This window comes from Eumetopias jubatus, unplaced genomic scaffold (genome assembly GCF_037043125.1).
Source record: "Eumetopias jubatus isolate StellerSeaLion01/CBP00866 unplaced genomic scaffold, mEumJub1_p1.0 scaffold_1, whole genome shotgun sequence".
In the NCBI taxonomy this organism is placed as follows: Eukaryota; Metazoa; Chordata; class Mammalia; order Carnivora; family Otariidae; genus Eumetopias; species Eumetopias jubatus.
Genome location: NW_028274807.1, coordinates 54,151,646 through 54,290,897, shown reverse-complemented (window position 1 = coordinate 54,290,897; position 139,252 = coordinate 54,151,646). Strand labels below are relative to the sequence as shown.

The window sequence follows — 139,252 nt, the reverse complement described above, 5'->3', positions numbered from 1 at the left end:
GAAAAGGGAGAAAGTCTTTTTCATTTCCATATTTCTAGCCAGTACCTAGCACACCGAGCATGAGTTTCTAAGAGGATGGGTGGATGACTGGCATTACCCAGTTCCAGAATGTCTCATAGTTCCTATTGTACAGCATGGCAAATTTAATGACTTCAAGTCTATGAGTTTTGATGTAGTTTCAAGATAGTAATTGTAAATGATGTTATTCCCCCTCTGTGGTGTTGGATTGGAATTGGAAGCATCAGTAGGCACAAGGTTTTTTAATACATACGGATTAACAGAAATAAGTATGTAGAAACCCACGTATACACCCACGCATGTATTTACTATTTCTGTCCTCTAAGAGGGCCTAGAAGCAGTGACAGTGCAGTAACAGTGAGAATGCCTCACATTCAGTTCTTGGTTTTAAAATTTTCTACTTAAAACAAAAACAGGCTTCTTAGAAGAATGACTGATTCCTGGGCTGGGGCAGGAAAAGCACAATGTGAGCGGGAATATCCCTTTCTGCCAGAAAGCAAAGAAGTGCTCAAAGAATGATGGGAAAATGGCTAAAGGACACAGGCAGATTGAGGGGCATCCCACCAGCCAATCTGGGACAACTGAACATTAAAATAAATAATGATAGTAATGAATAAAACAAGAAACCGTGAGTCCATTCAGATAGAAATTGTGAAAATTAATGAAGGAAACCTCACTTAAAATAATGGAGTCCGACAGCCTGAAGGGGAGCTCTCACGTATGTACCACTTGTTGCAGCCTGCATAACTAGCAGAGAGAAGGAAGATAAGAATTATCTTGACAAGGAAAGACACTTTTCACATAGGAATTTCATTTTCTGCTTTTCAGAAAAAAAGGAAGCTCCCTCCCAGCCGCAACAAAGCACTAACCGTCGCTCGCAGCCAATGAGAAACTGCCACAACCTTAAATTCTTGCGCTTCTCCCATGACCTTTTGTTCAAAACAACCCTCCCCAGTTTCCTCCTCAAACCTAATAAAAGCTGGCTTTCCCTTTGTCTCTTCAGATTTGCCTATGGTTCACCATAGCTTGCATGTCCCGTATTGCAATTCCTCTGCTATTTCTGAGTAAACTAATTTTGCTAGTAAAATAACTGCGTATTTTATTTTTAATGTTGACGAAATAAGTGAATCAGTGGAAGAAGAGCAAGGTCTTCCTTACAAGAGAATGATAGCTAATGTAAAAAGAATATTGCATTTAGAAATTGCCATCCGGCAATTACCATAGTAGTAATTGTTTTGGGCAAGAATCATCAAAGGATATGTGAAAGGATTTCAGTCTAAAATGGAACCAGAGGATAGGAAATGGGGACTCTCATCCATGTACCCTCAGAACAGAATTTAGGAACTGAGAGACTGATTTCTCATAAATGCCTAATTTATAGAAGACCCGCATTTATTTCCTGACCAATGAACATAGGTCAAGTATATCTCCCTATCCTCAAGCTAATGAACTTACTGCCTGGACTCTGGCTGGTCTTCCTGTCTGCAATCCTTGTTCAAAACTACAGCCCATCCTGAACTCTCAACAGATTCACCTATAGCTTGAGTGTGTGTCCTGAATTGTTGTTCCTCTGCTATTCCTGAATAAACTCAATTTCCAGTAATTCGAGTTTGCCTCAGTTTACCTCTTTATTTAGGTTGACAAATACTAAAACTACTAGGTGAGAATTTAATGAAAATCTGAATATTTACTAGTCTCAAACTAGGTAAAATATTCCATGAAGAGTAAAAATGGTAACTTTACAGAAGAAAAACCTGGCAGACACCACTTTAAGTGATCGAGAGTTAACATCACTAGTAGTTGGACAAGTCAGTATCATGTGTCTCCCAAAAAGGACAAACATTTATAGGGTTCCTTCTGAAAACGCATAGCTTGAATCCAGTCATGAGGAAACATCAGGCGAATCCAGTGAAGGGACATTGTACAAAAGAAATATTGAAAAACAAGAAACATGAAAAACAAGAAATATTGAGGAACTGCTCCAAATTAGAGACTAAAGAGACAATTAAAACACAACAAGTGATTCCAGTTTGGATCGTGGACCAGGAAAGACGTTTTTTGTTGTTGTTGTTAGAAAAGGACATTATTGAGATAGGTAAATTTTGAATAAACTCTGTAAATTGCATAATAGTATTAATGTTAATTTTAGGGGCACCTGTGTGGCTCAGTCGGTTAAGCATCTGCCTTCAGCTTAAGTCATGATCCCACGGTCCTGGGATCAAGTCCCACATCGGGCTCCCTGCTCAGCGGGGAGCCTGCTTCTCCCCATCCCGCCCCCACCCCATACTTGTGCATGCTCTCTCTCAAATAAATAAAATCTTTTAAAAAAGAAAATAATGTTAATTTTTTATATTTATACTATGGTTATGTACGGGAATATCCTTGTTTTTGCTAAAACACGCAAATATTTGGAGGTAAAGGAGTATCATGTCAGCACCTTGCTCTCAAATGATTCTCAAAAAAAAAATATGCGGGGGTGTGTGTGTGTGTTTGTGTAGTCACGTATATATAAAGAGAAGGAGGATGATGAAAAAATATGGTGAATTGTTAACATTTTGGAAATCTTGTATTTTTAAAGGAGGTGCAGCTTTTTTTTATTGCAGTATAGTTAACATACAGTGTTATATTAGTTGCAGGTGTACAACATAATGATTCAACAATTCTACACATTACTCAGTGCTTATCAAGATAAGTGCTTTTAAACCCATTTATATATTTCACCCATCCCTTCTCCCCACCTCCCCGCTGGCAACCACCAGCTTGTTCTCTGTATTTGAGAGTATGTTTTTTAGTCTGTCCCCTCTTTCTTTGCTTGTTTGTTGTTGTTGTTGTTTCTTAAATTCCACATATGAGTGAAATCCTAGGTATTGGTCTTTCTCTGACTTATTTCATTTTGCATGATGCCCTCTAGGTCCATCCATGTTGTGGCACATGGCAAGATCTCATTCATTTTTATGGCTGAGTGATATTCCATTGCATATATAAATGCAATGGAATATATATATATATCTATATATGGAGTGTGTATATATATTATATATATATATAATATATACCATATCTTTTTTATCCACTCATTGATCTGTGGATACTTGGATTGCTTCCATATCTTGCCTATTGTAAATACTGCTGCAATAAACGTAAGCGTGCATATATCTTTTCAAATTAGTGATTTTGTATTCTTTGAGAAAATATCCAGTAGTGGAATTACTGGGATCATATGGTACTTCTATTTTTGATTTTTTGAGGAACATCTGTACTGTTTTCCACAGTGGCTGTACCAAATTGCATTCCCACCAACAGTGCACACAGTTTCCTTTTTATCCATTTCCTCACTAACATTTGTTATTCTATATATTTTTGATTTTAGCCATTCTGACAGGAGGTGGTATCTCATGTTAATTTTTTTGGTGATTAGTGATGTTGAGCATCTTTTCATATGTCTGTTGGCTATCTGTATGTCTTCTTTGGAAAAATGTCTATTCAGGTCCTCTGCCCATTTTTAATCAGAGTACTTGTGGGTTTTTTGGTGTTGAGCTGTTTGAGTTCTTTATACATTTTGGATATTAACCCCTTTCCATTGTATTTTTTATTAATTTTTCTATAACCCTGAAATTATTTCAAAATATAAAGCTTAAGAAATGATGGTTCTTAGAAATTATATGCTCTATATAGAAGCTAGCCTCCCTCTGAATCAAATAGAAAATCAACTTGTTAAAATAATATGATCTCCCTAATAAAATTATATGGCCCACTGAACACATATTTTTATAATCATTGATTCATTGATCAAATAGGAACAAGTTTTTGACACTTCTAAGGGAATTTTTTTTCTACTGCCCTCTAGCTTAGCTAGGTCAGCATTTCCCATGAGTTTTACCCAAAAACAAACTTCTGTAACCAGTACATTTAAAAATGTTAAACAAGCTTCATTTTCTTTAGGACTTCTCATCTGCATTGTGATTCTGCAAATAGTGAGTATATATAGTTCCTTTTTTTTTTTTTTTACAAATATGTAATCACAGATCCTTTTCATCCAAGAACACACTTTGAGAATGCAGATTTAGGTAAATGAGCATGTGAAAATCAGTGTACAAATTTGAGATTATTTTCAACCTTTTATTAGAACCAGGGATCTGCCAGGGATCTGTGTAGGAAGATGAGACACATGTCACTCTGGTTCATAACTCTCCTGCATGGATGATTAATATGCACGCAATGCTCTTTGAGTGTCAGTAGACTTTGAGGATTTGGGAGACTTTGTGGAGAACCTAGGATGACATGGCCAAATGCTTTTCTTCTTAAAACTCTTCTATGCCTGCCAAAAAGGCTTTTTGTTTTTCCTGTAAAGCAGTCTTTAATAATAACGTAATTACAGTAGTTAGAAGGTACTGCCCTATTTTGTGGTCAAATAGCAACCATTGTCATAGCTTTACCTTTTTCAAAACTTAATGTGCCTAACAACCAAGCCATAAATCCTAAAACTTTATATTTTAAAAGCAGAAATGACATTTTAAAGAGTAAGAACAAGTTTGGATTCACTAGTCTATTTGTTTGGGTTTTTTGACAAGCCTTTTTTAAAATACAAGAGAGGAGGACAAGAACCATGCTCATCTAGATGTGTCCTAAATAACATGTCTCAAGTGTTAGACTTACATAATTGTGTGCATTTGATATAGACATGCAAAGTTCAAACTTGGGACTTGCTGATTCACCATCAACGCCTTATATCAGGACTGTGTCAGACCACTTCCACACTTTGTCCTCATGCTGCCAAGTACTACAAGGACACTTTCCAGCTGACCATCAGACAGTAGCCTGGAACCTATCACCTGCTCCTTCCCATCCCCCACTTGAGATGCTATCACATAGGTTTAAAGCCCCTGTGCATAGCCCCTTCCCTGTGGGTCAGCAGTTAGCAACGAGTTACCACTTTCTTACCCTGCAAGACATTCTCTAGGCTAGCAACGCCTGACGTTCCTAACTCTGCCTGGACATCAAAATCGAATAGGCAACTTCAACGACAACAACAAAACAACAATTTCCTAGCCCTCTAACCCTTCAATTCTTACTTGATAGTTCTTGGGTGGGACTGAGAGGCCAGAAATATAAAAAAGCTGTTCAGATGACTGATACAGCTAATTGAAGAACTACTTCGGGGAGTTACCACTCTGGAAACTGTCCTTGCTTACCAGTAAACAGATAAGGCACCTTGGATCTGAAGAGCTCTTTAAAAAGGATCTAAACTAGTTTTCTTGAAGTTTGGCCTATGGACTATCTTAACATTAGCCCCACCTGGGGTGATTTTTACTAAGTATCCTAGATTATTTAATACACACTAGGGTTTGAGACATACTAATATTAAAAATTGTCACTTAAAAAAAAATCATAAAGCCAGTGCCCAAAAAGGTCAAGCGGCCTACCCATTTTCAAACCAGGATTACAAACCTCAGTTTTGTACTGAGAACCTGGATGGTTCCCAACACAGCTTGGAGCAGCTCTATGGGACTTCAGGTTCACAGCTCCTGTCACTCATCCTTACCACCCGAATCCCAAAGCAACATTATATAGCCACGTTTCCATTCATGCCCAATGACTATTTTTCTCTACTCCCTATTTAAAGGCTTTTGCATGGATTACTGAATGGGAAATCCAGACACCTTGATTCCAACCACAAGCCTGCGAGTAAGTTTTTTCATAACTTTTAGGACATCACTTATCCTCAGTGTCAATATTTTTTTTTTCTAGAAAGTTGGGAGTAGGACTAGAATATACTGAGTGCTTCTTATTCTAAAATGGCATGATTTTAAATCTTTAGCAGGCTCTCCTACACTATTTAAATAATTTGCAATGGTGTACCAGTTCCTAAGAGCTGATTGTCAGATATTTAGAAACTTTGAGAGCAGTTGTTAAACTGTTGGTAGGTTAAAGCCAGTGCATAATGGGAGTATTTACACCATGGAAATAGGAAAACATTCAAAATCAGGGCTTCAAGAAAACAAAAACAAAACAAAAAGCCGGTTTACCAACACACCACTAATAAGAAGTATTATAATGTTCCGTAGACCAGAACCAAATGCAGTAAATATATAAAAGAATGTTCCACCATAGTTTAAGGTAGATTATTATAGTACAAATTGAATTAGATCAGATTTGCAAATTGTTCTAAAAAATCATTAAGTCTCCATAAAGCCACTCAGTGTGTCAAATGTGCATCCCCTGTACCATTTTATTGATGGAACTTTACTGCCTTTCCAACTAAACCCAGTTCCTTTTACTGCCTCTCAAATCAATAGGCTAAAGCAGCCCAAGTATCTTCCCTCATGATAGATTCAAAGATCATGCTTGTACAACTGAAAAATGTAGAATGCACAACTAGTCCAATTACTTGCTATAAAAAAACAACTAATTCAGTTCACTGCATCATTGATCCATTTAATTGTATAGCAGCTTCCTATTGATAACAGGAAATGTCCCTGACTCAACCACGCTGAAACTGAAACTGGCCAGTTTTCCACAACCATAAATTTCAGTAATGATTCTACATAATATACAGGGACTAAAAATCGTAGCCAGAGTTTATTATGTTTTTCTTAGTTTTACTGACATATTTCCCTGGCATCTGACCTGATTTCTCTTATGTTCCGGGGCCTCATTAGTTATGAAATGTTAGTCTATACTAATGTTCATGACTAGATATTTTATTTCAGATAGAGATTGTGACAGATTTTAAACTCCCTATTCATTTGACTCTTGGAAACCATTCAGCAATCCACGACCTTTACAGAAGGTTCTGCTGATCTAGAAGTGCTACCTTCATTCGTATTTCTGACCTCTTGCTTTAGGCAGATACTGTTTAGTACACTTACGTAGTACAAATACAGCAAAAATGTGATGGATAACTACTATATTTTGAGCACAGTAGTAGATAATAGAGGAAACAAATAATCAGACATAATCGCTCCCTTCAAGAGCTCAGAATCTAATGTGAAAGATACGTGCATTAATTAAAACATTTTACTGGTAACTTTCAAAATAGAGAAATAAACCAATTGGTATTGAGTTGGGTGAAGGAGCAATTTTAACTTGGAGGAAATAGAGAAGAATTCCTAGAGTCTGTCCTTGACAGATGAGTAAGATTCCGAAAGCAAAGAAAAACAACAATGGCCATTCCAGGCAGAAGGAAAGACATAAAGTCATGGGAATACAGAAGGGCATTACAGGATCAGCTGGTGGAGAGGAAGGATTTGAGTGAGGTATACTGGGAGGAAAAAAAGAAAGATGAAATGGAAGATTTTGAATGCCAAGATAAGGAGTCAAGCAGGAGAAGTGGTAAATCAAATAGACATAATCCGATAAATAAAATATAATAACAAGCATGGATACAGTAGAGCACAGCTAAGGAGACATGAATCCACTGGGAGGGAAGAATCCAGGTCTTTCAGAATTTTGCAAAATGGAAAGAGGAGAAGCAGCATTCCAGAAAGAGGGACTAATGTGAGCAAAGGCACAAAGACAGTGATAATGATCATTATTATAACTATGTATGTCAAGCACTGTGCTAAACATTTTATCTATAATATCACATTTTATTTTGCACCTCAGTGAGGGAGGTTATTATTTCCAGTTTACAGATATGAAACTGAGGTCCAGAGAAGCCAAGTAATAGGCCCAAAGCCATATAAGAGTGGACTCAGAATGTGAACCCATTATACCATAAACCTTCAATCTGAGAAATGAAAGATGATATGACATCGAAGGGCGAAAGTAAATCAAGTTGGTTATAGTGTACTAGTTTTTTAAATCATAAATACCACTTATTGAGCAGCTACTATGTTGCAAGAAATTTAATATACATACTACATCATCACAACGCCCTGAAGAGAAAATTGAGCCATATCACCAGTTAGTGGCAAACTCAGAAATTCTTGCCACACAAAAAGTGCAGAGGGAGCTGAGGAGAGGAGGGAGAGAGGGTGCCAGCCATGACTTTCCAGAGAGGTATCAGTGGAGAAAAGCAAGGAAGTTTGGCACCTGTGGCTGACAACGACGCTATTCTATGCCTGTCCCCTTTGGCCCTCCTTACATAATACACGTGAGGAAGGAACCAGATTCAGGGTCAGGAGAGAGACCCTACATGGTTGATCTGAACATTGTTGTATTTGAAGCATGTTGAAACCATCATGTGGATACACTCAAAGAGCTGCAAATACTGTCAGTCAAGAGTCGGTATGGGACATCTTGTAATGGGAGATGGTGGAGGAGTCTGCCTAGAGACTAATACAGAATATGAGAAAAGGATGAAGCTTTCATTTCCTTGGAGGAGGCCGGGATGACAAAGACCAAGTCTGCCTGAGGATGTCAAGTTTTAGTCCAGTTTGGAATCAGTAAGCGGGAGTTTGGGAGTTTCGATCCAGGGGCAACAGGCCAGGGATCAGAGTTGGCATAATACCAAATGCTAACAACCTAGGTAATGGCAGGTCATGGAGAGTGAGAGTCAGGTCTGGTCATCCCCAGGCCCGGGGCTGGTGGGGAAACTGGAAGTAGGTAAGGATATTGGGTGGATCCCTCCTGCAGTGACCACATCTTGGAGGGGAATCCCTAAAGTCCAGGACACTGGAAAACTGCATGGCCCTCCAGAAACCATTCGGCAGCCTCCAAGCATTATTTCCAGAAGGTACTGCTCATCCCAAACTGCTCCCTTCAGTCAGATTTCTGACCTCTTGGTTTGGGGAGATGCTATTTAGTTCTAATCTCACTGAGATTCCGGACAAGGCTGGAATGACTCCGGCCCAGGACACACCAGTTGGCCATGAGCAGGTCAACCCCAACACATTTATGTGTACAGATGGCTAGCTGGGAGTGGGCAAGGCTGGCATGGCTTTGGAATGTAGGACAGAATCAGGACCAGAGATGGGATTCCCCTCCCAGGAGGCTGTACCTCAAGCCTGGAGCGGGCAAGCACTTGCAGAAACAGACTGGGGAAAGGACCAAGAATTGGAAATGCTCACCCATAAGGACGGGCCAGAGGAAGGAAACTAAGAAGGATTAATCAGATAAACGCAAGTGAGGAGAATGTAGCTTCTAATGTTGCCTCACATGGCTCTTCTTCCTTCATTTCCTGTGTATGACTTTTATTTTACACACTTATTTGTAACTGGAACAAACTTTCAAAGAGAAAACTCGCTTCACTGTAAGATGATGGTAACAGGGCCTCCCTCTGGGGAGGTTGCGAGTATTAAATAGGATAATGTATGTGATTGTACCTATTAGGTGCTCAGTGTGTGTTCGTACTCACCACCTCTGGCCCGCCTCCTTCCTTCCCTGGGTTTATATTCCTTAGCTTATACATCCTTTGATCTTATCATCAAAATAGAAGCAGGTGTGATTAAATTAGATGTGGTTGATTTCTACATACAGGCTTAACAGTGAGAGAAAAGAATTAAGCCTTTGGCTTCCAAATTGGCTTTTGCAGAGTATTGAAAAAGTGTTTTTTGGCCATATCCTTTTATGGGTGAGAAAACTGAAATAATCAGCTGAGCAGAAGTGCTCTCTCCAAATCCATAGTTGTAGCCTGTGCCTCGGCAGATGCTTTCTCGCCCGTTGCTTAGCCATTTGGGAAAGTCCAGGGAGTCCAAAGGAGCAAGACAAAGAATCATTTGGTATTATTTATCCCTAACCTTCTGATTCTGGAGCAAACCACTTCCTCAGAATCATCTTATAGGAAGCCTGTTGTTGTGCTGCCGTTTTACACGAAGATGTAATCACCAGCCTGTGACCTTTTCCCCTAATTAGAAGTGGCCAGCTTTATGTAGTTTTAGGGGTCACCCTGACTTCCACCTCACAGACCCCCCCCTTTCCTGTAATATGGCTCCTGTCGTTGCTTTTAGAAACTCACATGGCTTTCAGAGCATAGTCCCATGATCCACATGTTAACTCCCTTCTGGCCAGGGGGACCCATGAACTTTGACCAAACAAATGGGGAATCCAAAACAGTGCTAAAGGTGCCTTCCTTCAACTGCCAGTCCCCAGGAAGGTGATAGATGTTTACACTGTGGCCCAGAAGCCTCTCGATCCCCACCTTGGTAGTCAGGCTGAGCTCAGGAAGGAGAGAACGTGACCATGCTGCCACAGGGCTAGTTTCTAACCATGTCCGCTCCTCTGGGCTGACACCACCCTCTGCTCCCCAACCCCAAAGGTCCAAGGACCCCTAGGGAGCCCACACCAGTTTCTCTCACATAATGACCTGTGGATGTACGTCTGAGTACGTCCGTCCACACACACCAACATTCAAAAATGAGAATTTTGCGTAAGGATCCCGATTGCAGAGCTTAACCAAAGATGAGAAAATGCCCCAACTCGAAGCCTACATCGGTACCTATGACAATCACATCGAGGGGAGTGATGCTCTCCTTAGGACCTCAGGCCTCACCAGTCCCGACCGTGGGACAGAGTCTGAAATGAGGCAGCTCTGAATGTGAAATACAACGCTACTGGGTTATCGGAATTCTTACCTTGCCTGCCCCCCTCATCTGCATTGCCCCCTTCGCCCAGAAGTGGGAGCAATACTTTTTTGCTGCCTCTAGACTCCAACCACCACCACATCCACCAGCCGTCACCAGACCCAGTTAGCCATCCACGTTCAGGAAAGAAAAACAAAAAACATCAACAGATACTTTTCCTCTCACTGAGCCCTCAGAGCTCTTGGAACAGAATCTGTACCAGGCGCGTAAGGCCATCCCAAGGCCACGGGACTGTTGCCAGGGCTGGAAAGCATGCTGGCAGGGCTCTGAGTTTGGCAATGGGCCCCTCCGACATTTCCTGGTTCTTTCAGGAGACAGAAAACCAACTCCCCTTATAGGCCAATTCAATGTGTACTAACTAAAAGGAAGATTCTGTTTGTTGTCGTCATTATCGAAGAATTGATATCTCTCTATTTTATAATCTGTATATGCCTGTTTTACAGATCTCCTACATACATATTTGACACATATGTAGGCCTATATGATTTTGCTGTATCACAGTAAAAAATGTAGATATGTTCTTGGTTTATAGTTCAGCTGTGGATGGGAAGCCTTGGCTTAGAGTAGGCAGTCTTTGTTTCCTGACATCTCAGTTTTCTTTCCAACTTGAGGAAGTACCCCGTCTAAACGTTCATACTCATTTTTAGTTGGCCTTATTCTACTGAACAAGCTTGTACTTCTACTCTCACTGAATATCCCCGTTCAGGTACAGAGATGCACAGGGCAGAGCTCATCTCTCTGCTCTAACGAACAGGCAACAGGGGCTCAGGAGAGGTGGACTGCGCCTCGCACCCACATGGGTGCAGCGGAATCTGCCCAAAGCAGCCCTCCCAGCCCACAGCCCCGGGTTCTTCCCGAGACTGACGCCTCCATCGGAACCCAGTGAACATTCGAAACACATCTGCTGATTGAATAAACTACCCACAGTCCCTGGCAGCAAGGACATAAGACGATAAGGCAAAATATTAAAAATACGAATGCACTCTCCCGCCAGGTCCTAGGTATTGTTAGAGGCACAGAACTGTTGTAAGGTACTCTCTAATGAAAAATGGTCATGGTTGGGCTGTGCTCTTTTATCTCCCTGATTCTAGTACCCAATTTTTATCAAGGACCTCAGGCCTGAAGAGCTCAAACTGCATTTTGAAGCTTATCTCATTAATATTCACCACCACATCCTCAAAGGGTGTGGGCATGTATCATTATCTTCACGTCTCAGATGGAAACATGGCAGTGAAGAGAAGCACAGGGTTAAGGATTCAGAGACTGTCTTCTTACTGCACCCTCATCCATGTCCTGTGGCCCTGTAAGAAGCAACGCTCAGATAAAGCGAGTGGGAGGCTGTCATTTCAGCCCGATGTCCCCAGTGTCACAGTCTGACCAAAATAATCAAATCAAAGCCTTGGGGCTTTGAAACGAAAGGCGATGATGAAGCAAGATTGTCAAGGAAGCCATTATGTATTGGCCTGGATTCTCAAACGTCCCTAGAAAAACACTGAAAGCACAGATGTGGATTATCAGACAATAGCAATTAAAGCCTATACCTCACAGCGAAGACAGCCAGTTTAGAGACCCAAGCAATGGCCACACAAGATTTGTGGGAATTTCTGGGATTTTAGATTTGGGCCCCCTCTGATCTTTCAGCATGATCTTGAGCATCCATGTGTCAATTTCACCGCTTCCAACACTGCTCACTGTTTCTCTTTCTGCAAATCTCTGTGCTTTTTTAAAAAGCAGGCTAAAGACACCTGGCATTAGCAACCCCAATGACACTGAAAAGAACACAAGAAATGTCATGCCAGGTAGATCAGTGTTCTATTTGATTGAGAATTTTGTCACCAATATTTGGGGGAGGACATGACTTTTTTTTTTAAGATTTTATTTATTTGAGAGGAGCAGAGCGAGCAAGAGAGAGTACAAGCAGGAGGGGGAGGGGCAGAGGGCGAAGAAGAAGCAGGCTCCCCACTGAGCAGGGAGCCCGACATGGTGTTCAACCCCAGGACCCTGGGATCATGACCTGAGCTGAAGGCAGACGCTTAACGGACTGAGCCATCCAGGTGCCCCGAGGACATGACTTCTTAAAAACTGGTGTTACACATAGAAATGTACATATTATATTAACAAACATTTCTGAAATTCCCTTAACTTCACCAATATTTGCTATTTATACTGTTATTGAAAAATAAACACTGTGATTAAAAAAACAAAAAACAAAACAAAAACTGGTGTTGCACTTCTGGAGAACTTATCCTACAAATGCAAAAAATCACATAAGATCATTCATTGCTATGATGTTTGTAATAACAAAAACTTGGGAACGAATTATGTGGCCATTAATAAGAGACTGGTCGAATAAATTATGGTACATCCATACAATGGAACATAACTTGGGTCTAAAAAACAGAATGAAAGAGGTCCTCGTGTACCAATAAGGAAAAATCTTGAGGACATAGTGTCAAATAAATAAAGCAAGATGCATACAAGTGAGTGAGTATAGGATGCCACTATTTGTTTAGAAATTGTGAAGGTGAATATATTTGATCATTTAATATATGTTTCTTGAACACCTTCAATATCCCAGGAACTTTTCTAGGCATGGAGTATATATATTCAGTGAACAAAACAGACTAAACTCCCTACCTTCAAAGAACTTATTCTTATTTGCTTTTATATGCACTTTACAAAGTTTTTTTATATTTATTTATTTATTTATTATTTTTATTAACATATAATGTATTATTTGTTTCAGGGGTACAGGTCTGTGATTCATTCGTCTTACACAATTCAGAGTGCTCACCATAGTACATACCCTCCCCAATGTCCATCACCCAGCCTCCCCATCCCTCCCACCGCCCTCCATTTTTTTAAAGACATAGAAGAAACCCATAATAGAGATTACATGTTGGGAGACACAGGGGCTGGGCAGACGTAGGACAGGTGCAAGAGAGCAAGTCTTCACTGTATGGTCTTTTACATTTTCTAAATATTTAAATCAAATAAAATAAAAATGAAAAAACAAACAGGAAAATCTTCAATGCTTTTCCCTATTAATCAGAGATGGATTTGTACTCACTAAACTACCTAAACTTGTCTCGAACCTCTTTACCAATTTAGGCTAAGTGTTACACGCTCTTGGAAGCTTCTTCCATATATTTACTTGTGGAATTTAAATATCATTTCCTTCATTTATCCTATAGGCATTTCTTTCTTGGTTTCAAAACATCCCTTTTATCTATGATATTCTGAGATGAAATGAACATATTTATGTTCATTGTCCTCAAACCATTCATTCATCTATAAGCCTTAATGAAGTCTCCCCCATTATCTTTGCCTTCTCTCATTGAAGGCTTCTCATTATTGCTAATAAATTCTTTATTTCGACTCTGTTAATTACATACACCAGCTTCTCTGCTTGTAACTGAGATGACTGGGACTCCACTTCTTCCCCCACTAGAGCCCCCAGCCTCGCCACTCACATGACTACCCTTCACCTTTATTTTTATCCATAAACTCCTTTGAGCAGAAAACATCCAGAAATGATCATTCTGGACCAAAATTCTTTTTTAAAAAAACCCTGACTAACCATAAATTCATCTCTGCCTGTCCCCACTCTTCCTCTAACTCCCGGTTTTCAGCCTGTCTCTCATCCCCTTTAGATCTGGAGATGATGCTGTGCCATGTGTTCTGTGCCAAGTTTCACATTCCAGCCCAGCTCCTGGTCATACCAATGTGCTTTCTGTCCTCTTGTCTCACACATGCCTCTCACTGCCAAACTAGAAGATGTTTCCCCACTCCGATCATCCTCAGACCCACCACAGTGTCTGAAATAGTTTGAAACCATTTATACCTGTTAAAGGTCACAGGCTCTTATCATTAAAAGAATCAGCAGCAGCTAGTTGATCTCTAGCATCCCTGGCCTCTTATAAAGAGGCTTCTGGAGGGCCCTGCAGGCCCCATTTACCCCAGCTTGGGGATATTCATGCATCTACTAGAGCAGAAGCATCAGGCTCTGCCCATGCATCCTGTAATCCCTTTTGAGAATGACCAACTGTTTGGTTTGCCCACAAAGGATTGAGGGGGTTCTAAGGTAGGGGACTTTTGGAGGAGTAGGAGACCTAAATTTCATCTGGTCCCAGGAATTCAGCTAGATAGGGATCAAACCATTCTGAACACCTACGAACTCAATAGGAGATCGAAGAAAAGAATAGCAGCAACTCTCTGAACAGAAAAGCGACCACTTTCTGGAAGGTAGGACGTGGGGAGAAGTGAATCTGAAGCGATATTTGGGAAGATAGACCTGGGGGGGGAGGGAGCCTCCATCAGCCGCTACCCACAAGTGCTACAACAGCAGAGCACAAAATCGGAACTTTTAGAAGTTGGCTCCGCTGAGGGACGTCACTCCAGTGGCTAAGTGGGGAGTGGAACCCTCGCTGGGACAGTGTGGTCTCAGGACCCTCGGGGTCACAGAAAGACCGGGGAGTGCAGCAGAGCTCCCATGTATCGGAGCGGGGAAGCGGCTGCAGAGACGGAGCCAAGGCGCAGGCTCTCAGCTCGGGGTTGCCATAAACTGTGATCCGCGGCCCAGTTGGGCCACTGCTCTTCCCGCAGGGGCCCAACAAGCGGCAGATCCAGGGAGACTCCCCTTCCTCTCCCGGGAGAAGCAGCACGGGAGCTCACTGCAGGAATCTGCTGGGTTTGGAGACTCCACACGGGATCGTGTGCCAGAGATAGAAATGCTCGGTCACAGGCCGAGTGAGCACGGAGTGAAGCCGGAGACCGGGGAGACGGGAGTGACTGACTGCTTTTCTCTGGGGCCTCACTGAGGAGTGGGGCCCCAAGTTCTCAGCTCCTCCAGGGTGGAGATTGGAAGGCCGCCATTTTCACTCTTGTCCTCCAAAGCTGTACGGAAAGCTTGCAGGGAACAAAAGCTCCGGAGAGCAAACCCAAGCAGATTACTTAACCCGGACCTGGCAAGGGCAGGGCAATTCTGCCTCCGGCAAAGACACCTGAGAACCAGAGCGACAGCCCCCCCCCCCCGAAGATCAGCAACAACAGCCAGCCAAGACCAAGTTTACTGATCAATGAGAACGACAGAACTCCAGCGCTAGGGGAATACAGCACAGAGAATTCATGGATTTTTTCCCCCATGATTCTTTAGTCTTTCAAAGTTAATTTTTAAAATTTTCTTTATTTTTTTCAATTTTTCTTTTTCTCTTTTTTAACCAACATCTTATCAATTCCTTTTTAAAAAATCTTTTTTAATTTCATTTTTAGAGTCATATTCTATCTCTTCATTGTAGTTAACCTTATTTTTTGCATATAGATGTTTTTCTCTCTTTAAAATTTTGGGATGCAGTTTCTTCTAACAGACCAAGATATACCCTAAATCTCTAGTGTATGGCTTTGTTCTAGTCTCCTGCCTGATCACATTCTCTCCGTTTTGTTTTAATTGTTCTTCTTTCTTTTTTCAACCAACTTCTTATCTTATCAATTTCTTTTATAAAAATCTTTTATAATTTTCATCTTTACAGTCATATTCCACCTCTTCATTGTATTTACCCTTATTTTTGTACATATATAAGTTTTTCTTTCTTTAAAATTTAGGGAGGCAGTTTCTTCTAACAGACCAAAATACGCCCAAAATCTAGTGTGTGGCTCTGATCTCTTCACCAGCTTGATCATATTCCTTTTTTTTTCTTTCCCTTTCTTTTCCACCCAGTTTTGGGTCTCTTCTGATTTGTTTAGTGTATATTTTTCTGGGGTCGTTTTTACCCTTTTAGCATTTTGTTCTCTCATTCATCTATTTTCCTCTGGACAAAATGACAAGATGGAAAAACTCACCTCAAGAAAAAGAACAAGAGGCAATACCGACTGCCAGGGACCTAATCAATATGGACATTAGTAAGATGTTGGAACTAGAGTTCAGAATGACGATTATAAAGATACTAGCTGGGATTGAAAAGAGCATGGAAGATACTAGAGAATCCCTTTCTGGAGAAATAAAACAACTAAAATCTAACCAAGTCAAAATCAAAAAAGCTATTAATGAGGTGCAATAAAAAATGGAGTCTCTTCACTGCTAGGATAAATGAGGCAGAAGAGAGAATTGGTGATATAGAAGACCAAATAATGGAGAATAAAGAAGCTGAGAGAAAGAGAGATAAACAACTACTGGATGACAAGGGCAGAATTCGAGAGATAAGTGATAGCATAAGACAAAACAATCTTAGAATAATTGGGATCCCAGAAGAAGAAGAGAGAGGGGCAGATGGTATATTGGAGCAAATTATAGCAGAGAACTTCCCTGATTTGGGGAAGGAAACAAGCATCAAAATCCATAAGGCACAGAGAACCCCACTCAAAATCAATAAAAATAGATCAACACCCCGACAACCAATAGCAAAACTTAAAAGTCTCAGAGACAAAGAGAAAATCCTGAAAGCAGTTCGGGACAAGAGGTCTGTAACCTACAATGGTAGAAACATTAGATTGGCAGCAGACCTATCCACAGAGACCTGGCAGTCAAGAAAGGACTGGCATGATATATTCAGGGTGCTATATAAGAAAAATATGCAGCCAAAAATACTATTTCCAGCTAGGCTATCTTTGAAAATAGGAGAGATAAAAAGCTTCCAGGGCAAACAAAAACTAAAAGAAGAAATATTGAAAGGGGTCCTCTAAACAAAGAGAGAGCCTAAAAGTAACATAGACCAGAAAGGAATAGAGACAATACACAGTAACAGTCACCTTACAGGCAATACAATGGCACTAAATTCATATCTTTCAATAGTTACCCTGAATGTAAATGGGCTAAATGCCCCAAGCAAAAGACACAGGCTATCAGATTGGATAAAAAAACAAGACCCATCAATACACTGCCCGCAAGAGACTCATTTTAGACCCAAAGACACCTCCAGATTGAAAGTGAGGGGGTGGAAAACTATTTACCATGCTAATGGACATCAAAAGAAAGCTGGGGTGGCAATCCTTATATCAGACAAATTAGATTTTAAACCAAAGACTATAAGAGATGAGGAAGGACACTATCCTACTTAAAGTGTCTATCCAACAAGAAGATCTAACAATTGTAAATATCTATGCCCCTAACATGGGAACAGCCAATTATATAAGCCAATTAGTGACAAAATAAAAGAAACACATCAACAACAATATAATAATAGTAGGGGACTTTAACACCCCCTCACTGAAATGGACAGATCATCTAAGCAAAAGATCAACAAGGAAATAAAGGCTTTAAATGACACACTGGACCAAATGGACTTCACAGATATATTCAGAACATTCCATCCCAAAGCAACAGAATACACATTCTTCTCTAGTGCCCATGGAACATTCTCCAGAATAGATCACATCATAGGTCACAAATCAGGTCTCAACCAGTACCAAAAGATTGGGATCATTCCCTGAATATTTTCGGACCACAATGCTTTGAAACTAGAACTCAATCACAAGAAGAAAGTTGGAAAGAACTCAAATACATGGAGGCTAAAGAACATCCTACTAAAGAATGAATGGGTCAACCAGGAAATTAAAGAAGAATTTTAAAAATTCATGGAAACCAATGAAAATGAAAACACAACTGTTCAAAATCTTTGGGATGCAGCAAAGGCAGTCCTAAGAGGAAAGTATAAAGCAATACAAGCCTTTCTCAAGGAACAAGAAAGATCTCAACTACACAACCTAACCCTACACCTAAAGGAGCTGGAGAAAGAACAGCAAATAAAGCCTAAACCGAGCAGGAGAAGAGAAATAATAAAGATCAGAATACAAATCAATGAAATAGAAACCAAAAGAACAGTAGAACAACAGATCAACGAAACTAGGAGCTGGTTCTTTGAAAGAATTAATAAGATTGATAAACCCCTGGCCAGACTTATCAAAAAGAAAAGAGAAATGACCCAAATAAATAAAATCATGAATGAAAGAGGAGAGATCACAACCAACACCAAAGAAATACAAACAATTATAAGAACATTTTATGGGCAACTATATGCCAGCAAATTAGACAATCTGAAAGAATTGGATGCATTCCTAGAAAAGTATAAACTACCAAAACTGAGCCAGGAAGAAATAGAAAACCTGAACAGACCTATAAGCAGTAAGGAAATTGAAGCAGTCATCAAAAATCTCCCAACAAACAAGAGCCCAGGGCCAGATGGCTTCCCAGGGGAATTCTACCAAACATTTAAAGAAGAATTAATACCTATTCTTCTGAAACTGTTCCAAAAAATAGAAATGGAAGGAAGACTTCCAAACTCATTTTATGAGGCTAGCATTACCTTGATCCCAAAACCAGACAAACACCCCAACAAAAAGGAGAATTACATATCAATATCCCTGATGAACATGGATGCAAAAATTTTCACTAGCCAATAGGATCTAACTGTACATTAAAAGGATTATCCACCACGGCCAAGTGGGATTTATTCCTGGGCTGCAAGGTTGGTTCAACATCCACAAATCAATCAATGTGATACAATACATTAATAAAAGAAAGAACAAGAACCATATGATCCTCTCAATAGATGCAAAAAAAAAACCTTTGACAAAGTACAGCAACCGTTCTTGATTAAAACTCTTCATAGTGTAGGGATAGAGGGTACATACCTCAATATCATAAAAGCCATCTATGAAGAACCCACAGTGAATATCATTCTCAATGGGGAAAAACTGAGAGCTTTCCCCCTAAGGTCAGGAACACGGCAGGGATTTCCACTATCACCACTGCTATTCAACATAGTATAGAAGTCCTAGCCTCAGCAATCAGACAACAAAAAGAAATAAAAGGCATCCGAATTGGCAAAGAAGTAAAACTCTCACTCTTTGCAGGTGATATGATACTTTATGTGGAAAACCCAAAAGACTCCACCCCAAAACTGCTAAAACTCATACAGAAATTCAGGAAAGTGGCAGGATATAAAATCAATGCACAGAAATCAGTTGCATTTATATACACCAACAACAAGGCAGAAGAAAGAGAAATTAAGGAGTTGATCCCATTTACGACTGCACCCAAAACCATAAGATACCTAGGAATAAATATAACCAAAGAGGCAAAGAATCTGTACTCAGAAAACTACAAAATACTCATGAAAGAAATTGAGGAAAACACAAAAAAATGGAAAAACGTTCCATGCTCATGGATTGGAAGAACAAATATTGTGAAAATGTCAATGCTACCGAGAGCAATCTACACATTTAAAGCAATACCTACCAAAATACCATCAACTTTTTTCAAAGAAATGGAAGAAATAATCCTAAAATTTGTATGGAATCAGAAAAGACCCCAAATAGCCAAAGGAATGTTGAGAAAGAAAAGCAAAACTGGTGGCATCACAGTTCCAGACTTCAAGCTCTATTACAAAGCTGTCATCATCAATACAGCATGGTACTGGCACAAAAACAGACACATAGATCAATGGAACAGAATAGAGAGCCCAGAAATATACCCTCAACTCTATGGTCAACTAATCTTCGACAAAGCAAGAATGTCCAATGGAAAAACGACAGTCTCTTCAACAAATGGTGTTGAGAAAATTGGATAGCCACATACAGAAGAATGAAACTGGACCATTTCTTTACACCACACACTCAAAAATAGACTCAAAATGGATGAAAGACCTAAATGTGAGACATGAAGCCATCAAAATCCTAAAGGAGAACACAGGCTGCAACCTCTTCGACCTCAGCTGCAGCAACTTCTTCCTAGACACATCGCCAAAGGCAAAGGAAGCAAGGGCAAAAATGAACTATTGGAACTTCATCAAGATAAAAACTTTTGCACAGCAAAGGGAACAGTCAACAAAACCAAAAGACAGCCGACAGAATGGAAGAAGATATTTGCAAACGGCATATCAGATAAAGGGCTGGTATCCAAAATCTATAAAGAACTTATCAAACTCAACACCCAAAGACCAAATCATCCAATCAAGAAATGGGCAGAAGACATGAACAGATATTTCTGCAAAGAAGACATCCAAACGGCCAACAGACACATGAAAAAGTGTCCAAAATCACTTGGCATCAGGGAAATACAAATCAAAACCTCGATGAGATACTACCTCACACCAGTCAGAATGGCTAAAATTAACATTAGGAAATGACAGATGTTGGCGAGGATGCGGAGAAAGGGGAACCCTCCTACACTGTTGGTGGGAATGCAAGCCACTCTGGAAAACAGTATGAAGGCTCCTCAAAAAGCTGAAAATAGAGCTACCCTACGACCCAGCAATTGCACTACTGGGTATTTACCCCCAAAGATATAACTGTAGTGATCCGAAGAGGTATGTGCACCCCAATGTTTATAGCAGCAATGTCCACAATAGCCAAACTATGGAAAGAGCCAAGATGTCCATCAATAGATGAATGGATGAAGAAGATGTGGTATATATGTACAATGGAATATTATGCAGCCATCAAAAAAACAAAAAGCAGAAATCTTGCCATTTGCAATGACGTGGATGGAACTAGAGGGTATTATGCTGAGTGAAATAAGTAAACCAGAGAAAGACATGTATCATATGATCACAGTTATATGAGGAATTTGAGAAACAAGACAGAGGATCATAGGGGAAGGGAAGAAAAAATGAAACAAGATGAAAAACCAGAGAGGGAGACAAACCATAAGAGACTCTTGATCTCTGGAAACAAACTGAGGGTTGCTAGAGTGGTGGGGGTGAGAGGGATGGGGTGGCTGGATATGGACACTGGAAGAGGGTATGTGCTATGGTGAGCACTGTGAATTGTGTAAGACTGATGAATCACACACCTGTACCTCTGAAACAAATAATACATTATATGTTAAAAAAAAAAAAAGAAGAAGAAGATAGTAGGAAGGGAAAAATGAAGGAGGGGAAATCGGAGGGGGAGACGAACCATGAGAGACTATGGACTCTGAGAAACAAACTGAGGGTTCTAGAGGGGAGGAGGGTGGGGAAAATGGGTTAGCCTGGTGATGGGTATTAAAGAGGGCACGTATTGAATGGAGCACTGAGTGTTATACACAAACAATGAATCATGGAACACTACATCAAAAACTAATGATGTAATGTATGGTGACTAATATAACATAATAAAATAAAATTAAAAAAAAAGATGTAGAGTCTGTATTTAAAATGTATTTCCATTTTAAATACAGACAGTTCCTGGCAAACTGGGATGAACTGGTCACCCTAATTTTACCATTCCACACACACTGCTTCTGTGTGCACCTTCACTCCCAAAGGCCAGCACCAGGGTATCCTTGTTGGAGAGGTGCCCTCAGGCTGTTGATATCCTCTAACCTGCTCCCCCCACCCCCCAGAGCCAGAAGTGACTGCGTTTACATATCCCTGGGGGAGCTCTTAACCAGTGCCTGAGGGTAAGGGAGTTTGGGTGCTCCAGTATCTGTGACCCTGATGGGGACAATACTGAGTTATGAATAACACTGTCTCCAGAGCTCCTTGCAGGATTGGGTCATACTTATCCTCCATGGGCCTTTGCTTGGTATCGCATCCTTGCTTGGTTGTCTTCCCTTTACTGCCCCACTTGCCCATGACACTGCCATCTGCTTCCTGGAAATACATCCTAACAAATCCTAGGGATTTCTAGGGAACCCAAATATTTGGTTATCTATTGCTGTATGTAGTAAACCGTCCCAAAAATGTCATGGTTAAAACCACCATTGTATTATTTCACAATTTGGTGGGTTGACTGGGCTCAGCTGGGTGGTTTTTCAATTCCATGAATTGAAAAATTGAAAAATTTTCAATTGAAACTGCAGCCAGGGCTGCAGTTATGTGGATGCTCTAATGGGCTGGCATGTCCAAGATGCCCCATGCCATTGACATGCCCGCGTCTGAGGCCCCTTGACAGAACTACTCATCTCACTTGGGGTTTCTCATGTGGTTGTGGTCAGATGGCAGCTGGGGCTAGAGTCCTTGGAAGGATCACCTGGAATGCTGGATAGTGAGATTCATTCTCTCTGAGTGTAGTTTCAAGGCCTCCCCTCTTGTATGAGTGTCCTAAGGCTGCCACCACAAAGTACCACCAGCTGGTAGCTGACAATAGCATGTATTTATTCTCTTACAGTTCTGGAGGCTAGAAGCTCAAAATCAAGGTTTTGGTGGAGCCATGGTCCTACTGGAGGCTGTAGGGAAGAATCCTTCCTCACCTCTTTCTGACTTCTGGCGGTTGCTGTCAGCCCCTGACATTCCTTGGATTGTAGCCACATCACCACAGTCTCTGCCTCTGTCACCACACTGCCTTCTTCCTGCATGTGTCTGTGTTCCTCCCCAGCCCTCGGATGAGGATTCCAGCCATTGGATTTATGTTCCATCTGGTCCAGTACGACCTCATTTTAATGTGATGACATCTGCAAAGAAGTCTCTTTCATAGGTCCCATATGATCTCTCCATATGGGCTCTCCATCAGAGTAGCTGAATTTCTTAGAGGCACTTCAGGTTTCCCAGAAACACAAAAGTAGAAACTACAGGGCCTTACCAAGTACTCACAAAGTGCCTTTCACAGCTTTAAATGCTGAGGTTACAGTGGAGAAAAAGATAGGCAGAGTCCACTGTGGTAGAGGGAATATCATTGACTATTTCCCTTGCCTAGAACTCTGAGCTAACATGTTGCTGTGGTGTGGGACGAATAATGAACCACATCTGACACCTGGACTCTAGCTGCGCTTTGGATTACAGAAAGATAAAAGATAATATAGCCTATCACCTGGCTTAACCACATAATCTCCCTGGGCCTCCATTTCCTCATCTACATAATGGGGGATGTTAACCAGACCATCTGAGGGCCTCCCAACTGAGGTCTCCCAACTGAGGTCTCCCACCATTTACACAACTGCTTTCTTTTGTTCAAACAACTTCCTAATTTTCATTTCCTTCATAAAGTCTTAAAATTAGCCAATGCTTTGGGGGATGAGTAAGGAAGGGATGAGGGCAAGAAAATGAGGTTCCTCGGCAGTTGAAAATTGCCTCTCCCGTTCCCCAAGGTATTCCATATTCTTATACTCTTCAAAATTATGACACTCCCTAAATTATTAATACACAGATGCTCAGACTGTGGTTTCCATCTCAACTGACCCATTTGGCAGGAGTGACAGGCTGCAAATTGTGATCTGGGCCAACATCATATGATTTTTTATCATTGCTATCTCGTGCATACACCTGTTACAGGGACCGCCGGGTGTTAGGTAACAGATCTTCCTTGAATTCACAAAGAAAAACAGGTAACTGTCCCTCTATGCTTCTCAGAATAAAAACACGATGATATCCATTAACACACTTTAATGGAAGGGAACAGAGGGTCAGCCTACATGATGGCATGTATGTATTTTGTTCCAAGCAAGTCAGTACAGCTGAGATGTATATATATTTTTAAAATTAAGTGTTAATATTGCTCTAAGTAAATTATGTCTCTATGCCAGTGCTTTTTTCAAAGTGCTGCATAGGGACCACCTGCATCAAAATTATTTGGGTTGCATATCAAAATGCAGATTTCTGGGCCAGTTTCAGAGATTCAGATTAAGTAGGCCTGGCATTTAATCACTTCCCCAAAACACACTGACAATAATACTAGCACCTCATCCTTCCACACAGCTCCACCACACCCTGTTCTTTCTTCCAAGCAGTTTGGATTCCAGATCAGAACTACATAAATTCCCCTCTTGCCAGGAATTAGTCCAGCCATCAGCATTACCACCCCACTCTCCCTGCCCCAGTCCTGCTGAAGCTGTAGGTATACAAAACCCAAGGGTGAAGCAAAAAAAAAAAAAAAAAAAAAAAAAAGTGTCTGAAGCAAGGGCCAGAGGAAGGCTCTGACTTGAAGGCAAGGTAGCTGGGAGACGAGAAGGTCACAGATGCAGGAAAGTATGGTGAGTGTGGTAGGAAGGGGGAAGGGGGGAGACCCAGGGATCGGTTTCAAGACTGGATCATACTCTTTTGTTATATGCTACTGAGAAAATTAAAAGGATCATACATTGAGATAGATATTCAGAGTGTGCAAGAAGCTTAAAATAAAAGAGGGAAGTTTTGGGTCAAAAAATTTTACCTTAAAATTTAATATATGACCTATCACTCAACAAAGACTTAGTTCTTACTATTTAAATCTGTTACATTTGACACTAATTCCTTTGTGTTTTCAGAACCATCCATCTTATTTGTTCAATGAATATTTATCAATGCCTGCAGGGGATACAATGTTCAGCAAAAACTGACTTGGTCCCTACCCTTATGGAGTTTATATTCCACTATAGAAGAGAGTCATTGAGCAAATAATTACATAAACAAAAGCGTAATTACAAACTGAGTTAAGTGTTATGACAGTGAGGCTCATGGTGTTATAAGGATATATTACATAGGAGAACCTGACCTAGTCTGGGAAGGAGGGCCAGGAAGGTGTCTCTGAAGAGTTGACATGTGACCTAAGAACTGGAGAATGCATAAAAGTTAACAAGACTTGGGGGGAGAGGGGATGGATGGAAAGCATTTTAGACAGAGGGAATAGCATTTACAAAGGCCCTGAAGTGGACTGAAAATATCCAAATGAAAGAAGGCAAGAGTGCCTGATACAAAAGTAAAGAAAAGGGGATCTACAAGAGGCTGGACCTTCAGACAGAGACCAGACTTTGTAGCACCTTGCTGGTCTTGCTAAGTAGCTAGTTCTTCAGCTATGAACAATGAAAACCATGAAAGAGTTCAAGCAAGTGATGATATTGTCAATTTGCATTTTGAAAAGATCACTTAGACTGCACTGTCAGAGCAGATGAAGAGGGCCAAAGGTGGATGTGAGACCAGTTGGGGATCTACAGCACTAGATTAGATAAGAGATAACCATGGCTTGGACAAAGGTGGTGACTGGGGAGATGGAAAGAAGAGGACAGCTTTGAAACACATTTCAGAGCATTAGTTAAGGACTTAATAATGGATGGGACACAACTGAAGGGAAGGGAGGGATGAGTCAAAGATGATGTCCAGGTGCCCGTCTCATACCACCAAATGGGGGATTGTGTCCTGCACTGAACTCCACAGGCCCACTTATATATGGATTTTGTTTGAAAACTATGGTACTGTAAATGTTTTCTCTTTCTTAGGATTTTCTTAACAACATTTTCTTTTCTTTAGCTTTCTTTATTAAAAGAATACAGTTCATAATACATGGAACATGCAAAATATATGTTAATTAACTGTTTATTTATTTATTACCAGTGGGCTTCTGGTCAACAGTAGGCTATTAATAGTTAAATTTAGGGGGAGTTGAAAGTTATAGGCAGATTTTCAACTGCACAGGGGGTCTGCACCCTTAACTCATGTCATTAGAGGGTCAACTACAATTGAGTTAACTTTAGGATGCATTTAATTTGAAGTGTTTTTGAGACATCCAAATGGAGACTTTGAGTAGGCAACTGAAGTTTGGCAGTTCACCTGTGGTTTGGTGGCAACTGAATTTATAAATGTGGATGAGATCATTGAGTGATTCCATATAAACCATTGGCAATATAGAGTAGTGGTTGAGAGCAGGAGTCCTGGAGTAAAACTGTCTTGATTTGCAGCCCAGCTTTGTCGCTTTCTAGATGCGCAACCATGAAGAAATTACTCAATTACTCAACTACTCTACACCAAATTTTCCTATCTATAAAACAGAGACAACAATATTCCCTACCTTATAACACTGTTGGGAGTATTAAATGGCATGATGCATTTAAAACTCTCAATATAGTTCTCAGAATCTAGTAATTATTCTACTAACCTGTCATTATATGTGGACTTTAATTCTTCCAGAGAGCACACAGAGTTAGTAAGTAGGACCCGGAAATCCAGTGCTTAATGGCTGGATGAAGAAGGATGAAGAACAACCAAGTCATGGTCTGAAACTGTGCTGTCCAAATCTACCCACCAGAGAAACTAGTTCAGCAGCCCCAGGTGGAAGCTGCTAGGATGGGTTAACCCTTTCAAAGCAACTAGAAAGGGAGCCAAGAGTCCTTGAAAGGAATCCAAAGTCAAAGGCCTAAATAGATCTAGAGAACAAAGGGAGATAGTAATGCAGAGTCAGAAACAAGCTGGAAATAGGCTAGGAGCGGGTCAGAAACCAGGGAGTTAGGCTCTGGGAAATGGCTGCTAACCATGGGCTGCCCAGAGCATCCTACTAAAGGTAGATGGACAGGATGGGAGAAGCCACAGTCTTACCTGCTTATAACATCCTTAAGCAGATAGATTCTGCTGCTCAGAATCACCTACCATAGAAATATTTTTAATTGTCTTAAATATAAACAACAAAATAACAGAATTTGGTAGCCCTTCTTGTTCAAGTGTTTAAGAAAATCCTATCTTATATGAGCCATGACACAGTATGAAACTTTGATGCTTACACATTATGTTACCACATTACTCTTAAAAATATATATTCTTTAGTATTTTCAATTAATGTTACTGTTTGGGAATATAATATATCAGATAGGGAGTATTTACTTTATCTAAAATCCCCTTGCAGCCACATTCAAAATGTTCTAAAAATGGATGTCCTCCAATTTGATGACAATGATGATGGTAAAAGTGATGTCATTAGTGTCATTAACAACGTTGTCCAACGACAAGAGGATCAGGTCAAATGTGATGCCGGCGCTATGAGGAAAGCTATATATGTATATGGGGGGGGCAGTGAGGAGTGTGGTGAGAGACAGAGTAAGAGAGAGAGGAGCATACACTGGCAAGAAAACTTAATTAAAAGCAAATTTGGACTGAGACCAAATATATAGCAAAAGAATTTGTATTATTAAATAAAGTATTGATATTGGTTCATGCTCCTAGAAGTCTATTCTCATTATTATGATAGCTTTTATTTCTCCCATTAGATTGATGAATTGCTGAAGGAAGCAAAAAGTGAATTTGTCTCAGTAAGTGAAAGTCATTCGATTGAGTATAAATTTCTTTTGGTCCAGCCCTAATACTAAAATAGTCACAGGTTGAATATCAAATGGTGTCTAGCTCAGACTATTCTCAAAGACAAGCAAGCACGCTTATTCAAAGGGAGAGACATTATTACCTAAAATCTAACAAATATCTTGGGAAATATTACCTTAATATTTTTTTTTTTTTTCCCGAGTAGGAATGCTGTTCTGAAAGGTCTTCGGGCTGACATTGTTTACTTATTGATTGCATGTTTCCCACTGTGTCTTCAGCATTATAATCCTGGGGATCATTTTTAAATGCAGCTTTTTAATTTTTCTAATGAGGGCATTATAATGTATTAAAGGCAGGCTGAAAGTGAAAACTAGCTCTCTCCACACATATCCCCAGGCATGCATACATCTCAACAATAATCTCTCTTCCCCACCCTCACCCCCCTCTTATCTTGCTTTTGCTGTTCTGTCTTTGGAAATCTTTGGTTTCATTTTTGTTTCTTTGTTTAAATTCAATTAATTAACATATAGTGTATTATTAGTTTTAGAGGTAGAGTTCAGTGATTTATCAGTCGTATATAAACACCCAGTGCTCATTACATCACATGCCCTCCTTAATGACCATCACTCTGTTACCCCATCCCCCCACTCCTCTCCCCTCCAGCAACCCTCAGTTTGTTTCTTATGGTTAAGAGTCATTATGGTTTGTCTCCCTCTCTGATTTCATCTTGTTTTATTTTTCCCTCCCTTCCTCTATGCTCCTCTGCTTTGTTTCTTAAATTCCACATATGAATGAGATCATATGATAATTGTCATTCTCTGATTGACTTATTTCACTTAGCATAATACCCTCTAGTTCCTTCAGGAATCTTTGGTGTCTATTGAGGTGTGGGGGCAGGGTAAGAATCACTCATCAAATCCTCACCTTCTATTTCCACTCAGTTGAAGACTTGGCAAAAGGAGCAAGCGGAGGATCATAACACAGTTATCAGCTTTACCAGCAGTAAAGCCAAATTGAATAATATTGCACAATCCAAGTGCGGTATCAGCTTTATGTTATGGGTCAAAGATCACAGGGCACTTTGTTAAACTGCACAGAAAGTGCAGCCCCAACCTACTAGTTCTCTGCTCCACATCTATACTCAGACACCCCCTGGACCATAACTTCTTATCCAGCCACAGTGGAGAAACAAGAACAAGAGACTTAGCTGGACCCACCAGTGATAAGCTAACCACGTGGAGACTTGAGATAGGCACGCACAGCTCCTCCTAGCAGCACTTGAGTCAGAGAACTTGAGTCAGAGAGGTCAAGAGAAAAAGAACTATGACCTTCAACACTTAACATTGCCCAGTAAAGTAATGTGGCCAAGAAGATGGTGTGCTGCTGTCCCTAGACTCACCAATCAGGAAAACCATCTTCTTCTCAAGAGAAGAATTAAGTAAGCAGGAAAGGGCAGGCTATAGCACCTTTCCCAAGAGGGCCATTGACCATTCTAGATGCATGTGGAGAAACTATTATATTTCATTACTTCTCCAATGGAAATAATACACATTTTTCTCCCTTTTATATCAAGTGCTGGTTATAGATGACCCAGAAATCCAAGGATGCAAAGGACTTTAATGAGGTAGAGTTTAATTATTCATGATCACCATTTTGGTGATTATTAACCCTCTTTTTCAACTGGCAGTGGAGAATTTCTGGAGATCAGCTAATTCAGTCACTCTGAAGAAGCTGATACAGTTTGTTGTAAATGTGTTCTGCTTCACAGACAATAGTGCTGTGATGGAATGGTTAGTCCATGAATCTGTGAATAAATGAATAAATCACACACCTGTTAAATTGTGTGCTGCACATAATGAAGGGGTTGTGATGTGTTTTTTTTTTTTAAGCAAAATGTTGCTTCTTTCCATTTGCTGCTCCTAAACAATTTCTAAATGTAATGTCTTGTATATCTCTCCTTTTAGTGAAGCTCAAAGTACTTCATGTAATATGAATTCTAATTCTATTTATTCTCTCCATTAATTCTCAGAGTTGCAAATACAAACACTGCGATTTGGCATATGATTAAATTAAAATATATCAACATTCTGATCCTGTACCAAGTCATATTGTAAATGAAGTATGGAGAGGTAGGAGCAATAGAGTCTCACTGGTGTCATCAGTATGCTGTTCACCTGGGCAGGTACCCTGTGGAAGACTGTAAAGTGTGCAGCATCCTGGAGAAACCCACCTAAGCCCTGGAGCCTCACGCACCAATTCAGGAATACCCACCATGGATGAGATCTTCATGCCAGGAATGTGATCATTGTACCCACTTGCCCAGCCAAAGGAAAAAGAAAACCATGAAGCAACTGGGTTTTCAAACTTGTTCATGGATACCTTCTGAGTCCTTACTGGTATCTTGCAGCATTAAAACAATCTCCTCTTCCAGAGTAGGGATGGGTACTCCATTATGAATGAGGACATTACAGCTTTATCTAAGCTAAATGATTACAACGTTGATTTTTTCCTACGTTTTACCTATTATCTCCCAAGACATGGAGGGAACAGACTATAGGCTTTGGAGACAGATAATTCACCTGACTGCCTGTGGGCCTCATATTATTGTGGAGCCCCCAGACATACATAATTAAATCTGATTTTCTTTTGTTAATCTGCCTCATATCAATTTAATTATTAGACCAGCCAAAAGAATCTTGACGGGTACAGGAAAATTTTTCCTCCCCAAGAGCTGGTGTAGCCAGCAGGATAAACTTTAACTGGCTGAATGCTGCTCACCCCAGGACTGCTGCAGCTGACAAATCCTGGGACTTCTAACAAAAAGCTGGCAGAAGGTAAGAATTCTTACCATACCAGTCTCCGGATCTCTGCCTGCAGGGTCTAATGGAAGCAACAGTAGTGAGAGTCCTTTTCTTTATTTAATTTAGATTAGCAGGAGAAAATATTTATGGAACTATTTCCTTGGGTAAAGCAACTTTGGTAAAAACTTATGAGTATTATTGTTTTCTACTAATCCTTTTTCTCCCAGAGATGGTCATTGTTTATTTTTTTCTCTGTCTTTTGTGTCATTTGTCATAAGAAAAGGTGAACATAGTTCTGATTAAGTTTTTCTCTCATCTTGTTCTATGTCTTGAGAGCTTAGCTTTATGATTAGTGAGAATATTCTCTTTGGTGTCTACCAAGTGGAGGATGCTTATACTGGCATGCATCTGGCAGGCAGCCCAATAGGTTGTGGATCCAATAGTCAGCATTCTCTTTGTCCAACTGTGCCAGCTCTCAGGAGAATATGTCATAAAGGCTTCCAGTTCATAAAGGTCCTTTATCATCTCAACCTTCATTGTCACTATTTGGCCAAACAGAAATATAGGTTGCACTTTATTTGCAGCTAGATATGGCTGGACAGAAATAATGGGTGTCACCCCACTTGTGGCTAGATCTTTCTTAGGCTAAATTTGTGAGTAAGTTTCTGGATCTTGTGAGGACTGCTTTTTTCTCTCTCTCTCTCTCTCCTTTAAGGATACCCCTTGCATCTATGGTTAAGCCATGAAAAGGCTTATTGGTTTAAGTCACAAATTGAGTTTAATATGAGATTCTACTCATCAGTGGCCAGACAATGAATCCCTTAAATTGGCTATATTTGAAAGAAGAAATTTTGGAGAGTTCTCATCCTAAACAATTGTCCTATTGGTATAACGGCTAGCCTTAGGGACCCCCTTAATAAGATGAAAGAACAGAACTTAGATATACTGGGGTACCAGGGTGGCTCAGTTGGTTAAGCATCCAACTCTTGGTTTTGGCTTGAGTCATGGGTCATGGGACCGAGCCCTGTGTTGGTTCCATGCTCAGCAGGGAGTCTGCTTGAGATTCTCTCCCTCTGCCCCTTCTCCCACTCAGACACACTCTCTCTAAAATAAATAAATAAATCTTTAAAAGAAAAAAATAAATTAGACATGGTACAAAAAAATCGAAGTCCACTCAGACCCCTTCCTATTTGCCTTCAGACATTTGCAGGTACTATAAAAAAAAATCAAGACATTAGAAGGATAATTGTCCTGCACTTAAGAAGAAAAGAAAAAAAAATGAGTGCAACTGTCCTTATCTTACAAATCTTTGCAAAACTAAGAAAAAAAAATGCAACTCTACAGGAAATCCAAAATCCATTCCTTTCCACCAATTCTAAAACCTCATCTCAAAAGTCTTGTCAATTATTGGCCTTAGGAAACCAAAGTCCTTCTTGGAAGAACTTGTATTCTATTTCAGTCTCTTGAAAAAAATAAATCTTACCATGACTTTGAAATGTAACACCCCAGGAGGTATCTAAAACAATGCCCACCCTCACCTAAGACTAAAGGAAAAGAAAAGAAAAGAAAAAGAGAAACTTAAAATACAAACTACAGGGGGCACCTGGTGGCTCATTTGGTTAAGCAGGTGACTCTTGATTTGGGCTCAGGTCATGATCTCAGGGTCCTGGGATCAAGCCCCACATCAGGCTCCACACTCAGCGGGGATTCTGCTTCAGGGTTCTCTCTCTCCCTCTGCCCCTCTCTTCACCTGTTCTCTCTCTCTTTCTCTCTCTCTGTCAAATAAATAGATAAATCTTAAAAAAAAAATACAAAATACGGAAAGGGCTCTCTTGCCCAAACTCTAGACAATAGCCTCCTTAAGATTACTGCCAGGGACAAATACAAATCTTAAAAGTCTTCTCCACAAATAGTAAAAACTTTTAACCATTCTAGTGAGTAAACTAAAATTTTTCCAACTATGATTTATAAACTAGTGATTTTATATTGTTTTAAAGTAGAAGCTATAAAATCTCTGTGCTTGTATGTCTGCCTATGTCTGTCTGTTAGAAATATGATATTTTTCTACCTCTGGATGGTATAACCAAAATTAATTTGTAAAAGAGTTCTATTTAATTGGCTTGAAGAAAATTAAGCATTCACTGGTGCCTGAGCCGGTTAAGCATCTGCCTTCTGCTCAGGTCATGATCCTGTAGTCCTGGGATCCAGCCCCACATCAGTCTCCCTGCTCAGCAGGGAGTCTGCTTCTTCCTCTCCCTCTGCCCCTCCCCCCATTCCTGTGTGTGCTCTCTCTCTCTCTCAAATAAATAAAATCTTAAAAAGAAAAAGGAAATTAAACACTCATAAATTTAGCAACCATAAAAATTCTCACAAATAAAATAGAAACTTAATCCAAATGAATTTCAGGTTTATATGGTCTGGGAAAATATTCAGTATGAAAGCTAATGTAAGGATGCTTGTTTGATTAAAATAGGCACATCTTAGAGTTATCAACATTGACTATAACGCAGACATACAACTTTTTATTCTACTTGGGTTCATTAATCAAGTTTGTTACCTCTGTTGCAAAATTTGTCAGCAAAAAATAACAGAATAATGGCTTACTTTGTCTAATGTCTCATGAAGTTTTCATGGGTAATCTAAACATATGGTTGGGGGCAAATTATTTAGAGAGATGTAAGTGAGATAAGAGTTTTTAGGTAAACTTCTTAGCAAAAATTATGTTTTATGATATGTGTACTTAAAAATAATTTCCAAAATCTTTTTGGCAACCTGAACCTTAAGAGTTTTGCTTAGTTATGTTAAATGATGGATACTCATTGAATACCTAGATCATCTACAAGTAAGATAAAATAATGAAACATTAACTACTGAAAATAGGTTTATCTACTTCCTTATTACAGAGAAACTAAAGATAAATTTGAGTCTGCTAGTAAACATGGTTTGTGCTTTATTAAAAGATCATACTTTGAAGATGCACGTTTCTAGAAATTATGAAATGTATTCATAAATTTGCCAATCTAAAGAATGCTGATATAACAGACAGTTCACAATTGATTACTACTTAGTTTTCATTAGAAATAAAAGTTTCTGGGTGCCTGGGTGGCTCAGGTGGTTGGGCGACTGCCTTCAGCTCAGGTCATGATCCTGGAGTCCCGGGATCGAGTCCTGCATTGGGCTCCCTGCTCAGCAGGGAGTTTGCTTCTCCCTCTGACCCTCCCCCCTCTCGTGTTCTCTCTATCTCATTCTCTCTCTCAAATAAATAATAAAATAAAATCTTTAAAAAAAATAAATAAAAGTTTCTAAGAATTATGAATTCTAATTAACATATGTAGTTGAAGTTATTAGAGATAATAACGGAAGTAGAATGTATATAAAATAAAAGAAGAAGATAAGAAAAGGTATGAGGTATGAAGATGTTTTTGTTAAAGGAAATAAAAGTAAATTTGTCCTAAAATAAAACTGGTTATGGAAAAGAGGAAAGGACAAAATCTAAATGTAAAAAAGAAAGTCATACAAGGTTTGTGGAAATGGAATCTTTGAAAAGGAATTTTAATGGATAGTCAAGCTGGCTAAGATTAAAATAAACTTATTTAAGGATGAGTTTTAATATCAAAAGTACACTAGTACACAATTAGAATTTGGTTTTCCTGTCTGTTAAAGGGACAAAGTTTTCTTGGACTATTGATCTGTCATTATAATAACAGATTATAAAGGGTTTCTCTTTTCTCTTAAAGTAACCTGCCTAGAAAACAAAACTTCTGTGTTTTGTTTTGTTTTTAAAGATTTTATTTATTTATTTGAGAGAGAATGAGAGATAGAGAGCACGAGAGGGAAGAGGGTCAGAGGGAGAAGCAGACTCCCTGCTGAGCAGGGAGCCTGATGTGGGACTCGATCCCGGGACTCTAGGATCATGACCTGAGCCAAAGGCAGTTGCTTAACCCACTGAGCCACCCAGGCACCCAAAACTTCTGTGTTTTATCAAAATAATGTCCTGTGCTTCATGTTGTCTTAATCAGGTCCTTGATTACTTAAGAAAATGAATCTTCTCAATATTAAAAGAGCTAAGTTTTCCTTTTTAGGGCCCTTTAACTTTCTGTATTTGCCTGCAGTGTCTTTAATTGTCATCATGGTTAAGTGGATAATTAAGTATTGTTTCACAGAGACCTATGACCCTATTTGACAAAGTGTTTTACAACCTTTTTGATATTATTGACAAACTTCCCCCAAATCAAATTCTAGATAAAATCTTTTTGAACTCAAAATAACTTTGGGATTTTTCAGATGGTTCCTGAGAAATCACAAAAGATTTGTTCTTTCTCCTTATAAAAGAGAGCTATTAAATTAATTGGGCTTATTTGATATGTTAAATTACATGGGAAGCAGTGTCAAGTGGTTGTATTGTAATAGGTAAATATTATTAGTATAAGTGTTCTAGAAATTGTATAAAATTCTGATATATCCTGGTATAATGTTATCAGTCATAATTCTAGTTATTATCTTAAAATGTTGTATGTCACAGAAATAACCAAATTTCCTTGTCAGACACATTGTAATGAACTCTAATCAGACCCTTAGCCATGCTATTTTTAAGCCTTTTCAATGTAGTTATTCATTTCCTCAGATGCTTTTACAAAAAGAATTCCTGCAAAAATGCTCATCTTAAAGGAGATTTATGGAAAAGCCTCTAAAATATAAGTTTCTGATAACTTTAAGACCATAAAACTAAAGCGGATAAGAACTTCCACAACTAGTGGAAAAACTGGATTCAAGCAGAACAAAAATTAATAATGTGGGACAACTGATGAGGATGATTATAATTTTTGTGATGTTTATTGCTGATTTTTTAAATATTTTGCTTTCTAGATTTAAGCACACTTTTTCTCTTGAGCTAACTATGACTTACAGCAATTCGATAAAGTATATCTTTGTGAACAAATTGACACATTTATCCTTTTCTCCTTACCTGATCCCTCCAGAATTCAGAAACTCATAGTGAGTGTTCTTATTTTTATGGCAGTATATTTGTTTGTGTAAGTTCAATAAGAATCTGTTCTCCTTGTAAGAGGACACAATTGGAAACATTGGTTATATTACCAAGGCTTTGACTGGAATGTCATAGTTGAGAGAGATGGGCATAGATTCAGATATGACCAGACAGCTTTAATGAACTAAGTTTGACTTTATGGACCCAGTAGAGCCCCCTGGAAATATGAGCCTGATACCTTGCTTATGGAGTTTCCAGCAGCATTCCCAGGTGAGTAAAAAAGATTACTTCCGGGGCACCTGGGTGGCTCAGTTCATTAAGCATCTGACTTCGGCTGGGGTCATGATCCCAGGGTCCTGGGATTGAGTCCCGCATCAGACTCCCTGCTGGGCGGGGAGCCTGGTTCTCCCTCTCCCTCTGCTGCTCGCCCTGCTTGTGTCAAATAAGTAAATAAAATCTTAAAAAAAAAAAAAAAGATTACTTCCTGGCAGGCCAGGAGCCTCAGGATATTTCGGAGCCTCAAGAAAAGAGTAATTAACCCGAATCTATAGGTATTGCAGGCAAAGTCTAACGGTAAGTATTCTGCTTGGCTTCTTAGACTGGAGAGGCTGTTAAAAGTTCAGTCTCAGGATTCTTTACAAAAAGTTCCAGCAAACCAGACTTATATGAAAATATATATATATATATATATATATATATATATATATATATATAACCTGTATGATCCATCCCTATTCTTGCTGAACTTATGTAGATAATCAGGCCAGGTTAAATGAAACTAGACTTATTTTGCAAACAGATAAGTCTAACTTTAGCTCCCTTTGGTAGAAATGAGGTAGAAAATGAAGAGAAAATGTGGAGAAAAGGATGTATCAATGGCACACCTTTGTGGATATTACATTCTAATACTGTTCATTTTAAACTGGACTGATGATGAATTTTTCTAGTTTTCTCTAATGCCTGACTACCACTCTCCAAACTAACATTTTCCATTTTTCTCCCACCCTTCTGACTTGGAATCACTGAGAACTAAAATTGCCTTTTCCTGAAGCCCGATAGGCTGAATATGAATGACTTGATATAAACTTTAGCAAAACTACCATAACAGGTCATGTACTTACCATGTTCATAGAAGTTGCTGTGTGGCCACTCGGAAAGATCATCAGAGACAAACTACAAACCAGGAAAATCTGTAAGATTACCATGTCTGCCCTCATGCCATCCAAAAATCTCCTTTACTGGCTGTCTTCAGAACTCAGAAACTGGGTGTATAATTTGCTCCAATCATTAACCACTGTTTTCTTTCTTTTAAAAAATTTCCATAGAAATACCTCTTATTTAATACCTGATTACTTGAACCATAGGCCTAACTTTGGGTGCACACCTCCATCCCTGCCTCCTTAGATGAATTTCACTGAACTGACCTACTATCAGGCCTAAGAGACTGGTTCAATGAGAGGAAACAATCTACCAACTCAACTTCTGGACTTTGAAACTTCCCGTTTTTAAAGACAGGACTGTGGCAGGGTGGCGGGGAGGGGGGTAAAATTTGCCACCAACAAAATGTGTCTCTTTGGCATGTGGATTATTTTAGGATGATTATTTTTAAGAAACAGGCTCAAGAAGTTTTTCTTTTTTGCCACTCCCCTCACTGCCTAAAAGAATATTGATAGAGGACCTGCTCCAGGAAGGGAGATATCACCATTATGATATGAACTAGGCTGTGGTAGACAGGGAGGAACCTAGCAAAGTCCGTTATAATTCCTCTCTGTGTCCCATTGTTTCTGTATGGCCCAGCAAACATTTATTTAACACGTATTTACTCTTCTCCATTTTCCTGTGAATTGTCTTTCTTCCCTTTGAAGTCCCAGATCCTTACCCCCTCCTTCTTAGCTTTGAATGGCATATAAACCTCAACTGCTAAACTGTGGTGGGTCTCATATTCTTTTGGAGCCCCTGTACCTATGTAATTAAATTTGATATTTCTCCTGTTAATGTGTCTCATGCCACTTACATTCTTAGATCAGCCAAAAGAACTTCGAAGTTTCTCCCCAACAGTTACACTTCCACCTCACTAAGAACTGAAGACTCCCACAGGATTTACAGGGTAGTCTCTGGTCTGGAATAAATTTTCCTTTCCTCCTTGTATTAATTCAGCCGAGTCTCCCCACATGCTCTGAGAGGTTGCATTCTTCTAGCTGCCCCCTATTCTCAGTGTTTTCTCATTTACTTGTTCCAGGTTCACTTTACTTGGAGAAGAGCTCTTATCTCTGTGTTGCTAAGGAGGGTCTTCGTACCCTCTAGTAATTGAATCAAAATGCTAGCCACTATTTACATACTTAGAATGTCACTGAAATAATTCTTTTTATTTGTGTTTTCCTGAGGCCTTCTTTCTTTTTTTATGTGACTATTCTATGTCACACTGTGGAGATGGGGAGATTTTATTTTTGTTTTCTTCTCATTCTCTGTTTTTGTTTGTGGAAGGAGTAATTTCCATATAGGTTTCAACTCAGTGGATTCCCTCATTGAGTAGAACAAGGATGCCATGACGCTTTCTGTATGATTTCTGTATACTAAAGGTATCTGCGGCTCTAGAAGATCAAGGACTTACATTCAATGCTGAGTGGGTTTCTAAAAGTACTTAAATGATATTGAAATCTGTATCTGTTATCTTCAGGTGGCATTTTCAGAGGTCTGTCAGCAGGGCTGTCTAGCCTTATAAAATCACTAAGTAGGAGGCATTAATGAAAGCCACCTGACCTCCAAAATACTGTATTCCTCTTCCCTCACCCTATCGCTTTTCTAGAGCTTCTGAAATTCTTAGCATTGTTCATTCATTCTTCAATCCACAAGTATTTACTGAGGTCCTTCAAGTATTTTTTGAAAAGTTTATTTACTTATTTAAGTAATCTCTATGCCTAGTATGGCACTTGAACCCATGACCCCAAGATCAAGAGTTTGCATGTCCTTCCAATGGAGCCAACCAGGCACCCTGAGGTCCTCCAAGTATTTGATCACAGAGCCAGGTGGTGGAAATTCATGTGATGGTATACATATACCATATACATATATGAATATATATCAGGCTGTACATTCACAGAGCTCACCGTTGAACAGGAAGAGGGACAATTAAACAAATTATTATAAAAATGGGTACTAAGTGCCATGACAGGAAAAGTACACTTTGGTTAGGAGTCTTTTTTTTTAACTATTTTTTTTAATTTCATTTATTTGACAGACAAAGAGAGACACAGTGAGAGAGAGAACACAAGCAGGGGGAGTGGGAGAGGGAGAAGCAGGCTTCCCGCGGAGCAGGGAGCCCAATGTGGGGCTTGATCCCAGGACCCTGGGGTCATGACCTGAGCCATAGGCAGACGCTTAACGACTGAGCCACTCAGGCACCCCTTTGGTTAGGAGTTTTACTGGGACCATCTAGTCTGTGGGGATGGAGGGAGCCTGGAGATACTTCCTGGAGGAAGTGGTATTTTTAAAAATCCTATGGAGCCATTTCCTTTGAACTAAGGCATTTATTTACCCTTGTTAAAATGCAAACTACTTACTCAGAAGAAAAACACTTTTAGATTAAAAAAAAAAAACTGCGGGTATTAGCAGAGATTAATGTCCACAAACTGAAGCCCTGGGCTTAATTTCCCTTTTGCAGCCATCTAAAATTTAACAATTTTAATATTTATTTCCTCAGGGCACTGCTTCTGTGAGGAATTTTGCGTCTGTAGAGAGTTGGGTGCCTGAGGGTGAGGCTAGGGCTTAGACTCAAGACACTGAAACAAGATTCAGGCTAAAGCAATAATTTCCTCTACATTAAAGTTTTGCTAAAAGCCTACTCCACTTTTGAGCTAGTCCTTACAAGTCCCACTCATCAAGGAAAATGCCTCAGCTTGGCTTCTAGATAGTGAAAGTGAAGTGTGAGAAGAAAAATATCTTCACAAAATCTGACAATATGTCTAAGGTAGTTGTGTGCCAAGACAAGTTTGGCTGGAAAAATCCATCTTGTTTTCCCAAAAGGCTATCTCTATGACCCCTCCTTCTGTGTAAATTGTTTATGACTGTGATTCTAAAACTCAACATAAAAACTGGTCGTTCATTATTTGATTACATGAACACGTGCTGGCATCTACATTTTCTCATTCCTATAGCATTTTAGAAGTGCCAGTAAATGAGTCTCCTATTTATTATCTAGAAAAGATTTCAGTTAAACATCACTGCAACATAATTTGTACAGGCACTCCGGGATATAATAAAATCTCTAACCCTAATCTCAACCTGTGTCTTTTTTTAAAATCTAATTCAAAACATCTTTCAAATGATTTGTTTCCTTTTATTAAGCAAACAACAGGAAGTTTTGTCTTGTGAAAATGAAGAGAGGTGATCAGCAAGAAGAATTTTGACTCTACTCCTTTTCCTGCTGGGAGAGATGTGAGCTGTATGAGCCAAGATCCCTATCTCTCCTCCTGATAGTGGGTGTGTGCGTGTGCGTGTGTGTGTGTGTGCTTGTGCGCGCACACATGCGTGTGCATGTGTGTAGGTAGGTGCATGCATGCATACATGCTTGTATGTTTGGAATGAAGACAGATTAAGCTTAGAGTTCCCACTTTTGCTGTGGGACAAAGATTTGTCCCTGGTGTTCCAACATGGAAGTATGGAAATGAGGCAAACTTCATGGAACTGATAACCAAGATCTGAATAACATTTTACACTTTCACTTAGTTTATCCCAACAACAAACCTGTGAGGAAAGTAAGTTAGTTACAGATGCTTTTCTGCTTACAGACTTTCACCCTATGGATGGTCACAGATAAAAACAAAGCTCTCCTGTGAGAACACACTACATGGTACCAGCAGATAATGTTGGAATGTGTGCTGCTGCCTTTTGGATTATAAAACTGCACTTTTTGCCATCCATGCATTTTGCTGTGTTTGTGTTTATTTTGAGGCATTTTCCCAAATATCATTAACCACATCAGGTCTAATAAGTCCAAGATCAGTGTTAGTGTTAAAAGTCCTTGTCAAGATATACAATTACCATGGAAACAGAAGAGATTTTTAAAAAATCAAAAGTGGTCAGAAAAGGAAGAATGTTTCATGTGAATATAGAGTGAGTTATTCAAGAGTAGAAATGATTCTGAAGGACAAAGAACAAATCATGCAACGTACAAAAGTGTTGTCCCTGTGCCAATGGACAATACCAACAAGGGAATGAAAGAGGGACACTGTTGGAGTCTCGCACGTTAATTCCAGAAAGGGCTAAGCATCGGAGAAGTTTGAGGATTGGGAGATGAGGGGCCCTGCTTCTGAAACTCTTGTCTCTAGCCTCTTCCAATGTGGTTTCCACCCACATGAGGGGTGAGGTGGTGAGAACAAAAACCGTGGCTGCTACAGGACAGCCCGGGACACTAGGAGATCCCCAGGGAGGGCAGGTATCTTCCTCCACAGACTTCCAAGAGATACAAGCAAGGATGATTTGGGGAAAAAATATTACTCATTCACTCAATGCCTTCTGTGTATCAAGCGTTATTCTCTTAGCTAGGCCCACGTGGCATAGGAGATGTCTGAACAAGAACACTAGCCTTAATTAAAAGCTTTGAGAAACTGATTCATGCTCCTATTCTTGGAAATGCATTCGGGACCTCAAGCTTAGTCACTTTGGACTTTTCAACAAATAGACTCACTTACAACTTGATTGTAAGTAGAGGAGTTTCTATATTAGTATTTCTAGTCTACTGATAAGGAAAGTGAGCTTTGGAGAGGTTAACAGACTTGCCCTACGCAGTCAGAGTAGAATGAAAATTCAAATTCAGCTATTGACTTCAAATCAGAGCTCTTTTCTACTCCATGATTCTCTAAAATATGGTTGAACACTCTATCCTATAGATGGACCAAAAACTGATCCTCCAAATTTCCCTCTTTTAGTTCTTTGAAGCAAATGGCATGTAATGCCCTAGATTGTCCTTTTTACATATGATGAGACAAACTTTCTAGTAACCCACAAAGTCTGTTACTAAGGATTACTAAAATATGGTATCATGATCTAAAATTAACACATTAGGGACGCCTGGGTGGCTCAGTCGGTTATGCGTCTGCCTTCGGCTCAGGTCATGATCCCAGGGTCCTGGAATCGAGTCCCACATTGGGCTCCTTGCTGAGCAAGGAGCCTGCTTCTCCCTCTGCCTGCCTCTGTCTCTCTCTCTGATAAATAAATAAAATCTTTAAAATAAATAAATAAATAAATAAATAAAATTAACACATTAGAGTTTACCAAGGACTTAATTCTATGTTCTACTAAAAAGCTTGAATAGCACCAAAAGATTGTCAACTTTGCCATGTGACCTACTTAAAGACCTAGTTTGCAATTTCTGGCATGTTTAGCAAATATGCTGTACATTTTGAGTGTTGTTTTCATGAGTAGCTTGGAGATTTCAACTTCTGACATTCTCACCTTTAAGTATAATTCATTGTTCATTTATTTTTAGAATCCTCATTTTAGTTTGCAGTGAGTTGTTGGGTTAATCCTATTGTGGATAGTAATGTCTTAACAGTATCTTGGTTCAAAATTATCCAATGACTAGATTTTAAAACATAGATCCACTGAAGCTCAAAATAATAATTTATTTTGCTAAAGCTCGTATGTGTAGAACCCACCCTCACCCAGAAAAAGTACTTGTAAAGAGATACTTTATTCCTTTTATCAAGTTATTTTTTATTGGAAAGTAAGAATAAGTAGAAGAATGAACACAGAATATTTTCCATCTTTGCTCAAAAACATCTGAGAGTTGCTTCACCCTCTAAAATATGATTACCATTGACTACCGGTTACCTATTCAAGAACTGCTCCCAATCCTTTTTCCCTTGCTGTCTTCCACCATAGAGACTGGAAAATGAAGTATGTACTTTCTTCATTTTTCTTAAAACCAGACATAGTCACATGATCCTGTCTGCCCATGAGATGTAAATGGAAGTCTTCTGGGGGAGGTTACTTAGACAGCTTTTCTTTCCTGATGAATGGGGGTACCTCACCTCCACTTTCCCCTGCCACTGATGACAATGCTTATAACAACAAGAGCCATTCTGCAACCATGAGGAAAATAGCAACAGGATTATGGGGATGCATTGTTAAAACCCTGAACCTTTGCAGGCAGTTGTCTACCTACAAATTTCTTATTATGGGAGAAAAAAATAACCGCTATTTGTTATGGCCAGTGGGTGTTGTTTTGTGTTAGGATGCAAAAGAATCTTCACTAATGCTTATGTACAAGTAAGTAGGAATTTAGGCGCTGACTTTTGTGTATAATTCTTATTTATAGCATTGCTTTTGGGTGAGGGGAGTGTTCTCAGTTGAAACAGACTTATAAATAAAAAATTTGAAACCTAACTCCCTAACGGATAAAAAAGTCCAAGTGTTCGTTATGTCTCCTTTAACTCTATGCCCTCGCTAGCACTCACACACACATTTGTGCACACACACCTACTCAAAGACCTATATTTGCCCCTATTACCTAGTGCTGTGATGATATATTGGTTTCATCTCAGGTGCCAGCATTGATAGATTGGTGGTGGCTTTCTGAATCACTATGCTGAGAATAATTTTGAGGCAGACAACACAACTCATGAGGAAGAGCGTTGTGATCAATCGGCCAAGTCTGCCATGAATGTGAAAAATGGACTGGTAGCACCTGTATTTTCTAATAGTTGACCTGATCCAGTGTATCAACTTTTAATTTTCAACCTACTATAATCTTCTGTCTTCTATTAATCCTGTAGATAGGAATTTAGTATTTCAAACTGGCACGTTTAGTCCTTAGGTGGGCTCTCGTTTACTAACTAGAGAGTGAGGGTATCCTAAAGAAAACAATATCCGGCTAGGGTACTTATATTGGAATTGTAAAGAAATTCCAACTTAAGAAAACTTTAATATATGCTGTGCTGGCCATGGGGGTGTACCATTTGCTTCTCTCTTCCAAAAAAAGCCTGTCATTCAGCTCCAAGAAGTGCAGTTAGCTGACAATATCCAGCTACAATTCCTGCAAAACTCACCTCAGCTTTCAAGCTAAGGCCACGTGCTTCCTAGGCAGACCCAGACATGGAGCATGGTGGAGATAGGGAGGTCACAGCCTGGCCATTTGTACCCAATACAGGCAATCTTTGCCCTGGAACTCTTGTTGTGCTGGCTAAGTCTTTGTAAGATTTGCACCATAGTCTGAGGCACTCCCACCTGGATTCTGCTTCCTTCTGCCTCTCCTTTCACAAGTGCCATTCCAGCATCCCTGCCCTTCTCTGCTCCCTCCCCCCTTCCTCCTCACACACTCCCAATTCCATCAGAGTGTCTGTTTCCTGAAGGACCCAACTTAATACACATACCTACTACAGATACGGCTACTTAGATTTACAAGGCATCCACGTTAAATATACAACATTCCAGAAGAGGCAATATGCTCTATTGGCTTTGACATTACAGCGTGTGGATTAAAATCCCAGATACTTATCACTGAGTGGCATTAAGTTAGTGTCCTCATCAGGGCGCCTGGGTGGCTCAGTTGGTTGAGCACTGAACTCTTGGTTTGGGCTCAGGTCATGATCTCAGGGTGTGAGATAGAGCCCTGCGTTGGGATCCACGCTCAGCACACGGTCTGCTTGAGATTCTCTCTCTTCCTCTCTCTCTGACCCTCCCCCTGCTGGCATGTGCTCTCTCTCTCTTTCTAAAATAAACAAACAAAATCTTTATTAATTAATTAATTAGTATCCTCATCTTTAAAACAAGGATGCTAATGGTGATACTTGATGGGACTGGGTGAGGACTAAGTGAGATGATGGCCATGAAATTGGTTTTTAAACCATTAAGCAGTGCATACATTTAAGTTATCACTATTATTATTATTCCAAGTAATCTTAAATATCAGATACCAGCCGATCACTTACCATTTTTCACAAATCTGTATTGTGCCCTTACCATGACACTGGTGCTCACCTAGGAAACAAGCTGGGCAACGTCCCTGCTCTAGCGAAGCTTACATTTTGAACCAAGTACATACAAGTTTCATTTTACAAGCATTAATAAGTGAGCAACAGTTCACTAACGGGGGAGGCCCTATCTCTATGTCTGCTCAAGACTAACTGCAGTTTGGTCTTGTCCCGGGATTTGTCTCTGTTGATGTTTCCTGCTGAACTGCCTTTCTTTCTTTTAGTTTCACCATCCTCAATGTCGTAAATCCTGCAGGAAGCTAACGGGCCAGCAATAGTTTCTTACCACACCCATGGCTCAGCTGGCCCAGCTACTTGCCTTACACACTTGCTATTTTTCTCTTTGCCTTTCTCTTTTTTATGGCCCTCACCCCCTTTGCCTGACTATTTGCTACATCTCACCTCTCTGCTTCTGTTTCTCTTTCCTTCACTTGCGCATTTCCCCTTTGCTGTCGCCCTCAGTGGGAGAGGCTCTCTCTGTCTCTTCCGATGGCCTTGTCCTTTGCTTAGAGAGCAAACCTCCTGGCAGAAAAACAGGAAGATACACCTCTCCGGAAATAAGATCTCTGCTTCTAACATTTCCTGGAGCCTTGTAGCCACAGGAATCAACATGTGTCTCTGAGAGGTCTGTTCACTTCAAATGAACTCAGGGCTCAACGAGGCAGAGAGGGATGTGGCCATCCAGTACAGGCTATGGTCAGAGCCAGCTGGTCACCATCCATGGAGGGAGTGGCGGGCTGGAATGTAGCTGAGCTGAGTGTACAAGTGTACATCAAGTGTCTGCATAAACGCAGAACCCTCTGGTCCAAAATACCGATATGTCACCACATTCTACACCCATAATTTTTAAAATGGATTTTTTAGTTTTTACCTTAGTGCCTAGAAGCTTACAGATCAGTGGCTATCAAATTTTTTGACCATGCTGTACTGTTGGAAATAAACATAGATATGTATAAACACACACACACACCTATATTTGTACACGCACGTATTTAAATATCTGCAACAAAATTTTCACAAAACAATATTTATTCTTATTACATGTGGAGCTCAGAGAGTTCTGTTTCTCTTTAGTCTATCACAATAGCTTTTTAAAAATGTTGGTCTTAACCCTGGGATTTTTATTTTTGGTACCACTTTTACTTAGTGTGGTACAGGATACCTTCTTAGACTAACGTTTTTAAATGCATAAAACAAAACTCATAGGATTAGAAAGGAAATCAATTATTTTGAAATATAGTCCCATCCTTAAGCCTTCGGGAGAGGGGGCGAGCCATGTCCATGGACCCGAGGTTAAGAAACCCTACATGACTAAACTGATTTCACAACCAACTGCTAAGCCACAATCTACAGTTTGGAAAATGTAGCTGTAGACAGAGGCTCAGAACACTTTATGGCAATTAAATATTTCAGATGTTTATTATCCTGTCACAACTCCAACATTCTCTTTTCCCTCCATTTCCCAATGCTTCCCCTTCCAATCACACCCCCGACCCCTACTCTACACACACGCAGATCTTCAGGTCCCATATCTGGAATGAGACAAGGCACTAGACCACTGCGTCTAGCCCCTTCCATCACACCAATCCCACTCTCTGACTGCCCCCTCTGTCCCTGCCCCTCTGGCTCCCATCTCAGAACTATTTCAATGGCTCATTATCTCTGGGGGCCAGTGTTCACAGCTGTGGCTTTCGTGGTTTCCTTCACGGCATTGTGATCCCACAGGTGTATTCTGCCCTAGCACAGTGGAGGAGACTGGTGGTGGGACAGCCCAGAGCACTTCACCTTTATTTTCTCCAGCTTCAACGGACCTTTTGTGGCAGGTGTTTCCCTTTGAGAGGCGGCTCTGCCTCCCACCACAAGGCAGCAAGTCTGGGTGTCACTCCTGGCCTGCAGCTGCAGCTCACGGTGGCCTGCCGAACACACTACACCCCAACCCAGAGCAGCTCAAGTGACGGGGCACCGGGAGGAAACAGAGCTACTGTCATAATGCATGATGCCAGTGCTTTCTCAAACGGTTTACTACTATGGTTTCCCACAAACATTTGTACACTCCCGCGAAGAAAGAAGGAAGCAGAGGAGGAAGAAGAGTCTGCATCCACCTCCTTTTTTGGCATGAGAACAACTCTAGAATCATTCAATCAATAGAACTTCCTGGAATATGAACATTTCACTATACCCAATACTCATAATTTTAAAAATAGATTCTCTGGGTTTTATCCTAATGTCTAGTAGCCCACAGACCAGTGACTATAAAATGTTGGGTTGTTTGATTTTTGTGTGTTTTGTTTTGTTTTGACCATGCTTTACAGTTAGAAATGCAAACATATAGAATAGGGCCTCAGAGGCATTCAAGCCTATGTCTTCATGCAGATAGGAGGACAGTGAGACCCAGAGAGGGGATGGGACTTGCCCATGGTCACACAGCAGGAAGGAGGGGACTGGGGCCTTCAGTCCTGCCTGGAGCCTCCAATCCTGCCTTCTTCTCCAGAGGTTTCTCTCCCTTACTACCTGTAAGGGGGTTTCTACTATAAAAGCCATACCACAGAAATTAATTTTTTTAAACCTGAAATTAATATAACACTGGAGGTTAACTATCCTGGAATTAAAATTAAATTAAATTAAATTAAAAGAAAGAAATTAATTTTTAAAATTCATGCCTTACCACCTTTCCCTCAACCCTGCTTTTAGAAGTTGAAAGGTCACAAGGGCCTCATAAAATTACCCAGAAGAACTGAAAAGGCAATTGATGACAACATCCTTATTTCAAAACCTCTGTTTTTCATGAAGACGACTTTTTTCCCCTCATATGAAATTATAATTTTTTTTGTTCCTGGTTTTCTTCTAATTGTGCCTAGGCCTTCCTCCTTAAAAGAGTTTGAAATAATTATTTCTTCCTGTGTATTAAATCACCTTACAATGTTCCCGTTTTTAGCGATAAAGTTCCAAACCTTTTTTTAATCATCATTTTTTAATCCTTAGTCCTTCCCCCATCTCTTAAATCACTTTTCCCATCCTATTCAGTGAATTATACAATTATTTTTTCAGCTTCCAAATGGTTTGCTATTGTATGTGTCAGTTTTCTTCTGAATGAGAAAACTCTTATTTCACATAATAGTGCTATTGCTTTTATTCCTATCACTGAGGGGGAAAAGATCAAGAACCAAACAATAAGACTTTTATTTACAGCCTCTGCAGGGCTGTCTTGAAGGTTACGGCGAGCCTCTGCCATTGTGTGCTTCACCTTGGGCAAGCCATCTGAGAGGCACAGAATGGCAGTGATCCTCGGGATCATGGAGCCTAACCCCTTCGCTTCACGGAAGAAGAAATCATAGGCACGCAGGTCATCCCAGGACCGTACAGCTAGCTAGTGGCCTAGCAGCAGATCCAGAACTAAACCTCAGGCCTCCCTCCCAACTTGCTGCCTTTGCCACTGCCCAGTGAAGTCCCAGTAATTCCTGCTGAGCTCCCCAGGTTCATCCCAAAGTAGTATTGCAATCCATCTGTGTTTATCTCAGCAGTATGGAGAAAAGAGAATGTCACGACTCCTGGCTCAGCAACATGAATTTACATGAGAATTTGCATAGTCTGCTTGACCAGTTTCAAGTTGCTCCAACTCCAACCTTCAATCCGTCTTCAGAAGTTCTTTCATGTATCAGAATCCAGAAGCTGTCAGCAGGATCATGCATGTGACCTCTTGGTTGCCAGAGGATGGGCTCTGGCATCAAACCTGGGCAAGTTCGTCACCTCCCCCTGCCTCAGTTTCCTCATATGGAAAACAAGGATATTGATAACACCCGCTCATGCTGTTGTTATTGAGGCTTAAAGGAGAGAACGCATGGATAGCGCTGGATAGTTCTAACAACTCAATAAATACTGATGATTACTCTCCTAGTTGCCAGTAAGGAAACACTACTTGATAGCGTTTTAATAAAAATTTACCAGAAAATGTAAAAAGAGGAATGAGTGCAACTGCAACAGTTGCAGTGTGATGCAGAAGAACTCATCCTGGTCAAGGAACTGGGAAATCAGAGCCCCAGACCCAGCTTTGCCACTAATGAGCTCTGTGGCCAACAAGAAGCAGGCTCATCTCTTTGGGTCTCAATTTTTTTAACCAGCAAATCTAATTCTAACCTCTAAATGGGAGAGAGAGGCTTCCTGGGAAGTCCCACTTCACAGACTCCAAACCAGTCAAAGCAATCCCATCTCAAGCCAGAAGAAGGTAAACCTGTGCCGAGAAAACTAGTTCCTTGGTCCACCTTCATGGGAAAAGCAGCTGCCGAGGACAGCACTGTCCCCGGAGCAACCCAGGAATACTTCCGTCCTCACCTTTGTACAAGCCACCTGCCTGAGCCCAAGCCAGAGAAGAGAGCAGATGAACAATGAATGTCACAGCAATTAGTTTTGGCAATTAGGCAGGCAATTAGTTCTGCAGCATGTAGAATGGGAGGAGAAAGTAAATCAGCGCTGAGAGGTGACAGGGAAATAGAATTAGGACATCAGGTTTCCGCGACGCCCAGGTGGAAAGGTGTGCAGCAGGGTCCCAGCCTCCCCTTCCCCACTTCTGCTCTGACAAAGGAGGATGTTCTTCAGAGGCCTTGGGAAACAGCTGCTTTCACGGAAGGGGCCTGTAGCCCACTGTTCTCGTCTCTTTCTCAGGGTCACCTCACACTTCAGTGTTCACTCTCGGCTAACGTTCTTGCTAGTTTCTCACCAGGGATTCTGCTTACAATGTCAAATAAATGGACAAGTAGTAGTAGTTCCTGAGGATTCCCTCTCTTAGCCAGGAGTCCATTTGGTTTTTTGTTTGTTTTCATTCTTTGTTAGAGAAGCCTTGGGAATTGTTCTCTAGGGATGAATTAATTCCACATTTTGCTTGGGTCAGAGGGAGATGTTATATAATTGTATCATACAGTGAAGGGAGAAACTGAGCTTTGAAGTCAAACACCGGGGCTTGGATGCCGGTGCTGCTCCTTGCCAGGCTCTGAACTTTGGTTTCCTTAGCTCCAAAATGGGCCTAATAACGGGGTTGTCATGTAAGATGTGTGACACTTGGGTAGCTCTTCTCCAAACACAAATTAATTTCACATTTTGGCCCAGATGCCTTGAAGAGGAGAACCAAGTGTCCGAGGAATGGCTGGACATGACCATCAGGGAAGTCCCTTCCTACCCTGCAATTCTGAACTGGTATTTCAAGCTGCTTTCTCATGATTAAGAATGGAGACGAGCTTAGAAGGAGCCAGAAGTGAAAGCAGGAGTGTGCTGATGTACGAAGCCCTGAGCACAGCAGCAGTTTGTCTAACACATGCACAGTGGTTCTTAGGAAAAGTCGGGGGTGGGACCTGGGGTAGATTTCATACTTCCCAGTATTCATTTGGGGTTCTGATGACTTCCCTAATCAAAGGCACCTTCGAGTTTTGTGAGGCATGACGCTTAGACAATTATGGGAGCCCTCTTTTTAAAAAAGAATGCAGGTATACAAATACAAAATTAGGCACGAAAGTGAATATTTACTTAGAACGAGAAAATAGATCATGACAGATTACAGGAGTGCCGGAGGATTAGGTCCCTTTCTTCTGAGATCTCTTCAAGCAATTTACCAGAAATGCTGACATAGAAATGTTTCTGATTGTAACACAATCCTCTCTCCCGACCTGGAACCCTCCATAAACTTGGCAATTCAGGCATTCACGGGGCCCCCACAAGTGAGGGGACTTGCAGCTTACAATTTATTGGTTTTGTGGTATATCTTCCCCTGTACCTAACTAAATGCTTTTACAACTATGCTTCTTACACAAGTAGTACTGTCATAGTTGTTAATGGAAAACTAAAAAAAGGGGACAGCTCCCATAATCCCACCACCTTACCCGACCATCTGTTTCCTTTTTCCATATTTCTTTTTCAGCCTGTGCTCATCTACACATAATTTATGTACTTGATATCATGGTACAGATACAACTTCACATTCTTTTTCACCATTTCTCTGTGATGCTCTATTGTCTTAATCAACGTGATATTTCAAGGCTGCATAATAATCCACTATCCTGCCATTGTTAGACATTTGTATTATGTAAATCACAATTATGAAGATAGGAACAGAATTTTAGCTTGACTATGGACAATTCTTACCACCAACTAAAAAAAAAAAAATTTAAAGAAAGAAACAGAGACCCTAGCCGCATTGCAATTCACAGAAGCGTGAATAATCTGTCGATGTAAAGAAAAAAAAATCAGTCAAACCAATTATTAGGTGTGGGCAGATAAAGAAACTATCAGCAGGTTGGATTTCCACTTTTCAACTAATTTCTTCAGTTAAGCAATTGAAAATCCAGTGCGAATGACCCTTCTCATGGAGTTACTGAATAGAATAAATAGAGATTGCTGTGTGACTGGGTACTACAGTGCACATTTTTTTTCCTAAGGAGTATTTCCTAAAGGAAAGTATTCTTATTAGAGTCACACCATGCCAATTCTATGGCAATAATTTAATTATGCCAATTAGAATGCTAATTGTTCCACAAAACACTATGAGGACCCTCGCTCTGAAAAACTTCTGAACAAAACATTTCAATAGTGCTTAGTAGTTTTGCACGCCTGGGTGGAAATCAGGAGTCAAGTACAATATGATTCATAACTTCAGGGAACAGCTGCTGTGGGTGGACTTGTATCACCCACGTCCCCCTTTACACCCAGGCTACACCTCCTTACCTTTCACTTTCTCGGCTTCTCAGTGGGATGCAGCAAACAAACCAGCCTGTGGGGGACTGACTTTGTAAACCCCCAAATAAAACACTTGGGTGGTAAAGGCGTGGCAAAAGAATCAAAAGTTCCTGTTCTAAATTCTTTGAGTGTCATATCAGGTGGCAAGATTGGGGTTTGAAATGCCTTTTCTGTGGCTTGGAACTGTCTCCATAACCCATTTAATTCATAAGAAAAGCTGATTACAGCTCATCACAACTCATTTACAGCTTCATACCTAGATGGGTATGAGCTACCAAAAGGATGGCTAAGTCATTTTTAGAATGAACATTCACATTAAAGCGGCATGACTCACCTTATTGTGAGGTTCCCAATATATCAAAGGTTGTCGCAAAGGTCCCCTCTCAGATTTTAAAGCTGCATCTCTCATGTTTTCATATTAAGAGCAGGATGGAGGACCTGACAGCATCTGACTGGAGACCCGGTCTCCACTGCAGCTGAAAATGTCTTAGATCCTATGTTGTAACAATATTGAGGCTTAGACTCTCCCCAAGCCTCAATCTGTAACATCCCCTCAGACTTCATGGCTTTGGTGCCTTGTATTGAGAGGTAAGATTTGGGGGGTAACTACAAAGACCTGATTTCACAGGGTCTCCTAAGGTATTAATCTTCCCTCTGCATCAGTGACTCACCTAATGTCACAAGGATAGTGATGATCAAAGGCTTTCTGCCTGGCAAAGACAAAAATGTATATATATATTTTTTAATTTTATAAAAGCCAACATCTATGCGAACCAAAAACAGGGAATGACACTCTGACCAGCCAATTTTCTCATTGAAGCTTTTGTAAAATGAAATTTTCTTTGCTTCCTATTTTTATGCTGTCTTATAGTGTTGCTGGCACGGGTAACAATCACACTTGGCACTTCTGTCATGCTTTTCATCCAAAGATTTCAAAGTGCTCCACAACAGGATTTCATCCTCACTGCAGGCCAGGGAGGAAGGTCAGCCCTATCATGCCTCGTGAGCAGATGGGATGCCAAGAGGTGACGTGACTTATTCGTGCGCCCTGCAAAGCTGCAGGGGCAGAACCAGGTTAGAGCCCAAGCTTCCTAATTCCTAACTCAGTCTACTATTCACCTGTCCTAGCTGATGTGGCCTCTTCTTCGAAGGGGCTGAACATTCGGCCCAGCATGACACATTATGAACAACTTGTTAAGTATTTTACTGGAAGGCTACCATGCCAAGGTGATGGACCTCAAGGAGAAACTAGAAGCCCAAATAAAAAGACTTGACTTGTTTTTGAGCACTACTTTTCAGTCTTTAAGATCTTGGCCAAATAAACCTAAAGAGTTAGTGCAAATCTCCCAAGTGAAAAATGGCTACCAGATTTCAAAACCTGAAAATATCAAAGTACTGGCAAGGAAGTCAAGCAACAGCAATCGTATGCTCTGCAACTGGGAATGTAATTAGTACAACCACTCAGGAAAACAATTTAGCAATAGCTTATACATTTGAATGGGCACATACACTTCAACCTAGCAAATTTCATTCCCATGTATATATGTGTATATATGCATATATGTATACATAAAATATATACATGTATATGTATATATATTCATGAAAGGAATTATTATCCGGGGTGGCAATGAATGAATTATATCTTCACATAAAATATGGATAAATCTTATATATAGTACTTAATTTAAAAAAGTAAGATTGAGAAGATGAGATAAAAGATTAATCTATTTTTATAAAGCTCAAAAATATGAAAACCAAATATATGCTCAGAGGTACAAATATATACAGGATAAAAATGGTTTTTAAGAAACAAGGGAATGATAAAGGCAAAAGCAGGAGGGTAACTACATCTTGGGAAAGGCAGAGATCTGAGACTGTGGAGTGTATTAGTCAGGATTCTGCAGAGAAACAGAACCAGTAAGATATGTATGGGGAGAAATTGATTATAAGGAATTAGCTCATGTGATCAGGGAGGCTGGGAAGTCCCATGATCTGCCATCTGCAGGCTGGGGACCCAGGAAGGCCAGCAATGTAATTCCATTCCAAAGGTCTGAGAACCAGAGGACCCGATGGTGCAAATCCCAGCCAAGGACAGGAGACCAATGGGCCAGCTCAGGAGGCAGGCGGGAAGCCAAATGGGCAAATTTTTCCTTTCTCCTCCTTTTTGTTCTATTCAGGCCCTCAACAGAGTGGATGATGCCCACCCACATTGAGGAGGGCAATCTACCTTACTGAGTTCACCAATTCAAATGCTAATCTCATCCAGAAACACCTTCACAGACCCACTCAGGAATAATGTTTAATCTGGGGCACCCCATAGTACTACCAATCAAGTTGACATAAAATTAGCCATTACAGGGAGGAACACAAAGTAGTTGGTATGTTTTAGTTCTTAGGTTGGGTGGTGGATTCATAGGATTTTTTTTTTTTACCATTTTTCATCAAAATTACATACATGTAACACATATTCTTTTCAAATATTACAAAATAATGTTAAGTCTGATGAGCTAAGAGTGAAAAGAAAGGAGACTTTTAAAGGAAAGCATAGGCTTCCCCACAGGGTTGTGTGCGCGTGTATGTATGCACATGCGTGTGTGCAGTTTAATATGGTGCTTAAAGATCAGAAACATCCAAAACTTTTAAGGGTCACTATTTGAAAAACATCTATCCAACAATAAACAGGAGAAGTATTTGAAACAAGCATGACATTAAAAAGAGTCATTCTAGTTAGTCTGTAAAGAATTTGTGTAAATGGGGGCACCTGGGTGGCTCAGTCGTTAAGCGTCTGCCTTCGGCTCAGGGCATGACCCCAGGGTCCTCATCGGGTTCCCTGCTCCGCGGGAAGCCTGCTTCTCCCTCTGCCCACTCCCCCTGCTTGTGTTCCCTCTCTGGCTATCTTTCTCTCTGTCAAATAAATAAAAATCTTAAAAAAAAAAAAAAAGAATTTGTGTAAATTGAGAAGCAAGACATTGAAACGATATAAAATCTGGGGAAATATATGAACAAACAATTTATAGGATAATTCAAAAGAGAAAGGCATAAAAGAGGTTTGAACTTCATCAGTAAACAAAGAAATACAGATTATTTAGGGTAACTTTTTTTAAAACCTATAACAATGATGAAGATTTAAAAAAGTACTTAGTGCTGACAGTTCAGTGGAACCAGCATGAACAACGCTGACATACAACATTTTCCAGAAGCATTTTGGAGATAGAATTTAGTAGCTCTAACAAAGCCCATAACTTTTCACCCAATAAGGTCCTGGAAACTTTTCCAAAAGAAATAATTAGAAACCTAAAGACATTCACAACATTATCTTAACAGCAAACATTAGCCTAAATGCTGAACAATAAGAGAATGGTTAAATAAACTATAGTGCATCCTCAATAGAAATTAGGCAACCATTAGCAATGGTTGTTTTCAAAAAGTATTTATTGATATGAGAGAATGCTCACACTAAATGAAAATCAGGATATAGAATTGTTTATATGGCACAGTTTTAGATTTGTAAAATATATGTGTACACACATGCAAAAATCAAGAAAAACTCATGAAAGATGTCGAAAGGTTGAAACAGTGATCTGTGCAATATAAGCTCACATGTGTCTCTCACTTCTCCTTTATTTTCTTCCAAAATTTCTAAATTTTCTAATTTAATAATAAAATATATGTATTTTTAGATAATAAAAAGCATCTGCAATAGAGGGGCAGACATTTCCTGTAACCCAGTGGTGCTAGATCACAAAGGGTGCACTGCGAGCTGCCCACCTCACCCAGCTTGCACAGGACTCTCCTGGTTTCAGCAATGAAAGGGTCACATCCTGGGAACCCTCTCAGCCACAGGGAAAGCGGGGACAGTTGGTCATTCTACCACTAGGCCTAAAAGAACCATTGAAGTAGAAAGATATCCCAACTGTAACTTGCAACAGTGGTCTTGATAATTCCTTCAGTCTCCCTACAGAACTGGCTATTTTGACCTTGCAGATTTTAAGCTTTTTAAATAAGTCACATCTTAAAGAGCTTGTTGAAAGCAAAGCAGATTGCATAAATGCTAAATAGGCTGGTTAGGCGACATTATACGAGCTCTGAATGTGTACTCAAATAGGTCAGGAAACACGAACTACCTCTTTTTTTTTTAATAATTTTTTTATTATGTTATTTTAATCACCATACATTACATCATTAGTTTTCGATGTAGTGTTCCATGATTTGAACTACCTCTTGTCTTAGGGAAGAGAAGCCCATTTATCTCTCATTTCGTTTTCTGTGCTGTATATATTCTTTCCCTTTGCAAGAGTGGGAGTGGCAGATGTATCGTGTCACCAGCGGAAAAGTGAGCTCTGGGGAATCAGCTTACAGGGTGAAGCGAACTCCCTGGTTAGGGCTAAAGCTCTGTGGAAGAACAAAGAATCAGGTTGGAACTGCCTTTTTTACCTGCCTTTCTCAACACAATCAGGACAAATCCTCTCGCATGCTAAATCTACAGGAAGTTCTTCTGTATCTTTGCTTAGGAAAATATCTTGAAAATGTAATAGAACTACAATACTGAGCATGCTAACAGCAATCTCTGTGTCACAGAGGAGACCTGTGGGGGCTAATCAGAGGGTGGCAGGGATGTCACAGGCCTGTGTCAAGCCTTGCCACTGTGAGTACTGTTGGCCAGTCACATAGCTACTCGCTGTGCCTCAGTTTCCTCACATATAAAATGGGGATGCCAATAGCACCCACATCATAGCATTGTGAGGATTACATATGTTTATGGATAATAAGAGCTTGGAGCAGTGCTGGGAGATAGGCACACAGGTGGTTTACTAGGGAGCACTCCTAAAATCAGCACCAAGTATAGCAGAAGGAAGGAAGCAGCACTGAGCAGAAGAAGAGGATGAGCTCTGACAAAGTCTTGACAGAGCCTCAGTGGGGACGGCCCCAGATCTGCCCTGGGCTGGGGAGGGAGGACGCTTGGCCTTGATACCCTACAGTCAATCAGATGATGACCCCTCAGAGAAGGGGTCATGATAGTGGTGTGGCAACTGTGACTCTCCTCTCAGGTCTCCTCCCACAGACCCAGGTACTGGGATCTGAAATCCAGCACTGTGTTTATGTCTCCAGGGATACTGTGTCCCTTCCTCAGAGGTTGGGGACTTATCTGATAGCTGATCTTATCTGCAGAAATCCAACCAGCCTTGCTGAACCTTCCTTAGATTTTTATAGCCACCTAGGATGCTTCCGCCCAGCCTTCTGTTTCTTTCACTTTTACTTAGGATCGGATTCCTTAACACTTGTGGTGAACACTGTGATGCACTCTAACCTCCCTTTAGGAACAAATTTTAAAGTTTGCTTTTCCAATCCTCTTTATTTCATTTTTTGAATATGTAAAACTTTATGTGATTCAGAAGCCAGAACTCAAAATAGTAAACAAACACACGAAAACAATAAATATAGTCAGAGAATTCAGATGCCCACCCTGAAAGGCAGAAACAGGGTAGGAATTGTTCTAGGCTAAGAGAATGAAGAAACATGGTGACCAACTGGTTCAGGGGGAAAAAAAAAATCTATCTAGCTATAGCTTGTTACAAAAAAACCAATATGGCAGAATGCTAACAATTGTTGATCTAGGTAAAGAACACTATTATCCTTCGAGTCTTTCTGTGGATTTTGAAAGTTTTCAAAAATATAAATTCAGGGGAAAGAAAGAAATCTCTCCTTGTTGAAATGTCTATTGCTTGGGTGCTTATTTATTTGCAAACACGTTAAAACAGAAAAGACAATCTACATGGCCTGAAGGGGAGCAAATAAGTCAGACACTAAAACTATGCCTTAATTTCTTATAAGTCAAGCAGGAGTTAGTAGAGGGAGATCTCTGGGTTTTAATATAAAACACTCTTTAATTCTCAATGAAATTCCAGAGAGGAACCCATAATCTGTGAGCACTCAGAAAGGAAAGCAATGATCACTAGGAGACAACATATGTTCATGAAGAATAGGTCATGCATAATACACCTTTCCCAGTGGAGAATATCAAAAGATATAATTACAACAAAGTATTTGAAAAAGCCCATCAGATTGGCTGTGTGATTAAAATGGAGAGATATAAGCTGGGTTGTGAGCTGAGCTTTCCTTCCCATCCATCATTCCTTCACCCCTTCACTCATTCATTCAGTATCAATCGTGCATCCAGCACTGTGCTAGACAACCACCCTATTAGAATCAACGAACAGATTACTGTCAACTTAGACTCAAAGGACATTTCTAAAAATGCTTCTAAAGTTGACCTGGGACCAACATATATCAGGATCACATGGGGTGCTTGTTAGAAATGCACATTCCTGGAGTCCCATCGCACACTTACTCAATCAAAATTTCTGGAAATGAGACATGGAAATCTGCATTTTTAACAAATGTCCCAGATAATTCTTTTGTATACTCAAGTTTGAGAACCACACTAAAGTTCTCTACCCTCTGTTCTGAAAGCTTAAACATATTAATCAGTGAATTATGTGAACTGCAATATAAATTTTGCCTATCAAATTTGTAGATGACAGATAGTTGGAGGAAAAGCTGATAAACTGTATTAAAGAATCAAACTTGAAAAAGACCTTGACAAAGGAGAGGGATGGAATGAAATTAACAATATACAACTTAATAGGGTTAAATGTTAAGTTCTGCATCTAAGTTCAAAGAATCAACTACTTAAATACAAGGTAGGAAAGCTCTGGACTGACAGCAGTTCACTTGAAAAAGATTTAAAGTTCAATGAGAGTCAAAAATGTGATATTATTTTAAAAAAACTTATACAAATTTTAGGTTGCATTAATAGAAACTGAAATTAAGGAACAGAGAGGCAAGGTTGCACCCATCATATTTTGCATTGGCAAAGCACATCTATCTTAAAATATTTGAATTTTTAAAAAGACATTGTCAAACTACAGTGTGTCCAAGAGAAGGTGACTAGGTAGAAAAGTGTCTTCGACCCACATCCTATGAAGAATTAAGGAACAGAATATGTTTCACATAGTAAAATGAACAATCACATGTCACGAGAGCTGAATTTATGAGACTGGAAAGCTATTGAGTTGTTAAGGAAGGAACTGATTATTCTGTGTGGTTCCCCAAAACAGACTTGAGAACACTGGGGTAAAGTTATAGGAAAGTTCTTTTTAGTTTAATGCAAGAAAAAATTAATCTAAGAATCAGGGGACTCTAAATCTCTAAATATGGTGTGGGCTGTCCCCTTTAGAGATGAATTCCAGCAGGAGGTTAAAACGGAGGATTCCAATTAATAAATCAATCAAGGGAGGTCTAGCATGGACCCGTGGTGGTGGCCTAGGAGGTAAGGAGTATGTTTAACTCAACCCTCTGTAATTGAAATACAAAAAGAAAAAAAAAACTTAAGTTAAAGGAAAGTAAATAAGAAAGGATACTTGCATTACATAGGTGGTCCCTTCGAAGATTCCATTCTTTAAATTTCTATATAAGTTTACCGAGGGGCTCCTGGGTGGCTCAGTCGTTGGATGTCTGCCTTTGGCTCACGTCATGATCCCAGGGTCCTGGGATCGAGCCCAGCATTGGGCTCCCTGCTCAGCGGGAAGCCTGCTTCTCCCTCTCCCATTCCCCCTGCTTGTGTTCCCTCTCTCACTATGTCTCTCTCTCTAATAAATGAATAAAATCTTAAAAAAAAATAAGTTTACTGAGAATTTTGGTTGCCATGAAAAGCCTTCAGACTCTTATCTGGTTATATCAGTTGTTCATCTTTCCAAAGGAATCTGTTTCTGACATCTTTTAGAGAGACTGTTTTGGAAAAGGCAAGAGTCAGAATGCCCATGACATACTTCCACAGTCCCGCAAAGAAAACCCAGCCACAGTGAATCCTTAAGCTGACATAATTTTAATCCTTACACTGCGTCACTCCACCGACACAACAACAGCCAACCTCACCAGCAGTAGGAACTGAACTCCAGGGAAAACAACATGGAGGTTGGCTGGTATTCTAGGAGGCAGGTTGTCACAAAATCTGTGTCAAAATAGAGACCATGGTGATTAATTGAAGGGATTATCTTCCCTCTTCGGAGAGTTTCATATTTAATACACAAACTGGTTTGGGCATTTGGAAGATGGAGCAGAGGCAAGAGATACACAGAAAGTAAGCTGTATAGGCTATGAAAGACCATTGGATATACTTAAATTAGTAGTAGGCAAAAGCCAGAAGGAAGTAGAAACCAAAAGATATGGAAAGGAACAAGGAGCATGGCTGGCTGGTGGGAGTAGGGACTGCCGAAGCAGACATATTGACCCTTTGCCAGAGTGAACATAAGAGCAAAAGTGGAAGCATTCAACTGCTGAGGTGATGTCAAGAGAATGCATTTGCCAGAGCTGTCTGGGATGCTTTTAGCGAACTCTGTTCTCTGAACAACATTCCAGTCTCTAATGATAACCCTTGTGCCACTCTTACTATTGTCCTTATTTCTATGTAAATCCTATACAATACTTCTCTGACTTTCCCATTTAACCAAATAAACAGAAAAGAAATGAATGTGTACTACTAGCAGTCTGGAACCCAGGCCAAGCAGTTTATCACTAGTTCAATATTTCTTTGCCGTCCCATGGTATTTTTATCTTTAAAATTTCATGAGAAATTTGCATTCTCCTCCTTAAGAGATCTGTACTAGTTTCTATATCAAAATAATGTTTAACCCATTGATTTAAATTAACAGTTAGGGAGATATTCCACTTCTTATTTTTTCAGTCCCTTTCCATAACCTCAGCCAATAACTCATGTCATCCTCTGAGGTATGGCTACCTCAGTTTGAAAAACATGGTCTTACAATACAATTAACTTACATTAGTTGAGGTTACCTGAATGTTCTCTGAAGATTCTAATGCAGCAGTTTCAGGGAGATGTAAGTGTGTGTGTGTGTGTGTGTGTGTGTGTGTGTGTGTGTGTGTCCCATTCCAGAACCTCTTCTTTTTTTTAATTTTTAATTTTTTAAAAATTCAATTAGCCAACATATAAAACATCATTAGTTTTTTGATGTAATGTTCAATGATTCATCAGTTGCATATAACACCCAGTGCTCATCACATCACGTGCCCTCCTTAATGCCCATCACCCTGTTACTCCATCCCCCCACAAACCTCCCCTCCAGCAACCCTCAGTTCGGTTCCCAGAGTCCAGAGTCTCTCATGGTTTTTCTCCCTCTCTGATTTCTTCCCATTCAGTTTTCCCTCCCTGCCCCTAAGATCCTCTGTGCTGTTCCTTCTGTTCCACGTATGAGTGAAAACATGTGACAATTGTCTTTCTCTGATTGACTTATTTCACTTAGCATAATCCCCTCCAGAACCTCTTCTTAATCACAAAAGCCTGAACAGATAGCATTCTAGATGTTTTAAATACTTGTTAATTTATAATAAACACATGCTCCAGAAAAATGGAATTTAATGTTCAAACCCAAATATCTTTATTTGTAGATATTTTTATATCTTCCTGTGTATTAAAATAACTATATATTTTTAATGATTTACTCATTTATTTTATTTGACAGAGAGAGAGAGAGAGAGAGAGCACAAGTAGGCAGAGAGGCAGGCAGAGGGAGAGGGAGAAGCAGACTCCCCGCTGAGCAGGGAGCCCGACGTTGGGGCTCGATCCCAGGACCCTGGGATCATGACCTGAGCCCAAGGCAGACGCTTAACCATCTGAGCCACCCGGGTGCCCCTAAAATAACTGTATTTTGCCTATTTTTCTGAAGTCAGTGATGATTTCCCCTACTCCACTGTAGGCCTGAAGAAAGTCCACCTTCTTTCATAGAAACCTCACAGAAGAAATAATAGGAAGAAAAAGAAGAAATTCTGAGGATATGAGCAGTACAAAGAAAATCAAGGATAAGGATTAGACCTAACATTTGATCAAGGTGTAGACTTGTAGGTAGAGTAATTTTTCCACTACAGTTTTATTTAAAAATTAATTATGTTAAAAAATGCTTTTATATGATGTGTCATTTGTAGCTACTAAATGCTATTATTTCTTAAAACTCTAATAGCAATTAGATTTTAAATTAAATATTGGCTCCAAATAAACTAAATTTAAATTAAGCCTAATATTTTTTAAGTTTATTTATTTATTTTTATAGTAATCTCTATACTCAACGTGGGGCTCAAACTCATGACCCCCAGATCAAGAGTTGCACACTCTTCCAACTGAGCCAGCCAGGTGCCCCTAAATAATTAAGGCTAATATTAATGGTGAGAGATTACAGGAGAGGAATAAGTCCATTGTGAAGCCCACTTTTTATAAAAACTTTTATACATCAATAGTCTGTTAAGAGATTGTAATTTTCCGAGTCCCCTTTTTGCCCATTGCTCATGTCTACTTTCTTAAGGAACTGGTTTGTACTTCCCAGGCACTATAAACATCCCATTAAATTTACTGAGAACCCACTAATAACGGGACACATCACTTCAGTTCAAAAGCCCTTACTGGACAGCAGTGGACACCACACACAGAGGGAAGAGCACTAAGGTATGGTCCTGTCCTTCAGGAACCCACAGCTTGCAGAGAGGGAGGGACGTATAAACACGTAATCGAGGTGCAGCATGACACATGCAAGAGGGGAAATGTATACAGGGCACCCAGTCAGGAGGCTCAGAAGAGTCTTCAGAGATACAATGGTCTGTGATGGGTAGAATTTTGACAGGATACCAGGTAAGACTTTGACAGTTGAAGATCCGAAAGAAAGGTTCCAAGCAGAAGTACTCAGTATGTGCAGAGGTGTGATGCAACATGGATGTTAGAGGGACAGCTATTACTTCAGGGGTACTGGGAGAGGTTAAAGGAAATGAACTGTAGCATGAATGAGAAAAGAAATGGGGGAATCAAGGCTAGATTTTCATTTCTTCTCTCTGTGTGACCTTGGGCAAATTACCGGACCTCTATACACTTCAGTTTCCTCATTTGTAAAATTTCTTCTTAGGATTATTGTGAAAACAGAATGAGATAAATTGAAGATTATACACAAGGACGAGCCCCCAGAACTCAATGAAAACTAGCTGCTCATGGTGTTTATGGAGTTTGACACAATTAAATACCAGAATGGGGATGCCAGGCCCATGACCTCACAGGACCATCTGAAACTCACTGCCATGCCGGTATCTATGAACTGTGTGTGTGTGTGTGTGTGTGTGTGTGTGTGTGTGAGAGAGAGAGAGAGAGAGAGAGAGAAAGGAGGGAGGAAGAGGGTGGGAAAGGTAGGGAGGGGGAGGGAGAGAGATTAATCTGGGAGCAGGAAATTCATTCCACCTGTGTCTACTACTCTCTGACACCCAGATGATTATAATATTTAAGCCACTTTCCATAATAAAATAAATATGTTCAACCCTCCCCCTTTCTTCTCATCCCAACACCTGGCTTGGACAACCATGGAGCTTAGAGAGAATGACCATGTTTCTTGTCTACCCCGCTCGGAAATCCACTGGAATATGGCAAATGAGCGTACATGTCCAACCGATGTCCATTAGGGTGATACATGATTCACTGTTTTCTAAACCACTTTATTGTGGTGTGACTGACACACAAAGAGGTGTCCATAATTAATGTATACCACATGATGACTTTGGAGATAGGTATATACCCATGAAACCATCTATGCCATAAACATATCCATTACCTCCAAAAGTTTCCTCCTGCCCTCTTATTATTATCTTTCTTTGTAATAAGAACAGTTAATAGCTACCCTCTTAACAAATTTTTAAATGTACAATATGGTATCATTAACTATAAGCACTTTGCTGTACAGTAGATCTCTAGGACTTATTCATCTTGCATAACCAAAACTTTATGCCCTTTAACTAACAGCTCTCTGTTTCAGCCTCCCCTCAGCCCTGGCAAGTACCATTCTACTCTCTGTTTTATGAGTTTGACTATTTTAGATTCCTCACATAAATGGTATCATGTATTATTTGTTTTCTGTATCTGGCTTACTTGGCTTAGCATAATGCCCTCCAGGTTCATCCATGTTGTCACAATGAAAGCATTGCTTCTTTTTTAAGGCTGAAAAATACCCCATTGTCTGTTTAGACCACGTTTTTTACAATCTGGTTGTCCATCAATGGACATTTAATTTGTATCATGCCTTGACTATTGTGAATAATGCTGCAAGGAGCATGACAGTGCTGACTTCTCTCTGAGCTCCTTATCTTAATTTCTTTGAGAATATACCCCGAAGTGGGATGCTGGATCATATGATAATTCTATTTTTAATTTTTTGAGGAAACTCCAAACTGTTTTCCATAGTGGCTGCACAAATTTACATTCCCACCAACAGTATATAAGGGTTCTCTTTTATCCACAAAATACACTCTTAAAAAAAAAAGTCCTCACATCAAAGTCCAATTGGACGTCTTTCTGTTTATCGATAAGATAGGCACCTTCCTTTCATTTAACTGAAAGCCAATTTCCCTGAACCTTGGCCCTAAACTTGCACCTCCTCCTTTGCTCCCTGTGCTGGTCAAGGGCATCATTATACATACAGCACTCATGCCAGGAACTTGCAAGTCTTCCTTGATCCCCCTGCTCCTTCACTACCCACACTCAATCAGTTACTAAGTCCCAGTAGACCTAACTCCAAAAAGCAAGCCTGTCTTCCTCCTTCCACTTCTCCTGTGGCTTCTTCAGTTCAGGTCCTCATTACTTCCATGTTCAGGCAACGTAATTGTAAAAGCCTCTTCACTGGACTCCCTGCATCCAGCAGAGCCATCCCTCATGGTGGCAGAGAGATCTAATACTACGCACTTCTACTTAAAATCCTTTGGAGGTGCTCTTTTATTTACAAAATGAAGTATAAACAGGCTGGATAAGGTCTTGACTGCTCTGACTCTGCCTTCCTCTCTAACCTCATCTCCCACCACATAACACTTTGAATTCTGTGCTCTGATTATATCAAGTTACTGATTGTTTCCCCAGAAGAGCTCTTCCAAGGCTCCATACTTTGATACCTACAAATCCCTTTGTCTATAACTTTGCTACTCAAAGTGTGGTCCATGGACCAACAACATCAGCATCACCTGGGAGCTTGTTAGAAATGCAGGTTCTTGGGCTTCATCCAGACCTACTGATGCAGAATCCGCATTTTAACAAGATACCAGGTGATTCTTGTACACATTAAAGTTTTAGAGTACTGCATGGAATGTTCTTTCTACCTACTTTGTTCATCTCATTGGTTCTCAGGCCTAGAGACCCAGTGCCCCCTTTTTATATATTGAAAAAAGTAATCTGCCCTTTATAAATGTTGTGATAAATGTATCTATGCTCATAATTTAAAAAATCCAATATAATACTCTAACAATAATGTGAAAAAAGGCAAGTAACATGGAATAAAACATGCATTTCTGCATGTTAATGGTGGGGTACAATTATACTCAAAGACGTAACAAAGTAATGAAATGTTTGTCTAGCATCACTGGGGATTGACAGATACAAATGAAGCCCAATTCAGGTGTATTGTATTGGTGACACAACCATGAGGAATGAGATAGTCAGTGATGTGACTTTTCAGGATGGCAAACAACTCTGGGCAAAGTTCCAAAGAGCACAATCTTCTTTTGACGCACAAGGGAGTCATATTCTTGGAAAATTCAGTTTTTGTTAAAACCGTGCAAAACATACTTTGCGTTTATACATGACAAGACTTAGGTTTTAGGCTCAGATAATTATAACCCGATTTTCATCTACATGAATGTCTGGCAGGACATTCAAATGGCATGTTGGATGCAGGGCAATTCTGTTATACAGGACTAACCCATGCACAGCAGGACATCTAGCATCGCTGGTCTCCAGCCACTAGATGTTAGAGCCATCCTCCCATCAGTGACCATCAGTAATGGCCCCTGAGATTTTCAAAGTTCCGGAGGGGACAATATCTCTCCTGCTGAGAACTGCTGGTCTGCCAGATCCACTCTAAGACTTCCTTCAAACCTCAGTTTACCCAGTCTTTCTCTGCCATCACTGGTGTTACCCTGGCTCTATCCTTCAATGGTGCTCTCTCAGCTCCCCTGAACATAGTTCTGGTCCAGCCCTTTGAAGTGCAGGAGGGCAGGTGTGTAGGGTAGAAGCATCTCTTAATCTTTATGCCCTCCAGGGAATCACACAATCTGAAACTGAGTAAATGCTCAGCAAAAGTTGTTAAATAAATAACTTAAAAAACAAAATAAAAAAAACGACTCTGAGAGCATGTAGATTCGAGACACTCCCATCCATAACAACTGAATGTCTTCTAATATACCTATTTTACCCTGAAGATAATAGGATAAAAATGGACATTTGGTAATCTTTCTTTTTTCTTCTTTATAACTGCAAGTATTTCTGTAGTCTTCATTCTTTCATTCGATGTATTCAGTACCAATTGTATGTCAGGCACTGAGCTGCACGTTCCTTTGAGGAATCTACGATACATCATAAGAAAGAGCTAAGTACACAACTTGGTATATTTAAATGCGATGTTATGCCTCCCTGGTGGCACCAAGGGAAGGAGTGATTAATTCTGACCGGGTGATCTGGGATCCACATCTTCTGTATATCATAGTACAATGGTTCACATTTTGGGACTCTCATATAAAGGCAATATGAAGAAATATGTGATTTATTCACTGATGACTGGCTTCTCAAAATCTCTCAAGAAAAAAAACAAAAAAACAACAAAAAAAAAACCCAAAACCGAAAACTGAAGACAGGCATTTCCTCAAAGGTTCATTGTTAAGGGTATGCCTATCTGCCCCCTGTTGGGTGACTTGGGGCCCTTCTACAGTCTACCTGACATCCACCGTTAAAATTGGCCTCTCCAAATGGGATGGCTTCATCACGGTACTCTGCTCAAACAGGCGATTTGGAATTAATATTAATTTTTCCCCCAACTAATATGTTGAATTTGGTACTCATGCCCTGAGGAAATTTACGATTAAAAATATACTTCTCCAGTTCAAACAGTTAATAGAACAGGTCTTGAATATATTTGTATCTTTAAGCATTGGTTGTGGGAATGGTGGTAAAAAATTAAAACTAAAATACTTTTGACAGTTCTAATAGTTAAGAATTACAACATATATATCTTCCTGGTTCTTCTCTGTCCTGGAATATTCCACGGCTCCTGGCATGTCTGAGGCATGTAACAAATGTTTCTTCAATGAATTAATCCATGCATACATAAATGAATGACTATATTTCCATTTACTCTGAGCTTCAGAATTTTTTATTAAAATTACTCGGCTTTGGGGAAGTAACAAATGTTAGGGGAAGCAACTGCAAAGGGTTCTCCTTCCTATCCCAGACGGAATGCAGTCTTTGAGGCCCTGAAGACTCCTGGTCAGGGAATGCTGTAAGCTCTCAGACCCAGCACAAAGGTGGCCTTTCTTTGTTTTCCTCCTTCTCTTCACCGGTTTCACGAGCTGGTGCCAGCTGAGTCTAGACTTTACACTTGAATGAAACACTCCCTGCCCTCAGTTCTGGGAGCTCCACTCTGCTGCCTCCGTCTGCTGCCTCTGATAAGTGCTCATATTCTAAATATACTACTATCATCTCCCTCCCAAAGTGGTTTGCCGGCTCTCCATGCAGCAAACAACCCCACTGGCATGGAGCCACTTCTTGGGCAGAAAGAAGACATATCTCCCAGTGAGGAGAGATTAGAGAGAAGAGGGAGGAAATGGCCTGGAGAAGCCAATAACAAAGACCTCGTCTGTGTCCTGCACGTCTCCAGGGGGCCACCAGAATCAGCCTGCACAGCCGGCCAGGGCTATCTATGCAGGGGGTGAGCGGGTCTGAAGTGTAGTCATTCCGAAAGAGCAGCAGAGGTAAAGTTGAAGACGATGCTTTGCTTTCTTTTTCTGAAAATGAGTTGAACATTCTTCGCCTGGTCGGCTGACAACCCTCCATTATGAATAACCTCCAGGAAACTAAGATTCACAGGAATTTGCCTCCAGCCCTTTAAAGCCTCCTCGGGCACATACACCATTTAAGCTGCTCTTCCAAGTCCCCCTGCTAGTTTCAGCTGCCAGTTGCCTCCCTTTCAGGGTTTCTTCCTTCCAGCAGCTGATCTCTAGGCAGCATAATCACCAACTGCATTTGGGAAGGATGGAGTAATGCAGCGTTGAAGGTCTCCCTAAAGAACACGTTCATAGCAGACGCCACTAGGGCAGATGTTTATTCTCTCACAGTTGTGGAATCATAGAACATTAGAGCTAGAAGGAGCGTTAGGAAACATCTAGTCCAATTCCTTTATCCTAAAGGCATCTTCAATTTTCATGTTCCAAGGACTCCTGATACCCCTCCCCCACTTCTCCCTTCCCCCCCACCAAACCTCCCTGTCAATTTGCCCAGTTCAGTAGTGGCACCTTCATTTCTCTAGTTGCTCAGACCCAAAACCCTGGAGTCATCTGGCCACAGCCAACATCTGGCCCCATGGCAAATCCCGTGGGCTCTACCTTCCGAAGAGAGCTGCTATCTTCTTCGCCACCTCCATTGCTACAACCCTGGTCTGCGCCACCTTCACCTCTCCTGTGGACTCTTGCAATAGTCCAAGGATCGGCTTGTGCCAAATCTGGCCTGCCATCTGCTTTTGTAAAGAAGGTTTTTACAGGGACACAGCCGTATTAATTGGTGTACCTTGTGTTCCAACAGTAGTGTCAGGGAGTTGCAACAGAGATCTTGTGGTCTGCTAAAGACATTTACGGTCTCTGGCCAACCCCTGAAATAGCCTCTTACATTGAAAGTTGGCTAATACCACTGCCCTGCTCGAAACCCTCTCACTCAGACTCCAAGTCCTACAGAGCCCCATGTGAACTGCCCCTGTCATGATCTTCTGACCTCAGCCCCTACTGCTCTGCCCTGTGCTCACTCCCACCTGACCACACCGTCTGCTCCCCTCCCCCTACACCTCTCTTCCTCCAATAAGCCAGGAGGGCTCCCACTGCAGGACCTCGCACGTGCTGTCCCCTCTGCCAGGAATGAAATCCATGTTGACATTTGCCTGGCTTGCTCACTTTTTACTCATTCTTTATTCAAATGTCACCTTCTAGTGAGCCTTCTCTGACCACCCTCTTTAAAATGGCACTTCCTCCCCACCCCTCTTCATCGCTTAATTTTTCGCCACAGCTTCTACCACCATGTAACGTACCACATGCCCCTTATTTATTTTGCACGTTGTCTCTCCCCACCTTCCCACTAAGATACAAGCTCTGTGAGGGCAGGGTTTTGTCCGGTTTGTTTTCCTGATACACCCTCAGTGCCTAGGCATGTATTAGGTGTTCAAAAGCTGTTTTTGAATAAATAAATAAATCCTCATTAGAAGGAGTGATGCTATGGCAAATGTGAAATGTATTGGTGTCTCAACCAGGGTTTCTACAAACACTCCTGCTTAGGAAAGACTCACTAGGGAGGTCAGGCAGAAATGACTTCTGCACTTGTGGGGAGCACTTTATTTCCCACTTGCCCACTTTCCTTTTTCCATCTTATTTCTTACCATGTAACTACTGGACTTGTGCTATTCCTTGAGTCTCTGTTTGTAGTATTTCAGATCTCACTCTTTTCTTTTCTGCCTATCATCATTAAAACATATCTCTCTGGCTTCTATTACCAAAAGACTCTGGTCTATTCTCTTCTAAGCTTATAAACTCATTAAAGCCCAAATATTAATGAATAATAATGTCTCTACCTCCTAGAAAATAATTTGCATTTAAACAACTTTCAGGGCCTCAATCCAAAGAGGCCAGTGATGTGGGAATTCCCAGCAGGCAAAGGCCTGGGCCAGCTGGGGTAGTCATGGAAAGGTCCCTCCAGCAAAATCAAATCACAGCCCATCGGCAGCTGTCCACTTTGCCTCTCTAGGATGAATCCAGCCATGTATATCCCCTTCAGACCACGTGTACACACAGATACACAGGGTGTCAATTAGAGGCAGTGAGAACATCTTAACCTGCATGGAAACGAGCCTGTCACTAGTGATATATGTATACACTTACATGTATTACTATTGATTCCTTCCCTTAGTGCTTTGATAACTTTTCATCTAGCTTGTGGTCCCACTGGCACAAAGCCACAGCTTAGGGAGGAAAAAGAAACTGGATAGGCATAGTACTCAGCCCCCAAAGAGGCAAGACAGGGAAAGGAGATGACTATTGGAGCACAAATTACAAGCATGCTCCATTGGTCTTCTGGGGCCATATTTACAAAGCTCCAAAACACAGTGAAGGTTCAGAGAGAAGGAAAAGGTTGAGAAGTGCAAACTTTACATCAAAAAACAATACCAACAACAACAAATTTCTGGTTCATAAGAATTTGTGCTATGCAAGGGAAGCAGTAGACTTTTTTAGGCCATCCAGTACTGCCAGAGACAATTAAGAGAATCTTCTAAACAACTGAAGAGGAGGAATATATCCATTAGCAAATCTGACTGATTTATCCATCAGGAGCCCTTCTTCCATCTCCAGAGGAAGGAGCATTCACACATACCCCATGGGCAAGAATGCTGCTTACTTAACCTTTCTAGGATATAGCAGATTAAGATGATCCCTTTACCCTAGTTTATCAGAACCAGCTCCAGGTGGTCTAGCCCATATGGCTGTTGAAAATGAACCAATAATTTTCTTTTGAATGATGATAGAGTATGACTCATTTCTCCCCTACTCCACATACTGCTACATAGGTGTCTCCGAATTTGTCATCTGGTGAAATGGGTATTGATCTGTCATTCCTCCAGGGAATCCCCAGTTTCATTTACTTCCTTCTCTAGACAAAGAGACACATTTATGTGACCACATGGAAAATTTCTACGTTTTATCAAAATGGCATCTTTTAAGTGGAAACTCACAAGAGCTTAGCCCAGACGTCAGATACTAAGTACCCTGATGGACACACAAAAAGGCAGTTTGTAACCTACGATGAAACCAGTTTCTTAAAACTACTTGTAAACCCACTAACTATAGAACTAAGGTGATCCACAAGCCACGGTGAAGTACACGTTGCTTTTGATCAGAACGGAGGTAGGATACATGCTCTTTCACGCTGAGATGTTAAAGAAACCCTGCTTCCACGTGAGATGCTTCTCTTGCAACTGTTGGGTTGTCTTCTGGGTATGGCCACGGCCAGACCAGCGCGAGTGACCTGCAGCTAAAACAAAATGCCTCATGGGCCAGGAGATGAACAGGGTTTCCAGGGATTCTCCACTGTACTATAGGCGAGTCTTTCCCACCAAATCCAAGGAAACAGAGGAGCTGATAGTAATGTTACCAAGATGGCTTACCTCCTAGGAGGACCACCTGACTTCCAAGGTCAGGCCCCATGGCCAGTGGCTCTCATTCTTTAGTATAAACCAGAATGTCCTGGAAGATCCCCTGAAGTGATGATTGCTAGGTCCCACTCCAGAGTGTCTGGTTTAGTAGGTTTGGGATAGAGCCCAAGAACTTGCATGTCTAACAAGTTCCCAGTGGCTGCAACTGCTGTTGATCCAAATGCCACACTTTGAGAACTACCCCATAGGCATAGTTTGTCTATAACTTTCTCCCTTCCTCCTCCTGTTGTGGTTCATGGGGCCTGTGGTTGGGGAAGAGAGGGTAGAAGTCGCAGCTGCAATAGCAGTACTTGGCACATGGGAGTCTTCAAGCCCAGGCTGCCATTCAAGACAGACAAATACGTGAGGTTACAGGCACATGGAATCAGGCAACCTTTCTCAGGATTCCAAATATGTACATCTGTCTTGTCTGGCAGTTTGATCCTAGTTTATCCACTCCACTTTTAAAGCCCATCTGATGATAGTTTGAGTCCGCTGGCCCACACCCACGGCAATTAGACCAGTATTAGAGAAGAGCAGATTGGCAGATGTACCCAGAGAACTCATGTAGCATCAATAAGCAAACTTCATGAGGCACGGTGTCTTGAGTGATATTGCACAAGTGGCCATGGAAAGGCAAGGGAGGGTACACATAGAGAGCCCTGGTTTAGGCAGAGAACAAAGCTTTCTCAGCAGACATTCCTGGCTGCTGCAGGTGGGGAACTCTTCTGAAAGTGGAGATGAGACTATCAGCCTGAAATGCAGACAGCGACTCCACTTCTAATTTCGAAGGACATTCATATGCCCTAGTCTTCACTCTTTTTTTGCCCCTCTAAGATACAAAAGGCAGTCTTTGAAATCCATTTCTTTCTACACCTTGCCCACAGAGGAACAATAGTGCAGTAAAATGTTGCCAATGGAGTTGGGACTCAGAGAAACAGGGAGGCTGCGGAGTGGTTTTGGTTAATGTCAGTATTCAACGGTGTTTTTGTATGTAAAAAAGGAAGTGGGGAGCTGCCTTAGCTGCTCAGAATATTTCTGAAGGGCTAGACTGTGTCATTAAATACTGTAGATGGTATCTGTCAGGAGAGAGGACACATTTGTTTCTATTCATGTTGTGTATTCTTTGTAGGTCAGCTAGGGCTCTGCTTTGCCCCATCCTTCCTCTAGGACCCAGGCTGAGGGAGCAGTCACTGTCTGGAGCATTGCCGATTGCCATAGTGGAGGGAAAGAAAGAATGGCAAAATTACATGCTAGGTTTTATGCTTTTGTCTGGAAGTAACACACTTTATTGGCTACAGTGGGTTGAACAGTATCCCCCCAAAATTCACATCCACTCCTGGATCCTCAGTCTGTGTGACCTTATCTTAAAAGAGGATCTTTGCAGGCGTATTTAGTTAAATATTTGGAATATTTGGATATCACACTGGATTTAGGGTGGGCCCTGAATCAAATGAAGGAGAGGGCCACAGAGACAAAGAAGGCCATGGGAAGACGGAGGCAGAGATTAGAATGGTGCAGGCCAATCCGAGGAACTCCAGGGATTACCAGTGATGAGGGAGCAGAAGGGAAGCTGAGGGCAAAGCACAAGCTGATACCCCACAAACCCCCTGCCCTCCAGGTGGGATCTGTTTGACATTCCTCAGGCACTACTGGGCTGCCCTAAAACTAAGGGAAGGGAAAGAAGAAACCAAATGGTTAACTGATGGAGATCACAGTCCTGCAGGACATTAGTCTCCATCAGTTTACAAATGTCTTAGTGATTTACAAGGAAAAAGCATTTTTATCAATATCTTAACTTTAAGAAACCCATAGACTCAAATTTCCTGGGGCCCTAACATCACCCTCCCCTCCATAGTGATGCGGGAAACAAAGGCACAAAGGAAGGAAAATAAAATTAAATTTCTTTATAACCTGCAGCCCATTGACAAATAGTTGAAATAGGCAGAGAATAACACTCCTCCAGGAAACTTCCAACTATCTTAATGTTAATGCCTTACTCGTGGGAGGCGGGGGGGGGGGGGGGGGAGGGGGGGGCGGCGGGGGGGGGGGAAGGGGAGGAACACTTTTGCTTGACAATAGCCATGCCTCCAGTATCCTAACAGTCTTCTTTAGCATATGAAAGTCCTTTTAGACACCTCCCTTCGTCCTTACCTTCCCCAACTCCCAGATATGTAATCAGCCACTCCTCACAACCCTGGTGCAGCAGCTCTTTATGCCCAAGGAGCCTGTCCCCGCGCTTTAATAAAACCACCGTTTTCCACACCAAAGATGTCTCAAGAATTCTTTCTTGGCCGTAGGCTCTGGACCCCAACAACACTCCATAACCACATCACTAGGATCCACCAAAACCTAGGAGGAGGCAAGGAAGGATTCTTATCTAGGCCCTCAGAGGAAGCATGGCTCCGCTGACACCTTATTTTCAGACTTCTAGCCTCCAGAACTATGAGAGAATAAATTTCTCCCATTTTAAGTCCCCTCGTTTGTGGTTGTTAGGGTAGAGCCCTAGGATACTAATACGCTGGGTGAAGTAAGTCACATCATCATACCCAATTGCAAGGGGATGGGGAGGCACAGTGCAGCTGTGCTGGGTACTCCCCCTCAGATCAGTTCTTCTTCTTCTTCTTCTTTTTAAAGATTTTATTTATTTATTTGACAGAGACACAGCGAGAGAGGGAACACAAGCAGGGGGGAGTGGGAGAGGGAGAAGCAGGCTTCCAGCCGAGCAGGGAGCCCAGTGTGGGGCTCCATCCCAGGACCCTGGGATCATGACCTGAGCCAAAGGGCAGACGCTTAATGACTGAGCCACCCAGGTGCCCCCCCTCAGAACAGTTCTGCTCTGCTCTGCGCCTGGAAAGCTAAGCTTTGAGAACTGTACAAATAGCCTCCTTTCCCTCTGGTTTCTGGTTGAGACTGACCCACAGCAGGAGTTCAGAGGGTGGGAGGAGAGTGAAGTTGGAGCATTTACCTTGCCCCCCGCCCCTTCCTCTCCGCAAGGCTGGCTGTAGCTGTTTTCCTCCACTAAAGCTGTCCTGCCAGGCAGCCCCCCTTCAGGTTCTCCTTCCTCTCAGGGTTCTGGTAACCCTGTCTTTCCCCCTTGCACCTCCAGACCAGGCACCTAGGGGCAGACAGCTGTTGTTAGATAACAGCATTTGGCCATTCCTTGTTGGTTTTCTTTTCACCCTGCCCACACCCTTGTATATTAATCTCCTCTAAATCACTCTATTTGAGCATGCCATCGGTTTTATCAGGGATCCAGTGGCTCATCGTCTCCCATACCTGGGAGGAGAGCTGGAAATCTGGGGGACACCTTGGTGACATCCTCACTAAGTTGAGAAGCAGCAATAGTGGGAAGTGCAGGGACAGCGACAGATCACACACCTGCTTTGCTTCCTATACTCCTCTGCAGAGGAAGGAGCGTGAGCTCTCAAGCAAGATTCACACCTCAGTCCACCATTTTTGCCTGTGGTATCAACCTCTCCCAACTTCAGTTTCTTCACCTACACGGTGGGTATGAACAATGCTTCTCTTACTGGGCTGTTACAAAGATTAAGGGAATAAATAGGAAAAAGAACCTAACTGCAGTACAGAGTAATGCCTCCCAAAGATTGCCAAGCCCTAATTCCTGCGAATCTGTATGTTGCTTTACATGGCAAAAGAGAGTTTGTGGATGTGATTAAGGTTACAGGCCTTAAAATAGTAAGATTATCCTGGATTGCCGGAGGGAGGGGCCCAATCTAATCACTTGAGCACTTAAAAGTAGAAGAGGAAGGCAGAAGAGTCAGTCATAGAAATGTGGCAGAAGAAGGGGAGGCAGAAGAGACATGCCAACATAAGAAGGATTTAGTGTACCACTGCTAGCTCTGACATACTCAGAGACCACATGCAACTACACACAATGGCCCAAAAGAGGCCTCTAGATGCTAAGCAGCACCTCCCAGTCCCCAGACAGCAGCCGGCAAGAAAATGGGGACCTCAGACATTGAATTCTGCCAACCACCTGAATAAACCTGGAAATGGATTCTCCCCTAGAGCCTCCAGAAGGGAAAGCAGCCCAGGCAATGCCTTGATTTTAGCCTGGTGGGGCCAGAAGCAAAGAAACCAGCTGAGTCCAGTGGACTTCCGACCTACAGAACTGTAAGATAATAAATGGGTGTTGTTTTAAGCCCCTAAATTTGTTCTGGCAGCAATAGAAAATAAATACACTAGTACAGTGAGGTCTTGGTGCATAGTCTGTACCCACTGCATGTATGTTATCTGCCCTCAAAAAGGAGAGTTAGGCAAGATACAGAAGGGCCTTCCCAGGACCCTAAACATTATGTGCTGTCAAAGAAATAAGTCTGCTGTGATTTTACAACCTAACCTAGAAGCTGGCTTTCTCTAGTGCTTTCCAGGTGTCATGAGTGTGGGTCGCCTACATGAGTAGCCTCCAGAAGGAGCAGGAGGGGGAGCAGGAAATGCTGTGTTTCCCCTGACTTAGGCAAAACAAGCCTGTGCACATCTGACATCCAGAAGGAAATTTACACTAGAGCCGACTGTTATCTCTCTGGTAGGATATTTCTTACCTGGAACCCTCAGTCCTGCCATTCTCCTACCTGGAGGCAGTTTCTGTTTCTAATATTTGCTTCTAATTGAAGCACGGACTAGGAAGATCATTTCCCGCTGTTAAAGCCTTCCGTTTCCCTAAGCCAAATCCATCTCTCCAACCACATGTCAGTATCTTCCAGCTGCCTAACCATCCAAACCTAGTCCTTAATCAGAGAACACAGACCCTCCTTGCTACACTACTTTATTTGATGACTGGAGCTCCTATGCTTTAATATCTAGGTCAAGTCGAAATAACACCCTAGGACACTGAGCCCTGAGCCAGGTGTCAGAGATGTGGGCCACTCAGCATTCAATCACTAACCAAGTGTGCAGAAAAGCAAGAGGATTAAGGGCTACCCACTGGGCACAGACATGTGCCTCTAGCTTGAATCAAACTGTAGACATTTTGCCAAGTCCCAGCACTTCTTTAAGGCTCCAGACCAGGAACTGGTGATCCTTTTGACAATAATTTTCACTACCCTTCCAGGAGAACCACCTCACTATAAGGAGATTGTAATAGTAAGAGCTAAATACTGTGTGCTTACTGTACAGCAGGCACTGCTCCATGTATCTGTGAAAGTGTTAACTTAGATACTCTCAAGGCAATCGAAGAGTTAATTTCTATTATTTTTATCATCTAGCTTTACAAAGGAGGAAACTAGGGCTCAGAAAGGTTAAGTAACTTGTCTGAGGTCACCTGGTAGTACATGGCTAGAGCTGAGACTCAAACCTAGGCTAAAATTTTTTTGCATACTATATATCACACTGATTTCTCTTGATTGAGTCAACGTAGACAGAGCCTTTAGGTCTCGACCAGGCACTGTGCCAGACCCTGGAGATGCAAATATACCCAGGAAAAAATTCATTTTCTCCGAGCTGACATGATAGAAGAGGAGACCGTTTTGTAGAAAGAAATATCTATTGACACATTTTATTAGCGGCATGAACAAAGTGTAATGGAAGAAGTAATCGGACCCTCTAAGTGGTGGAGAATTATAGGAAAGAGAAAAAGGATTGAGAAAGTCTTCTTGGAGGAGGTCAAAAAGAGGACAAGGGAGACAGACATAAATGAAAGTCAGAGAAGTATCACATACAAGTGTGGGCAAAAAGCTCATTATCCCTCTTTCCCTTTGTTTCCTCATTGCTAAAATGGAGATCATAATACCCATTCTATGGCTGTTGCGAAGATTCATTTAGGTGATAAATTGAATGTGCATTACTTCTGTTCAAAACATTCTAATATATATTACTCCCTTGCCTTCCACCCTCCCCCACTCCACCAAAAAATAAAAAACAAAAAACCCTTATGTAAAGATCAGATGAACTCAAAATCCAAATTAAAAGCCTTGGGAGCATTAAAAGGGAAACATAAATGTAAAGTGGTTAGATACTGGAGAAAGGAGCCCAAGGTTGTCTAAGAGAGATTTGGATTCTCTCTCCTGGAATAGGCCTCCTCTTGCTCCACCATCAAAACACATTCCCAAGAGTAGAGATATTCACCCGGGTGGCCTCTCATTAACCTGACTTAAGCCTACTGCATTTTCTGCACAGAGCTACATTAAGCACACAGCCTCAGCGGCTCCCGGTATGAAATAGAGCATCCCTCAATCTCTACCTCTGAAGATTGGGGACAGTCCTTCCCAGTCACTCTTCAGCTTTTAGGGGGGGTCGGTTGGTCTCAGGGACAGCTGACAGCCTTATTTAGGCAACCAGCTGCTCTGTGATACACAATGTCCTGAATGCTCAAAGTCTGGTGGATGATTCTTTTGTATCCATATAAGCAGCAGTTGGAGGAGAATCCATCAGTCCCTTTGGTAGCCTCAGGGTGTCAAGGCTGCCATTCAAATCATTACCACCATAATTATTAACCATTGTTTTAGTGAGATATCTGCTAGGCGATTGTTTTTCTTTTTTTCTAATCATTAAAAAACAATAAAATTTCACTGGAACAACGCTTGCCTCAAGTCACATCAACACATTTATTAAACCCCTTCTGTTTTCACAGTTCAACAGGAAGTCTTAGAGGAGGAAATACTTAAAATATTCTCTGATTTGAAAGAATTGATAATGCTGTGAGGAAGAGGTTAGACAACAAAGTAACTATAGGAAAAAGTCACACAAGTATACAATATACTGCTACAGTGTCAGAGAGGGGCAACTTTATTTCCTGGATTTTATTACAACGGGGATGGGGTGCAGTGGAGGCGTCACCACGGGTAAAGGATTCGGAGAAGTGGGATATTGTGGTGGGAAACTGCTTTCTTTGCCATCAGGTAAGAGAAAAACAACCAAGGGAGCAGACAGATATGCACCCATTAGAGTAGCCACCAGAGTCTGACTTTTCGACAAGAGAGTTCATTATTTAGGGTAAGTGTTAAAGGTAGAGCTTTTGCTTCAGGATGAATGATGTGTCCTGTGTGATTCAGTGAAGTCGTCAAAGTCCCTGTCCACATTTTGAACCCATTTTTCAAGCATGCTAACCCCAAACTGTAGAGGGCTGCGCGAGTTGCTGTCACTCACCAGGCTCAATGAGGATCCTGGACGGGATGTCTTGAGTGTGTCGTGTGTCGGCGAACGTGTACAACCATGCCTGATTGCCCCCGGGGGCTGCGGCGTTAACCACACCTAAAAATGTTTACCTCCACGACCGACCTGTTTGAGGAACCCTGTTCAAAGGAGGAAAATACTAACGAACAAGGCGAGAAAGCGCGCCGAGAGCTCACAACCGCAGCAGAAACAATAGCCCATGGGGCAGCGGGGGCTCGCTGAACTCCGGGCTGCTCGGGAGGCCCCGAGGCCGAGGGGGAGCTCGCTGCGGACAGGCCCGGCCGCCGGCCCGCTCTCAGCGAAGAGCCCCGGGCTCCCTGAACGCGGGGAAGCGTAGCGACGCCCCGACCCGACGCGCGCGCTTGCGGGGGCGTGGTGTTTAGGGGGCGCCGCCAGAGGTGGGGGCTAGGGCGCGGCAGGGTCGACGCGCGAGCGGACGTCGGACGCGGGAGGGGGGAGAGATCAGGGGTTCGTGCGGGCCGGGGAGGCCAGGTCGGAGGGTGGCGCTCCTGAAGCGTGAGGGTGGGAGTGAAAGGGAGAGAGGACCGGCGAAGGGAGGACACCGGACCCAGGACGGTGTGAGAGGCGGGAGAGAACCGCGGAGAAGGCGGGTGCAAGGAGGTCCCCGGTGAGCGTAAGAATACACGCTCAGCCCTCAGCCTCCTGTGACGGGCTGACAAACAGACGGCGGGGGTGGGGAGTGGGGGATGACGGGACGTGACCGGAAAGTCCGGCGCGTGCCGCTGCGTGGGAGCGGGATCCAGGCCTCGTCGGAGCGGACTGGAGTGGGGACTCAAGCCCGCAAGGCAGGAGGGCGTCGCGTCAACAGTCCCGGCGGCGGGGCGGGGGCGAGTGCGCGTGCGCGGTTCGCGCGGCGGGAGAAGGGGGGTAGCGGGCGTGGGGTGGCAGGAGCGCGCGTGCGCGCGGCCAGGCAGCCTGGGCGGCGGGTCCTGCTTGTGACGGACGGCGGCGTCCGGTCCTGCCCGTGACGGCGGTGGCGGCCGATACTGCCTGTAACAGCTGCGGCGGCTGCTCCAGACACCTGCGGCGGCGCCGGCGGTAACTGCCCGGCGGCCGCGGAGATGTTGCCCCTGGTAGTGCTGCTGCTGGGCTCAGCGTGCTGCGGTGAGTGGCCCCTCTCTCCTGGCTCAGAGACTAGTGTTTCGCCGCCCCCGAGGCGCCCCCGCGGGTGTGTGGGCTGCGTCCCGGCTGGCCCGGCGGCGCTTTGGAGAGGGTGGTCAGAGCGCGGGACGCGCGGGCCCTGCTCGCCCCGGGTGCGGACGTAGGAGGGCCCGAGGGTAATCCTGCGCCCCCTTCCTTCCTTTCCCTCCTCTTCCTCTTCCCGCAGGGTGAGAGCGGGGTTTATCTCCTTCCCCCGTACTCCACCTCCAGATGCACACCGAGGAAGATTCTGAGCCGTGCATCTCACGCAAAAATTAACTGTAGAGAGAAAGGGCGCGATCAGAGGCGAGGGGTGGCAACTGTTAGGGCCCCCCCTCTTTTGCACCCCTCTTCCTCTTCGCTGCTCAAACGCATTTGGGGATGAAGAGGGAGAGTGGGAGGGCCCGGGCCTCTTGCAATAGAAGTGCGCATTTTGGAGAAGTCTGCAAGACGGGATTTCTCCTGTTTGCCTTCCCACAAGAACATAGAGTTAAAGAAACATAAAGGAACAATTAAGTTGCATTTCCAACCCAGCATTTAATCAGAAGAATCTTCTGGCCGCTTTTTTTTTTTAACCTTAAAAATAAGCTACCTGGAAACTCCTACCCCCACGCCGTATCAACCACTTTAATATAGTCCAAATTGTACGTTCAAGTTTTTTCCACTTTATTTGGGCGAACCGTTTTAATAGTAATCCAGATTTCGCTTGAAATATGAAGACGTCAAACGGTATTTGCTGCAGAGTGGGATTTGGTGTCTTTCAACGCCAAAGGCGGTTGGCCCCCCAGGCTTTTGGAATCCATTATGCTCTTTTTTTTTTTTTTTTTTTTGCGTGTGATTCGTCTGTAAAAAGTGAGGAATGGGAATTTTCGTGGTTCTACAGTGCCTGTCACACTTCACATCTGTACAGTCTTCTGTTAACTTTTTGTAAGATTCAGTATTGAATTTGAGTAGCGCAATTGTTATATTTAATTTTAGAATGCTAAATTAATTAGATTTTAAACTGATTATTAGCCTAAGTGTGCCATTTATAAACGCTTGTGGTTTCAAGCCATTTCCGTTATGCCTTTAAATGCTTGCTTACCACTTTCTCCAATCTCTGAAACATCCTAGGTTGTTGGAGTTGTTGACGATATCTTTATTATCTAAAGAGTTGATAATTAGGTAAGGTAGTATTTCTTGTCATCATCATTAATGGCTTCTTACCATTACTATTACTATAGCAAAAATAATACTGCTTTCAAAAACCTGTTGTGTGATCAGAAAGCCTTCATATTGAACCAAATTACAAATATGTAATAAAATATCACTGATTCAGACTGTTGGCATCAAAGCTAGTCTGAAGAATAAAAAATGTCAATCATATACTATATTAAAAGCAGTGGTCCTGTTTCCAAGCAGATGGGAAAGAACTGCTATAATGGTACTTTTGGGGATAAGATTTCTGCTAGGCCTTATTTAATAATAGTTAAGCCACATATAATTAACACTCATTTACATGCAATATTAATGTGCTCAATTCCCTACAGATTCACAGAATTCACAATTTATAGTATTTTATTGTACTTAATAACCTGAAAAAAAAGTAAAATAGAAGCATTGTACATTTGAGTTCAGGAAGTGTTGACTATAAAACAGAAAGTGATAGTGTTTGTCCTAAGATATAATGGATTTTGTGTGTGTTTAATATGTAGTTTGAAAAAACACGTATGAAGATAGAACACAAGTCATTATCAACCAGGGTATTTAAGAGACTGAATTTAGAATTCAAAATGAGTAAAACAGTCACAGATGTGTACGTTTTGTACTGAAGTTTCATTTCGCTTTCAGTTTCATTTATAGATGACTGGTAATCCAAGGCATTTTTTGGAAGCCACTTAGTTTCAGTTGACCTTTGTGGTAAAAGAAGTTACCTGAAATGCTCCTTCCGTCTACTTACAGGCAAACTGCAACCCTATAAAACCCTATTGGTTTATAAGATGCAGAATGAATTACTACACTCCTTTCCTTCCCCCACCCCCCTATAAGTCCAATTATACTTTGTTTAAAAGCACATCAGTAGTTTCAGTAGTTTTTAGTAACTGGCAAATAAAATTTGACTTAGATAATGACAGTGACATGGACTGTCTTTTCAGTGGTTGAATAATTTTTCTTTGTTCCAAGTGAGTTTTCAAAATCAAGGGTGCACATGATTAGAAAACAGTTTTATTGTCTAACCCTGGTAGTAATTTGTCTTGCTTAAATGAAAACGTTTTCTCTTAAAGAATATATTACTTTTAAACACAGTTTGTTACTTTAAGGAAGTAAACGCCTATTAAAAGTGTTTATTTATGGGGCCACCCCAGCAGTCTAGAGGCAGTGTGTTAAAGCATTACACTAAATGCCTAAATGTAAAAGCATACACTAATTACTGTTAGGATGCTTGCTCATGTGGTCATCTGTATTTTGGCAGATGTTTTATCTTTGCCACTGAGTTGTTAATGGAGATTTGAAAGGCCAGGTTCTAAAGAAGAAAAGTAGGTGTTTTTCCTAAGTTTGATAAATATTCTAAGTCCACAGTAATCACTCATATTATTAAAACCAAGTTTGCATTTCTTAATGTTCATTCACCTATAGCCAAATCAGCAGTTTTTAATACTTTAATGTTGTTTTTATGATACACTTTTCATATAAGCATTTTAGCCATCTTTTAGGTTTTTGCTGTTAGCTTTTTATACAAGATAAAAATCTCTATATTTTGATGTCTTGTATCTCAGCTTAATACAATGCACTCTTGGGTTGTCATAAAGCAAATTTTACGTTGTGTCTTAGTGCAGATAGTTCTTCCATGATAAAAGAACAAGAGTAATAGTGTAGGGTTGATTTTGTTAAACTCATTGTAGTACTAAAGTAAAAAATAGAGAGCACCCAAGAAATTTGATCCTGATATACCTAGACTGAGGCAATAGAACCTGGATTTTTCTCCTTCATAGTTGCATAGAGTTGAAACAGAAATTATAGTTCTACCCTCCTCTGAATATTGCATTCCTTATCTATGGGACAGTTAGGTAAGACTCAGAATCTGATCAACCCCAGGGTTTGAGATTCAAATTAAGAGAATAAATGTGCATATTTGAATACGTGTCACACTTACGGATTAAAGGCAAGGCAAGGCATTTGGCAAGTGCAGGGTCTGTCAAAACTGCTTTCTCCGTTGCAAGCGAGTATGAACCCATGCTGTGTTCTAAGCATTTTGCAAGGCCCTCTTGGTTATAACATAAATTTCAGACTGTATGCCTCTCAGTAACTTAAAATGTAGTGTATAAAGAGTAGGGATTTTTGTTTGTTTTTATCTCTTGGTGACATCTAATATATTTTAAATGCTAGGTAAGCCCATAATTCTGGATGTTACTGACTTGAAACTGTTCTCCTGTAATTCTAGGTTTATCACTTCTGTTCTTATAAGGCCACTTTAAATCTAGTAGGGAATTACTTTGAGTCAGAACTAAACACTCTGGACATGCCTACTTTACCGTAGACCTTATTTGGTCTCTATTGAGAGATCTGTCTGAATCCCCCTTTTTGACCCTAATTCTAGCCCGATTCAGTTTGAGACCTTCGTTCTTCATAACAGAAGCTTAATCTGATTGCAGAAACTGGTAGGATTCATTTTCAGCAGGTATCTTTGTTCATGAGCTTTGCTTCTTTTACCTTAGTGACTGTTGGGCTTCTTCCCCATTCCTGAACATCCATTTCAAGCAGATAATTGACTTCCTACTCTACTGCAAAAAATAGTGATGTGTGGTGTGGACTCTCCAAGCTTCCCTCCCACCATTACTAAACTTATCTACAAGATCTTAAGCAACCATCTCGTTCTCTTCCCTCCCCCAGTTTCAGAAGTATACGTATTCACCTTTCCAAGGAAAGGTTCACCTTTCTACAGCTCTTTCACTTTCACCATTTTGGAGACGGGCTCAACAGCTTAATTCTTCAGTCTTTCATCTTAGATCTTTCCCTCTCCGTTGGCTCCTTCACTTTAGCTTGCACACATGCTCAAGTTTTACCCCATATTACAAACAAACAAGAAGAACCAAAAAACCTTGCCCTGGCCCCTGTCTTTACACTTTTCCTGTTGCCTTCTCTCTCTGCTTTCTTAGACTACAAAATTTAATGAAAGAGAATGCCTCTTCATTCTTCCCTCCCATTCCCTTCCCAAATGCAGTCTGACTTTTGATCCCGCTAGTGTATTGACATTGCTATAGATAAAAAAGCTAATGATGTAGTTTTCAATCTAGAGGCTGATTTTACTCATACTATTTAACGTCAATTTTGTCCACATGAGGACCCTTCTTTAATGTCCTCCGTGGTATTTTTTGCTGCTCTCACTTCTTTTTCTCACTTCATTAGTTTATTCCTCTTTAACGATTTTTCCATAAATATTGGTGTTCCTCAACATTTTATTCCCTGGTTCCTCCTCTGTTTACTTTGCAGGGACTTTCTGGGCAATCTTGTTTATGCTCACAGTTTCACTTACCAGCTGTGATCTTGGTGATTCCCAAGTCTTCATTGCTCTGACCTTTCTTCTTAAATCCGGGTCCCTATGTCCTGGGGTCTACTGGACATCCTCGTTTCATTGTACCACAGGTACTTTAATACTCAGTCTATTAAATATTGAAAGAAGATTCCTTTGTAAATCTCCAAAATTTCTTTTCTCTATGAAATCCACAATATAGCTTGAAACGGGGAAGGGGGTGTTGTTAAAGTATATTAGGCAGTTACGCATGTTTTTAGTAAACAACTTTAATTCTTTCCTCTTCTCCCTTATTTCCCACATCCAACTTATGTTGATGTTCTTTGTTTTTTACTGTAATGTTTTGGCCTTCTCTCTAGGTGTCAATTACCTGGACTATTGCAGTGATCTCTTGAGGTCTCTCTTTCCCATCTCCCTTCTTGCCCTCAGTTCACCCTTCATGCTGCTGTATTATTTTTTTAAATGCAAGTAAATCTGCATATTTTGCTGTTGCTTATATTATCAAGTCCCAGTTCCTCAGAATGACATTCGGAAGCCTTTACACTATTTCTTAACCATCCCTTTTTCCTAGAGTTCACTTGAAGAATCTTCTGCCTCCAATTATTCATTTTTCCTCATTCCTCTGCACATGTTATGTACTCTGCCTAGAAAGCCTTTCCTTTTTTATATAATTCCTCCTCATCCTTCAAGACCTAGTTTAAACATCATCCTTTGGAAAGATCATTCTTAAACACATTCATGTAATTTTTAAGAAACTCTCCCATGCAATCTGCAACTGACTTGATCGAGATTTTCCATTAAAATATGTAGCTTCTCGATTCTATAATCAGGTCTATTGATGTGAAAAGCAGTGGAGGATTCTCTTGACAAATGGAAGAAGAGTGAATCCTCTCTGATACAGTTTTCCTTTCTTGGGATTCATACTTTAAATGCTTTATATTTATGAGGAATGTATTGGTTTGTACTTGCTGGACCCTGGATCCATAGGATACCAAATGAAGACATTGTCCTTCTTTCTCTACCTTTTGAGCCTAATGGAGAGATGAGTTAAGTAAAACAGTAATTTCAAGATTCAGTAGTAAGTGCAGTGACAGCACTTGAACAGGGGGCAATGGGAGCAATAAGGAGGGAATGGACACGATTGAGCAGTGGTGGGGAAGAGGAATAGGATTGAACATGTCCCTTTTGTTCTAGCAGGAAGAACTAAAGTTAGCAAACTATAGCTGCCATTAATTGAACATTCCCTATGTATGCGAAAGCACTGCAATAAGAACTTAATATTTATTATCTCATTAAGTCTTAACAAATTCTCTCTGAGGTATACACTCCCTTCACATTTTGTGGATGAGGAAACTGAGCTACAGAGGTTAAATAACTTGCCAAAGGTTATACAACTAGAAAGTGCAAGTCCTGAGCCAAGGTCTGACTCCACAGTGTGTGCTCTTACCTGGATACCAGATGAAGAAGTGTTTGCCAGCATGTCCAAAGGCATGGGTGGGGATGAGAGGGCATTACCATATTCATGGAATTGCAGGAGGTCATTATGATTGGAGCTTAGTTTGGAAATGAGGGAGTCCAGGAGGTAGGGCTGGACAGGAGGAAGGACCTAGTTTGTATTCCATGCTAATGCATTAGAGTTTAGCTTGAAACGGGGAGGGGGGGTGTTGTTAAAGTATATTAGGCAGAAGAGTGCACATTTGCGTTTAGAACAGTTATTTTGAGAACTGTGGAAAATACATTGGGGCTGAGATGGGAAAACTTTGAGGCTGGAGGTAGGGAGCTAGTTAAAAGGTTATGACAATATCTCAAAAGATAGGTGATAAATGTCTAATTCATAGAGCAGACATTGGATTGAGGAACCATTAAATAGGTTGAGCCTACTAAGAATTCTTCATAGCTAAGGAGAGGGAGGAATCTAGCATGATTTTTATTAGGTCCTGGTCTGGTTGACTGATTGGTAACAGAAAACACTTTGGATGGTGAGGATTTGGGAGGAGGCTAGGAAGAGGGTAAATAGGTTTTTGGACATGTTGACTTTGAATTAACTGTAGTACATTCAAATGGAAGTACAGCAGATAGTTGACTTTTCAGGTCTGCAGTTAAGGAGAAAGTGGGGCCTGGCTAAACAAAAAGTGTGTAGGTAGTTAAAACTGTGGAGTAAGAGAGAATGGTGGGCCCCAGGGGGTTGGGAGGAGGGCAGTGCTGGATATGAAGTTTTGAGGAACACTAATATTTATTGTGAGTCAAGGAATAGATTTCAATAAAGAAAGAAAGCTCTAATGGGGTGGACAAAGCAATAAGAGGAACTTCAAAATCAAGAGCTATTACAGAGGCCAAGAGATAAGCGCAAAAAAGGAGCTGCCTACTGGCTCAGGGACTATACAGTAGTCAAGACAGAGAGTAAAAACCGTGCACATTCCATTTTTCATAAGGGATTATTGGCTTTGGCATGAACTGTTGTAGTGAAGAAGAGGTAGAGGCCGTGTGGCAGAGAGTTAAGAAGTGAATAGGAGGTGAAGAAATGCACTTAGATTATTATTTTAGGATGCTAGGGAGGAGACAAGTATGAGTGATTTTTTAAAAAGTTGGTCAATATTTAAGCATTTCTTTTATGTTAAAAAACACCTATGAACGGCATGGGGGGTGTAGGAAGCTGATAATCAACTAGGGAAAGTCCTTGGGGTGACTAGTGGGTGTGGAGGCAGAAATGAAAACTAATGGGTGAAGGGATACAGTTGTGAAGAGGAGGAATGTGAGGGGTCTGTGGATAGTTGGGGTTGCAGGTAACTTTGTAGGTGGGAAGTTTTGGAAGCTTCTGGCTTCTCATCTAAAGGACTCAAATTAAGAAATAGGGCTTCTTTGGAGAGTACAGGATAAGCTTTTGCAAAAGGGGAGTGGTTTAAGGGTTACAAAGGAGAGAGAGAGAGAGGTTTTGCATGGAACATATAAAAAGATAAATGATTGAAGGCCCAGATGGGTGGGAGCTGTGACAATCTTCTGTTGTTCCCCTAGTAGCAATGCAAATTTTCTTAGAAATCTGTAAGACTGATTACTCTCCTGCCCATCTATAACACTTTGTTCATACCAAAGGATAGCACTTATGACCGACCTCCTGTTATAAAAAGTATGTATCATTGTTCCAAATGAGGATTGGAAGCTTCCAAAAGATAATTCCCATTTTTTTCTGTCATTGTATCCCCTCATCCTATCACAGTGTTTCAGATCAGATGGTTCTCAATAAGTGTTTGTTGCATTTGTACATTTCAGAGCTAGACTTGTGTGCTGGTAGTCTCTGCAACATGTAATAGCTGTTTTCAGGACTGTGGTCTGAGATGGTTTCAGTTGGTGGTCTGTATTTATAGAGGTTGTGAAGTCTAGTATTTTTGGCATTTTATATAAAATAATTTCCCCATTTCATTTGTTAATTTATCTGTAGCTCTTGCATCACTGATGGTTAGTTATATTTACCTATTCCTATCTGATTTAGACTGCTATAGGCATTTCTTGATTAATCAGTTTCCTTATGTTAATTATCTACATACTTTTATTTGCTCTCTATATTTTAAATCTTGTTTTTTCACTTTGATGTTTTATCAGAAAGCAGCAGGAAAAAGAAAACCCAAATCAGATAATTTTACTACTTAATAGTTTTGTTTTTTTAATAAATGTTTATAGAGGATGAAGCTGTAGTTAACAGTTGGTGGAGTGACATTTTTGGACTACCCTTATTTATTAATTAGCACAAGGGTTATTCAAGTTATGGCTTATTTAGGTCAATTTTACTTTTAATTTTATTGATAGCATTTATTCTACTTAAACTGCTTCAGCTATAAGATTGTTTTATTGCAACAAAAAATGCAGTACAGTTAGTGCTTTCTGTATTCTTTAGAAAATTCATTTTCTGTACATAAGATGAAATTGTGGAGTTTTACCAACCACTTCTTACTTAGAGCCTTCTAAAAAAGTTTGCTAGGATAACTGAGCTCTTTACTTATATCTATTTATTAAGGGGTAATTTTTAGAAATAATTTTTAAATCTTGACTGAAACAAATACAAAATGACCACATATCAAAGATTTTATTTCACATGTTAATTAGCAAGTAAACCAGCAAGATGGTAAAACCATCTCAGTTTTAAAAGAAGATTTAGAGAACAGACACATTTATTGGCAATCAGGAATGGTGAAATGAATTTTCAGATAGATGCAGTATTATCCTCAAGGCAATAAAATGTGGTTTTTTGAAATCTTCTCTTCTTTCACCAGGGAGAAGTGAATTGCAGAACAAAGTTTATTTGTATCTCTATGGACACAAATCATTTGCATTGCCATCAGTTTTACCAAAATTGTAAAATAGCTCAGACAGATAAACACAGTGAAAGGCATAGGCCCCTACAGAATGAAATATTCCCAAGGAATTTGTCACACAATTCCCAGCACTCCATTGAAAGGACACTCCGTAATCTTTTTGTCCATTTCAAAACCTTTCACTATATTTTCTGACACGTTCCTTTCTTTCTGATTCCAGCATCATACTTTTTTCTCTCCTTTTTTTAAAAAAGATTTATTCATGGGGCGCCTGGATGACTCAGTCAGTTAAGCGTCTGCTTTTGGCTCAGGTCATGATCCCAGGATCCTGGGATGGAGCCCTGCATCGGGCTCCCTGCTCAGCACAGACTGCTTCTCTTTCTCCCTCTTCCTCTGCTACTGCTCATGTGCTCGCTCTCTCTCTCTCACTCACTCACTTTCTCAAATAAATAAAATCTTTAAAAAAAAAGATATATTCATTTATTTAAGGGGGGGGGGAGGGCGGGCAGAGGGAGAGAGAAAAATCTCAAGCAGACTCCCTGCTCAGTGTGGAGCCCGCTGTGGGGCTCAGTCCCACAACCCTGAGATCATGACCTGAGCCGAAACCAAGAGTCTGACACAACCGACTGAGCCACCCAGGCACCCCTACTTCTCTCCTTTTTGTACACTGTAGTTCCTCCCCTCCCCACCCCCAGTGCTTCTTTTTCAGGGAAGACAGTTCCCAAGCCCACGGCTTCGAAGAATGCAGCTGAAAGTCCAGGTTTTGCCGGAGGCTTCCTAATATTTGGATGGCAAGAAATGTAGAGAAGTGGGAAGAGGTGCGCTATGGATATCCCCAAGGCTAGTTCAAACTGCAAATTCCCAGAAATAAAACAGTTTGGACCTGCCAGTCAGAGAAGGTCCAGATCATTACAGTAAAATGCCATATCCCCTAACTTTTATAGTATTGCCCCTAGTGTTTATAGCACGGTATTGTTAGCACTTGCCCAGGTATTTTCTCCTTTGATGCTCACCACAGTTCTGTGAAGTAGCCCAGTGTTTGTTTTTGATCCTCTTATTCACAGAGAGTAAGCCAAGGCATAGAAAAGTTAAATGAACTGCTTAATTTGTACTCAGGCTTTCTGAACATTGTCCACTTCATATTCCACTGCATCCTAGCATTCAACTCAGTGGGCAGTTACTGAATAATAATTATGTTCCTAAAGTAATAACATCCGATGCTCCTGATTTCTTTTCCCATTTTATAAATGTAGAGAGAAGAAATCTTAAGGATGAACTATTGAAGTTGATGTTTTATTTGTATTTGTTAGTGCTTTGTTTTTTGAGGGAGGAGCTAGCTAACTACTTAGGTAAAAGAGTTGATAAATGGTTGAACAGTATGGAAGACAGCTATAATTTCTCCATATTCTCATACATATTAGATGAAAGGTAAGTGATTGAATTTCCTTTTCCAGTCCCTCTTTTGTAAGGCAATGATAGTTTAATCTCTGGAGAAGTATTGGTAGAATACAGTAGTCCACCTTATCTGTAGAGGATGCGTTCCAAGACTGCCAGTGGATGCCCGAAGCCAAAGATAGTACCAATCCTACATATACTATTTTTTTCTATATGTATCTATGATTAAATTTAATTTATAAATTAGGCACAGTAAGAGATTAACAACAATAACTAATAATAGAACAATTATAACAATGTGCTATAATAAAATTTATGTGAATGTGGTCTCTCTCAAATATCTTATTGTACTATACTTACCCTTCTTCTGATGATGATGTGAGATGATAAAATGCTTACATGGTGAGATGAAGGATGTAGGCAAGGTGCTGTGACCTAGAGTTAGGCTACTTATGGATTGTCTGACCATGTGTCAGAAGGAAGATAATCTGCTTCCAGACTGTGGTTGACCACAGGTAACGGAAACCAAAGAAAGCATAGCCATGGATAAGAGAGGACTAGTAAATATCCTATTTATTAGCAGTACCCGCTCTTGGTATTAACTTGTTTCTTAGCTTTTTTTTTTTGAGCGGTTTATGGTTTCTAGGAGGAAGAATACCTGTAATATATATTTGGAAATGGTTGTTCCATAGTTTCAGTGAAATATAGGGGTGGGAAAATGCCTTTCTATTGTATATAAACCTTCCTAATACTTACATACAAAATGACTGTTGCTGGCTGTATTTTGCAATGGGAAAATAGCCACAGAGAATGTTTTTTCTTCTTAGCATTCTAAGACTTTCCATCCTTGTGGAGAGATGTGATGTGATTCATTTGGTTTACTTTTTTGTATTAAAGTAGACCCCGTCATCTTTTTTGGAAATGCAACATAAGGATAAACTTCCTATCAGTTTAGCAAGTTCTATTTGGAGGAAGTATATACTGAATATAATATTTGGTTTGATTTTCTGTTCAAAATTTTTCCATGGTTAGGACACTATTTTTCTACATCAGTCAGTAGGCAGTAATGATTACTTCAAAGCTCCAAAGCCAGATCGTACACCTGCATGTTCCAGCGGGGTTGCTGCATTTATTCCCAAGATGTATGTTAATGTATACTTTGTATTACTGAGATTGAGTAAGTAAAAGTTACAATGTTGTCTACCAGCTATGCACATTAATATTAAAATAATTTGGATTTTTTTCATCTTGCCTGTCTTCTCTGTGGTTGCACTGTTTGCTTAAATGAACAAGTGAAACATTGCTTTTTATCTTAAGGATTTGTAACAATTTTTGAAGTATAGAATTCTATAATGAAATGAAACAATTTTCTTTTTCTTTTTCAGGTTCAGCTCAGCTAATATTTAACATAACCAAATCTGTAGAATACACTGCTTGCAATGAAAGTGTTACCATCCCATGCTTTGTTAATAATGTGGAGGCAACAAACATTAATGAAATGTATGTAAAGTGGAAATTAAAAGGAAAAGACATTTTCACCTTTAATGGAGCTCTACAAAAGACCACTCATGGAGATAAGTTTAAGAGTACAAAAATCGTACCACAAAAATTACTAACTGGCATTGCCTCTTTGGAGATGGATAAGGAAGAAGCTGTTGTAGGAAACTACACTTGTGAAGTAACTGAATTAAGCAGAGAAGGCGAAACCGTCATAGAACTAAAATACCGAATTGGTAAGATTTCTATAAAAGCTTCCCATTTATTTGTCGTGTAGCATCCTGACCCTGTTAGAAATGGGGCAGAATGGGCCTAGGTACTCCTATTAATAATAAATGTTGATGTAATGTTTAACAGCTTTAAGATCATGAGTTTTATATTATTTGTTCTTCTACTTTTCCGAGTAAAACCCCTTTGTTGTTGGCTAATTTGTATATTGTGTGGTTCTCAAACTTTTGGTCCAAGGACTGTTCTGTTTGGGTGAGCAGTCCTGAGGTCATCTACTCTGTATTTCTGTTTGCTGCCATCAAAAGTACTTTCTTTCATGTGATTAATTTTCCAGTCTCTTTCCAATTATTTGGCCTTTTTTTTAAAAAAGATTTTATTTATTTGAGAGAGAGAGAGAGAATGAGAGATAGAGAGCACGAGAGGGAAGAGGGTCAGAGGGAGAAGCAGACTCCCTGCCGAGCAGGGAGCCCGATGTGGGACTCGATCCTGGGACTCCAGGATCATGACCTGAGCCGAAGGCAGTCGCTTAACCAACTGAGCCACCCAGGCGCCCTGGCCTTTTTTTTTTTTTTTTTAACCTTACACTTTGATCAAGGGTTGACAAGGCCTGGCCATGTCCCCTATGCAGAGAATTGATTAGAAGGAGAATCAGGAGATTAAAAAATCAGGTTATCATGGATGAGTCCTTGAGGTTTCCTGTGCTTAGCTTTGCTTTGGTATTTTTTTTACTGGCCAAGATTTAGAAGAACTAGAGATCCAATAAAGTGTATCTGAATTCAGCCTTGATTATAGCACCATGATTCTGCTTTTTCTTCACAAACTTGGCTTGGTGAGTTGTATAAAGCAGTAGTTAGCTGAAGTAAACAGCCTGGTTTCTTTTCTATTCTTTCTCAGCCAGCTGATTTCTTCAACTACATACAAGTGCGTTATGACTCTCTGTTTTGAAATATGTTTACAATCACTAGACATACAATCGCTGATTTTAGGATTAGACCATGCTTTGAGAACCTCTGCTTTAGATGGGATTAGAACAATTCAATTGTATCAACTCTTTACCTTCTATTCTTCTAGTGTTCGTGGTTATAAAATGTCTGTTACCAGATTGAGAGTGGGCTGTTTAGTTTGATGGAGCATTTTGACATGGTTTAGGATTAGGAAATCAGGAGATCTGAATTCTGTCCCCTATTCTGCAACTTAATCATTTGCCTGTATGATCTTGAGAAGTTTCTTGTCTTGAGTCCAAGTTACCTTATCTCTGGGATGGGGATGAAAATAGATCCCTGCTTTTATGTGTCCTACAGTATAATGAGCATCAACTGAGATCTCTTGTGTGTAAGTTCTGTGTCAGCCAGAGTGCTTTGCAAATGTTGATTGTGTTCCTGGGATCTTTATTTTATGAAGTAAGATAACAAGTTGTTGAAGCTGGCCTGGGATATTGTGAGAGGGATTTCTGTACAGTGAGGAATGGGCAGGAGGTAGCTTAGAGCAGATTGGCAGAATTTGGAAGGTGTTTCTGCTAGAAAATCTCTTACATTGTAACTTTATAAATTGATATTTATTTGGACTAAGGAGCTTTTAAAGAAAATGTATGCCTTTCAGCAGGGTCTAATCATTCAGATACAGCGACTGGAATTAGATAATCTACTACCTAGCTGAAATTTTTCTGAAGGAATGTATACTTTTGTGGGAATGGAAAAATAAGACCAGGGGAAGCAGTAATTTTGGAGTGTAGTGTCAGTCACTGAGAGGCAAACTGTTAAACTCTAGATATGAAATTTGAAAGGCTTGACAATGGAATGAAGGTAGATGGGGAAGAGATACCAATATCTGAGATGAAGACAAAGTTTATAATTTTATAAAAGTGTAATTATTTTATCTTTGTTTTCAAAGTAGTACCCTGTAAAAAAATTAGTTGTACTTACCTTTCGGGCCATTAAAATGAGAAGGTATTGTTTTGTTGCAGAGAATGTAGAAAACTCTACCAGAGGTCTCAGACATTTGACTTTGCACCCAGTTTTATTTTTTGAAATAATTAAAGGTTCATAGGAAATTGCAAAGATAGAACAGAAAGGTACTATCTACTCTTTGCCCAGTTTCCCCCAGTGATTACTTTTTATGTCACTGTAGTAAAATATCAAAACCAGCAAGTTCACAATGGAACAATGTATGTATATTTCTTGGTCATTTTATCACATGTATATATTTAAGTAACCACTACCACAATCAAGATACAGAACTACTACTCCATTGATACAAAGATCTCCCTCATGCAGCCTCTTTATAGTCACCTCCCCCACCCAACTACCCCCAGCTTGGCAAGCATTAATATGGTTTCTGTGGCTGTGATTTTGTCATTTCAATAATGTTGTATAGGTGGAATCATACAGTATTTTGAGATTGGCTTTTTTCAGTCAGCACAGTGCCCTTGAGAACTATACAAGTTGTTGCTTGTATCAATAGTTCATTCTCTCTCTGTGTGTCTCTGTTTGTCTCGCTCTCTTGGCTAAGTAGTAGTATTCCATGGTATGGATATATCATAGCTTGTTTAACCATTCACCTATTGTAGGACATTTTGGTTGTTTCTAGCTTTTGGCTTTTACAAATGAAGCTGCTATGAACAATTGTGTACAGGTTTCTCTGTGGACATAGTCTTCTTCATTTCTCTGGATAAATGGCCAGAAGTATGACTACTGGGTTATGCTTAGTTTTTAAAGAAACTGCCAAACTGTTTTCCAAAAATTTTTTTTTTCATTTTACATTCTTAACAGGATATGAGCGATCCAGTTTCCCCACATCCTTGCCAGCATCTGGTGGTGTCTCTGTTTTATACTCATTTTTTGACTGAAGAAAGAAAGAAACCTCTTCTGCTCAGAAATGTTAATTTGGGGCAGGACTCTTACTGTGGAATGCAAAGTTACTGTAGTAGAGATACATACCCATCATGTGGACTTTGGGGATTTAGGCGGTAGAAACCATTTTTACTATGTTGTGCTTTTTTGCAAATGTAGGCATAAAGGAGGAATAGAAATTACTTAATAGAGAATTCTACTTAGTGGAATGTGGAGTAATAGTGACCATTTGTGTTCTTTTTTTGAGCACTAAGATGGAATATGTACAAGCACTATATATGAATTAGAGTTTTATATGCCTCCGGTGTCTGTGTATAGTATCGTACCATGCAAGGAGCACAGGACTTGAATTTAGAAAGCTTTTTCTATACTTTACCACTTTCTAGTTTAAGAAGACTTATTTCAGAAACTCAACCTCTGTGTGGTCCTCAGTTTTATCTGTAAAATGGGGATACCATTTCCATGACAGAATTGTTTGAGATGTATGTTAAGTTAATATCTCTCTTTCTTAAAAAGATTTATTGAGTACCTGCCATGTGCCAGGCACTGTGCTAGACACTACGGATTCAGCGATGACTAAGACATGATCCCTATTTTGAAGGAAATGATAGCAGTATAAATAAGAACAGTAAAATAACCTAACATTTATTTGAGCACATACAATATACTTCATGTATGTTGTATCCTGTGATCTTCTCAAGAACTCTAGGAGATAGACATGGGTCTTGCCATTTAACATTTGAGGAAACAGGTTAGATTTAAACTACTTGTTCAAGATTTGAGTCACAGCCAGGATTTTAACCTAGATCTATCTTCAAAACCCAAGATTTTTACCACCATGCTACATGGTTTCTTTCAAAACACCTTGTAAATGACTAAATACTAAATGTAAATAATAGTTATAAAATTTGCCATTAATATCTGTATCGATATTATTAATAATACAAAAACGTGGAGGCTTAAAATTTTACATTTCTCCAAGTAAGTTATTAAGGTTTTGTTTTAAAAAAGTAAGTTCAGATTCAGTAGAGTTGCCATTTCCATCATTGTCAACATGATATACATTATGCTCATGATGTTGGCATGAGGGCATTGCAAGATCCTTGCAATAGTTCTCTAGTGCTGTGTAACAAATAACAAATGTACTGGCTTAAAAACAGTACCCATTTATTAGCTCACAGTTCTGTAGGCTACAGTTCTGGTCATGGTGTAACTAGGTTCTCCACAAGAAGTCTTACGAGGCTAAAATCAAGGTGTCGGCCAGGCTGTGTTCTCATATGGAGTTCAGGGTCCTGTTCCAAGCTTACATGATTGTGGTAGAATTCAATTCCTTGTGATTATGAGATGGAGGTCCCCGTTTCTTTGCTGGATGTCCACTAGGGGCTCCTCTCAGCTCCTGGAGGTTGCTTCATTCCTTGCCACATGGCCTCTTCCATATGTAAACTCAGCCGAGAAGATCCTTCCTCCTGTAGAATCCCTCTCACATATTGAATTCTTTTCCAGGAAGACCACAGGCCCTTTTAAGGGCTCATTTGATTAGACCAGCCCCCTCTCTCCCATAGGCAATTGCTCTTTTGTGAAGCCAACAGGTTGGGCACCTTAATCACACCATCAAAATCCCTTTTGACGTATGACACAACATAATCATGGGAATGAAGTCCATCATATTCACTGTCCCATCCCTTCTTCAAGGGGGAAGGAATTACAAAAGGCTGATTGCAGGGAGCAGGGATTTGGGGAGCCACCTTAGATTTCTGGGTTATGTAAGTAATCAGGGACTGTAGCCTCGCCAAGTCAACAACTCAAAAAAGTCATCACAATCCTGAAACATCAAGTAAAAATTTGGCTTGAATTTTAGTGTTGTAAATTTTATCGTGATCTTCTTTTGTAGAAACTGGTGTTTGTAAAGGTTTACCATGTATATATTTGAAGGAAAGGCACACTTACACTGATTAAAGTGATCTTTTCACTTTTTCCAGTTATCCCATTTTGGATGGGATAGGTGATAAAGGAAAAGGTGACAGTGATAAAGGAAAGAAGTATTGGGTTTTTATAACACTTAGGCTGGGAAGAAGAATTTAAACACTCATTCATAGACCATACCCTCTTAATATCATTTCTTTGCTTTTCCACTAATGAGTTCATCTTCCTGAGAGCCACACTACCTGAACAGGAATTGGGAAAGAAAAATGGGCAGAGTTGTCAGCCATAGCTTGAATGGAATAGCATTGCCTTTGGATTATCTTTCTTATTCCTAAAGTGGAAAAATATCTGATATTGTTCTTAGTCCATTTTAAGCTTATTTTCTTAGTGCCATAGAAGGCACTAAGAAAAATTTGAGAAGGACCTTAGAGAAGTATCTTGTCTCTTTTCTCCCATTGAGGAACAAAAGTTAAAGTCATCTGACAATAGTACCAAAACAAATCAATAGCTTAATGGACATATAAGTGGTTTTATATAAAACATGGGCTTTTTTCCCCCCAGCATCTCATTTGGTTCTTGAATGTCCAATGTGGTGATCCTCAGACTCTCCATCTTAACAAATTAGAGAGAAGTAACACATTCATGTCAGTGAGAAGAGATAAATTATGGCAGAGGTGTGCAGCAGTGATTTTGAACTGAGAGAATGACAGAACACCCCCTCCATACATGTGTGCATGCTCACACACACACACGCATTTACTATGGAGAAAATATTAGAATCTTGGGGTGAGTCTGAGAGGGGAGTGTATGTGAAGTGTGAATAAACCTTCTGATGAGTTTCAATTAAGAATCACTTAGACGATGGTATTTTTTGTTTTATAGTCCCACCTTCTGTATGTCACTGAAATGTCCCTTACACTTCTTTTTTCCACAGAGAGGCTTGGACTCCTCCACTAATCATTTAGTCTCTCACCGTCTAATTCATGAATTACTTCTGTCACGCCCTAGGAAGTTATCATTCAGCCTTCTTACCTGAACACTTGACATGAGGAAACTCTCTTACTTCCCAAAGGATCTTGGTCTATTAGTAGGCAGTTCTAACTTAAGTCAGGCTAGAATTTGCAGTCCCTGTAATTTCTCACAAGGAGAGCTATGGTATTTCCCTCCCAAGCTGCTGCTTCTCTAAGATTGAAATCCCCAGTTCTTCCAGCCATTGCTAATGGTTTCAGGATCCCCCTTCTAGTCACCTTCCTTTGGAACAATTCCCTGTTAGGTCTTTAAATGTGATGAGTGGAAATGTACTCAAGACTGTGTTTGTGGGTCACACCTTGTCTTCCTGCCACTACCCAATTGCTGCAGCAACTTTCTGATCGATCCTGCTTCTGTAATCCATTCTCCACCTGGCTGGCAAAGATTTTAAATGAATCATGGTCATTTTTCTCCCCTGTTTGAAGCTTTCCAATCACTTTCCAATCATTGCTCTTACAATAAAATCTAAACTCTCATAACAAGCTATTAAGACCCAACATGATCTTTCTCCAGCAAGACTCTTCCCATCTCCTCTTGTATCACTAAATTCTAGCCACCATTTAGTTGCTTGAACTTGCTGTTCCTTTGGTGTCTCTTCTTCCCTGTCTTCATGTGGCTCAGATCCAGTTCCTCACCCCGGAGACCCCTCCTTACTACCCATAAAAATCTGGTCTTCAATTCCTCCTCCTCCTCGAGCTCATGGCCCCACCTGCCATGTTCCCTGTTGGGCCTTAAGTATCTAGAATACCCTATCCATGGTGTGATTTCAATAAATATTGTGGTCAGACACACCTTGTATTAATAGGTTTCTATCAATATATCCTGAGATTGTTTTGTTGCATAGGGAGGGAGGTCAGTGAAAGAACATTTCATTGTCAGCTCATCTTAAACACATACTGATTATGTTGATCCAATAATGGCTGTATTTTGAATGTAGAGCCCATGAGATTTGCTGTGGGACTGGGTGTGGGGTGTGAGAGAAACCAAGGAGTCAAGGATGACTCTAAGGTTTTTGGTCTGAGTAATTGGAGAAGTCAGCACTACCAAAATGGGGAAACCTGAGAAGGGGAGGTTTGGTGAAGTAGGTGGAGGGGTATCAGAAGTCCATTTGGGACATGAAAACTTCAGATACTTAAGATTCTTGGTTCATTATGTATCTTGGATACCAGCCCTTTATCCATAGGGAAGGGGGTAGAGGGATGGGGTAACCGGGTGATGGGTATTAAGGAGTGCAGATGTGGTGATGAGCATTGGGTGTTACACACAATTAATGAATCGTTGAACACTACATCAAAAACTAATGATGTACTATATGCTAGCTAATTGAACATAATAAAAAAATAAAAATGAAAAAAGATCTTTGCACTGTGCCTCAGTTTCCTCAGTATTAAGGAGGGGTTGATAATTCCTTATACAATAATCGTGAGGGTTTGAGGAGTTAATATAGACAACTCAAAACAAAATAATAGAGAAAATGGATAGGGAAAATAAATTGATTAGGAATAGTCATTAGGTCATAGAGCTTTTATCAAATTGGGCATTAGATGTGAAAACCTAAGCATAATTTACAAAATTTTTTCCTGGTAGGATTTTAGGCCAAATTAAAATAGGTTTTCTTTGGTGTAAGAAGATAGTCAGTAATACAGTTGGAAATTAAGGTATTGATTCAGAGTATCTGAAAAATCTGTCTCTTGCTAGAGATCTGCAAAAAATGAAACACAGTCTTCCATTCACTCACCGAACTATTTCATGACTATTAGAACCTTCAACAGCAAACCTATGGGGTCTCTACTATGTATAGGGCGAAATGCTAGATTCTGTAAAGGTAGTATCTCTAAGAATTTATAGTGTTATATTCTGTATATTGCGAAAATTTGCCAGGTTTTAATGTAAGGTTAATACAAGAAATGTATCGTTATGGTATGAAAGCCCACAAGGTTCTTCACATGCCAATACAGAATGGCAGAGCCCGGGAGGATTTCAATGAATAGGGTTGATTTCAGAGGAACCACCAGTGCTTGCTTTGGGCAATGTTTAGGAATGTTCTTCAAACAGTAAATTAATTCCCCATGTACAGGCAAACTTTGAAATGTCTTTGGTGCTTTTATTTGGCTTTATTGTTAAAAAAGAAATTTCACAGATAAAATCAGTGTCTTACGTGTTAAGATGAAATGAAACTTAATGTTCTAAAAGTTCTCAAATTATTTGAAGTCTTAATGTCACAGTTTCCTTCATGTAGACTGTGTGGCTCTGTTTTCACTGTCTAGGTAACATGTGACCCACTTAACAGAAACTTCCTTAATAACATTATAATCATTGTAGTGAAGGTTGACTATTTGGTACATAGCCAAGCTTTTGTTTTAAGCCGTTTTCTTTTTTCTTTTTTTTTTTAAGATTTTATTTATTTACTTGAGAGAGAGAGGAGGGGGAAAGCACAGATGGGGGGAGGGGAGAGGGAGAGGGAGAAGCAGACTCCCCGCTGAGCAGGGAGGCTGATGTGGGACTCGATCCCAGGACCCTGAGATCACAACCTGAGCAGAAGGCAGACGCTTAACCACCTGAGCCACCCAGGAGCCCTCATTTTAAGCCCTTTTCACGTAGTAGCTTTGTTAATAGTCACAATAGTCCTTCGAGGCATAGGTACTATGTTGTACTGGTTTGACAGTTGAGATCACTAAAGAACAGAGAGGTGTTAAGACTTTGTCCAAACTCACAAAGCTTATAATGTAGAGTTAGGTTTCAAGCCAGGCTTCGTGGCTGCAGAGCCCTGTTCTCAGCTCCTGTGCCATATTGTCTCCTTCCATAAATCATAGGTTAGGGAAAATGTGGAAAAAAAACACTTAAACTGGCTTCTTGTTTCATAAAATTTGCTGTATAAGTGAACTGTTTGTGTAATTTGTAATTATTTTAAGGCCACAGCTTTAATAAGTTATTTTTATTTTCCATCTTCACAATAAAAATATATTGTTGACCATTCATAGCAGGACTTAATGTGATTAGAGTAAATATTAATTGTGATTTTTGTTTTCTTCCCAGTTTCATGGTTTTCTCCAAATGAAAATATCCTCATTGTTATTTTCCCAATTTTGGCTGTACTTCTGTCTTGGGGACAGTTTGGTATTGTGAGTAAGTATTTATTTCTATTTTTTATTTATGTTTTAATGATGAAAACGTTATTTCTGGGAAGTAATATTAGTGAAATATTTTGTCTGAGTTGTATTAAGAAGTGTGATAATGTGATAAATAATAATATACAGTCTCAGTATTCTTGAAGTGTGTATTTTCCCCCACAGTTTGCTGCAGTTCATGTTTAATTCCTAAGGTTTTTTTTTTTTAAACTTCCTAAGAATGAATAGTGGGAATCCTAATAATAACAATACCTTAAACTCATACAGAGTATAGTTTTTTCAGAGCCTTTACACACATTATTTTGGCAAAGAGATGGTCACACCCCTACATTAGTGTTAGGGTAGGATATTGTACTTTTGAGCATTAAGACTGCCCTGTCTTTATTTTCCTAGTTTGCACTTGTCTGTGTACATGTGGTCATCCTAGGAAAAGCCACATTTGAACCATATTTTATCATCCTTACTATGATTCTGCAGCCTCTAAGGGAGTAGCCACGGATGAGTTGTGGGTTTTGATCATGTTTTGCTGTAATAGTCACGTGACCAAACTTCTCAGGGTAAATCTTGATGCTATTTCAGATTTAGCATCAACAATGTGGAATTGTCACTACTAGGTAAAAAGGTAATATATATTCTGGTTGATACTTACACTCAACCTTATTTCCCTACCAGTTTGGTAAAAGAAATTTACTAAATTGGTGAGGTTCTGAGGTGACAGTCTAAAACATTTAAACTTCTAACATGTAAAATTTATTCCTCATCTCCCTATCGTGCAATGAAATGGTCAGTCATTCAAGGCCAGTTAGCATTTATACAAGGTAAGGTGTGAATAATGCTGATCTCATTGATTTCACTCTGCAACCTTTAAAAAAGTGAAAGCTAGTAAAATGTTGTAGTGGATTGGCCTATTGTATATTTCATGAATTTTACTTTTACCCAGAAATCTGAAGTGATGAAAATGGAAGAGAGATGACTGATTATATATTCTGTGGTCTCTTCTCCATGTACGGCACTCTGGAAAATGCTTTGTGATTTCAAAGCTGTTCTCAACTTTTGTCTAAAAGCAAAGAAAGGGAAGAAAGGGCTGACAGTGACAACTGTCAAGATATTTCACAACTTTTATTTTCAAAAAAGTGTCTAGACTTCTTGTGGAAATTTTCTTAGAATTTTGGTAAGCCTTTTATATCACAAAAAAGACTGATAGAGCATCAAGACCTATTCAGTCTATCCTGATGTTAGGGAAAGCCTTTATCTTTATTGGCAGACTCAGGCCTTAAGCCCGTGTCATATGACTGAGGGAGAGAATAGCCTTTTTTTAAGATAATGAAATTATTTCACAGTAGTGTGATTTGTTGCCTTTGGATTGGTTGAAGTTTGCTGATTGTGGCATTATCGTTAGTGACATTATTTTTATTGAATGAACGAGGAGTCAGTCTGTTCTCTGTCAGCCATATTTTCACAAAATAAGCTTTACAAGCTTTCTCACTTAAAAAATAGTAAATTAGAGAGCAAAAACAAAAATCTGAAGCCTCCCAACCTAGAAATAAATTATTGGTGTATTCTAGTGGGTTTCCTCCTTCCCTTTCAGTTTTTTTCTGTGCATTTTTGTTATGTTTCTTAAAAAAAGAAAACCATAAATGGCCTCATGTAACTGATATATTTATACCCTGATTTCCCCCCCTTGTTTTCAAAATCTTTTTATAGCTGTCTGTGCTCTCATTTACTTAACTCTCATCTTGATGGATATTAAGGATGTTTCCAATTTTTTTTGATACTGTGGAAATGATTCTGCTAAAGATATGTAAGACTGGAAATGGCAGAGCTATTTTAAGGCTCTTGATACATACTGCCAAAGTGTTTTCTTGAAACTTTGTATCAATTACTACAGATGAAGATATCTGTTTTTTACCTCATAATCCTGACATAATTCTAAAATCTTTGCTAATAATTTGATGGGTGAAAAAAAATCTTGTTTTAATTTTCAGTTTGTATTAGGTTGAATGCTCTTTTTTATATTTATTCCACTGATCATATTTTAAAAAACATGCTTATGAAACAAAAAATATTTTGGTGGCAATTTTTTTTTAGGCTCTCCTTAGAACAAGTAAATGTTGGGGGGAATGTGGATGAGGGCCTATATGCTTGATTCACTCAGTCTGGACTCCCATTGAAAGGTGTTTATGATAAGAGTACCTACAAATTTGTGGAACCCTTGCTCTGTACAGTAGATGCTGAAAAGCACTGACCTCTGCAGTCACATTTCCAGCCCGCAGGAACTCGGTGGGGTTAGGTGTCATCGTTCTCGTTCCTATTTTGTAGATAAAAACGTGAGGCTCAGGTAGGTTAGGCAGTTTGCCCACAGTCCCCCAGTTCTTCTCTGGTGGTACTGGGATTTGAACCAGTGCTGTTTACCACTACAGTGTACTACCTCCCTGTCTTGGACTTATTTTGAGAACTTTTTTTTTTTTTCAGGGAGAGTTAACCTGTATCTGGTTACACATACTCAGTAGATGAAACTTACTGACAGAGCAGAATGTAGACCTACTTTAATTTATTCAACAAGTATGTATTGACAGGGTGCCTACTGATTGTTAGGCATGGGCGTAGAGGCCTGAGATGTGGAAATGAAATGCATGTTGCTCCTGGCTTTGTAGCATGCACTTTTCAGTTGAGGAAACATGTAAGTGTGCATGTTCTGTGCCTTCTGTCCCATTTTTGGGCGAGTCATGGATCTGAGTCTACCTTTTTTTGGGTACCCTTTCTTGTGGGTGGCTCAGTCGGTTAAGCGGCTGCCTTCGGCTCAGGTCATAATCCCAGGGTCCTGGGATCGAGCCCCGCATCGGGCTCCCTGCTCGGCGGGGAGCCTGCTTCTCCCTCTCCCTTTGCCTGCCTCTCTGCCTACTTGTTCTCTCTCTCTCTGCCAAATAAATAAATAAAACCTTTAAAAAAAAAAAAAGGCCTCCTGTTTATGGCCTGGGGGTTCACCAAACAGGAGAGCCCCACTGTTTTCCACTTGCCATTTGGTTATGTATTTTTTAGAGTGTGGTTATCATATAGTCCCTGAGTTATTAATAGTAACTCAGACCCATGACTTTCACTTTCTGGATTTCTAGTTGTCCTTAACTGTTTCAGGTTACCGTTTATGGTCTGTATTTGATCACAGGAGGTTTTCCACAGTGGCTTTTCTAGTTCTGTATGTCAGTCTTTTGGTAGTCCAAGATTCAACTTGGACTTTCCATAGGCTAAATGTGTAGTAAAGAACAGGTTGTGCCTTCATTTTTAGGGGAAAGAGTTACTTTCTACCAGAAATGTATCTTGAACTGTATCTCAGGATGCCACTGATCCTACTGAGGAAGAAGCCTGAGAAGACTTTTAAACTCCTGAAGCCAAGCCAGGACTTGGTGAGCCCTAGACCATGTTTTGAAGACAAAGGTTTCTTACAGGGAAATGTTCCTAAACATCTTTGCCTTTATCTTTAACTTACAAACTTTTAAGCAGAATCTTAATGCTTAGCAAACAGCTCAAAGATAACTATAATCAAACACTGAGTCTTAACCAAAGTCACAGATCTCCAGAAGTATTACATTTTGGGCACTTGCTTTTTGTTCTGAAAATTATACCAACTCACAGTTTCCCATGCCAATGATACTTAAGTTACTGACTGATTTCCAGATTCTTCCTTTGTCTTTGGTGTAGTATACCAGGTAATTTCTGTCATTAAGATGTTTGATAAATGATTTCAAGTGTTGCTCACCAAGATCTCTAGTTCCTATAGGGTTAAGGTTCAGTTCCATACCAGGGACTACAACATTCTGAAATTCTTTGAGTCAGGCATATCTATTTTACTTTTCCTTCCTTTGAACTTGTCTTTACACAAAGCTGTGAGACCATAAACATGACCAAATGAGCTGAAACTCTGCAAAGCAATCTAAAATAAATGCAAAAAAATTACTGTTGCTCCATGACCTTTAAAATTTTTGTCAAAACATTAAAAACCCTCTTACTGTCAGTAATAACACTATTAGGAAATGGGGAAAAGTAAAACTATTTAGTACATGGTAAATTGAAACATTAGAAACACTGAGAATTGAAGTGTTCCATCAAGAGTAGTTTGAACGGTGCTTGCCTCCTTCTTGTTATATAACTTTGAATACAGAGCAAGCATCTTTTTTTATGCCTCAGTGAATTGTCATACTCCTTTTAAGGTTTGGATCAGCTTCCAACATTTTATCCTTTGCATTTATAGTGTTATACAATATCTCCAAGAATTTCTTTTATGTGGAGTTTTTTGCCAGAGTCACCACTTCTGGGACATCTGCATTCCTTTTGTCACAACCTACTCACTGTCCTGATTTATGCGAATAAGTTCACTTTTACTGAGTTTCTCTGACTGTATATCTAGAGTTTCTTGAATGGCAGTAGTGTTGACATTCCCACAGTCAGTTATTTTGTGATGTCATTTACATTTTATTTGAATCTCACTTCCAACATTATTACTTTATATTTCTTTATTCTTTCATTTTTGCTGCCCTGCTTCCTCCTTTGATAATCCATCGTAAAATATCACATTGATTTATTACTGGGAGACAAGGAAGTTACACAACACACATGCTCTGCTGTCTGTGCATGAACTGAGTAACAGGTGTTCAGTGAGTAGTCACCAACGGTCTTTGAAAGAAGTGACATGATTGGTCACTGATCCTGATACACACCTGATATTAACAGGGTGATTTGTGGAGTAAAGAGATAGCAGTGAAGTTTGCACTTCATCCAAGTACTTAGTTAATATATTGTGGTATTGTGGTAGCTGAAATTTGTACTGTAATTTGGGGGCATTTGTGTTATTTAACTAAACCATGGTAACTGAAATTCACGAATATTGGAAGTGGACCAAGCAAGGACTGCTGTCATTTATTTCAAATTCATGCATTCTAGGCATCCTTCATGTCGTTTTCTAACTTTTCTAATCCTTTCTCAAGGTTATTCCACAAAGATTTTGGTTATTGCTCAGAGGCATTTGGTTTTATGTTCATGTGGAAATCATTGTTAGGAAATTCAAGGAAAAAAGTCCTCACAACAGCTTTGAAATCCTAGTAAGTCCTTGAATCCAATTTTTAGGACTACCGTATAAATACTGAAAGTAATTAGACCATGAGCACACATAAAAAGAATGTAATGGGACAGGGAATTTCTTTGTAGATTAGAAAAATCATTCTGAAGAAATGAGGACATATACTAACTTGCACTAGGAAAGTTCTACCCAGGAAGGTAAAAATACCATCACAATAAGTAATATTACAAAGAATCATTCTGTGACCTGGTTGATGGATTCTATTAATAGGACTTTGTTATTAAGTTTACTCTGAATTCTGTTCAGTAATCTTGAACTTCCAGTGCTTTCCCTTGGTCCTTGCCACATAATTATCACAGTTCTGTTATTAAGAATGTTTTTATGCCCTGGTGTTACTGTAGGAGGAACTGAACAAAACTAGAGTTCAGCGGTGTACGCTTGTAGAAATGCAGTTGTTATTCCTTCGACACTTTCCAAATGCAAGCGTCCCAACTTCCTGCATACATTCTGAAGTTATGGCACCATCCACAAGACCAGGGAACATTTGGAACCAAGAAAAGGAAGTTAGCATGTTGGACATCATCTTCTTTAATCTTCTGCATTCAGAGTACTTACTGCATAGCGCCTGGGCTTTTTTATTTCTGGGTCCTATAGACCAGGCATGTGTCAGTATTCATGTTTACAAAGTTGTTTCATCAAAGCCAGTTGGATAGTGTATGGAGTTTATTGTAAGAGTCTTTTACTTGCCTCTTGGCAAGTAATCGGTTTATAATTGGCATTAATGTTCCTTTTTCTCCAGCACCAGATTTACAAAGCCTTCAGTGTTTTTTTTTTAATGAGTATGTTAAATATTCATAAAACAGTAATTTAAATTTAGTTTAAATTTAATTTAAAATTTAAAATTAAATTTAAATTAAAAATTTTGAAATTGTGCTTTCACTTTAAAAGTGATCAGATGTGCTTTATCCTGATTCAAAGACAATGTTGATTAGCAACTTAACAGATACCAAAGAGATCCTACAGCTACTCTCCTAGAGTTGTCAGAAAATCGCACTATAATAATGAAATCAAACACATCTCCCTTTATGATTTATTCTTAATCTAGTATGCATTACCCTTCACTGGTTAGCCTTCTTATCTGACCACCAACTCACTAATCAGTCAGTAAGGGATCATCTAAATGTCATGTCTTTAAGCAGATATTGAATTCATAGATTTTTGGGTTTTGTTGGTTAGATAGACTTGAGGTCTGTGTAGACCTATATGGGCATATTGAATCCCATCCTGGGAGTATCATGGAAACTAAGGTGGTAGATTTTATTTGATCTCCAGGTTGATCTGGTAATTTCACTAGAAATTTATCAACTACAACCTACATTTTGTCTTGTATGTCCTTTATATCAGTTACAAGGAGACAAAACCTAAACGGAGTATCTATAACATTAGCTGTTTCTTCAGGTGGCTAGAGGGACATGTCATGTTTTATTCACATGAATTTGAAGATTAAATACATGAAGGGGCTTTTTTAGGCTAAATTAGACCCATACCTTTTATTTATTGAATTGGGAAAGAAGATCAGGGAGTAACATTCCATCCTTACTCCTGCTCCTTCCCAACACACACACACACACACACACACACATATGAATATAAGGGCCTTGAGGCAGGAGTATTTGGATTTGGCTATTTTGTTCAATGCCAGCATTTAGAGTAGTGATTATCACATAGTAGGTGCATAATCAATTATTGTTGCATAAACTTCTACCTGTACTTGATTTGTGTGATTTGGGCTAATAAAAGGGCCTGCTACATTGTAGGTGCATAGTAAATATTTCTAAAACAAATGAATTAATCAACCTAGCTCATTTCTGAGAAGTAGCTTGCTGTATTTAATTATTTTATAGAAGGTGTAAAAGGGGAAAATTTTAGAATTTCTAATTTATTGTCAAAAATGTGATAGTTTCCCATCTATATGGTATTCCTTTGTGGCAGCATTAGGGTTATAAGTTTGTGTTAAAAATATACATACAACACCAAATGCTGATGAGGATGTAGAGCCACAGGAACTCTCATACATTGCTGGTGGGAATGCAAAATGGTACAGCTACTTTGGAAGACAGTTTGGCAATTTCTTACAAAACTAAATACATTCTTTCCATATGACCTGGCATTGTGCTCCTTGGTATTTATCCAAATGGAGTTGAAAACTTATGTCCATACAGAAACCTGCACACAGATATTTATAGCAGCTTTACTGTTCTACAGTAGGTGAATGGATAAATTGTGGTACATCCATGCAATGGACTATTATTCAGCAATAAAAATAAATGAACTGTCAAGCCATGAAAAGGCATGGAGGAGACTTAAATACATATTAAAAGAAGTCAATCTGAAAGGGCTACATACTGTATGATTCCAACTATATGACATTCTGGAGAAGGCAGACCTGTGGGGACAAAAAAATATCAGTGATTGTCAGAGGTAAGGGTGGAGGAGAGATGAACAGGTAGAGCACAGAGGATTTTTAGGGCAGTGAAAATACACTCTATGGTATCATAATGATGGATGAGCGTCATACATTTATCCAAAGCATACAACATGAAGGGTGAACCCTAAGGTAAACTAGGGATTTTGGATGATTATGATGTGTCAGTGTAGGCTCATCCTTGGTAGAAAATGTACTGTTTTGGTGAGTGATGGTAATAATGGGGAAAGCTATGTATGTGTGGGGATAGGGGATATAACGGAATTCTCTGTACCTCTCTCAGTTTTGTCATAAAACTAAAACTACACTAAAAAAATGAAGTCTTAAAAAAGTATAAATAGTGTTATTGCTCATACTTTATTTGCATATTGATTTCAGTACTTTTGACTGAAGATAATTTTTCTTTCTTTTTTTTGCTGAGGAAAATCCTTTAAAGCATGCTGATTTTTATTTATTTATTTTTATTATTTGTTTATTTAAAAATTCTTTTTAGAGTGAGTGTGCATGAGCAGGGGGTGGAGGCAGAAGGAGAGGGAGAGAATCTTAAGCAGACTCCACACTGAGCATGGAGCCCAACGCCAGGCTTGATCTCACTACCCTGAGATCATGACCTGATCCGAAATCAGGAGTCGACGCTTAACCAACTGAGGCATCCAGGCACCCCAAAGCGTGTGTAGATTGTCTTGCCAAACAGCAGGGGAGTTTGATAAGAGCCTGCAGTTAAGGTGTTATATTATCTTTATCTTAATGCTAAGTGTTTAGGAAATTACTTGAATTTATTTTGTTACATTTAAAGTTTTGATAGGTTTGATAAATAAGAGTAAGTCTACTTAATAAAGGACTAGAAAGAATCACCAATAACAGATCCTTGAGATTATTGAGTTCTCTGGCGTCTATATCAGATTCCTGACCCTTTAGCTATACTGAAAAAATTGGCAGCTGTGTTAGCAACAAGATATTTTCTCCACACTTAGTGTGGGACCTACATCGTAAGCAAGAAAATGAATCAGAAGAAACTTTTTAAAGGTTCACTAAAGAAAACTTGGAGATACTCTTTCATTGCCTATGGTTGCATAAGTTAGACCCCACTAATATATTTGGTAGAAATAGCTGCTTAATTTAAGGAAGAGGAAGGTAGCCTTGAGAAGAAGTAGCAGTTGAACCAATTAACAGGAACAACAGTTACCTCCAACATGGAGTGTATTTATATGCCAAGGTTTGAAAAGGCCATTCTGTGGTAAAACACTCTCAATAGTAGCATTTGCTGATGGTTTATTTTTGTGACTGTCGTTGGCATTATTTTTCTCCTAGAGCTCTTCTAAGTCTGAAAAGGTGGAATTTTATATGAAGTTCACACTCTGATTTTTGTTAAGAATGATATGTCTGCCTTTTTGCATGAACATCTGTACTTTAAGGTGAATTCTTGCCACTTGATCTTAGTAGCTCTTCTGTGTGTTTTAAACCTGGAAGAGTCTCATAAATGTTTGATTGTGAAGTACATTTGAAACACAGTTTCTATTTTATAAGCCCTTTGCAGAACTTTCAAATTCTATTTAGATAACGGTATGCATAGGTCTAAATGGAAAACCTGACATATGTCTAGACAAAGTTGTTTTTTTTTAACCGTATTTGTGCCTTTTGTGACCTATACTTGGAATTTCCTCCTAGACAGTGTTTGAACTTGGAGAATAGGAAAGATGTGAAAATCTGTCCCTTATAATAAGTCAGGAACATGACTGAGTCATAGTCATGTAAGTTTCAAGGCTGGATGGATCAAATGAAAGCTTGGGGAACTTGCCAGATTGATTCTCACTCTTTTCTGATGAATGTGGATTCGGTTATTCAGCTTCAGGATGGATTATTGCTTAGCCCTCCATCTCCCCCTAAAGAGAATAAAGTTGAGGTTACAATCTAAAGGATGATTGCAACCTAAAATAGGTAGAGTTGTAAAAAAAATCTTCAGGTGCCTGCATCATACCTTAAGATCTTAACTATAGATTATAATGGAACCCTAGGTTTTAATAACTTATATGTAGATTTTGTTATGGTCATTTAGGGGTTTATTTATTCTTTTTAGTGTATTTGACCTGTTTGTCATTTTAACGGAGGCAAGTTAAATGCTAAACACATTTAAAAATCTTTCCCTGAGGACACTCATCGATTAATGGTGTGGAAAATATCGTGTGTATGAAACAGCAGAATTTCAGTCAGTATCAGTCTGCTTTTAGGTTACTTTTATCAACTTTCTTGGTGAAAAATTAATTTTAATATTAACCAAAACAAAACCCAAAAGGTGAATATATAGGAAAAGAATACAGTTAACCCTTGAACAATATGGGTTTGAACTCTGTGGGTCTGCTTATATGTGGATTTTTTTTATGGTTCAATACATACTATAAATGTGTTTTCCCTTCTTTATGATTTTCTTAACATTTTCCTCTCTCTGGCTTACTTTATTATGAGAATACAGTATATAATACATAAAACATACAAAATATGTGTTACTTGACTTTATGTTATTGGTAAGGCTTATGGTCAGTAGTAGCTATTAGTAGGGAAGTTTTGGGGGAGTCAAGTTATACTCAGATTTGGCTGCACAGGGTGAGAGAGGTCAGTGCTCCTAACCCCTGTGTTGTTTAAGGGGCAACTATAATATTTTTAAGTTTATCTATTATATTCTTTCAGGGAAGGTATTAGATACTTGACAGTAGAGCTGGCATCAAAACTAGTAACATGTATGATGAGTGCTATTGAGTATTTATGGTTTATTTTCAAGAAATTATTTTAATTGAACAATTTAAGCATTTTTTACCATCAGGATATCAAGAGGGTATGATTTGTCCAGTGTTTACTCTGCTTTTTCAAAACAAAATTATCTCAAATTTCATATGCTTTCCTAATTTTATATAAGATGGAATAAAGTTCTCTTTTTCTCAATATTACTAAAATAGCCAGTTATTTCTCATCAGTGTTATGTATATCAGTTGTAAACCTCAGGCGGTTTTCCTCCTCAGGGAACATTTAACAATGTCTGGAGACATTTTTGATTGGCACCGCTGGGGGGGCTGTTAACAGCATATAGTGAGTAGAAGCCAGGGATACTACTAAACAACATATAGTGCACAGAACAGCCCCCTGCCCCCGCACCCAAGGAGTTATCTGGTCCAAAATGTTAATAATACCTTAATTGAGAAAGCCTGATATATATAACTTCATTCCTTAAAGCGTGGGAGAATAAAGTGTCACCTTCAAATTCAGTATCCATATGTATACTACCATGACAACATTTAGACATTGACTTAATATCAAAAAGATTTGAGGTGGCTTGACATGATATGAAGGAGGTGTTCCTCAAAGATGATTCAATTACAGTAAGTTATCAGTTTGTCCTTGCACTTTATAAGTTACAGAAGTGGCTTTACTTCTTGTGATTGGGTTCATGTAATTCTTTGTTTTCTTTTTAAGCAATTAAATATAAATCCAGTCTTGTGAAGGAGAAAACCATTCTTTTATTTGTTGGTGGACTAGTGCTCACTATAGTTGTCATTGTTGGAGCCATTCTTTTTGTCCCAGGTAAGAAACACTGTTATATGAGGGAGATAGGATTGATGGAGATGAGGGGCTGGTGGGGTGGGGCGGGGCAGGTGTTAGTTTCCTAGGGCTGCTGTAACACATACCCGCAAAGTGGGTGTCCTAAAACAGTAGAAATTTTCTCACAGTTCTGGAGTACATAAATCTGAGATAAAGATGTCATGAGTCCCGTAATCCCCCCTGAGGCTCTAGGGGAGAATCCATTCTTTGTCTCTTGTAGCTTCTGGTATTTGCTGGCAGTCTGTAGCTCCTTGGCTTGTGGCACCATAATTCCAGTTTCTGCCTCCATGGTGTCTTTGTCAAATCTCCCTCTGCCTCTGTCTTACAAAGACACTTGTCATTGCATTTAGGGCCCACCTGGATACCTAGATAATCCAGGATAAACTCTTCCTTTCAGGATCCTTAACTTAATCATCCTTTGCTATATAACATAATACTCTTGCCACAGAAGTTAATATTCACGGATTCCAAGGATTTGGAGGTGGGCATATCTTTAGGGCCATCATTCAACCCACTGCAGAGGCAAACTTTATTTGCCAAGACATGGAAGTGGGAATGAATGTGGGAAGTCTGTCTGAAACCACTTGTGTTCGGAGGATGGGAATGGGGGTGGAAAGAAAGGGTATACGGCCCATGGAAAGACAGCAAAGGTAGCCTGGGACCCACAGTGTGGACTGGAGAGAGCCATTGTTGTTTTTGAGCTGAATACAGTATAGATATAATGTTTAGGAACATAAATTTGGCAGCTCTTTTTGCCTCTGGAGTTAGAACACAGGGAGGAAGGAGATGAATTCAGAAGATTACTTGCGAGAACAACTGTTTTGACTTTGGGACAGATTGAACATAGCCAGTGAAGGGAATGGCAAGAGGTGACTCAAGAGCTTCTCCCTGGAATTCTGTAAGGTAGTTGAAGAGGCAAAGCCAGTTTAAGGTTTTGACATGCTGAGACTTAGGTGGTGGCGTTTACATGTCATAAGTTTGGTCTTAATCTGAAAATAGTCATTTTATGTGAAGTTCTGGGAGAAATATATTTTTAAGCCTTTTTAGTTTGTAAGAGGAGTATTGAGACTGATACATTTAGTAAGTTTAAGTACTTTAACTTCCTATAGAGTAGGAAGTATGTAGGATAATATTTTAAATATTATTTTTATTAACAGGTGAATATTCAACAAAGAATTCTTGCGGACTTGGTTTAATTGTAATTCCTACTGTGATACTAATATTACTTCAGTACTGTATGTTTGTAATAGGTGAGTATTTGTTATAACATGATTTTGTCTGCCTTTTTCATTTCAAGAACAACATTTTTGGTTAACATATTTCTTGTATTTTTTTTTTTTTACAACTCAATAAAAGTTGGCTTATTAAAAGATTTTCCAAGCTATTCTTTGTGACATTTTCCCTGTATGGATTAAATTTAAGGTTAGCTTAGGTTTTCAAGGCATTCTGTTATTTTCTAAAAAGTAATTTTCATTTATCTTTGATGCTAGGCAGTGGATTTTTCAAATTATGTTATTTTCATGTTTTTATTACAGTTTTTTCAAGTTATAAGTAGATATTAAACATATTTTTTCTTTTTTGCTAAGACTCTCTTAAAAAAGGTTCTACAAAATAGGGTTATCAATTAAAAATAGTGGAATTATATATCTTTTTTAGTTATTGGCAAATCTTAACATTGTAGTTTTAAAAGATGATACAGATATCCAACCTATAGTTGATATAATCTTCACTGCTTTTTTGGAGTCAGTCACTAACATATTTTTGTCATTATTATCATTATTACAGTCTGTTTTTTTCTATTTGTACATTTAAGTTTTGGTCTTAGAGCTTATCCCTGGCTTGATTAAAAGTTATTAATTTGTTATAAAATCACAGATCTAGACACTCAAGACAGAGGGTTGTGATGTTTACAAGGGCGTGTTTGCATAATGGTTGTCTCCACCATAGCAATTTTATGTGCATGTGGCAAAGTCATGCATAATAGCCATTCATACTGTAAAATGCACAAGTGTGGTAAAAGCAGCACTGTTCTAAGTTTTTGGGTAAAAAGCACCAGTCCAGCTGAGCTCACTGGGGGGAAAAAAAAAAAAAAGACCGCTGAATGTATGAATCTGGAACTAACTACTTGTGTGAAAAAGCGAAGTTTAGGTCATTGGGAAAGAAGCTACCATCTGACAAGGAAATCCAGAGTCAGTCTTTGGTCACTGGATGTTATTTTTGGTTGCACAGATTACAAGGAGGTGTGATTGCTTCTTAAGTGCTCTCAACCCACTCTTTCTTCCTCTAGGTGGTTGGATTTCTCCTTTCACCATTGCCATATTAATCCTTCAGGTACTGGGCTATGTGCTTTCTGTGGTTGGACTAAGCCTCTGTGTCTCAGGTAAGGGCCATGTTCTTCTCTAGTCCCAATTTGTCTTACTAGGAATTTCTCGTGGACAGCGCTCTTCTTCCTCTTCTTTATCCACTCACCTACTGAAGGACATCCTGGCCACTTTCAGTTTTTGATGAATAAGAATAAAGCTACTATAAACATCATGTGCATGTTTTTGTGTGGACCTACGTTTTCAGCTTCATTTAAGTAAATACCAAGGAGTGTGATTGATGGATTGTTAAGAATATATTTAGTTTTGTAACAAATTGCCAAACTGTCTTCCAAAGTGGCTGTGCCATTTTGCATTCCCACCAGCAGTGAATGAGAGTTCCTGTTGCTCCACATCTTTGCCAGCATTGGATGTTATGAGCTTTGTGAGCTTTTCTTTTTTTAACTTTCATTTTTTTTCCCCCACTGAGAATAGTGTTTTCCGTATTGCCATGAGAATATTGGCTGTATATGGCCTGTGGGCTGATTATCCTAGCAGCCAAACTGCTACGCCTACATTTACGGGAGAATTTTTTTAAATAACCAGGCTCCAATTGGTTGGAACATTAGGCTTTATGCACTGTTTTACATTAATCTTGATGTGATAAGGTACATGTTATGCAAACATTTTCTTTTAATAATTTGGAGTCCTTTTCACTGGCTGAGTGAATAATGTTGAATATATAGAGATAATTTTTGTTTTTAGTAATTAGAAAAAGAATTACTGTCCTTAAAACTTGATGTATTACTGTTGGGTCTTTTAAAAAGTTCACTTATTTCATGTAGATTTCTAACATAAAATTTCACTTGTTTTTACAGAGTGCACCCCAGTGCATGGCCCTCTTCTGATTTCAGGTTTGGGTATTATAGCTCTAGCAGAATTACTTGGATTAGTTTATATGAAACTTGTTGGTAAGTCGATCTTATTTTTGTTAGCCTATGCCAAGAACTTCAAATATATAATTTGGAAAATTCCTTTGATTGGCTCTAATAATTTATGACTAAAGAAATTTATCAGTGTTTCCAGAAATGAGAAAATACCGTGAATGCAGCTATATTTTTTAAATAATAAAGTAATAAAATTGGAATGATTTGGGGGTGATGAAAGAAGAGTAGAAGTAATATGAATTAATGAAAAGTTTAGATTATAGACTAGTTTAAAAGAAAATGGCTTTGTTTTAGAATGTATAGACTTTTTTATACCACCTAAAAGGAGAGAATGTTGAGGATTCATTTTAATAGGAAAGGATTTTTAATTGGCCCATTAAAATTCATTTTAATAGGAAAGGATTTTAATTGGTTCTGTGAGAGCTAACTCTTTTACAGAGACCCTATTTGTTACTTCCTGTTCTTGCAGACTGTTTGTAGACCTTGACACCCCAAAGTAGACATGTTGAAATTCAAAATCTGTCACTTTTGTTAAAGAACAGTGTCCTCTGACTTTACTTGACTTTAAAATATTTTTAGTTAAAACTAATATAAAAACATGGAGTTTTAAAATTTAAGGCCTTACTACCTTTTTAAAAGTTTGTTTTTAAAATCCAGTATAATTAACATACAGTGTTATGTTAGTTTCAGGTGTACAATATAGTGATTCAACAGTTCTGTACATTACTCAGTGTTCATCATGATGAGTGTACTCTTTAACTTTCATCCCCATCACCTGTTTTACCCATCCCCCCCACCTCCCCTCTGGCAACCACCAGTTTGTTCTCTATATTTAAGAATCTTATTTTTTGTTTGTCTCTTTTTTCCTTTGTTTGTTTTGTTTCTTAAATTCTGCATATGAGTGAAATCATATGGTATTCATCTTTCTCAGACTGACTTCACTTAGCATTATACCCCCTAGATCCATCCATGTTGTTTTTACTACTTTTAAAATCAATTGTTAGTAAGTGGGGAGTTCGCTAATTATTTCTGAACTTCATATTTAATCTGCCAATTTTCAAATAACAGATTTCTATATTCTTATTTTTTATATATATAGGCATGTGCTTTTAGCTAGTATGTTGTCTTATTTAAGCTAAAAATGTTCCCTGTTAATTGGTTTGCATTGGTATCCCTTTAAAAAAATTTGTTTTTTATTTAAGAAGTAAAGCAAAGCAAACTCTTAAGCATTTGTCAAAATAATCAAAAGTTGCCAAATAATGGAGTAAAAAAATCAGTGTTTCTGCTTTAGGGGAACTTTACTGTGTTTCCAAAAATTAATATAAACCTTGAATTTTTATAGTAAAATAATTTTACATATGACATAATACTCTCAAAGAAATTTTACCTTTGTTTCTGAACTTCAGTTTTTGCTGACTGATGAATGAGTTCAATTTTGTTATATATTCTTTGTCTCTGGTAATGCTTATTAGATAAACAATTAAAATACTTAACTAAAATCTCCCTATCTTTGGTTCATGTGTTCTTAAGTCAGAGTCGTTTCCTCAATGAAATTTTCTTAGTTTGTGACTCGTAAGTCCATAAAACACAATGAAGACTTCTCAGCAGAATGGTGTTCATTTAGTAGCTGTCAGAAGCATCACATTATGAATATTGGTACATATTCTATTTTTGTTGAGTATTCGAATCACCATTTGTATGGTTCTTGAAGATGACACTGCTGGTATGTTGCTTCTTATGAATGCTTGAGAACAGTATGTGACCTGCAACATGATGCAGTATTATGTGTCTTTGACTGATAGTAAGCTCTTTGTTCTTTTTATTCCTCATTATCTAGATCGTCCTCCCTTTTATTCCCATGCTCCCCCAAGCCTTCCATGTCTAAAGAATGATGCTCAGTAGAGTTGCCAACAGGTCTGTAATGCTGACTCAGGTGGAAATAGGCATCAGCTAACTGCCACCTCCTGGGCCCTGCTCTCTCCCTTCTCCATCGTTTACATCCCAAAGAAGCTTGTGAAACCACACACATACTTTTTCACCTTAAAAGTCAAACTGAAAGTGAAATCTTGAAAAGTTCCCCAAATTATTTTTTCTTTATCATAGTTTAGCATATAAATATGTCACGTGTAAGTTAAGAATTTAGTCCAATTTTATTGACATTTTGAGAACATTCTAAATTAACTTTCCAAACCTTGTCTGATGCCAGAATTCAGAGGCACACCTTCGGTCAGTTGAAGGGCAAGAAGAGAAAAGGTACAGGAAAGTTGCTCTTTAGATAATGTGGTAGAATAGGAAAATTGATGTGTTTTTCTTAAAATAATAATGTGTAAATGTGAGTATACGTAACATTAAGGTTGCAAATTTTAACATTTATCAGGAGGTAAAAATTGTAAATGTTTCCAAAATAAATCTTACTCATTGCTGATGCTCTGTTTTGGAAAAGCTTAATGAATGTGTCTTGACTAAAATGCAATAAAATCCTCAGTTTGTTGTTGTTTTTGTCGTTAAAATCCAAGCTAACTCTTTAAGAGTAAGTTAATGGCCCTATGAGAATTTTAACTTTTGTTGTTTTTATTTCCAGGCTTAAATTTGTAGCCTTAATTGTTACTCTAGAAGTAAGATTTTTAAATTTCATTTCCTATGATCTTTTTAAACCGTGTTGGATTTCATTTTTTTACTGGAAGCATTTAAGTTTTGCAAAATGAAATTGGGGCTAGAAACAATAACAATGTGAGATCATACAGAAAATTAAATAGAACTAACTAAACTCACTAGAGTTAGGCTTGTTGTTTGTATGCGGCATTAAATATCCATTATATTTTATAAGAGTCAGTACTTGTTCATTTTTTGTTAAAGTCATTACCACTTAGTTCAGTATAAGTGCATATAAACGTGTTTTGTTACAAATCAACCTACTGGTACACAGAAACCATATTTATCACAACATCCTAGTTGTTTTAGAATGACATGGAATATATATATATATAATACAGTGATATTTTATAGCCCATTGTTAAGGAGAGGTGAGTCTGATATCAGTAGGAAAATTATTCCTGAAAATTTAAAACCTAGAAATACATTTATACTGTGTGGTCACATGTTTCAGGGAGAGAAGAATAAATCAAGAAGAAACCTTGCAAGGGAGCTTATATGGAACCCTTAAGGCTTGTGGTTTAAAAAATAAACAAAATAAATATATTTTATATATAATAATTTTATATATAGTAAGTATATTTATAGTTAATATATCATATAAATATATATTATATAAGGTGTGTTATATATTTATAAATATATATAAACTATATAGTTAACATATATATTTGTATATATATGTTTAACTACATACATATGTGTAGCTGTCAGTGCCTTAGGTCCATTATAGTAACAGATAAACCATAGTAATTTTGTCACGATGATCATATGCCTCTGGAAGAAGATTAGCTCAAGTGAAATTAACTTCTGCATTTTTGGGTTTTATACTATTAGAGGGAGCACAGCTGACTTTTATCCCTCTGAATCAGTGTTCTTTATAGAGCTCTTTTTCAGAATGGTCTAGCCAAAATGTGATGTTCCTTGGACCTGAGAATTGGAACTCAGAAACTATTCTTTATACATTACTGGAACAGAAAAGGAGTTACTTGGAAGTTCTTAATAATAATTCTAATAAATTTATGATCTCAAAAATGTAGGTCTAAAATATTACCTCTGACCCTTCACACCACCAGTCAGAAATTTTCACAGCTGTTTTCTTTTCCTTGATAGAACATAGAGGGCATGGTTTAGTTGAAGTAAGTTGTATATACATGTAACTACCATGATGATCCCTAACGAAGTTCTGTAATTCTGCTTGGCTTCTTTGGGAGGCTGCTAAGTGTGACTCACCCATATTCCCAACCCATTTCACTCCATACTACTATTTTTTTTTTTAAAGATTTTTATCTGTTTTTTAAGTAATCTCTACACCCATCATGAGGCTCGAACTCACAACACTAAGATCAAGAGTCACACTCTCTACTGGCTGAGCCAGCAAGGCACCCCACTCCATACTACTTTAAAAAAGTGGTTTCCTTGTTTGGCTACCAGGACTATATCACTCCCCAAGTGCCTCTAGCAAGGGAGCTTTACTTTAAAGCCACACATGATACTAACAGAGAAGGGAATCTCCTGAGAGCTGGGACACAACCAGGCCTCATAGGGACTGGAACAGTAAGCAGTTTAGGAATTGGAAGTATCTGATGCATTTCTAAGAACTGAGCCACCATGTTGCCCTCTAATAGGAGTTTGTCAATGCCCATCTGCCAGTTATACTATTGAGTTCTTCTCTGGTTCTTTCCCTACAAGCTTATCCTCCTCTTTATGGTCTTATCTTGTATTTTATATTTGTCATCTCACTGATAGTTTCTCTTACCTTTGTCTTTAAGCCTTGAGCTTCTCTCCTGGCTTGCTGTCTCCGTGTCACATTCCTTTCCATCACCAACTTTCTGGTCTCTTTCTGTTCCTCCTCCTCACACTCCAGTGGGAGAGAGAAACTTTTCAGGCTAGTCCGTCGCTGTGGTCTCTGTTTGAGAGAGCCTGTCACATTCTGGCTAGTGTGTACGTTGGCTGCCCTTGGGTAGGGTCTCACTCCCATTGCCCATCGGCTTTGGAAGCTTTGTAGGGGTGGGCATGGAGGAGGAGTGGCAGGAAGTAGAGCACACAGAACCCTAGAGCGGTCCCTGGGGCTTGCCTGAGTCTGCTCACAGTCAAATCCAGGCTTCCATCCAACCCCCAGGACAGTGTAATTGACTGTCCTGTAACATCACTGTCCTACCAACTGGCTCACAGGATGTTGCTGGTTGATGTTTTTATATATGTAGGACTCATTCTGTATTTAGGACTGGCTTGAGCTGCTCTGGGACCTTCTCACTTTGCTTTGTAAGGAAGTTCTCTATTTTTTCCTATGCGGCCAGAGTAATATTTTTTCCCTTTGTCACTTTCTTCATGCCCTATATTCCTTCATCTCCATTAACCAGTCCGTTCAGAAGCAGTGCCAAGGGTGACTTGGAAAGCTGAGAAGGAATACATAGAGAAGAAGTTGATTGTGGCTAAAACTAGCTGCTTAGAATAATTCATTGAACTCGGAAGGATCTGAATATTTTCTTTAGTTTGTTAGCTATTTGGAGCTTTGAAAACGGGAAAGATGGAAGCAGAAGAAAAGACTGGGCCACAAGGAACAAGAACAGTGAGCTAAGGACAGGCAGTGGAGTAGGGGGGTGGAGATTGGTCATTGCCACATTCTGTCCAGTTTCTGGCTGGGCTGAGTCGGGGGGGTGTAGAGTTCACAGTGGGAGTGAACAGATGATAGCATTTTTCAGCAAGAAGTATAACAAATAGCTGATTTGGGGGAAATAATAGCATGTAAAAATGAGAGAATGTAGATGTTTTATTTGATGTAGATGAATCATTTAATCATTTTATTCTGTCAATGTATATAATCATTTGCAATTAATCATTATATAGTCATTGAAATGAAACATTATATTGCCTTTATTTGTTTCATTTATTCAGTTCGTTTTCTCAATTTTTATTTATATCAGCTTCCAATCAGAAGACTACACAACCTTCTAGGGTAAGTTAAACTTTCTGAAATGAATTGGGAATGACCACTTGATGGTTTTGACTGAGGAATGGTAATTGAGATATTGAAGCCTTTTGCTCTCTGTTTAGTGGTATGACATCAGATTAAGAGAATATGGAAGTCATTTCATGACTTTGCATGAATAGATCCAACTCTGTTTTAAAATCTGTTTGGTCATTTTAGTTGCACTAGAATAGAATCAGTGATTCCTTAAGACTGTGCTGACTTCTCAAGTGACTTCTCGCTTTCTCAGAACTGGAAAGGTCATGTGTAAGAATAATGGTTATTATCTCTGCTGAAGGAAGCTGCCTCACCTGTTGGCTCCATTTGATGTGCACATACAAAGTGATATTTCAGGCTTTAAAATGAGGGAGAGGGATTCGTGTGAAATTGATTTCATTAAAAATAATCTATAAAATAAATGTAGATATTGCTGGAACATATCTGTTCTGAATTAGAATATATTTCCCTTCTTCCCTCATTTTATAAGTATTTTTCTTCCTCCATACTGTACTGTAGTTTTCACTGTGTCTTGGATACCTTAATAAGCTATCTAAGAAAATTTCGAGAAAAGGAGCAAATTTAAGAGATAAACTGAAACGGATAAATGAGCACGTGAAAAAAAACCCATGTAGAGATTGGTCATGGGACAGGCCCAAGGACTATTTTCTTGAAAGAAGGTCTGGAGAGGTCACCTTCCTAGAAAGGAATAATGGTAGCTCCACCTGGAAGGCCAAAATCGAGACTCCTGTCTGTGGCAGGAAGTGGAGATTACGTATACTCCTTAGGCCTGAAGAGCCTCAGAAGAAATGCCTGAGAGGCAAGGGGGCCTAGGGGTGAATCTTACCACAAGTGTTTATACTAAAAAGTTGAGTGCTACATTGGTCACCAACAGCCAGCAGTGTTTAAAGTGCCTCTGTTGGAGATAATCCAACCATTGGACCCTTACATCTTATCACATTTTCTTTACTTGTTACTGAATTCAGTTTGCATGATTTGAAATGATTCTGCTTTGGTCTCATCTCTTGTTTAACTCTTTTATTTATTACTGTATTGCTATTTATGTTTGCACTTTTTGAGAAGTTAGAATTTCTTGAACTAAAAGAGGCAGAGTGGGTGGGAAATTCTGCATAGAAAAAATATTAAGGTTAATACAGTTATTATTAAACTGTTAGGTAAGCTTGGCAAGCTTTGTTTTTCTAACCTTTATTACCTTATTTTGTTTTTAGACTGTAAGATTCACTCTTAACTATATAGTTTAAATATTAGAATATATAAATTTTAGTATAAAAGGACATGAAATTCCATTTTTACATAAATATATTTTAAATATTTTCCAGAAAGCTGTAGAGGAGCCCCTTAATGGTATGTGGTTATTACAAACTTGTATATTCTTCTTGATCCATTACCTGATCATAATTTGAATAGCCTCCCAAAGCAGTTAGAATGCTCTATCTTTGCCTTGGGAAAAATCTAGTTTGTTTTTTGTTTTTTGGGGTTTTTTTTTTTTGCCTTGACCCCTCTTTTCTTGATTATTCAGAGTATTGCTATTGTAATGTTCTTACCTCTGAGAAAAATGCCCTGTTCACTATCTCTCCAGTAGTTGCTTGCTCTGGCCCAATGACATTTGGGCGAGGGGACCTTGGCCTTATATTAGGCAAGATGAAGTGTAACACCCCCAATAGAGAAGAATTTCAATTAATTTCAGTTTCTGATTTATAAATTTCAGATTCAGGCTGTCACCATGGAATGAGACCCAAGCATCTCACTTTCTTTCTCCCTATGTCTAGATCTGGGTTCTCAACTGACCTTGTTTCCTTTGTGGGGTCTGTGGGTATGATCCACAGAAAGGTTTTTTTGTAATAAAGTAATAGAGTTAAAATTAATTTGACTATAGCTGTGGAATAGTTAGCATGATACTACTGCATATTTATTTATTTAGAAATGATTTCTAATTGTGGAATCTTACTAACTGCCTGCTTGGCTTGTTACTAATTCTTAGCATTTAAAGAATCAAAAGGAATGATGAATGATGGTAAGTATAAAGTGCACCTACAATTATAGTTGGTTAAAATATGAACAATGAAAAGAAGTAAAATGGCTCTTGAAAGTATGCTCTTTTTTATATGTAAAAGGAACATTGTCAAATCATAAAGGTCTGCATTTCTTGATTTTATAAAACTTAACTCTCTTAAAAGTTACAAAACAAGTGCTAGAAAAGCTGTAGGGTGTCATTAATCAGACCCTCCAATCATACTGCTCATAGCAAAGAGAAATTACTGCTTTTTAAAAAACATTTTTCAGCTGCAGTATCTGGTGACTAACTTTTAAATGCTTTTATAAGACACATAGATAATCTGGCACAAATCTTTATCATCTTGACAGCGTTTCTTTTGTGTTTGTGTTGGCGATTTGTTGCATTTAATTCATGGGGACTTAATATCTCTGCTTTTCTAAGCAGGACTCAGTTCTGTCCTTTCGGGAGAGGATTTAAGAGAGCAATGTTTAGTCAGTCGAGCTTTTGCTTCTTGTTTTGGAACTCTGGGCTAATAACTTCTAATTTTTATTGAATATTTCAAGGACATACTTGTTAGTTTTTAAAAATAAGTTGGAGATACTGAGTGCTATAAGTATTCATTTTGATTTTACCTTAAGATGCTGTGATACTTCAGTTCTGTTAACATGTGATAACTTTGTTTTTCTTATCAAAAATTTCTTCATACCTTTGATATTTGCAGTCATTCCTTGATCATGTAAATAGTTTGCTATTTTACTGCTTTAACATCCGTGACCTACCTCCTCACTTCTGTGGCAAAGTGCAGCCTTTAACACAAGAGGCTATGTTCCCCTGAGTGCAGTTAGTTCTTGCATGAGATTAAAAACATGCTGATTATGTGTTAGTGGACAGAGTTTAAAACAAGGCTTAGGCCATGTTTGATAAGGAATCACAGAGCAATTCCACTTTTGTAAGTTTGTGTCGCAGCTACAGCCTTTATTACAAAGATGTATTTTGTTTGCCAACCACCACCCTCCTAAAAAATAAAAAATTTTAAAAAAGAACCAGTCCCTGGAATTGTGGCATGGTTTGTCCATATTTACATTCTCGTGGTTTATTTTTTAATTTCTTTGCTTTTTTCCTGCTGTGGTGTCAGTCTTCTGAAGCTGAATGAGGAAATGAAACTCCTTTTCTGTTTTCAGAAAACTAGTACAAGAGCCTCGAGTACCTCTTCCTTTTTTTAGAACCACTGTATCAGTAGATAGAGTAGTTTTTGTGTGTTCATAGCACACAAAATCTATGATGACCTTTGAAACTCCCTTAATTTTGCTAATATTTATCTGATTAGGATTTGTTGGTTTTTAAAACAAAAAACAAAAAAACAAAAACAAAAAAACCCTGTGTTTCTGGTGGGCTCGATGCTCACAGTGTGTCTGCCTGGTCAGTAAGTGAGTTTCAGACTAACCTTCTAGTGACCACAGTACCATTTTCTCTTCCTCTTGCCCCAAATCAACGTTTTATTTCACTTCTATCAAATGAATGGTAGAGGTCTGAAATGAATGGGGTAGACTATTGTTCTGTGATCAGTATCTTCTGCTTTGAAAAATCAACATCTCTTGGCTTTTTAAGAGCTAACCTAGCAAACTGAGATTACCAGACTTTGCTGATTTTTATTTTCATTTGGCATTGGCCTTTTACTTACTACAACTAAAAAGGCTGGTGATTTGCCAGGTTTATGTCTGTGACCTTTGCAAATCTAAGATTAAATACTTTTTCTTTATTTTTAGATATCATATATATGACAATTCCAGTTTTTTAAAATACATCAACTTGTTAGTGCATAGAAAATAGACATGAATAGTGATTATATGTTCATTTTTCAATTTTCCAGAGTAACTGAAGTGAAGTGACGGACTCTGATTTGGAAAGTAGTTAAGACATGAAAGGAGTACAATTGTGTTTGAGCACCATGGCCTTGGTTCACTGTTCAGGAGAAGAGAACAAGAAAAATAACTGGTTCTCATCTGTGGAAAAAAGTAAATCATTGACCCTTAAATGATTATTGTTACAGTTTTTATTCAAAGCATTTGTAATGTAGTTAATAAAAGAATTATCATCTGTGTTGTGTGCCCAATTGAGATCCAGTTTTTTGTTGTTATTTTTACTCAATTAGGGGCAAGAGTAGAGTGGCCAACTTCCAAGAATGATGCCTTTCAGATCCTAGGGTCTCTTGACTTTAGGTCACCACTTTAAATTGGTTCAAGGTGAGAATTATCTGGCGCTACCCTCATGGTTTCCCAGAGAGATCTATGAAGAACAGTGGCTTCCATAGAACCTTAGCAAACTCGAGTTCACAGCCACGTTGGTAGTTATGGCTGGTGTTAGCCGAATATGGTTTGTACCACTTCTGGGTCAAGGGAATAGCAAATTTAAGAACAGACAGGAGTTTGCTTGGGAACATCTTGAATGCTGCCTGTGTGTGATGTGATCCGGCAGGAGATCATGGTCTTCATTCTTGGGGGTTGCCATTCACACATTTCTTCCTTCGACATACAGTGTAATGAATCCTTTCCAGATTTAGAGTAATTTTATTGATGGATGTGTTTTTCTTTTATTCACACAACCCTTTAAATCCTGTCTTGTCCTTCTGTTAATTGCTTCTGCTGTACAAGATGTAGCACCTTTTCTCCTCTTTGAACGTGGTCCAGTGACACGGTAGAATCATTGTAGAAAGGAGCCAGACTTATTCTCAGCGAACTATGTTCACACTTTTCAGCAAAAATAGCGATGGTTGTAACATATGTATTTCCTTCCTCGGATTTGAAGGCACAATCTACAGTGTTTCTTCACTTCTTCTCTGATCTGGGGCATGAAAAACCAAGATTGAGATTTGAACTATGAGTCTCCTGCATGGCAACATAATGTGTGTCACCGTCAGGCCGACAGGCCCACCCGCGGCAGGGTGGTTTTGTTACCATTGTATCTGTGTTGCATGATAAGCACTCATCTTCCTCATGTAGTCCTGCCTCTGTAAGCCCCACACTCTAAGATCGGAAAGCAAAACGAAACCCCCCACATCTCCTACCCCCATTAGAAGAAAATTAACATTTCTGACAGTCGTGATCGCCTGGAGTACTTTTAGATTCTTAGCACTCGTTTTCTTCCTTCATGGGTGTGTGTGTGCGCACGTGCACATGTATAAGATAGGCACATTCATCTTCTGTACGGACAACAGTGGGATACCTACAGGAGAGCAAATGTTAATTTCATGCTTTTAGTAACAACGTTAAAAAAGATCTTTATTGGGTGGAATTATATTTGATGCGAATATTTGATCACTTAAAACTTCAAAAACTTCTAGGTAATTTGCCAAGCTTTTTGACTGCTCACAATACCCTCTAAAAATACTAGTAATTCTTCCTGTCTGTGTAATAGTAAGATATTCATATCTGTAGTTAACATTACTTAATAGTTATTTCTTAGTACACTGAATGTTCCCATGTGCCTCTTTTATGCCAAATTAATTGTCACATTTCACGTTGGGACCAAGTGGTTTGCCTCTGGCAAACCTTATGACCTGCTGATGCTTCTCAGAAAACTGAGCAGACTATGAAGACAGCTCTTCTTGGGAAAAAAAAATTTTTTTTCTTTCCTAATTGTGTCCAAAATACTATCATATGTAGAGGGAACTGTATTCCTTTATATAAATATGATGGCTCTTGCTGTTTTTTCCTCTGAAAATATATTTTACTAATATTGTTTACTTTGGAAATCAATTTTGATGAAAGGAGGAGAAAAGCAGATGAACTTGAAAAAGATCCAGATACCTATTCTCTATTAAGAAAAAGTAAGGCATGAAAATCTTTATAGCAAACTTTTTATAAACTCAAGTTGTACCTTTTAATATGCAATAAGCTCTCATTTATTTGGGGTTCAGTCTTGGGACCTATCCATCACCCTTTGTGTTCTCTTTAACACTGCCTGTCTTCTGAGGCACTCACTGCCCTAGACAACACACAGGAAGCAGGAGAGATGCCAGGTGACATCAACTCTTGCTCTTACTAGCTGTCAGCTTCTCTGGAAAAGGGACCACCTCAGCAGGAGCCCTCTTGGGCATCATTGGGCCAGTTCATTCACTTTAAATCAGACTTGCGGTGGCTCGCAAATTTTGTCACACCAAATTAGAATTGTTAACAATGTTTTGAGCATCATGTATCTGTCCCCGACCCCCCTGACAACGTGCTTTTTACTCAATGATCCCCAGTATTTGCCATTGACTAACACTCGATTTTATTTAGTGCACATCCTCTGGTGCCACTTGTCATTTTTGCAACAACTCCTCCAATGTTTTTGGCCAAATCCAATTTTCCGTCTCCTTCAAAACATTGCCTTCCAGCCCTCCCTCCCCTCCTGGCTCTCATCTGTAGCTCACCCCCATTTCTGTAGCTGCCTCTTTCATCTCTTCTATACCTTTCTTAGTACTTCATGTGTGTCTGCTGAGTTCTGTCAGGTTTTTTGTCTTGCTTCTCTCAATTTTGAAATTCTGTTACGGCAAGAGCTTTTTTATTTTCCTCTTTCTCTTCCTGCAGTGTTTTTCATTCATTAGGTGTTCAGTGCATAAGTTGGATGATTGAAAGTTGGCTGTATGCAGATTCCCCACTATTTTCAGTAGGGTGATTTAGATCGTTTTCTTTTTTGACAAATTTCACGTGCCCTGAAAACTTTAAAAGGTTATGACTTTTCACCTGGAAACTCCAGGTCCATTTTGTTTAAATTTCTGAGGATGTCAAAATGAAAAAATGGGGCTATCCCAAAATTTGAGAGTATTGCTCATGCCAGGATGCTATAGTCCATTTAGTAAATGACCAACCAAATTGTGATTTGAGTTAATAAAGCTCAAAAAGTGATACATTTACTCCTCCATCTCATTGAGAATCAAGCTCTGTATCACCTTCTAGATATTTTTTGTCTTAAAAGGGGTATTCAAAAACAGATCTGTGGGATGTGTATGGAAATACATACTCCAATGGCATTTACCTGCCATTGGAAACCGGAGAAAGGATTGTTGGGCAACACTTTCTCTTTTTATTATGTTTTATTTAATGGAGAGTTTGTTTAGAAACCTTAGTTTCACATGTGTCACATTTTCAAAATCACTAACTGCCATCACCCACTGGGGTCCTTTTTTAAGTCATTTTCCGTGGCTAATAGGGATAATCCAGGTAACTTTTAAGAGCTAAGCAGTGAACAGAAAGTTTTCCTGCCTTTGGCTTTTGACAGCTCTTACTTATCATTTAAAACCAGCTTTCCCATAAATTGAGCCTTTTGAAAAAAAGAGCATTTGTAATAAGTTTCTCTGTAAGGCAACATCAGTGGAATCTTAAAAGTGTTATCAGGGTTGGTGAGAGGAGGAAACATTACTGTTTTTATTAAATGGAGCATTATTTACAAAAAGCCATTATTGAGATTTAGATCCTACATCATATAAATATCCATTAACCATTCTAAATAAAGAAAACTCCAGTGTTGCTATGTGCAAGATCCTCTCTTGGGGCTTTTTTCCATAGCAATTAAAGGTGTGCTATTTGTCAGTAGCCATTTTTTGCAGTGATTTAAAGACCAAAGTTGTTTTACAGCTGTGTTACCGTTAAAGGTTTTTTTTATATGTATTAAATCAATTTATCACTGTTTGAAGCTTTGAATATCTGCAATCTTTGCCAAGATACTTTTTTATTTAAAAACATAACTTTGTAAATATTACCCTGTAATATTATATATACTTAATAAAACATTTTAAGCAATTTTGTTGGGCTATTTCTGTTGCTGTTAAAGCAGACCACAAACACATTTCTAAGAAATTAGTTCGTTGTATCTTCAAGTTGTCCATATTCTAAGTAACAATGCGAAGGATCACTTAAAAATTAATTTATAAATTCTTTTTAAAAGTATATTAACCAATGAACAAACTTTTAATTGGAGCAAAGTTTTAACTAAAAGTTTTATTAAACAAGTCTGTCATGTTGAATTTTCCCACGGCCTGGTGTGAACGTCACCTGAGAAAGCAAGAGCCCTGGCTTCTGGTCCGGGCTGTACTGCTGACTAACAGAGAACCTTGGCAAGCTGCCTCCCCGCATCTCCGTGCCCGTCCTTACCTGTAGAGAGAGTCCTCTTCCAAGACTGAGATGCAGATTAAAATAGTTCTTCTTTTTAACTGGTGGTCACTTAGGACTATTTTGATTACCAGTGAAAGAAAACCTGTATCTAAGAAAAATGGGATTTATTGGCTAACTGAAAATTCAGGGGCACAACTGGATACTGGGTCTCAAAACGGTGTCCTAAGGATCCACTGTCTCCCCAGCTCTCGAGCTAGCTCTTGCCTGCCTTCAGAAGTTGCATGTGAAGGCAAAATAGACAATTGCTATTCCAGACCCACCTGCTGCCAAGGTCAGGGAACATGGGAGAAAAAAAAAAAAAGTGCATCTCTTGCTCAGTAGTCCTATCCACCCCATATTGCACCTCCGTGCTGTGACTGGTCCTGAGCCTCCTGATCTCACTGACTGACGCCAGGCATCTCTGACGTCCCACCGGGCTGGCCTGACTCCCTCAGCTAGCCTGGAATGGAGATTGTGGGTGCCATCTGGGGTGGGGGTGGGGATTGGGGGGAAGTAAACTTGAAGCCCAAGTCAGGGGATTGTTACCAGATGATAAGATGTCATTAGACTTTTGAGCACAGCATTCCTAGTTGGCACTGCATGCCTTGCAGGTATGTACTCTATGATTCTGCATTGTATGTGTGATTGTCGACTGTTTGAGTGGAAAATAATATTTGGTAGCAAGGTACCATCTCATTTCTTACCTCACAGGCAATTTAATTTTTTATGCATTTATGAGGACTTTTTCACTCTCAGCAGGAATAACTAATGGAGTTCAGAAAGCATTTAAATGGCCTACCTCCTGCACTGCAGCCTGCTCTGTGTAGCACGGAACTGTACTCAACCTGATTAGGACTCCGACGGAGGTGGAGGCTTGCAGATGCAACTGGATTTCATTTCTGTGCAACACCTTTCCAGCTCAAGTCTTCAAGTTTGACAGCTTTAGAAAATGCTGGATTATGGTAACACCATTTATGTAGGACATGATATCACCAGTAGCTCAGAGGTTTGAGCACAGTTGTTGGTGGTGTGAGCCGCGAGGCTGTGCTGGAACTCTATGCCCAGTGTTGATTTTGTGCATGTAAGCTTCATGCTCAAGCACCCATCCACCAAACCTGGGGGGTGAGAGGGGGGAATAAAGTATTTAACCCTGAGCTATGGATAATTGGACATATTATTTGATGTTGAAGACAGCACTACCAACTGCATCGAAGTGAGAGTGGACCTAATCATTAGAACCCCACTCACTGAGCACCCATTCCTATAGTCAGTCATTTGACTAGAACGCGGCAGCGTTTCAGCTCGGGTAATAGCCAGTCGTGGAGGACCGCGGAGCTTTTCCCAGCGTGGACGATGAGAAATGCTTGCTAAGGAGTCCAGTTTGGAGAGAAATGATGTAGAAGTCTGAAAACTGCAGTCTGATGTCAGTCTTGATGCCAGGGTGCTTGCTAGATTTGCAGACCTTCAAAGCGGCTGCTCTTCTCTTCCAGATGTTGCAGTACACAGGGCGCTGCGCGAGGCTCCGGGCTCCTCCCCCTACCGTAATCTTACTAGATCATAGACCTGCCTCCCAGAAAAGACAACTATTGTTTTACTTCCTGGTTTTCTTTGAGTTGCCTGCAAAATTCCTCAAGGTTAAACCGACAATATACATAAGCTGCTCGACATCCTAAACAAATGAATTGTTGGCAAAATTTAAGTGTAATTTGCTTAAAATATGGAGTATGTCTTCCATGGAAGCTCTCTACTTATTTACTTTTTTAAAAACTTTTTATTTATTTATTCATGAGAGACAGAGAGAGAGAGAGAGGCAGAGGGAGAAGCAGGCTCCCAAGGAGCAGGGAGCCCGATGCGGGACTTGATCCCAGGACTCTGGGATCATGACCTGAGCCGAAGGCAGACGCTTAACCATCTGAGCCACCCAGGCGTCTACTTATTTACTTTTTAAATATATAGTAACTTAGCAATTTCAGCCTATGTACCAGATTGTGTGGGGAGGTATCTCTCATGCTGAGGACAACTGGAAAGTACTAGAATCTTTGCCCTTCCACTGCTACTGTCATTTTTCCTTGCTGAATGAACAGACTAGACTTAGGAGAGAGACCCAAAAAGTTCCCTCCTCATTCCCGACTGGTTGTAGGACTAGTTTCACCACTGCCTTGGGTGAGAGTCCTGTGGTGGCAGGTCTACCACTCCATCCCCACCCCACCCCCCAGGAATGCTTCTCACTCTCCAGGGAATTTCCACCCCCAATTCAACCAGACATTTTTAGAATGTAATGTTCATAAGCCCCATTTTCTCAAACCAGAGGATGCCTATATTTGATTATCTGAGAAAACCTTTTTTTATTGCAATGTTATCAAGTGTTTAATTCTTTTGAATTGGTATATATCTTGATTTTTAAAAATTTGATTATCCTGGATTCAATAGAGCCCAGCTCTCCTCATATCTTTAGCTGTATGCCTGGCTTTCAACAGGGATTATTCTGGTAACGACTATTACTAAATGGAATAGAAAATGCTACTCTTCATCCTCTGCTGGGATATATTTGAAAGTATCAACACGTATCAATTGTTCTCACTTTCACTCAGAGAAAGTTGTCAGAAAATCATGGAATTTTTCGTTATGCTTTAAGCTGATTGTGGGGCATTTATTAATTGCCCAAAAGAATTGTGAATGAAGTTACAAAAAAATTTTCTTAATTTTTTAAAAGCATCACACTTAGTAAAATTAAATGCTCTTGTATTACTTTTATGTTTCCGGCAAAGTTCTAAATACAGTCTCCTGGAAGACATTTGGCTGAGAGCTTTGACTGGAAGAATTACCAAACCTCATCCTTGGGCCTTTTGACGAGAGTCATTTTTCCTTGCTGAATGAACGGACTAGACTTAGGAGAGAGACCCAACAAGTTCCCTCCTCAAAAGTAACTGGGAGCCTCCAAGGGAGCCATAATGTAGTGACAGGAAGGTCTCAGAACAGATTTTTCCTGAGTGACCGGATCCCCCAGGAGGCTACTCCGTTGCTTTAACGTGTGTTAATGAGGCTGGTGATCCCCACCTGAGCCAGTTCCTTCTTTATATGACTCTGTCCTGTTCCTCAAAGGACTCCAAGTGCCCGTTTGGGTCAGGTACCCTTACACAGAGAAAAGCTGCGCTCGTGATCACCAGCACTTCGGTGCTGACACAAATTGCCATGGGTGTCAGATGGGGGATAAACGGCTCTAAGCAGAACCGTGCCTCTAAATCCCTTGCTCAAAGCAACTGGACACAGAGGCCGAGAGTCACTCGTTCATATAAAGCACAGTGCTTTAGTTTTCCCCTGAGAAGCAAAGCCACCACGATAATTTGTACTATACATAGAAAACGAGTTTATAAAAAAAAAAGCACACACAACAGAAAAAAACCCAAATTCCCCAGTCAATGGATCCCAAGTGCCTGGATGCCGTCCAGATGAGCCTAGCAGTGACACAGGTGTGGATGAAAGCTGCATTTTAGGAGCCAGCCTTCTCTGGTGCTTTTATTCTTCAAATTGGAGATAAAAATAAGGGTTGACATCTCAAGTTTAGGAGAGAGAGAGCAGCATGTGTTCTTCAAAAGACCCAAATAGATAATAGACTTGAAAGAAAGAAAGAAAGAAAAAAGCTGTTTGCTGAGTGTAACTTACTTATCGTTTCAAAGGGTTTTTTTTTGTTTTTTTTTTTAATGAAATCTTCGCAAGCAATAGTAAAGAAATCTAGAACCCCCCAGGGTGATAGTTAGAGTCCTGTCAGGGATTTAAATCTAATTGTTAGCCTGAGAGTAAAGAGAGAGCCGGCCAGGTGTCAGCCTGGAAAACAGTACTAGCCATGGTATTGTTCAGGAGCCCAGTCATAGTGCCTTAAAGTACAGGTCAGCACATTTATTCTGACTCTGGAAAGAAGGCCACAGAGGTTTCAGTTTTCCTGATAGTTTCTTTTTCTCTGGAGGAGGGATGCTTCCTCTGCTTCAATATACCATCTTGTCGGAGGCCCCCGGTAGAACCTGGAGCCGGCTTTCAGGGCGGATACTTAGAGGAGAGGCAACAATGTAGAGTCAGAGCCCCCCACGCCCTGCACACCCCCAGGCTGTGTGACCCTGGACAAATGAGCTGACTTCTCTGTGCTTCTGTATCTTCATTCTTCAATGTAAAGACTGAAAAGGATCAGGCACATGAAGTACTCAGCACCGTCCCTGACCCAACGTAAGCACTCAGGAACTGTAAGCTATTTCTCTTTTTCCTCTTCTTCTTCTTTTTAAAGATTTATTTGAGAGAGAGAGAGAGAGAGAGAGCAGGAGCAAAGGTGCAGAGGGAGAGGGAGAAGCAGGCTTCCCACTGAGCAGGGAGCCCGACGCGGGGCTCGATCCCAGGACCCCAGGATGATGACCTGAGCCAAAGGCAGATGCTTAACCGACCGAGCCACCCAGGCGCCCCTCTCTTTTTCCTCTTCTTCTTAAACATGGGTGAAGGAGGGGAAAAAAAACCTGGCATGACAATCTAGAGATGAGCGTAACATAGAGTGGAACATGTATTTACCTGTGCAGGGTTACCGCCAAAGAAACAAATAGAACATGACTGGGAGTCTAAAATGATATGACAAGTGCAGCTACACTGCAGACGTGTGCACTCCAAGCAAAATTTCTTGTAAGGACACCCTCTGGTTCCAATGTTCACGAAACTAGAGTACAGGAGGGGACGTTCGAGAAAGGCAGCAGGTAATCCTATTTACCCTCTCCTAGAATGCAAAGAAGCTGGACGAGAAGGAGCTTGTCCTTGTAGCACAAGGAGGGTCTTTGGAGCCCCACTTCTGCCTTTTCCTCAGCTCATCCATTTATGCATTCCTGTCAGTGACTGATTCTCAAGACTTCTCAACATGTGTTAAGAGCAGGCCCTCCAATCACGCTCGATAGACTACTTAGATGAACTTAGAGCTGCCTTCGGGCTAATAACCAGTAGAAACTAAATCCAAGTATATAGGAGTGAAGATGGATGTCGAAAATATTGAGCCCTGGTAAATAATATTTCACAAATGGAATAGTATTTCACAAGACTTCACAATTTGCAGTCGGGGATTTTGATAAGGCTTAGGTTATACTGTAATCAGCCCATTCTCTAAAATGATTAGTCTGTTCCATCCTGGGTGGCTGTAGAAAGCAAAAAAGGCAGCTGGAGACATGCCGTGAATTGGAAGTAGCTTCTATTTCCTCCTTCTCCACCTACTCATATGGCCACAGACGATGCCCAGTTCGGGGTGGGGGGGTCATCAAACGCCAAGTGTGGCCCGCGGCCTGTCCCGTGTGCAGAGTGCAGAAACCTGCTTTCAAGAGCGCTTGATTAAAAGCCCCCAACACATGGGAAGGCCTGGTTTTCTATTAAGGCTTTAATGCTTACAATATTATACACTCTCCATAAAGAGGGAATCTGAGCTGTCCTATGTCGATGTTTTAGCTCCTGACTCCTAACTTGGCAAGAGATGTGTGGCGAATCAATATGTCACAGTCTGTTAAAAGATGCTTCCCTGTTTATGTTTGTTGGGTGTTTAGAAATGCAATAACTATACTGGAGCCTTTTCTTAGTCTGTCATCTGTTTCCGAGGGAACAGAAAGTGATGCAGAGAGCCAATCACAGCACCATACTCACACCCAAAAGTGGGTGCCAGTGCCCTCCGTTAGGGACAGCGCCATTCCACGCTACCAGATGAAGAGCATTTTGTAGACACCCTCCCCATTTCTTCCTCCAAACCAATCCCTCCCTTGGGAGGGATTCCTTCCATCCCAAATAAAAGTACCACATGGGTCATGACACGGACAATGAATTTTCAGTGGGAACGATGTTCTGAGCAGTGAAAAATATAAATAAATTGGTTCTACGCTGAAATTATCTGTGGAACCAAGAAGATAAACACAGCACAACTAATTGCATACAAGCAAGATTAACAAGAATGCTGTCCTATGGAAAGAAAAAAAAAATCCACAGCATTAACGGAAATTAAGCAATATCTCAGTGAAACTAGTAAATAAATAAGCATATATCGGTATGTTTAATTAAAAGCAAGACTCTCTTTTGTCTTGTTTCTTACTGAGCTGTTTAAATTAAGAAAGTGTAATGTTAAATGAAAAAAATCAACTCAAGACACCTTGTCACCTGCATTTAATCAAGACTTCTATGTCTCACCCAAACTCGTAAGACAGGTCGTGGCAAGGGTAAATGTAGGAATCTCGTGCGAACTTCCCACAGCTTGCCCTTTACAGGTCTCTAGGTCTCCAGCTTGGAGATAGAAATCTCCCGGGAGTCTTGTGACCAGAAATTCACTTCCCCCATTTTCACCCTGTGATTTTGATGAAAAGATACCATATTGGACTAATATAAGCAAAGCTTCTATCTATAGCGACAGCTAAAATTATTCGTTTGTTGTTTTTCTGATAATAAAAGTTTTACAGAAATGTTGAGCAAAGCGTTTACTTGAGGTTTTGCTTCTTTTCAGCTCAATTTCCTGCAATGTTCTAGGAATCCCAGTATCCATTAAAGGTCAGATTTCGAGTAGAAGACAAATCTGGAGACGTGTTCCCTCATGCTTTGTCTAAATACCTTACCACGCTCAATTCTAAGTTGTTTTCTCTCCACCTACTAAGCACCCAAGGTGACATTTGAGTTTACCCTCTTTACCGAGGTCAGTCATGTCTGCTCCTAGGGGGCAGGGATGGGGAATGGGGGGGCCCCTCTCCCTCAAGGCATCTGAAGACTCAGGGGGGCGCAGAAGCAAAAGGGGGGCAGGAGACCACTGCGTCTGGTCCTTGAGTTGTGCGTTGGGCTTGGGTATCCCCACTTGCCAGGAATGTTGCCAGGATTGGTGGACAGATAAACCAGGTAACTGTCAGATACCTCAAAGTCTTTGGAAAAAAAGCTGTGACATATAAATCAAAGTCCTTTCTGATTTCATGATTAATTATGCAAACCCCTTTCTTTCCTTCTTCGTCCCGTGAGGTCTGTGTTCATCTTTCGTAAAGGTCTCATCACCTACTCGCTCTGCCATCTTGGGGAATAACACATTAGCAACTATTTATTGAGCACCTGCTTATGAGCACCATGCAAGGATCTGAGGATGCAGCCAGAATCAGACAGACCCTCTGAGCTGGGGTGGATAATTTAGTAAGTTTCTGACAGTTTCCGAGCCTTGATTCCCCTAATGGTTACATAGGAAAAGAATAAAAACAAAAAATAAGAATCCCTCCTTCCAGACTCCATGAAATAAGGTATACAAAGGTGTTTAGTGGAATATAACTAGGGTTTAATTAATGTTAGTCAGTCATAAGGAGTGAAAGAAAAAAATCTAAATCCATACAGCTCCCTATTTCTTAAAAATTTATACTTTTTAAAAAAAATATTGTTGGATAGAGTTGAAGCTCTTAAGTTCCCCCCCTTTTTAAAGATTTATTTATTTATTTGAGGGGGGTGAGGAGGGGGAGAGGGGGAGAGCCCCCGACCTGGGACTCAATCTCATGACCCGGAGATCAGGACTTGGGTCGAAACCAAGAGTCAGACCCTTAACCGATTGTGCCACCCAGGTGCCCCTAAGTTCTTGATTCTTAAAAGTGAGTGATTTAGGGGACCCCTGGGTGGCTCAGTCAGGTGTCTGCCTTTGGGTCAGATCATGATCCCAGGGTCCTGGGATCAAGTCCCGCATCGGGCTCTCTGCTCAGTGGGGAGCCTGCTTCTCCCTCTTCCTGCAGCTCCTCCTGCTTGTGCTCTCTCTTTCTGACAAATAAAATGTTTAAAAAAATAAAAAATAAATAAAAGTGAATGATTTAGGGTCAAATAGCAGATCACAGGTTAGGAATCCCAGGATAAGCCGCTCTTTAGGACATGCACCCCCTCCAGGAAACCTTCCATCGGAGGAAGCAAACCCTCGGCCGGAGTGAGAAGTGTGCAGCCTTGAAGTCCTCTGAGGGGAGGATGGAGGGAGAGCCGAAGATTCTGCGGAGCTTGCCTCTCCACCCCACCTGCAGAAGCAGCTCTGTACAAACCTGTGCTGACCCGGGAAACACTTCGGCCAGTCCTCAGGCCAGATTTGCTTGGCACGGTCTAATAGGCTCTGGGGGCATGGGTGACTCCAGACCCTGGTGACAAAAGAAGCAACAAACCTTTTTTCTGGATGGATCTTGTGCAAATTCTGCTCACATGCAGAGAGCAACAAGAGAATGTTCCCAAAGCCCCACCTGTTTTCCTTCTGGCCTTCCCCAGTTTTCCCAGCCTCAGCTCTGAGGTTTGGCCATGTAGTCTGTTCCAAGGCCCACTTGGCCTCTAGAGAAGGCCTGGAGGGGCTAAGTGTGCCCGGTGGGGGCAGAGGTGGCAGGCTTGAGGAGACAGTGTTGGATGGTGAGGCAGGAAGCCTAGGATCTTGCCCCTTAGCTGTCACCGAGCAGCTGGGGGCTCCGGCAAGGTGGCTGGGCTTTCTGCTTCTCAGCTTCTACAGGTGTAAGATGAGCAGCTTGGCCTAGAGGCCGTGAGGGCTCACCCCAGCACTGCTGGCCTGTCATCTCTGCCATGAGGCTGGTCAGAACAACAGCAAAGTGTCTCTTCTTTAACCTCCACCCAAGGAAAGTCAGGGGGTGGCTTACAGAAGGAGCTGGTGCCCCAGCAACTACCTCAGGGTGACATAAAGACCTCAGGAAAGAAATGTTGCTGACACAAGGAGATCCCTTCTCTGTCTGGCCTACACTAACCCCCTGGAATCCCCCGAGGACACAAGGCCCAAGTCAAGGTCAAAGACATGGCCCTCCCAGTTACTGAGATTCCCAAGGCTCCCAGCTGCATTAGGAGGGCTACCTGGAATGCCAGATTTGGAGTAATTTGTCAAGAACTCTTCAACATTCAGGATACTCTGTGGAAGGTGGGATGCCAATGGGCCACGGGCAGGTGGGTTTTATTTGGTGTAGACAGAGTTTTAAACATTTGCACCATTCAAAGAAGGAAAAAAAACATCAAAAACAGGACGTTCTACATTTAAAAAAAATCTGGATTTCCAGCTGCTGCTAAAGGGGAAGCTGTGGCCACACTGGGTGCACACGTTCATGCCCCATGGATCCGCTGGGGTTGCCCAGCTTCTGCCCCTCCGGTGGGATGCGCACTCCCCAAGTCTCCGCAGTTCCTTCCACAGCTGCTACTGTATTTTAGTATTTTACTTGTAATAGGGAAATAATTTCTCTGTGCTTATGAATCCACGAGAAGTGAGAAAATAAAACGTACCCAGAGTACCATGTACTTTATCAGCAAGTAGAGAACGCGTCTCTGTGGAAGGACAGGGCACGGCCAGTGTTTCCCATGCAAATCCCCAACACGCTCCACTCACTGGCACTACCCGGCCTGGCTCTTAAAAGCATTTTATTCTCATCCTCTGCCTGGAAAACCAGGAGGATGGAAATCTGCAGATAGCCTGCAACTTCTCTCCAACCCTCCCCCTTCCAGAGTTACCCAAAGGGCAGGGCAGGATTGCGTTGGCACCCAATCTTGACAGGAGTTCCGTTGTCCTTAGCCCTTCCTTGCTTCATCACCTGCAGGCAACTTCAGTCTCATCAAGCAGTCTTAAGCAGGTGGAAATTTAGTAAACGAATTGAGCCTGTTTTCTGGAAGTACTGACAATGTGAATTTCTATTTTGATCTTCCCTTTCATACAGATGAGGAGACTCAGGCTCAGACAGGTAGTGAGCTTGCTGACAGGGTGGAAGGCTAGCACCTGCTGGGCTAGAGGGGGTGTTGAGAAGGGCACGTTTCCTTGCTCCTTTCCCCAGGGTGAACAAGGTGCCCTTCCCCTGGTGAGGAAGCGCGGGGCCACGAGGTTCCCCCGTTTTCTCTGTAGGGCTGCCCAGTGCTACCTGGTTCCCAGCAGAGAGAGCCTGGGGAAAGGGGAAAACATTCATCCGCATGGGCATTGATGGGGCAAACATCCTGCCCTGGATGTGGGTTCTGGGGGCCCATTCTCCAGTCACATTCAAGCTCCATCGCTATTTGATAAGCACTGACTACATGCTAGGTACCTAGGCAGGCACACAGTCTCCCCAGCATCCCTGGCCAAGGCCACACGATCCACAGAGGAGCATATCTGCTGAGCGTGAGTCAGACGTGCAGAAAATCCTGAGAAAGTTCTGAGGCTTCTGTGTCTGAAGTTCCAAGTCAGTGTGGAAGCAGCCAATTCAGCTGCTGCAGACAGACTGTGAACCCGCTCTGATGTGATTTGGAGGCAGGGCCTTTGGGAGGTGACTGGGGTTCGATTAGGTAATGAGGGTGGGGACCTCATGATAGGCATAATGCCCTTATAAAAAGAGAAGAGCAAATTCAGGAAGAGGGCCTTCACCAGATACCTAATTTGCCAGAACGTTGATCTAGGACTTCCCAGCCTCCAGAAGTGTGAGAAATCAGTGTTTGTTGTGTAAGCCACCCAGTCTGTGATATTTTATTAGAGCGGACTGAGCTGAGTCATCACCCAAACTCAGTTCTTTGGCAACTGATCCACCAGATGATAGCTTTGCAGAATGACCAGTTAACTTCAGGTACCTGTCAAAAGACGGCAAAATCTTTCACCTGTCGTGTGTGCCAAGGGAGCCTGAACTAGTTTCTAGAAAAATGATAAAAACTTAAGTTTCTACTGTGTCCTAACACTGCATTTGGTGCTTTTATATATGTTGTTCTTTCACTTAAATCTTGAAACCCCCCAACAGTAGGTCTCTCCTGCTTATTTTATTCACAAGGAGTGTGAGGATCAGAGAGGGTAAGAAACACATCCAAGGTCACCCAGTTGGTAACAGAGAGCCAGGTTTCAACCCAGTTCTTCCTGGCTCAAAGCCCAAGCTCTGTTCTCTGCAGCTGTGCCTGGGAAGGTCGTGCTTTTTTTGGTCTCAGACTGTTGAATTCACCTTGAATCACTGGGAGCTTTTTAAGCCAGCTGCATAGTTTCTAAAGAGCCTACCCATAGTTTACTTTTTCTGTCAGTATCTCCTTCCAGATGACTGAGACACGCTTGCTGGTAATAAGACCAGATTAACTTGATGGCTGGATTCTGACACACTTAAAAAAAAAGAAAAAAAGATCCATCAAAGACAAAAACCAGAGTTACACGGAACACAATAATATCCTCTCTTAGGAAAACTTCAGGTTTTACAACCAAATATTTACTCTAGATCCAAAAGAAAATAAGAATCACCATTCTTCCTTTATTCCAAAATACAGAGTTTGGATACTCTGAAATCAAGGTGTGTCTTAAAATTGATGCAAGATTTTAACATGGCAAACTTTTCTCTTCTTCTCCCACACCCCGTCAGCTCAGGAGAATTCAAAAGCTGCAATTCAAACAATTGTGTGTCTTAAAATCAACGGCATCTTGGAAAAGAGGAAATACGAAGTAATGATAAGAAGTCTGGCCAGAAGAGCACTAATTTGTTCTTACAACCCCAATATTCTGTGTGTGCAACATGATTTCAATACATGTTGTTAGAAGAACAAATACCTCAATAAAAGAGGCACTGAACTTTTGTCATAGGGAAAATTTCAAACATATACCAAAGCATAGCATATTATAATGAACTTCCATCACCCAGCTGCGGTATTTTCAACTTCTGGTCTATCTTGTTTTCTGCTCTACTCCTTCCCTGCCCCAGATCATCTTGAAGCAAATCTCAAATG

At 40.1% G+C, this 139,252-nt stretch overlaps 1 protein-coding gene across 7 annotated transcripts; it reads left to right on the top strand.

The window, feature by feature from the left end:
* Positions 1-78,286: 78,286 nt before the first annotated feature.
* On the top strand, positions 78,287-123,543 carry CD47 (CD47 molecule). Of its 7 annotated transcripts, none has more exons than XM_028110599.2 (11): positions 78,289-78,497; positions 90,131-90,478; positions 99,308-99,397; positions 110,421-110,528; positions 111,704-111,796; positions 112,834-112,926; positions 113,725-113,817; positions 119,373-119,404; positions 120,754-120,778; positions 121,416-121,448; positions 123,301-123,543. In XM_028110599.2, the coding sequence occupies exons 1-11, from the start codon at positions 78,455-78,457 to the stop codon at positions 123,303-123,305; spliced, it is 963 nt and encodes a 320-aa protein (XP_027966400.1). In that variant the 5' UTR covers positions 78,289-78,454; the 3' UTR covers positions 123,306-123,543. The 7 variants fall into 7 exon arrangements, 5 of the variants coding, with proteins under 5 accessions (XP_027966404.1, XP_027966400.1, XP_027966401.1 ...); XR_003610482.2 differs by lacking the exon at positions 121,416-121,448 and adding an exon at positions 116,375-116,408 and having other exon boundaries at positions 78,290-78,497; XM_028110603.2 differs by lacking the exon at positions 110,421-110,528 and having other exon boundaries at positions 78,287-78,497.
* The last annotated feature ends 15,709 nt before the right edge of the window (positions 123,544-139,252 follow it).

What these genes read in the sequence shown, in the direction of transcription:
- CD47 (XM_028110599.2), top strand. Translation starts at nt 78,455, where the DNA reads ATGTTGCCCCTGGTAGTGCTGCTGCTGGGCTCAGCGTGCTGCG. An exon ending in ACTAAGCCTCTGTGTCTCAG is followed by an intron (nt 112,927 to 113,724) that starts GTAAGGGCCATG and finishes TTGTTTTTACAG; the next exon opens with AGTGCACCCCAGTGCATGGC. An exon ending in AGACTACACAACCTTCTAGG is followed by an intron (nt 119,405 to 120,753) that starts GTAAGTTAAACT and finishes AATATTTTCCAG; the next exon opens with AAAGCTGTAGAGGAGCCCCT.